This window comes from Mobula hypostoma, chromosome 24 (assembly GCF_963921235.1).
Source record: "Mobula hypostoma chromosome 24, sMobHyp1.1, whole genome shotgun sequence".
NCBI lineage: Eukaryota > Metazoa > Chordata > Chondrichthyes > Myliobatiformes > Myliobatidae > Mobula > Mobula hypostoma.
Window position 1 is genome coordinate 47,948,731 of NC_086120.1, and position 144,179 is coordinate 48,092,909.

The 144,179-nt window shown below is 43.4% G+C and overlaps 3 protein-coding genes across 5 annotated transcripts; 2 read left to right on the top strand and 1 right to left on the bottom strand.

Annotated features, from left to right (window-relative positions):
- Positions 1-7,222: 7,222 nt before the first annotated feature.
- fzr1a (fizzy/cell division cycle 20 related 1a) lies at positions 7,223-62,511 on the bottom strand. Its single transcript, XM_063031994.1, has 14 exons — positions 62,231-62,511; positions 59,315-59,427; positions 51,182-51,307; positions 48,869-48,932; positions 47,129-47,256; positions 46,526-46,608; positions 37,124-37,307; positions 34,071-34,136; positions 33,474-33,576; positions 29,039-29,223; positions 27,947-28,180; positions 23,868-23,972; positions 22,069-22,161; positions 7,223-9,699 (listed from the first exon to the last, which is right to left on the bottom strand). Exons 1-14 carry the CDS (start codon positions 62,364-62,366, stop codon positions 9,658-9,660), a joined length of 1,662 nt encoding a protein of 553 aa, XP_062888064.1. The 5' UTR covers positions 62,367-62,511; the 3' UTR covers positions 7,223-9,657.
- A 10,726-nt stretch (positions 62,512-73,237) lies between these two features.
- dohh (deoxyhypusine hydroxylase/monooxygenase) lies at positions 73,238-104,753 on the top strand. 3 transcript variants are annotated; one of them, XM_063032602.1, is made up of 5 exons: positions 73,238-73,558; positions 80,259-80,335; positions 85,155-85,389; positions 87,663-87,784; positions 104,399-104,753. In XM_063032602.1, the coding sequence occupies exons 1-5, from the start codon at positions 73,285-73,287 to the stop codon at positions 104,579-104,581; spliced, it is 891 nt and encodes a 296-aa protein (XP_062888672.1). In that variant the 5' UTR covers positions 73,238-73,284; the 3' UTR covers positions 104,582-104,753. The 3 variants fall into 3 exon arrangements, with proteins under 3 accessions (XP_062888672.1, XP_062888673.1, XP_062888671.1); XM_063032603.1 differs by lacking the exon at positions 104,399-104,753 and adding an exon at positions 96,834-96,877; XM_063032601.1 differs by lacking the exon at positions 104,399-104,753 and having other exon boundaries at positions 87,663-90,316.
- A 2,994-nt stretch (positions 104,754-107,747) lies between these two features.
- Positions 107,748-133,213, top strand: smim24 (small integral membrane protein 24). Its single transcript, XM_063032238.1, has 6 exons — positions 107,748-108,084; positions 117,016-117,127; positions 119,990-120,031; positions 129,165-129,212; positions 131,770-131,823; positions 132,471-133,213. The coding sequence occupies exons 1-6, from the start codon at positions 108,021-108,023 to the stop codon at positions 132,532-132,534; spliced, it is 384 nt and encodes a 127-aa protein (XP_062888308.1). The 5' UTR covers positions 107,748-108,020; the 3' UTR covers positions 132,535-133,213.
- The last annotated feature ends 10,966 nt before the right edge of the window (positions 133,214-144,179 follow it).

Sequence of the window (144,179 nt, forward strand, 5' to 3'; positions counted from 1 at the left end):
CCAACAGCCAACCAGAGAAGGTTCTCTTGATTCCTACTCTTTCCTTCCTGCCAATCAGCCACCGCTTTATCCATGCTACAAACTTTCTTGTAATACCATGGGCTCGTAGCTTGTTAAGCAGCCTCATGTGTGGCACCTTGTCAAAGGCCTTCTGAAATCCAAATACACAACATCCACTGATCCTCCTTTGTCTGTCCTGCTTGTTGTTTCTTCAAAGAATTCCAACAGATTTGTCAGGCAAGATTTTCCCTTGAGGAAACCATACTGACTACGGCCTATTTCATCGTGTGCCTCCAAATACCCTGAGACATCATCCTTGATAATTATCTCCAACATCTTCCCAACCACTGAGGTCAGACTAACTGGCCTATAGTTTCCTTTCTTCTGCCTCTCTCCCTTCTTGAAGAGTAGAGTGACGTTTGCAATTTTCCAGTCTTCTGGAGCCATTCCAGAATCTAGTGATTCTTGAAAGATCATTACTACTGCCTCCACAATATCTTCAGCCACCTCTTTCAGAACTCTGGGGTGCACACCATCTGATCTAGGTGACATCTATCTTCAGACCCTTCAGTTTCCCAAGAACCTTCTTTCCAGTAATAGTAACTTCACACACTTCATGACCCCTGACACCTGGAGCTTCCACCATACCACTAGTGTCTTCTACAGTGAAGATTGATGCAAAATACTATTCAATTCATCTGTCATTTCGTTGTTCCCCATTAGTACCACTCCAGCATTGTTTTCCAGCAGTCCGATATCCACTTTTGCCTCTCTTTTACACTTTATGTATCTGAAGAAACTTTTGGTATCCTCTTTGATATTATTGGCTAGCTTACTTTTGTATTCCATCTTTACCTTCTTAATGATTTTTTACTTGCCTTCTATTGGTTTTTAAAAGCTTCCAAATCATCTAACTCCCTACTAATTTTTACTCCATTATATGCCCTCTCTTGGCCCCTGACATCTGGCTTTGACTTCTCTTGTTAGCCATGGCTGTGTCATCTTTCCTTTGGAATACTTCTTCCTCTTTGAGAGGTATACATCCTGTGTATTCTGAACTGCTTCCAGAAATTCCAGCCATTGCTGCTTTGCCGTCATCCCTGCCAGTGTTTTATTCTAATTAATTCTGGCCAACTCCTCTATCATGCATCTGTAATTCCTTTTACTCCACTGTAATACTGATACATCTGACTTTATCTTCTCCTTCTCAAATTTCAAGGTGAATTCAATCATATTATGATTACTTACCCCTAAGGTTTCTTTCACCTTAAGGTCTCTAATCAATTTTGGTTAATTGCACAACACCCAGTCCAGAATATCTGATCCCCTAGTGGGCTCAACCACGAGTTTTTCTAAAAAACCACTTTGTGACACTCTAGAAATTCCCCTTCCTGGAATCCAGCACCAACCTGATTTTCCTGAGCCACCTGCATATTGAAATGCCCCATGATATTATAATATTGCCCTTTTGCCATACATTTTCGGTCTCCTGTTGTAATTTGTAGTCTACATCCTTATTACTGTTTGGGGGTGTGTATATATCTCCCACCAGGGACTCAAGAGCATAAGACCATAAGATATAGGAGCAGAAGTAGGCCATTTGGCCCATCAAGTCTGCTCCACTTTTCAATCATGGGCTGATCCAATTCTTCCAGTCATCCCCACTCCCCTGCCTTCTCCCCATACGCTTTGATACCTTGGCTAATTAAGAACCTATCTAACTCTGATTTAAATACACCCAATGACTTGGCCTCCACAGCCGTTGGTGGCAACAAATTCCACAGATTTACCACCTTCTGACTAAAGTAATTTCTCCATATCTCTGTTCTAAATGGACGTCCTTCAATCCTGAAGTCATGCTCTCTTGTCCTAGACTCCCCTACCACGGGAAATAACCTTGCCATATCTAATCTGTTCGTGCCTTTTTACATTCGGAATGTTTCTATGAGACCCCCCCCCCTCATTCCCCTGAACTCCAGGGAATACAGCCCAAGAGTTGCCAGATGTTCCTCATACGGTAACCCTTTCATTCCTGGAATCCTTCTCGTGAATCTTCTCTGAACCATCTCCAACGTCAGTGTATCTTTTCTAAAATAAGGAGCCCAAAACTGCACACAATACTCCAAGTGTGGTTTCACGAGTGCTTATAGAGCCTCAACACCCAATAGGTAAAGCCTACAAGACTTTTTACCCTTGTGGTTCCTTAGCTCTATTCACAATGATTAAACACCTTCCGACCCTATGTCATCTCATTTTACATTACGACTTATCCAGTTGACTGCATTTTTGCTGATCAACAGCCTCTTGTCTTCAAATGCAGTATCTAAATACAAATCAGTTTGTAAGATTGTAAGCAGTTTGGATAGGTATGTGGTTGAGAAAGGTATGGAGTCCTAGGGACCAGATGGAATTGGGCCGAAGACCCTGCTAGAATGGACTGGATGGGTCAAAGGGACTCTGTGTTGTAGTGCTCTATGACTCTGTTATGTGTCATATATAGATTATGGCTATATTCTCAGAAACTAGTCCGTGCTGAACAAAGATTCTTCATCGATCCATTGACCATCGTCCTCCATCTCTCCCATTCATGTACCTATCCAAACCTCTCTTAGATGTTGAATCGAACCTTTACACAGCACTTTTGCTGGCAGCTAGTCACCACCCTGAGTGAAGAAGTAGCCCCCCTCACATAATGGTGAATTTGGTAAGTGTTAAATTGCATTGATTCTTCAAAAATAAGGACACCGTTGCTGCATTGTACCCCATTCACTTATTACAATAATACAAGTTTCAAAAAGAGTTAAGAGAAAAAGACATGGATTTAGTGAATTCAGCGCCTTTACTCTACAAACATTTAGTCTCGATTCAGAACAATAAGGTAGGGACATGTTCAGCACAACTTTGTGGGCCAAAGGGCCTGTATAGTGCTGTAGGTTTTCTATGTTTCTAATTCTTTAAAATAAAAACAGTGCAATATCTTCCTTGTGTTAATTCTTCATATGGTTTCTTTTCAACAGCTGTAATTTTTTATTACAAGGCATATTATCATAATAATATGCTGCTCCCTTGTGTATTCATATCTAAGACCTCAAAAGTGAGTACATGGTATTTGCATTTAAAGTCATAAATTTGTGGATAATCTCCAAGGTATTAACCGCTAACTATTAACCAGGCAGATAATGGAATTCTAGTTAATTAGTAAGGATAATATTATCATATCTTTTATAAATAGCACCTGAAAAGTGTCCGTTATAGACAAAACATCTACAGCAATCTTACACATCTTTGGAAACCCAGTATTCCAGTTGAAAGGCAAATCATACAGTGAAAACTAATACTGTAAGAGCTGAACATCACCAACAATGTTATGTAATCACATTTCAAGTAGCATTTCTCACTCTCAGTTCTAGCTCCCCAGTGACCTCTTTCTCTTTTCACCTGCTTATCATCTCTCCCTGGTGCCTTTCTACCTTCCCTTTCTCACATGGTGGCCTCTCCTCTCTTATCAGATTCCTTCATCTTCAGCCCTTTACCTTTTCCAGCTGTCATCTCTCACTTCATCCCTCCCCCTCACCTATCACTCCTTCCCCTCCACCATCCTCTCCAGTTTGATGAGGGGTCTTGGCCCGAAATGTTGACTGTTTATCCCCCTCCTTAGATACTGCCTGACCTGCTGAGTTCCTCCAGTACTGTGTGTGTTGTTCTGGATTTCCAGCATCTGCAGAATCTCTTGTGTTAAAGTTGCATTTCAATAAGAACTTCAATTTATGAAATCAAAACAAAATTGAAAACTAAAAGCTTTTTAGCTGCAAAGTTGAAGATCACTAGATAGGTACATTTGTCATGTTCAAACAGTAGAGAAAATGAATACTGTGTGGCATCTACTTCTAGGATCCCAAGGTTAGACTTTGTTTCCTGCTCCAACCAATACTGTTTAAACTAAACGCAAAGCATTTTCCCCAATTCAACAACATTTCAACAAATCTTATATAATTATGGTCACTGTCAACTTGTATTATCGTTATCAATGATCTCTCCTATCAAGCAGGAGGTTCCGTAGCATTAGGACAAGGACTGTTAGGATGGGAAACAGCTTCTTCCCCCATGTCGGGAGTCTACTGAACTCCCTGACACCAGCCAGGTCTCATCACACATTAGTGTTATACTGTTTACTTGTTAACTTGTATCATAAATTCACCTTTTGCTAAATGTAAACCTTCTGGAATATATTTAAATATTGGTAATGTATTTGTTATTTGTACTGTGTTGTGCAACACAGTCCTGAGGAATGTTGTTTTGTTTCACTATATGCATTTGTACAGTTGAATGACAATAAACTTGCGTAGAAATGACCACAGGAAACATATCTTTGGTATCACAAACAGCATGGTGAAGGAACTCAGCAGGTCATGCAGCATCTATTAAATTAATAAATTAACTCAAGGTGTTCAATTCTTTCTTTCTCCCTCCCACCCATTCCCATTTGCTCTCAATCTACCTTCCCTGTTAGCGGGGAGTACAGTCTGGTTGCTCTGGGATCTTGCCGATCATCCGTGCGAGTATTTGACTCTTTCCTTGAACTGCCATTGCTGCAGTGAGATAAGTGAATGAAAGTCAGAGATGGAAAATGCTCAGTGGCCACTCAGACCCACCTGCTCATTAATGCAAATATCTAACCAGCCAATCATGTGCCAGGGGCTCAATGCATAAAATCATGCAGACATGGTTAAGAGGTTCAGTTGTTGTTCTGACCAAACATCACAAGGGGGAAAGAAATGTGATCTAAGTGACTTTGTGCATAGAATAATTGTTGATGCCAGATGGGGTGGTTTGAGTATCTCTTCAAATGCTGATCTCCTGGAATTTACAAGCACAAGAGTCTCTAGAGTTTACAGAGAATGGAGTGAAAAACAAAAAAAATCCAGTGAATGCCAGTTCCGTGGGCAAAAATGCCTTGTTAATGAGTAAGGTCAGAGGAGAAGTTGTCAGGTATGATATTATGGGCATCACTGAGTAGTCGTGGCTAAAGGAAGATTATAGTTGAGAGCTTAAACTCCAAGGATGCACATTGTATCAAAAGCACAGACAGGTAGGCAGAGGGGTGGTGTAGCTTTATTGGTAAAACAAAATGAAATCAAATCTTTAGAGAGAGGTGACATAGGACTGGAAGATGTAGAATTGTTGTGGGTTAAGGAATGACGAAGGTAAAAAGACCCCAAAGGGTGCTATATACAGGCTTCTGAGCAGCAGGTAGGATGCGGGCTACAAATTTCAACAGGAGATAGAAAACACTTGTCAGAAAGGCCATGTTACAATAGTAGTGGGGGATTTCAATATGCAGGTAGATTGGGAAAATCAGGTTGGGGCAAGCGAGAATTTGTCGAATGCCTGAGATGACACTTTAGAGTAGCTTGTGGTTGGTTCAGCCCATTAGGGGATAATTTATTCTGGATTGGGTGTTGTGTAATGAACTGGATTAGGGAGCTTAAGGTAAAGGAACCCTTTGGAGATAGTGATCATCATATGATAGAATTCTCCCTGCAATTTGAGAGGGGCAAGTTAAAGTCAAATGTGTATTACAATGGAGTATAGGGAATTACAAAAGCAGAGGAACTGACAAAAGTTGATTGGAACAAGATGCCAGCAGAGCAGCAGTGGCTGGAGTTTCTGGGACCAATACGGAAGGTGTATGATAGCTGCATCCCAAAGAAGTATTCTGAAGGTAGCATGACAAAACTGTGGTGGACAAGGGAAATCAAAGCCAAGATAAAAGCCAAAGAGGACACACAATAGAACAAAAATTAGTGGAGAAAGTTGGAGGATTGGGAAGCTCTAAAAAACCAACAGAAGGCAACTGAAAAAGCTACAAGGAGTGAAAAGGTGAAATCTAGCCAGTGGTATCAGAGGATACCAGAAGATTTTTCAGATTTATATAAAGAGTAAAAGAAATGAGAGTAGATTTCAGACCAGTGGAAAATGATGCTGGAGATGTCGTAATGGGAGACGAGGAAATAGTGGTCAAACTGAGTAAGTATTTGGCACCAGTCATGACTAGTGCTATATTAAAAGTTCAAAAGTGTCGGGGGCAGAAGTGAGAGCAGGTAACATTACTGGGGAGAAGGTGCTTGGGAAGCTGAAAGGTCTGAAGGTCGACAAGTCACCTCGATCACATGAACTACATCCGAGGGTTCTGAAAGAGGTAGCAAAAGAGATTGTGGAGGCATTAATAATGATCTTTCAAAAATCAATATTTTCTGGCATGGCTCTGGAGGAACGGAAAATTGCAAATGTCACTCCGCTCTTCAAAGAAGGGAGCGAGGCAAGAAAAAAAGGAAATTATAAGCCAGTTAGTCGGACCTCAGTGGTTGGGAAGATGTTGGGAGCGCTTTTTATGTTGTATGTCAATGATTTGGATGATGGAATTGATGGCTTTGTGGCCAGTACAAAGATAGGTGAAGAGGCAGCTAGTGTTGGGGGAGCAGGGAGGCTTCAGAAGGACTTCGATTAGGAAAATGGGGAAAGTAGTGGCAGATGGAATACAGTGTCAGGAAGTGGATGGTCATGCATGTTGGTAGAAGGAATAAAAGCCTACACTATTTTCTAAACAGGCATAAAATTCAAAATCCGAGGTGCAATGGTATTTGGGAGTCCTCATGCAGGAGTTGAGCCACTGGTAAGAAAGGCAAATACAATGTTAGCATTAATTTCAAGAGGACTAGAATATAAAAACAAGGGTGTAATGCTGTTGCTTTATAAGGGACTGGCGAGGCCTCAGTTGGAGTACCATAAGCAGTTTTGGGCCCCTTATCCAAGGGATATGCTGACAGCAGAGGGGTTCAAAGGAGGTTCATGAAAGTTACACCAGGAATGAAAGGCTTACCATATGAGGAGCATTTGATAGCTCTGGGTCTGTCCTTGGTGGAATTTGGGAAAAAAGGGGGAGGGGGAATATCATTGAAACTTATGGAATGGTGATAGGCCTTGAGTGGATGTGTAGAAGATATCTCCTATAGTGGGCCATCTTGGATCAGAGGGCACAACCACAGAATAGAGTGACGTCCATTCAGAACACAGATGAAAAGGAATTTCTTTAGTCAGAGGGTGCTGGATCTGTGGATTTCATTGCCACAGGAGGCTGTGGAGGCCTGAGTGTATTTAAGGCAGTGACGATAGATTCTAGATAAGTCAGAGCATGAAAGTTACAGGGAAACGGCAGGAGAATGGGGTTGAGGGAAATGTATCAGCCATGATTAAATAGCCTAATTCTGCTCCGATGTCTTATGGAGAATGATCACAGGTTCAAGCTGACAGGAAATAACTATGCATTACACCAGTGATTTGCAGAAGAGTACATCAGTTTGACAGTTTTTATTTGAGTTCTATATAGTACATTTACTTCAATAATAAATGTACTTTGAATGCACAACACATCAAACCTTCAAGTGATGTGTTACAGCAGAAAACCACAGCGGCTTCCACTCCTGTAGTTAACAGTTGCCAATGAGTGCAATTTTTGGAAATTTGAAGTTAATACTTTGGAAGACTTGGAAAAGCATTAATGTGGGAAACTGTTGGTGTGGGGAGGCCTTGGAGTTTCCTTGTGCATGAACTAAAGTTGACATGCAGATAGAACAAGGAATCAGAGAGGAAAATACTAAGTATGTTGGCCTTTACTGCAACTATGTGGCAGTCTTGTACACCTCTCAATCAAGTAACAAGAAATAATGTGAGCAATTTCAGCCTCTGTAGCTAAGAAAGGCTGCATTTGCCTTTGAGAGGAGACAAAGGGCTCGCTGGAAGCATTTGGAGCTGAGGATTGATTCACAAGGTGATGCTGAACAAAAAAATGGGCCTATACTTGCCAGAGTTCAAAAGAATCAGAGATAACTGCATTATGACAAAACAGAAGCTTAAACATAAGAGACTCTGTAGATGCTGGAAACCCAGAACAACAAAAACAAAATTCTGGAGGAACTCAGCAGGTCAGGCTGCATAAATGGAGAGTAATAAACTGTTCATGTTTTGGGCTGAGACCCTTCATCAGGACTAGAAAGGAAGGGGATAGATGCCAGAATAATAGGTAGATGATAGGTGGAGGAGAGGGAAATGAAGAAAGCAACTGAGAGGTGATGGCTGGAAAAGGTAAAGGGCTGGAGAGGAAGGGATCTTCTTCTGGGAGAGGAGAGTAGATCATGAGTGCCCCGGGACTAAGAAGCTTGATAGATGGAGCCCAAGTTCTTTTACCGGATTGTTTACAACTATGGCAAATGGTCACAGGATAAGGGATTTCATGGAAAGCCTTTTATTTTGTGTTCTCTTTACTTAACACTAATGGTGTTGAACACCGATCATTAGAGTAGCCTTTTTTTACACTCAGTACACAAGCATATTGAGTATATTGCAGACAGAGAGAATCAAAAGATGCGGGGACTGTGCTGGAAAGTAGACTGGTGGGCAGCTGATTAGAGGGCTAGTGTGGTCGACAGTTTTCATTTCCCAATTTTTAAAAAAAAACAGGACCCATCCAAATATCTAACCCTCAAATACACAAAATCCACAAACACTGTTTAAAAAAACTCACTGAATGATGGAATAAAAATAATCAGCAAAACAATCCTCATCATTCCAAGACATGTTTGCAATTTTCCTATTTCTACTAACTTTCTGCAAGTCCTGTTCTGAAATGTGTCAAAGACGTATATACTGCTAAACTTCAAAACCTGTCATGTCTCCCTGACCATATTACAATTTGCAGTCATAATGGCTAACAATTTTAAGTTCAAACAACTTTACTCAAATCCATTGAGCCAGAAGGTTCATTTACAATTACAGACAATGACAGCAGTTTACAGAATAAAATATCACAGATGGTTTTAAATTACAGGAGTGAGTGTACAAACATTAACAGCCTTGCTAATGGACACCACTAAGGTTTTAACTAACAAAATTCAAGTGCTTTCCCATCCGTATTTGTACACTTTTGAGACAAGATCATTTTCAACATTACAAGCAGCAAGAATTTAATCTACCCACAAATTGTAGGGCTTATACTTCAATGGATACTTATAATCAGAATTTCCACCAAATTATTACTAAAATACTAATACTATTGTGCAGTCCAACATGATGTTAATCTATAGTAGTCAATTTGTAATAACAAAACACTTATTAGTAATCTTCCTGCTTAATAATTTGAAAATTTTGGTAATGCTGTGTGTGTAGGCACACTGGAAGCCACAATCAAGCCTTGGGATGCATTTTCACTGCATTTTTACACATTATATTTAATGTACCTTTCCTACATCGAAAATATTTACAGTTAACACTAAATAAAATGTATCAATATCACATTTTATCTGACAATGAAAAGTAGCTGGCTCTTTACATAACTGTACAAAGAAAATTAGAATATAGCACTTTAGCTACACTTAATTCAAAACTTTGGCAGTCTTTTCAAACAGTTCTTTGTAAACAGACATAATTGCAAACAGTTTTTTTTAAAAAGTTCGAGCTGTTTGGAATGAGCAGCAAGTTTCTTCAAAAAGTCCTTTAAGATCCATCCACGTGAAAATAGTCAGCACTGGCATGATGAAACAATTCCTCGTATAGTTATGGGATTGTTGCCAGTTTCCCTATTTGACATTATTTCCTCTATTTTCATCGTATCCTCGTAAAGAGATTTAGCACAGATATGGATTCCTGTAAATCAACACAAAAGATATTTCATCTTCAGAAAAACAATCCTCTTCCCCCCACCCCCAGAGTTCATCTATTTATACTCCAATAGTCTGTTTCGGAGCTCAAGGTGTACTGTTTTTATAAATCAGACATTAAGCAGTGTTCAAATTATGTTTTCACATTCATTACGCAAGTATTTTATCATTAACTATGCAGAAGGCACAGCCTCAGAATACAAGGACATCCCTTCAGAACAGACATGAGGAGGAATTTCTTCAGCCAGAAAGTGCTGTATCTGTGGGATTCACTGAAAGACCTATTTAGAGTGGATATGGAGAGCATGCTTCCTATCGTGAGGGAGTTTAGGACCAGACGGCACAGCCTCAGAATAGAGAGATGTCCCCTTAGAAAAGAGGTGAGGAGGAACTGCCTGAGCCACAAGGTGGTAAAGTTGTGGAACTCATTACCACAGCTGGCTGCGGAGGGCAAGTGAACTTGAATTGAATTGACTTTATTTCTTATATCCTTCACATACATGAGTAAAAATCTTTACGTTACGTCTCCGTCTAAATGTGCCATGTGCATAGTAATTTATAATAAATAGAACAGTCAATGTAATATAGAGTACACTCAAATCATCATGAGTTCATCCGTCTGATGGGCTGGTGGAAGAAGCTGTCCTGGAGCCTGACGGTCCTGGCTTTTATGCTGTGGTATTGCTTCCCCGATAGTAGCTGGTATAGATTGTGGTTGGGGTGATTCGGGTCCCCAGATGATCCTATGGGCCCTTTTTACACACCTACAGATGTGCTGGGCTGTCCACACCACTCTCTGCAGGGTCCTGCGATTAAGGGAGGTACAGTTCCCATACCAGGCAGTGATGCAGCCAGTCAGGATGCTCTCAATGGTGCTCCTATAGAAAATTCTTAGGATTTGGGGGCCCATACTAAACTTCAACCTTCTGAGGTGAAAGAGGCGCCGGTGAGGTCCTCGGTGATGTGGATGCTGAGGAGCTTGAAGCTGTTTACCCTCTCAGCCCCAAACCCATTGCTGTCAATAGGGGTTAGCCCATCTCCATTCCTCCTGTAATCCACAACCAGCTCCTTTGTTTTTGCGACATTGAGGGAGAGGTGGTTTTCTTGACACATTCCTTTCCACTGTTATGCTGATGACACACAGCTTTATCTCCCCCTAAAACCAAATGACCAGTCAAATCCAGTCACCCTCATGAACTGCCTTGAGGACAAAGTGTTGGATGGCACAAAACTTGACACAGCTGAATGAAGGCAAGTCTGAAGTTGTCCTATTTGGTTCCCCTGACTCAATCAAAGTGATTATGAACAGTCTTGGTAACCTGTCCACCCTTGTCAAACCCCATGTTAAATCCCTTGGTGTGATATTTGATTCCACCTTTAAGCTTGATAAGCAAGTTAACGCAGTACGTGACAGGGTCCTGAATTACCCCTATGAACTGTGCTTTTGAAAAGAGAGAGAGAGTTGTTCAACACACACATCTTGTTAAAAAGAGAGAGAAAGAGTGGCATGAAGACTGCTCATAGTTTACACTTTTGCAAGGACACTGGCAGCTTCTAAGTTCTTACACAGAGAGAAGGGAGGAGCTACTTGATGGACAGCTGGTGTTCAGCATGGTGAGATAAATAGAAGATCAGCTGTTAGACCTACAGACACATGGTTTTGGACACTGAATGAGTTTTGTTGTGCCCACAGAAAAGGTGGGTTTTGGAGGATCGATCAGGCGGATCGATCAGTGGCTCTCGCAATGTGAAAAGGGTGTGACCGGTGGGGAGTTATACGTGTGTCCAACCCTCGCCTGGGTTGATAATTCCACCACAGAACGGTCCCCTTTGTTGTGGTCACAGTCAGTGACTTCCAAAGGATTTCGGAGGACAACGAGAAGATCGACGGCATTGGCTCACCTGAAGACTCAAATCTCTCCCTCTCTCTCCATCACTACTCAACTCAATACCACAAACTGAACTTTACTCATCACCGTAAGACTGTATCCATTTACCCCTAGACTTGAAAAAGCTTGGTTTTTATATATTTCCACACTTACTTATATATAAAATCATTGCTAACGTGTTTTATATATCTGTATTTATATTACTGTACTGTGTAGTTACTAATATTATTAGTTAATAGCAATACCGGACTCCAAAGTGTTTTCCATTTCTGCTGGTTCTTTAACCCGTCAGGTTGGTCATGCCACAGTTACATATCTGGGCTATGTAGTAGGTCAGGGCCAACTAGCTCCTGTCCAAGCCAAAGTTCAAGCTATTGCTGAGGTTCCTGTTCCGACCAGCAAGAAAGCATAGAAACATAGAAACATAGAAAATAGGTGCAGGAGTAGGCCATTCGGCCCTTCGAGCCTGCACCGCCATTTATTATGATCATGGCTGATCATCCAACTCAGAACCCAGCCTTCCCTCCATACCCCCTGACCCCTGTAGCCACAAGGGCCATATCTAACTTCCTTTTAAACATAGCTAATGAACTGGCCTCAACAGTTTGCTGTGGCAGAGAATTCCACAGATTCACCACTCTCTGTGTGAAGAAGTTTTTCCTAACCTCGGTCCTAAAAGGCTTCCCCTCTATCCTCAAACTGTGACCCCTCGTTCTGGACTTCCCCAACATCGGGAACAATCTTCCTGCATCTAGCCTGTCCAATCCCTTTAGGATCTTATACGTTTCAATCAGATCCCCCCTCAATCTTCTAAATTCCAACGAGTACAAGCCCAGTTCATCCAGTCTTTCTTCATATGAAAGACCTGCCATCCCAGGAATCAATCTGGTGAACCTTCTTTGTACTCCCTCTATGGCAAAGATGTCTTTCCTCAGATTAGGGGACCAAAACTGCACACAATACTCCAGGTGTGGTCTCACCAAGGCCTTGTACAACTGCAGTAGTACCTCCCTGCTCCTGTACTCGAATCCTCTCGCTATAAATGCCAGCATACCGTTCGCCTTTTTCACCGCCTGCTGTACCTGCATGCCCACTTTCAATGACTGGTGTATAATGACACCCAGGTCTCGTTGCACCTCCCCTTTTCCTAATCGGCCACCATTCAGATAATAATCTGTTTTCCTATTTTTGCCACCAAAGTGGATAACTTCACATTTATCCACATTAAATTGCATCTGCCATGAGTTTGCCCACTCACCCAACCTATCCAAGTCACCCTGCATCCTCTTAGCATCCTCCTCACTGCTAACACTGCCACCCAGCTTCGTGTCATCCGCAAACTTGGAGATGCTGCATTTAATTCCCTCATCCAAGTCATTAATATATATTGTAAACAACTGGGGTCCCAGCACTGAGCCTTGCGGTACCCCACTAGTCACCGCCTGCCATTCTGAAAAGGTCCCGTTTATTCCCACTCTTTGCTTCCTGTCTGCTAACCAATTCTCCACCCACACCAATACCTTACCCCCAATACCGTGTGCTTTAAGTTTGCACACTAATCTCCTATGTGGGACCTTGTCAAAAGCCTTTTGAAAATCCACATCCACTGGTTCTCCCCTATCCACTCTACTAGTTACATCCTCAAAAAATTCTATGAGATTCGTCAGACATGATTTTCCTTTCACAAATCCATGCTGACTTTGTCCGATCATTTCACCGCTTTCCAAATGTGCTGTTATCACATCCTTGATAACTGACTCCAGCAGTTTCCCCACCACCGACGTTAGGCTAACCGGCCTATAATTCCCCGGTTTCTCTCTCCCTCCTTTTTTAAAAAGTGGGGTTACATTAGCCACCCTCCAATCCTCAGGAACTAGTCCAGAATCTAACGAGTTTTGAAAAATTATCACTAATGCATCCACTATTTCTTGGGCCACTTCCTTAAGCACTCTGGGATGCAGACCATCTGGCCCTGGGGATTTATCTGCCTTCAATCCCTTCAATTTACCTAACACCACTTCCCTACTAACATGTATTTCGCTCAGTTCCTCCATCTCACTGGACCCTCTGTCCCTTACTATTTCTGGAAGATTATTTATGTCCTCCTTAGTGAAGACAGAACCAAAGTAATTATTCAATTGGTCTGCCATGTCCTTGCTCCCCATAATCAATTCACCTGTTTCTGTTTGCAGGGGACCTACATTTGTCTTTATCAGTCTTTTCCTTTTTACATATCTATAAAAGCTTTTACAGTCCGTTTTTATGTTCTCTGCCAGTTTTCTCTCATAATCTTTTTTCCCCTTCCTAATTAAGCCCTTTGTCCTCCTCTGCTGAACTCTGAATTTCTCCCAGTCCTCAGGTGAGCCACTTTCTCTGGCTAATTTGTATGCTACTTCTTTGGAATTGATACTATCCCTAATTTCTCTTGTCAGCCACGGGTGCACTACCTTCCTTGATTTATTCTTTTGCCAAACTGGGATGAACAATTGTTGTAGTTCATCCATGCAACCTTTAAATGCCTGCCATTGCATATCCACCGTCAATCCTTGAAGTGTCATTTGCCAGTCTATCTTAGCTAATTCATGTCTCATACTTTCAAAGTTACCCCTCTTTAAGTTCAGGACCTTTGTTTCTGAATTAACTACGTCACTCTCCATGTTAATGAAGAATTCCACCATATTATGGTCACTCTTACCCAAGGGGCCTCTCACGACAAGATCGCTAATTAACCCTTCCTCATTGCTCAAAACCCAGTCCAGAATAGCCTGCTCTCTAGTCGGTTCCTCGACATGTTGGTTCAAAAAACCATCCCGCATACATTCCAAGAAATCCTCTTCCTCAGCACCTTTACCAATTTGGTTCACCCAGTCTACATGTAGATTGAAGTCACCCATTATAACTGCTGTTCCTTTATTGCACACATTTCTAATTTCCTGTTTAATACCATCTCCGACCTCACTACTACTGTTAGGTGGCCTGTACACAACTCCCACCAGCGTCTTCTGCCCCTTAGTGTTACGCAGCTCTACCCATATCGATTCCACATCTTCCCGGCTTATGTCCTTCCTTTCTATTGCGTTAATCTCTTTTTTAACCAGCAACGCCACCCCACCTCCCCTTCCTTCGTGTCTATCCCTCCTGAATATTGAATATCCCTGAACGTTGAGCTCCCATCCCTGGTCACCCTGGAGCCATGTCTCTGTGATCCCAACTATATCATAATCATTAATAACAATCTGCACTTTCAATTCATCCACCTTATTACGAATGCTCCTTGCATTGACACATAAAGCCTTCAGGCACTCTTTTACAACTCTCTTAGCCCTTTTTAATGCTTGCCCTGGATTTGTCGGCCTGCCACTTTTACTTTTCCCCTTTGTACTTTTTGCTTCTACGCTCACTTTACACCCCTCTGTCTCTCTGCACTGGTTCCCATCCCTCTGTTGTGAACTAACCTCCTCACACCTAGCCGCTTTAATTTGATTCCCACCCCCCAACCATTCTAGTTTAAAGTCACCTCAGTAGAAGGTTTTTGGGAATGGTTGGGTATTATCGTAAGTTTTGTAAGAACTTTGCAGACATCGCTCTCCCCCTAACAAAACTCTTAGGGAAGAGTGAAAGACTTGTATGGAGTGATCTTTGCCAGGAGGCATTTGAACGTCTGAAAACCATCCTGTGTTATCATCCTGTGCTCAAAGCACCTGATTTTGCAAAACCATTCTCTATAGCGACAGACGCTAGTGACAAAGCTGCTGGGGCAGTACTGTTGCAGAAGGATGTGGATGACATTGAGCACCAGTAGCTTATTTCTCGAAGAAATTTAATGTGCACCAGAAAAATTATTCCACTGTTGAAAAGGAGTTGCTATTATTTATTCTGGCTTTACAACATTTTGAAGTCTATGTTTGTCCTGCCCAGAGACCACTTGCGGTTTACACAGATCACAATCCATTGGTGTTTCTAACTAAGATGAAGGATAAGAATAAAAGGTTATTGAATTGGAATCTGATATTGTAAGAATATGACCTGAAAATTAAACATGTGAAAGGTACTGTCAATATTATAGTTGATTGTTTATCTAGATGTTAAGTTAGAAATTGTACGCATTTTGCTCTGTTATCTGATTATACATGAATTGTTTCAAACTTTGTAATTTACAGTTAAAATAAAATTTTCTTGTGTCAAAATTTTTTTTTAAAGGAAGGGGGTGTGACGGGGTCCTGAATTACGCTTATGAACTGTGCGTTTGAAAAGAGAGAAAGAAAGAGAGAGAGGCGAAGACTGCTCACAGAATGTTTATACTTTGCAAGGACACTGGTAGCTTCCAAGTTCTTACAGAGAGAAAAGGGAGGAGTTACTTGATGGACAGCTGGTGTTCAGCATGGTGAGATAAATAGAAGGTCAGCTGTTAGACCTACAGACACATGGTTTGGATACTGAATGGGATTTGTTGTGCCCACAGAAAAGGTGGGTTTTGGAGGATCGATCAGTGGCTCTCACAGTGTGAAAAGGGTGTGACTGGTGGGGAGTTATTCGTGTGTCCAAACCTCGCCTGGGTTGATAATTCCACCACAGAATGGTCCCCTTTGTTTTGGTCACAGTCAGTGACTTCTAAAGGATCTCGGAGGACAACGGGAAGATCGACAGCGTCAGCTCACCTGAAGACTCAAATTTCTCCCTCTCTCTCCATCACTACTCAACTCAATACCACGAACTGAACTGAACTTTACTCATCACCGTAAGACTGTATCCATTTACCCCTAGAGTTGAAGAAGCTTGGTTTTCATATACATTTCCACACTTACTTATATATAATCATTGCTAACCTGTTTTATATATCTGATTTTATATTACTGTATTGCGTAGTTACTAATAAATACCATTAGTTAATAGCAATACCGGACTCCAAAGTGTTTTCCATTTCTGCTGGTTCTTTAACCCATCACGGGGTACGTGACAAGTAGTAAAAGCCAGTTTTTTCCAGCTTCGTACTATTGCCAAAATTAAGCAGTTTCTCTCTTTCAAAGATCTCGAGAAAGTCATCCACGCCCTTATATCCTCCCGCTTGGACTACTCCAACTCCCTGTATACTGGGATTAGTCAGTTGTCCCTGTCCCATCTGCAACTAGTCCAAAATGCTGCAGCTAGGCTACTGACAGGTGCCCGGAAGAGGGACCATATTACTCCTATCCTGGCCTTCCTCCGCTGGCTGCCAGTATGGTTCAGAATTGATTTTAAGATTCTCCTGTTTATAAAGCCCTAACTGGGCTGGCTCTCCCTTATATCACAGACCTTCTAACCCCTTATTCTACTTCCAGGTCCTTCAGGTCGGCTGACTTGGGGTTCCTGGCTGTCCCGCGATCTAACTTAAGCTCAGGAGTGACTGCGCTTTTGCTATTGTAGTCCCTAGACTGTGGGACAGCATTCCCCTCCCTATCAGATCTGCCCCCTCCATTAACTCTTTGAAATCCAGGCTTAAATCTTACTTTTATTCACTAGCATTTGAATCCTCCTGATGTGGCTGATTTTTGGCTTGTGCCTAGGCCTTTGTGTTGTTTTTTTTTGTGCCTATAAGCTGTTTGCCTTATTGGTTATGTCTGTGTTTCTATTTGTAATTTTAGCTATTCTGCTCTGATCTGTACAGCACTTTGGTCAACATGGGTTGTTTTTAAATGTGCTATATAAATAAATTTGACTTGGCTTTGTGTCAGAGAGATATACCCAAGTCATTGGGTGTATTTAAAGGTTGATAGCTTCTTGATTAGTAAGGGTGTCAAAGGTTACAGAGAGAAGGCAGGAGAATGGGATTGAGCAGATTAATTAATCAGCCATGATCGAATTGATGTGACAGGCTGAATAGCCTAATTCTTCTCCTACTATGTCTTATAACATTTTTAATTCCTGTTAGTTTTGAGAATCATGAGCATAAGACCTAAAGACATAGGAAAAGAATTAGGCCAATTGAGAATTACTAATCAAGAACCTTCAACATACACTTCAAAAATACCGAATGACTTGGCATCCATAGCGTTTGCGGCAATGAATTCCACAGATTCACCACCCTGTGGCTGAAGAAGTTCCCCCTTTCTGTTCTAAATAAACACCTCACTATTCTGAGGTTGTGCCCTGTCCTGGACTCCCCCACTGGAGGAAGCATCCTCTCTTATCACCATTAGCATGCAAAAAAATTTCCAACCAGTACAGTACATAAGCTTGGTTCACCAATTCTAGATGTGGCTTGTGATTCCCCCACTAGACCATTTGTAATTCTTCCACCCCCATTTGCAAAATGTCAAGTCCCCATCCTCCTGTTCAGCTGCAAACTTGTTAACAAGTACCCAGCTACAACGTGGCTGCAATAAATAGTTTGGGTGAAGCTGAACCACCAGAAATAATATGACACTATACACTCAGTGGTCACTTAATTAGTTCAAAGTAAAATTATATAAGTACACATGCCACCATGTAGAACCCGGAATTTCATTTTCTAGCAGGCATTCACAGCAAGTCCAAGAAACAAAAGAATTAATGAAGGAGCGCACCCAACAGGATACACAACCAATATGCAAAAGACAACAAACTGCACAAATGCAAATAAGCAATAAATATCTAGAACATAAGATGGAGTGCTTGAAAGTTAGTCCATAGGTTGTGGGAACAGTTCAGCAATGGGGTGAGTGAAGATATCCCCTCTGGCTCAAGAGCTTGTTGGTTGACAGGTAATAATTGTTTCTGAACCTGGTGTGCCCTGAGGCTCCTGGACCTTCTTCCTAATGGCAGCAGAAAGAAGAGAACATGGCCTGGGTGGCAAAGGTCCTTGATGGTGGATGCTGGTTTCAACGGTGAGGAGGACAATACTCACTACTTTTTGTAGGATTTTCAGTTCAAGAGAATTGGTATTTCCATATCAGGCTGTGATGCAACCAGACAACATATTCTCCACTACACATCTATTTATTTAGAGATATAACACTGAATAGGTCCTTCAGGCCCTTCATGCCACGCTGCCGCGCAACACTTGAGAACCCCAACTCAATCATGGGACAATTTACAATGACCAATTAACCTAACTGGTACATCTTTGGACTGTGGGGAAAAACCAGAGCACCCGATAAAAACCCATGCATTCTACTGGGAGGAAGAACAAACTCCTTATAGAAGACGCCAGGATTAAACTCTGATGCCCTTGCCTGTAATAGGGCCATGTTAACCACTATGCTACTGTGGCGCCCATCTACAGAAGTTTATCAAAGTTTTAGATGTCATGCCTAATCTGCGTAAACTTCCAAGGAAATTAAAGTTGCTGTTCCTCTCCTCCTCTGATCTTCTGATGAGGACTGATTCATGGACCTCTGGTTTCCTCCTCCTGAAGTCAATAAACATCTCCTTGGTCTTGCTGACAATGAGTGACAGGTTGTTGTTGTAGCACCACTCAGCCAGATTCTCAATCTCCCTACTGTATGTTGATTCTTCACCACCTTTGATTCAGTCAGCAACAGTAGTGTCATCAGCAAACTTAAATACAGCACAGGAGCTGTGATTAGCCACACAGTCATAAGTATAAAGTGTGCAGAGCAGGGGTCTAAACAAAGCCTTGTGGTGCATTTGTTCTGATGGAGATTGTGTAGATGTTTTTGCCAATCTGAACTGACTGGTGTCTGCAAGTGAAGAAATCAAGGATCCAGTTGCACAAGGAGGTATTGAGGCCAAAGTCTTGAAGCTTAATGATAAGTTTTGAGAGGATGATAGTATTGAATGTCATGCTGTATTTGATAAAGAGCATCCTGATGTATACATCTTTGCTGTCCAGGTAGGTGTTCCAGTGTTGAGTGAAGAACTAATGGCATCTGCTGCGGACCTGTTGTACTGGTAGGCAAATTGGAGTGGATCCAAGTCGCTTCTCAGGCAGGAGCTGATATGCTTCATCACTTCTCAGACCACATCATCAAGATTTCAAAAATAAATTATCAAAGTACATATATGTCACCATGCACAACCCTGAGATTCATTTTCTTGCAGGTATATTCAATAAATTCATAGAATAATCATAACAGAATCATGAACGACTGCATCAACTTGGGCATTCAACCAGTGCACAAAAGACAACTGTGCAAATACAAAAAGAAAGAAATAATAATAAATAAGCAATAAATATCGAGAACAAGAGATCCTTGAAAGTGAGTCTAGGTTGTGGGAACATTTCAATGTTGTGGCAAGTGACGTTATCCCCAGTAGATGTACGTTATTACAGTAGATAAGTGCTACTGGATGATGGTCAATGAGGCAGGTTAGTACCTCAGACTCCTGATGCGAGAGGTTAAAGATATCGGCAAACACTTCAGCAAGTTGATCAGCGCAGGTATTTAGTACTCGGCTTGGTACCCCATCTGGGCCAGATGCTTTCCATGGATTCACCCTCCTGTAGAATGCTCTCACATCAGCCTCAGGGACTGAAATTACAGGGTCATCGTGGGCTGTGGGACTAAAGATTCCTCCATGTCTTGATGGTCAAAGTGAGCACAGAAGGCATTGAGATCTTTTGGGAGTGAAGCCTTGTTGTCACCTATATTACTTGGTTTCACTTTATAGGAGGTAATAGAATTCAAACCCTACCACAGTGGAGAACATCCTTCAGTGATTCAAGTTTGGTCCGGAATTGCCACTTCATATGTGAGATGGCTTTATGGAGATCCTACCTGGACCTCTTGTATCTTATTTGGTCAGGCATGAAGGCCAATGATCTGGCCCTCAGCAGATTGCAGATCTCATGGTTTATGCTGGATAGGGAAGACTGAATTGTTTTATGCAGACACACTTCTCTATAACTAATTTTTTATAAAAACTGTGACAACCATGGTGTCTTCATTCAGATCCATTGATCAGTCCTTGAACACAGCCCAGTCCACTGGCTTGAAACAACCTTGTAGCCGCTCCTCTGCCTCCACATGACCACCTGTGAGGTTCTAATCTCTGGAGCCTTGCTCTTTAGCCTCTGCCTATGTGGGGGGTAGAAGGATAGCCAAGTGATCAGATTTCCTGAACTGCAGATGCTGGAAAAGCAAGCAACACACACACAAAATGTTGAGTTCCTACAGCATTGTGTGTATGGAACAGTAGGCATTCCTAACAGTAGTATAGCAGCTGGCAGGTATGTTGGGACCCCTGGTGCTGTAGATTATGTTGATAATAATTGGGCAAAGATTTCTTCAAACAAGTCTGACGAAAGTTCCCACTATGATTTGAAAGTAGTTGGGGTAAGCTTTTTCTTGTTTGGTGATGGCAGCATTCAGTATCTTGAGTGCCTGATTAACATTGGCTTTTGGTAGTATGTAAGCTGCAATCAGGATCACAGAGGAAAACTCTTGGTAAGTAGAACAGTTAGCACTTAATCGTCGGATGTTCTAGATCAGGGGAACAGTGTGACAAGACCACTGCGTCCAAGCACCATTAAGAGTTTGTCACGAAACACAGACCCCCACCTTTTGCCTTGTCCAAATCAGCAGTCCCGAGTGAGCCACGTCTCCATGAAATAGAGAACACAGCAATTCCTCATTTCCCTCCAATATAGCAATCTTGTCCTTAGGTCCACAATCTTGTTCTCCAGTGATTGTATATTTGCTAACAAGATGGTGGATAGTTGAATCTTCATTCCATGGCATTTCCGCTTGGTTTCCATCCTCCCCCACCTCCCTTAAGGCCATGATGATGTAACTCTGTCCGTTTAAAGGTGCTGTTCATCCTTGACAGTTAAGTATGCCAAGTCCTTCAAAAGCTTGTGAAATCACTAGTTTATTAAGACGGTTTAAAACTACATGGCTTAAAGGGAAAATACAGACTGTAGATTGCAAGCAGAATAATTCATAAGAGATATATTTAGAAGTTTTATATGCAGCCCACAATACATCGCTGTGGTTCAACGGCACCATCTTGACCAACAGGAAATTAGGTACACCTGCTCATTAATACAAATATCAAGTCAGCCAATCACGTGGCAGCAATTCAATGCATAAAACCATGTAGACATTTTCAACAATGAAAGACCACGAACTTATTAGATACTTGATAAAGTGACCACTGAGTGTATGGAGGCATCTATTCATTAGCTTCAATACTGACATAAATAAGGAACTATTAATGTAATCAAGAGATTACTTCTTTGGCACAGGAATAGGGTTGCTGTGGGTGGAGAGGGAGCAAACATCACCTGGTGAATAGTCGGAGTTGTTAAAAAGGATGGCGACTCCATCTGGAAGGTCTGTGTTGAGTATAGCCACAGTGGGATATCAGGCGCATGGCATCTAACCTCCAGCAGGCTCCACACTGCGGTACAATATAATGCAGGTACAGAGGTCCTGAACCCACTGACACACACACACAACAGACAACTGGTTATTTAGCGAACTCCCACATCATCATTGGCATAAACTGGCCCAATATCACCACAGCTACCCATTAACATCACATACCTTAGTTGAACGAGTTTTACTAAAAACGTTCCAGAATCTGAGTGTTTCATCTCCAGCACCAGTGACGATGGCTTCTCCATCTGGGGACATTGCCTAGGGATTAAAGAGAAAATGTACGATTTAAACACAAGAGATTCTCCTGATGAAGGGTCTCAGCCTGAAACATCAATCATTTATTCCTCTCCATAGATGCTGCCTGACTTGCTGAGTTCCGCCACTATTCTGTACATTCATTTTCTAAATACAAGAGGACAGTCACTTTGTTTTTTTTAAAAAATATACAAAATCTACTTTTATCAACTACCTTTCTTTTGTCCATCTTAAATCTTTTCTAACTGGGAAGCACTGATGGGAGTCTCACATAACCAATGTTGCTGGAGAATGGGCTAGCAGAATACTTAAATCCACCTTTACTCTCCTCTTTGGAATTCAATATTCACAATTTCATTTACAAATCTTGATTTTTTTTTATTTAGAGTAACAGGCCCTTCCAGCCCAAAGAGTCCACTCCCCTATTTGCAACCATGTGACAAAGTAACGTATTGACCCATATATCCTTGGAATGTGGGAGGAAACCAGAATACCCAGAGGAAACCCATGTGGTCATGGGGGAGAACATACAAACTCCTCACAGACAGCAACGGGAATTGAACCCAGGTGTTGGCGCTGTGAAACATTACATTAACTACAGTACTTCTTGTCACCCTCAACCGTTCAAATTAATTGCATGATATGTTAGAGAAACACCAGATAACATCCAAACTTTTGCATTCCAATGTAGGTCAGCTGGAGGCAGACTGACTGAATTTGAACCCGGGGGGGGGGTGGGGGGGGGGTTAGGGCCAACATTGAGTTATTTATACATCTCATGAGAAGTATGCTAGATCATTTCCTCTCAGAAAAATCCAATCCTAGTACAGATGCACAACTGCTTTATAGTGGCAGTGACCTGGGTTCAATTCTCACTATTGTCTGCAAGGAGAATGTTCTTCCCATGATTGTGTGGGTTTCCTCCCACATTTCAAAGACATACGAGTTAGGGTTAGTAAATTGCAGGCATGCTATGTTGGTGCTGGAAGCATGGCGACACTTGCGGACAGCCCCTAACACATCCACGGGCTGTGTTGGTCATTGACACTGTTTTGATGCACGGGTGACAAATAAAGCTAATCTTTAAACCTTAAGGGAGCCAGTTTCTGTGAGCATATCTTGTTACAAAATATAACATAACCCATATGATGTGTTGGCAGCTATTTGTAGGACTACTTTATTGATGCTTTAGAATCCAAACCCAATGTTAAACTGATTGTTGTGGACTAAACCGACAGGTGTGGATCGGCATCCTCAAGGTAATACCCAGAATGTGCAAAATTAGAATCTGATCCTTCATCACTCAGACTCTTAAAAAAGATGAAGGCTGCCGAGGCATAATTTAACTTGAGCAAAACATAATCAACTCCACCATGGACAATCCAAAGCCCAGCTGTGAAAGGAGGAAGCTAGGCATGGGATTAGAAACCTCATCCTGTAAAAACCCAGAGCTATAAAAATGCCTAGAAAGGAAGGATCTTCGATGGGCTATACCTGGAGGGAACTTGAAAGGGTGGCCCAAGACAAGACAATGTCAGTGGCCTCTGCCCCCGTGGGGCAGATGGGCCTAAGTAAAACAGCATTATCAGTTATTCAGAAAGTCTAATCAGCTCTGCAGCTTTACAAGGCTGGATACATGGAGTTCATTACAAAGCCAAAGCAAATTTCAGTTCCAGTGTTATATAGCTATGTAAAAAGAATCAACTCACCAAGTACAGCACTCTGTATGAATGCCCAGTCAATTTGGCTACTTGCGTCAATGAAGGATACTTCCACACCAGGATTTGATTTTGTGAATAACCATGAGTACTCACCTAAGGGTATAAAAGTTATTGCTTTACAAAAAAAAATGCAAAAGTTAATGATAAAATATGTAAATTATCAATTGTTGTTCAGTCAATATTACAAGTATTTCAGGGTAGTAATTTCTGGATTGCCAGTGAGGGTAAAAACAGGATGATCTGGCAGATTAATGCGTAGCTGAGAAGCTGGTGCAGGGGGCTGCGCTTCAAGTTCTTGGATCATTGGGATCTCTTCTGTGGGAGGTATGACCTGTACAAAAGGGCGGGTTGCACCTGAGCCCGATGGGGACCAGTATTCTTGTGTACAGCTTTGTTAGGGCTGTTGGGGAGGTTTTGAACTAATTTGGCGGGGGGGGGGGGGTAGGAACCAGAGTGAAGGAACTCAGGATAGGACAGATGGTTAAAAAAGCAAAGATAGAACCAGACTGTCAGGACGAGGAGGTAGATGACAGGACAAAATTGTGGCCAATAGGATGAGTATCAGTGCATTAGGAATGCAGAATCAAAAAGGGTAGCAAATATAATACCCAAAGTGTTATATCTCAATGCACAGAGTATATAAAAATAAGGTGTGTGATCTTGTTGCACTTTTACAGATTGTCGGGTATGATGTTGTGGCCATCACCGAATCTTGGCTGAAGGATGGTTGTAGTTGAGAGCTGAATGCCCAAGGTTACACATTGTATCCGAGGGATGGGAAAGTAGGCAGAGGGGATGGCGTGGCTCTGCTGGTAAAGAATGGCATCAAATCATTAACGATGTGACATAGGATCAGAACGTGTTGAATCCTTGTGGGTTAAGAAACTGCAAGGGTAAAAGGATCCTGACGACAGTTTAATACAAGCCCCCAAACAGTAACTGGGATGTGGACTACAGATTATAATGGGAAATAGAAAAGGCATGTCAAAGGGCAATGTTATGATAGTCATGAGATATTTTAACATGCAGGAAGATTGGGAAAATCAGGTTGGTAATGGATTTTAGGAAAGTGAATTTGTTGAATGCCTATGAGATGGCTTTTTAGAGCAGTTCGTCATTGAGCGTACTAGGGGACCAGCTATACTGGATTTAATGTTATGTACTGAACTGGAGGCGATTAGGGAGCTTAAGGTAAAGGAACCCTTGGGAGGCAGTGATCACAAAGCTAAAAGACCTAAAGGTACACAAGTCACCCGGACCAGATGAACTGCACCCTAGGGTTCTGAAAGAAGTAGTGTTAGAGATTGCAGTGTCAGTAGAAATGATCTTTCAAAAATCATTGGACACTGGCATGGTGCCAGAGGACTACAAAATTGCAAATGTCACTCCACTCTTTAAGAAAGGAGGAAGACAGCAGAAAGGAAATTATAGACCAGTTAGCCTGACCTCAGTGTTTGGGAAGATGTTAGAGACAATTGTTAAGTATGAGGTGATGGAGTACTTGGTGACACAGGACAAGATAGTACGAAGTCAGCATGGTTTCCTTCAGGGAAATTCTACCTGACGAACCCATTAGAATTCTTTGAGGAGATTACAAGTAGGACAAAGGGGATGCAGTGGATGTTGTATATTTGGACTTTCAGAAGGCCTTTGACAAGGTGCCACACATGAGACTGCTTACCAAGTTAAGAGCCCATGGTATTACAGGAAAGTTACTAAATGGTTAGAGCATTGGCTGAATGGAAAAAGGCAGCAAGTGGGAATAGAAGGAGCCTTCTCTGGTGGGCTTCAAGTGACTAGTGACGTTCTGCAGGGGTCGGTGTTGGGACCACTTCTTTTTATGCTGCATATAAATGATTTAGATGATGGAATAGATGGCTTTGTTGCCAAGTTTGCAGATGATATGAAGATTGGTGGAGGGGCAGGTAGTGTTGAGGAAACAGGTAGGATGCAGAAGGACTTAAGATTAGGAGAATGGGCAAGAAAGTGGCAAATGAAATACAATGTTGGAAAATGCATGGTCATGCACTTTGGTAGTAGAAATAAATATGCAAACTGTTTTCTAAACGGGGAGAAAATCCAAAAATCTGAGATGCAAAGGGACTTGGGAGTCTTTGTGCAGAACATCCGGAAGGTTAACTTGCAGGTAGAATCAGTGGTGAGGAAGGCAAATGCCATGTTTGCATTCATTTCAAGAGATCTAGAATACAAGAGCAAGGATGTGATGCTGAGGCTTTATAAGGCACAGGTGAGGCCTCACCTTGAGTATTGTGAACAGTTATAGGATATAGGAGCAGAAGTAGGCTATTCAGCCCATTGAATCTGCTCCGCCATTCAATCATGGGCTGATCTAATTCTTCCAGCCATCCCCACACCCCTGCCTTCACCCCATATCCTTTGAAGCCATGGCAAATCAAGAACCCATCTATCTCTGCCTTAAATACACCCAATGACTTGGCCTCCACAGCTGCTCGTGGCAACAAATTCTACAGATTTACCACCCTCAGACTAAAGTAATTTCCTCCACATTTCAGTTCTAAATGGACGTCCTTCAATCCTGAAGTCGTGCCCTCTTGTCCTAGACTCTCCTACCATGGGAAATAACTTTGTCATATCTTATCTGTTCAGGCACTTTAACATTCGGAATGTTTCTATGAGATCCCCCCTCAATCTCCTGTACTCCAGGGAATACAGCCCAAGAGCTGCTAGACAATCCTCATACGGTAACCCTTTCATTCCTGGAATTATTCTTGTGAATCTTCTCTGAACCCTCTCCAATGTCAGTATATCATTTCTAAAATAAAGAGCCCAAAACTGCACACAATACGCCAAGTGCAGTCTCATGAGTGCCCTTTAGAGTCTCAACATCACATCCCTGCTCTTATATTCTATACCTCTAGAAATGAATGCCAACATTGCATTTGCCTTCTTCACAACTGACTCAACCTGGAGGTTAATCTTTAGGGCATCTTGCACAAGGACTCCGAAGTCCCTTTGCATCCCTGCATTTTGAATTCTCTTCCCATCTAAATAATAGTCTGCCCATTTATTTCTTTCACCGAAGTGCACGACCATACACTTTCCAACATTTTATTTCATTTTCCACTTCTTTGCCCATTCCCCTACACTATTTAAGTCTCTCTCCAGGCTCTGTTTCCTCAACACTACCTGCTCCTCCACCTATCTTTGTATCATTGGAATATTTAGCCACAAATCCATTAATACCATAGTCCCAGTTATTGACATACATCATAAAAAGCAGCAGTCCCAACACCGACCCCTGTGGAACTCCACTGGTAACTGGCAGCCAGCCAGAATAGGATCCCTTTATTCCCACTCTCTGTTTTCTGCCGATCAGCCAATGCTCCACCCACGCTAGTAACTCCCCTGTAATTCCACGGGCTCTTATCTTGCTAAGCAGCCTCATGTGTGCACCTTGTCTGTGCGTGTATTTAAGGCAGAGATTGATAGCCTGATTGGCCATGGCATCAAAGGTTAGGGGGGGAAAAGGCCAGGGAGTGGGGCTGAGGGGAAGGATCAGCCAGGATTGAATGACGGAGCTGACTTGATGGGCCAAATGTCCCATGTCTTATGGTCTTATACACAATAGCTCCAAAAGTACAAGCGAAATCTACAGCATATTTGCTAACCAGTCTGAAAACATTCACTCCTTGATAGAATAAAACCCACAAAACTGTGTTCTCAGTAAATACACATTCCTCCCATAGTTAATTGTTCACGAAGCCCTACTGGCCTAGGCATGAGATTTTTAAATTAGTCAAAACCTAAAATCTGTTGAAGCAATAACAGGTAATAAAAGTTAAATTTAAGAAGCACATCAAATCCAATTAGAAGTTTAATTTTATACATTTTATGAATTGATCAGCGTTAATCACTACTTCAGGCCTTGGCAGACCAGGAGATAGATTGAGAAGTTCTACATGCAGGTGCAGAAGAAGCAACCCAAATCAGACTTTCTAAAAATAATGATATTTTCTACGGGTCTAACAGTTTCACTATTACCAATATCAAAGTGTAAGAATCCAAGTGAAATACTCTGTACTTACTAGTTCATTTGCATGTTTGGACCAGGCGAGGTTACACACTTGGGAACCTGTATCTATGCACTGCAAAGGCTGAGAGGTGAGGGTGTTCCAGAATCGAATACATCGGTCTGCAGTTCCACCACCTGACGCAAGGAGACCATGTTGATGGGGAGACCAGGCAATGGCTTTTACGGCTGCAAGATGCTCTGTATATTGCTGCACTGGTCCTGAAGTGGAGCTATTCCATACCAGAAGCTAAACAAAAAGGTAACATTTATCAAAAAAAATTATTATATTTTCAGCACAAAACAAAGCTCACTGTTATTAAACACCCCTTGATTATGAAAGCAAATCATACCAAAACAGATTTCCCAAAACCAGTTACACAAAGTGCCAGTTATTTAGTTGGGAGCAGGAGATTTAACTGAAATGGCTTAAGCCAACACACCTTACATGTAAAACAGAAAACATTGACAGGTATGATCTAATCGACAATGTTCTTTGTGGCAATTTTAATTCAAAATCTAATGCTATTTTCACCGTGCTTCACCTATGCATATTCCCACAAGCATGCGGCAGAATTGAATGCAGTGGGTGACTTATCAGTGACAGGATCACGCAAAGTGGATTCTGTTCAAATGCAACACACAAAATGCTGGAGGACCTCAGCAGGTCATCTACAGAAATGAAAATACAGTCAATGTTTCAGGTTGTGACCCTTTATCAGGATCGGAAAGAAAGGTGGAAGAAGCCAGAATTAAAAAGCTGGAGGGGATGGAGGAAAAGCTAGAAGGTGAGGTGAAGCCAGATGGGTGGAGGAGGGGGAAATGGAGTAAGAAGCTGGGAGGCGAAGGATGGAAAAGGTGGAGGACTAAAGATGAAGGAATCTGATAGGACAGGAGAAGAGGTAAAAGTGTTGGGGGGGGTGGGGGAAGAGCAAACGTTCCCCCTTCTGTTCCAATGACTGGATAGGGATCACTAGTTGGCAACCCATTAACCCATTATGACCTTCCAAATATATGGATGCTGAGCTAACCAAGATTTCAGTCAGCCCAAGTTAGCTGAATTAAAACCAGCCCATGGCCATGTATTTTATGTCATTAATTTTATTACCTTGTTGTCATTTCCTCCAGATGCCAGTAGCTGGTGATCAGTCGACCACTTCAAACCACAAACTTCCTGCCGGTGACCCTGAAGCCTCCGCTCAGACTGCAGTGGTGGGGTGCGAATATCTCTTTGGAGAATCAGACGGTCCCTACTTCCTGATGACAACTGATCTGCATTCCATGCCAGGGCCCCTGCAACACAATCCACTTGAGATGTACTGTAGTAGTGCTGAAAATGTGCAGCTACTGACCCCATGTTATGAACAGAAAGTTATGTCACTTGTATTGGAAAGTAATTAACTCTGTTGAGACTAGTAAAAATCATTTAATTCTGGGCTCTATATATATATATATATATATATATATATATATAACATCTACAATTTCTTCACATGCCTATTTTTGTGCTAAATATTTTTCCAATTGAAGGAAGCCATTTCATAAATTACTTGACTAAAGCTTCAAACCAGAAGTTATCTTTTTGAATTTTTTTTAAAAGATTAATTTTATTTGTCACGTGCATTAAAACATAGTGAGATGTGGTATTTGCATCAATGACCAACACAGTGTGAATATGTGCTGAGAGTATCCCACAACAGAAGATTAGCTTTCTTTGTTACATGTATATTGAAATATCAAAACGTACAGTGAAATAGTCATTTGTCAAATCAAATCAGCAAGGATGTGCTGGGTAGCCCACAAGAGTCACCACGCCTCCAGCATCAACAGCGCATGCCCATAACTCACTAACTCTAACTCGTACGTGTTTGGAATATGGAAGGAAACCAGAGCATCCAGAGAAACTCACATGGTCACGGGGAAAATGCATGAACTCCTTTAGACAGTGGGAGGAATTGAACCCTGATCGCTGACTCAGTCATTCACAGGTACAGGCATCCCAGTAAGGCCATTTATTGCCCGTTATAATAATTTCAATAAGGATGTTGGTGAGACACCCCTTGAACCATTGTGATGCTCCCATAACAATTACTTAGATATTCTTCGATTTGGACCTAGCTTCATTTCAGTATTTCAACCTCAATATTATAACATGCCACTAGGAGGACAATTCGCGGAATTCTTTCCCACGCACGTCATTCCTGGTCTTGAAGTGATAGAGGTCCCAGCTTTGGCTGGGCCTTGGCAAATCACCACAGTCCACCATTGACCAGAGTGAATGTTTAAAATAGTGAAATGCGGCTGTCAATTCAGTGGGTTTTTATTTGGACAGCACTAAGGATCTAGATATTCCTGGAGCTACACTTGCCTAAATTAGTAGAGTGCATTCCACCTCACTTGCAGAGGGTAGGAAGACAATGAAGAGCAAGGAATCTCCTTGTAGATGACAGAAGCAGCTTTGAAGATTCAGGAGAACCCCTGCAAATGTCAGAAAGCCTTTGGATGTGGAAGTCATTTATTCCTCACAGAAAATTCAACATCAATAGTGAAGCTTAAGTGTAGTGAAGTTTGACCTCTCAAGTGCAATAAGGTTTCTGATCAATAGTGACCCCCTAAGAAAATCCTCACAAGAAATCTGATGAAGGCAAAATGAGTTGTCAGATTTCCAGCAAAGCAACATATAAAATGGTTTAGAATTCTTCAGGTAGGAGATACTTGACATTTGTGTGACATATCTTGCATCACTTAATAGCTCAACATAAAACAGCACCCAGATTGTCTGGTTTTATTGATATGTGTCAGCATGATAACTGAAGAAACAGGTGGGTTGGAACTGTGGTAAGTCTTGGAGCACATTTGGATATTAGAATCTGATCACCATAGCAGGTGTAGCCATTGCTATAGACGGTAGACACCACTGTTTCTTGGTATCTTGATATGTGACCGACATCTTTGATGATGACAAGAAGATGTCATGATGAATCACCCAGTCCACAGTTCTTGATGATCCCAGCAATTTCAGTTTCATCATTCTGCACCGTGCCAACAACGAGAATGGGAATATTTGTGAAATTGTCGTTCATTAGTTATTTACTTAGAGTTTGTCACCAATTTGTTTCATGTGGCAGCAACTTCAGAACTCTGATGCAAACTGTTGGTGTTGAGATGCTTTAGGTCTGGCACTTCCCCTGTCTGCTATGAATACGATTCTAAAGTGCAGCTGTTTGTGTGAAGGCTCAGTCTTGGATTTATGAGAATGAAGAACATATGCCACCCTGATGTGACTCTTGATGGTGGAATATAACTCTGCTGCATCTATTGCCAAATAAAGTCCCGAGTTTGATCAGTACATCATACGCGGCAGCAGCAGTACAATCACGCCACATTGGGTGATAAAAAAGTTCAAAGATAAATTTATTATCAAAGTACATAGGTTATATACCATCCTGAGATTCATTTTCTAGAGGACATTCATGGTAAATACAAGAAAAATTTAAAAAATAGAAACAAATAAGCAGTAAATATGGAAAACGTGAGATAAGAATACTTGAAAGTGAGTCCATAGGCTGTGGGAACAGTTTAGTGATGGGTGAGTGAAGTTATCCACTCTGGTTCAAGAGCCTGATGGTTGAGGGATAATAACTATTCCTGAACCTGGTGATATGGGATCGAAGGCTCGCACAAGAGAATGTGACCTGGATGATGTCAATCCCTGATGATGGATGCTGCTTTCCTGCTTCAGCACTCCAAGGTAGATGTGCTCAATGGTGGGAGGTCAATACCTATGATGGACTAGGCTGTATTCACTATTTTTCATAGGATTTTCCATTCAAGGGCATTGGTGTTTCCATACCAGGCCATGATACAACCAATTGCTATACTCTCCTGATGTTCCCAGAATTGATTGTGCAGCCTTGCTTTTCCAAGTGATGCTCAAATTGGAAGAGTACCAATACATCAGCTGAATGAGGACAAAGAGCTGGCGGTTTTCTTACTACGGTCCACTGCCAATCTTGAGAACTTGAGGACCACTCCTTGTCGATAGTTTATCCCTGTGCCACCACTTCTGCTAGCAGGGCAAGATATACCCAGGGATGGTGATGGAAGAATCTGAGCTATCAGGTAGAAGATACAAATCTGTTAGTATGAGTAAACCAGGCTGTTAATTAACAAGTCTGTGGGACAGCTCTTAATTTAGCACATTCCTAGATTGTCATCATGACTTCTGCACGACCGGGGTGCCTCTGACATCTACAACTCCACCAATGAAAACAATGCTGCATATCTATCTGGTCTTATTACTTTTGATAGACCTATTCTGGCGTAGTGAGGAATCAATTGTTGTGGCTCCAATATCTCTCTCTCTCTCTCACACACACACACACACACAGAGCCAAGGACAGATTTCACTGAAGTGAACTAGATGGGATCAACAACTCATTAGTTTCACTCCCTAAGATTTTATTACATATTTATTGAATTTAAATTGTTTTGCTGCCCTTCATTTTTAAGCATGTATATGAAGTCTTGCCAAATTGACCTGTGAATGGTAACTTGTATCAGCAGACTATTAAACAGCTTTAAGTTTTGGTTTCATTTTTGGAGAATTTGTATGAGCTGAGGGTCTGTTGAGCTCTTTTGAAAAATTTGAGATTCCACAGAGGTACCAATACTCAGGTGATTAGGTCCAAGTTCATATATAACTGTAGATGATTCATCTAGAGGCCATCCCCAGGGTACCAGCACCTGTATGGTTACAACACATTAAACCAAAATTTCTGTGGCTGTTTGACTCAATATGAAATACCCCATGGTGCAACCGTAGTTTTCCCAGCTTCCATCCCCAAACATCACAGAACATTACAGCACACTGAAGGTCCTTCAGCCCATGGTTTAAGATTAATCTAACTCTTCACTTCAACAGAGCCCTCCATTTTTCTCTCATCCATATGCCTATTGAAGAGTCCCTTAAATGTTTCTAATACATCTACCTCTACCATCACCCCTGACAGTGCATTCCAGCCACTTGCCACTCTGTACAAAATCTACCTCTCACATCACCCCTCCACCTTCTTCCAATCACCTGAAGCTATTCCCTCGTTTATCTGAGCAAGGCTTGTAAATATTTACTTAGACAAAACACAGATCAAAGAAATTACTGTGCAAAATGCTGAGTTGTGGACTGTGTGAAAATATGAGGAAAGCACATTGTACACAGAGTGAAAAAAGAGAAACACTGATTATACAGTATATCATCCAATCTTAATAATTCCTAATGGTAGGTTATGAAAATTACTATGGCTCTATTTTAAAGCTGGGTCTTATGTAGCCATTGACACGACCTTCAGGGGACTATGGCAACTTAAATAAGATACCAAATTGAAATTAGTTGCTCCAAAGTTTATTTCCCTTGTTTCATACCTTCATTGTGATTTGTTCCATTCCAAGTGCTGTGGCAGATTTGAGAGCTGTTTACAAATGCTCCTGACCAAGTATAGGATTAGTCATTAAAGATCTCAATAAAATTAAGTGCAACAACTTACCCACTCTAGCTGAGTGACCTTCCAGTGTAGATAATTTCTTCCCTGCAGCTGCATCCCAAATTTGAACGTATCCTTTGTGCGTTCCAACAGCTACCAAATTTCCCTAGATTAAATTAAATAATTCACATTCTAAATCCCTCTTCTGCTTTTACCTGAACCTGGAAGACAATTACTGCTATCTCATTGTTTGAATATTAAATCAGTGCATTATACAATTGTCTGTCATGACCTAAAATAAAAAACAATAACCAAAATTTTTGGGTGCAATTTAAATTTACTTTGTTTTTTTTGAGATAAATTCTCAGTATTTTAGTTGAAGAATTTACTAGTCGTAGACACCAAATATTTTGAAATGAAGTCATAATGAATATATAATTCACAAGAGATGCAAAGGCCTACACACATCTTTTTATATTTTCTATATTACAAATTTACCAGTTGTATACAAATACATTTCAAATCCATACAAATGAAAAACCTCCTCCTTTGATGTATGTTTTCAGAAATTAAACGATTTAGAAGATAGTTACATGAAAGTTCACTTTAAATAAAACTTGTCCATAGTTATATTTTTAAAATCAAAAAACTGATACTTACTCTCTCTGACCAGCCGACTGATGTCACAGAATCGCCATCTATAGAAAGATCACACAGTCTGGTCACCTAGAAGGCAGAAAGTCAGTCTATAATTTGTGCAAACATTATTTTTATAAAAATATGTACTCTGTATTGCTACTGCATAAACTTTCTAATATTAACAAATTAAACTATTTTTAAAAATATTGCATTTCACAATAACATTAATTTAGTACACCAAATTGTACTTGCTTCTTTTTACCCTCTCATTAACATTTAGATTTTATGAGCTGTCTCCAAAGCAAGTGCTATTAACAAAATAGAAGGAAGAATGCAGATTGTCCAATCTGAATGCAAACGACACAGACCTGACCCGAATGCGAATCACATGCTCCTTTTTTCACAGTAGAGCCCAAAAAAAAAACAGGAAAAAGTGTAAAGCATGAAAAATTAAAAATTGAAATACTGGTATGACAGCAGTTCTAAACTATTCATCCCCTTTTGCTCGGTGCTTAGTTGAACCATCTCTTGCAACAATAACAGCCGGTAGTTTTAATGGACAATGTGATGGAGCAAGATTTGTCCATTCCTCCTTGCAAAATTGCTCAAGCTGTGCCACGTTAGTTGGGGAGTGGTGGTGGACAATCGAGGTCTTGCCAGAGATGTTCAACTGGGTTAAGGTCAGGACTCTGAAGGGGGCACTCTGGGACATCAATTTTTTTCATTTGAAGCCTCTCCATGGTTGCTCTGGCAGTGTACTTTGTGTCACTGCATTGCTGAAAAATGAACTTCCTCCACAGTTTAAGCTATCTGGTAAAGCCTAGCAGGTTTTTACACAGGATTTTTCTGCACTTAACAGCAGTCATCATCCCATCAATCCTGACCAGATTGCCTGTCCTTGCTGTTGAAAAGCATCCCCATAGAATGATGCTACTTCTGCTATACTTTACAGCAGGGATGGCTTTACCTGGCTAATTGTTAAATACAGTTTTAACCTCTCAAATGAATAGATTGGCTGCTGTAGCTGAATTTTCTAACAGGATGGGTGCTTTACTTACCTATTAGCACAAGAGATAACTGACAGTAAGTTACAAAAATGATATAAATGAGTCTTTCCCAAGTGCTCCCACCCACATCTCAAACACATACTGGCTGGGAGGTTAGTTGGGTACTGTACATTAGATTAGTAGCGGGTGAATTAGGGTGGAATTGATGGGCATGTGAGAGAACAGTTCACAGGGATAAAATATGGGATGAATGGGATTAGTTTGATTTGATACTTTTTTCTTTTGTCCATCAATACTAAATGTAGGATCTCCTAATGATGTATTTTGGTTCTTTCCCCTCACTCATCCTGTTAGAAAAGTCAGCTATAGCAGCCAATCTATTCATTTGAGGGGTTAAAACTGTATTTAACAATTAATTGATAAATATTCTCTTTCATACTCACACTTTCTGCAATACCTTCAAGTTAGACATTTTTTACAAAAATATTTAAGTAATTTTCCTTACATGTTGGAGGCTGACCTGTTAGATACTATTATGAGTACGAATCCTTCGATCAAGGGTTCTATCGGAAGAATTTATAATCTATTATTACAATGGGATAAGTGTCCTTTATCTAAGATTAAACAGGATTGGGAAAAGGAAATCAATTTGACTTTTATGACGGAGGATTGGATGCGGATTTGGAAGTTGGTTAACTCTTCTTCAATTTGTGCTAGCCATTCATTGATTCAATTTAAAATTGTACATCGTTATCATTTGCCGAAGGAGAGACTTTCTAAAATCTTTTCTAATGTTGATAGCCATTGTGATAGATGTAAAACTGAGATAGCTACACTGACACATATGTTTTGGTCTTGTTCTATATTGGAACAGTTCTGGAAGTTGGTTGTTTCAACAATTTCTAAAGCACTTAAAATTAATCTACAACCTAATAAATTAACTGTGCTTTTTGGAATAATTCCTCAAAATATTCATGGTATTTCTGTGTCTGACCAACATATTATTACATTTGTTACGTTGATAGCTAGGAGGGCCACTTTGCTGAAGTGGAAGGATACATCAGCTCCCACTTTGTCACAATGGTTCTCTCAAGTGATGCTATGTCTTAGTTTGGAGAAAATTAGAAGTCGAACCTTTGAACCTTTATTTGATTTTGAGAAAAGATGGGGCTCATTTGCTCGTTATTATCATCTGAGCTAATTGATAGATTTTTTCCACGATCTAATTGTAAATTTTTTGGTATATTTTCTTTTCTTGCTGGCGGTTTGATGTTTATTTTTAGAAGCTTTTTGTATGACACATGGCTCTGGGGTTGTACACCTAATGGGTTCTTTTTTTTCCCCTCACTTTTCTGCTTAGTAGGTTTTTTTTGTTATCACAATTTTTTTTTCAATCTTTAAGATAATGTCTTTTTTTGAGAGATTGTAAGTGTTGTTACTTCAATGTACTTGTGTTATTTCTTTTGTATAATATAATAAAAAGATTTGAAAAGAAAGAACAAATTCACATATTTAGTTATTGTTGATGCATCTTCCAAATGGGCCAAATGGCCTCCTTTTCCGTCATAAGGAAATACAAGAACCTTGGTCTCCACCCTACCCCAAACATTTATGTTATTCTTTCTAGCCTTCCCTCTGTTTCCAACCTTCCCACCCCACCGCCCTACAACTTTAAGGACACCTGTTCATTTCTGAGAAAGCAACATTGACTTGAAAATGTTAGATGTTTCTATACCTGTCTGAGCTGCTCTCCTCTATTATCAGATTCCTCCTTCTTCAGTCCTTCATCTTTCCCACCCACATGGCTTCACCTATCACCTGTGGCTTGTCATTCTTCCCTTCCTCCGTCCACCTTTTTACTCTGACATCTTCCTTCTTCTTTTCCAGTCCTGATAAAGAGTCTCAACCCGAAACATTGACTAATTATTCCCCTCCATAGATGGTGCCTGACCTGAGTTCCTCCAGTATTCTGTATGTGATACCCTAAATATTCTCATGTGCTGGAAGTGAATGTTGCAGTGGAAGACTGAAACGAGAATGAGGAGAAAGGGGAAGCTGGAGGCTCACCTGGCTCGTACAGGCACTCCAGAGGTACACACATGTGCCAAGTCCAACACTTAATACATTTAAGGAAGACCAGTCCACAAGGTTCAAGTAAAAGTCATCCTGAAGTTCTGGTGCATCAAGAACTTTGAAAGGAATCTTTGAGATTTTTCTTGTAGGCTTTCTTGGTGACCGCAACAATTTTTGGCTATTTGAGAAAGAAAAATAAAAATTAAGAGACCAGTCACTTTTGTTAAATCGTCTCCTGTACATGCCGTGTGATACTAGGATTAAAGGTACTTATTTTAGGAAAAAGCTACTACATTACTCATGTTATTTATGCTTATCTGATAAATAAAAGAAAAATACAGAAATCAACTTTATCATGGAGCAGATATTATATTATATATATGATTTTACATAATATACAATTTCAGTAATTTAAAACACTTTTTTCTAATGATAAAAACATCATTAGAAAAAAGTATGTTTTAAATTACTGAAATTGTATATTATGTAAAATCATATATATGTATAATATCTGCTCCATGATAAAGTTGATTTCTGTATTTTTCTTTTATTAATTGTTTAATTTTATAATTAAAAATGAATTCTAAAAACCTACCTAATGGAACTTAAGATTTTAAAGCCACCTGGAATGATGTCTTATAGAAGAATATGATGAGAATACATCCCAGGGCAAAGGAAGAACAGTATTGTTGCCCCATTTCTCTGCTGTTAATTTTCAGGCTAATGACTGCAACCATCGCTGCAAATGTAGAAACATCATGATCTGTTGCCTGGACTGGAGATGATCAAATTGGCATTGTTTCTTATTTATTGAGATACAATGTAGAATAGGCCCTTCTAGCAATTCGAGCTAGATCACCCAGTAATCCCTGAATTTAACCTAGCATAATCACAGGATAATTTACAATGACCAATTAACCTACCAATTTAGGACTGTAGGAGGAAGCCGGAGGAAACCCACATGGTCACAGGAAAAATGTACGAACTTCTTACAAACAGCTATGCCAGCAGAGCAGTGTAGAGTTCTCAAGAAATCCATACAATGTTGCCAATGCCACAGGTAAGTTATCAGACACTAGAATATTACAGCACAGTACAGGCCCTTCGGCCCTTGGTGTTGTGCCGACCCATATATTGCTTAAAAAAAAAGTACTAACCTGCACTACCCCGTAACCCTCTATTTTTCTTTCATCCATGTGCCTGCCCAAGAGGCTCTTAAATACCCCTAATGTTTTAGCCTCCACCACCATCCCTGGCAAGTCATTCCAGGCACCCACAACCCTCTGTGTAAAAAACTTACCCTTGATGTCTCCCCTAAACTTCCCTCCCTTAACTTTGTACATATGCCCTCTGGTGTTTGCTATTTGTGCCCTGGGAAACAGTTACTGGCTATCCACCCTAGCTATGCCTCTCATAATCTTGTAGACCTCTATCAAGTCCCCTCTCGTCCTTCTACACTCCAAAAAGTCACAGCTCTGCTAACCTTGCCTCATTAAGACTTGTTTTCCAATCCAGGCAACATCCTGGTAAATCTCCTCTGCACCCTCTCTATAGCTTCCACATCCTTCCTATAATGAGGTGACCAGAACTGAACACAATACTCTAAGTGTGGTCTCACCAGAAATTTGTAGAGTTGCAACATGACTTCTCTACTCTTCAACTCAATCCCCCTATTAATGAAGTCTAGCATCCCATAACCCTTCTTAACTATCCTATCAACCTGTGCAGCAACCTTGAGAGATGTATGGATTTGAACCCCAAGGTCCCTCTGTTCATCTACACTCTTAAGTAACGGACCATTAACTCTGTACTCAGCCTTCTGGTTTGTCCTTCCAAAATGCATCTCCTCACATTTATCCGAATTGAACTCCATCTGCCACTTTTCTGCCCAACTCTGCATCCTGTCTACATCCTCTTGTAACCTTCGACAACCTACAGCTCCATCCACAACTCCTCCAATCTTCGTCATCTGCAAACTTACTCACCCATCCTTCCACCTCTTCATTCAGGTCATTTATAAAATTCACAAAGAGCAGGGGTCCCAGGACAGATCCTTGCGGCACTCCACTAGTCACCGACCTCCAGGCAGAATACTTTCCTTCCACCACTACCCTCTGCTTTCTTCCAATATAAGCCAATTTTTTAATCTAAACAGCCAAGGTTCCACTGATCCCATGTCTCATGACTTTCTGGATGAGTCTCTCGTGGGGGACCTTGTCAAATGCCTTGCTAAAATCCATGTAGACCACATTTACCGCCCTACCCTCAATTTCTTTTGTTACTTCTTCAAAAAATTCAATTAGGCTTGTGAGGCATGACCTTCCCTTCACAAAGCCATGTTGACTATCCTTGAGTAGACTATACTCCTCCAAATGCTCGTAGATCCCATCCTTAAGAATCCTTTCCAATAGTTTGCAGACCACCGACTTAAGACTTACCGGTCTATAATTCTCAGGATTCTCTGTATTACCTTTTTTAAACGAGGGAATTACATTTGCCATTCTCCAATCCTCCAGCACCTCCCCTGTAGCCAAAGAGGATTCAAAGATCATAGCTACTGCTCCAGCGATCTCTTCTCTCACTTCCCACAGCAACCTGGGGTATATCACGTCTGGCCCTGGGAACTTATCAATCTTGATGTTTTTAAGATGATCCAACACTTCTTCTTGCTTAATCTCCACATTGTCCAGCACACAGGCCTGTTCTATTTCAACCTCACCCTGATCAAGGTCCTTTTCACTTGTGAATACTGAAACAAAGTATTCATTTAGGACCTCCCCAACCTCCTCCGCCTCCAGGCACATGTTGCCTTCTTTATCCTTTAGCAGCCCCACCTTCATTCTTGTCATCCTCCTGTTCTTCACATACGCATACAACGCCTTGGGGTACTCCTTAATCCGACAAGCCAAGGCCTTCTTATGCCCCCTTCGAGCTCTCCTAAATCCTTTCTTAAGCTACTTCCTGGCTACCCTTTATTTCTCATGAGCCCCTCCTGCTTCTTATATCTAACATATGCTTCCTTCGTCCAAGACCCTCACTACACGCGCTAACCAGAAGCCATGGATGACCGCGGAGGTGCATGCGCTGCTGAGGACCCATGACTCCGCCTTCACAGCAGGCGACGAGGCAGCCCTAACAACAGCGAGGGCCAAACTGTTCTGGGTCATCAGAGAGGCAAAGCGTGCACACACCCAGCGAATCCACAGCCACTTCCAGGACAGCAGTGACACGTGGCACATGTGGAAGGCATTCAGGACATCACCAACTACAAGACAACACCACCTGCCAGTGCTGGTGATGCCTCCCTCCCAGATGCGTTGAACAACTTCTACGCTCGTTTTAAGGCGCAAAATGATGTGGCGGCAAGGAAGACCACCCCCTCCTCCAAATGACCAGGTGCTGTGTCTTACCGTGGCCTATATGAGGAGAACCCTGTGCAGGGTCAACCCACGGAAGGCTGCTGGACCAGACAATATTCATGGCAGAGTGCTGAGAGGATGTGCAGACCAGCTAGCAGAGATTCTCACTGACATCTTCAACATCTCCCTGAGCAGCGCTGTCGTTCCTACGTGCTTCAAGGCCGCCTCCATTGTCCCCGTGCCGAAGAAGTCTTCAGTGTCCTGCCTCAACAACTACCATCCCATTGCACTCACATCCGTCATCATGAAGTGTTTCACGAGGCTCGTCATGAGGCACATCAAGGCACTGCTGCCCCCCTCACTGAACCCCCTGCAGTTCGCGTACCGTTCCAACCGTTCAACAGACGACGCCATTGCCATCACCCTCCACCTGGCCCTAACCCACCTGGACAAAACAGACACATATGTTTGAATGCTGTTCATAGACTTCAGTTCAGTATTCAACACAATCATTCCTCAGAAACTGATTGGAAAGCTGAGCCTCACACATCAAAGTTGCTGGTGAACGCAGCAGGCCAGGCAGCATCTCTAGGAAGAGGTACAGTCGATGTTTCGGGCCAAGACCCTTCGTCAGGACTAACTGAAAGAAGAGCTAGTAAGAGATTTGAAAGTGGGAGGGGGAGGGGCCCTCTTTCAGTTAGTCCTGAAGAAGAGTTTCGGCCCGAAACGTCGACTGTACCTCTTCCGAGAGATGCTGCCTGGCCTGCTGCGTTCACCAGCAACTTTGATATGTGTTGCTTCAATTTCCAGCATCTGCAGATTTCCTCAGGAAAGCTGAGCCTACTGGGCCTGAACACCTCCCTCTGTAGCTGGATCCTAGACTTCCTGACTGGGAGACCTCAGTCAGTCCAGATTGGAATCAGCATCTCCAACACCATCACACTGAGGACGGGGGCCCCCCAGGGCTGTGTGCTCAGTCCACTGCTGTTCACTCCGCTGACCCATGACTGTGCTGCAACACACAGCTGGAACCACATCATCAAGTTCACCGATGACACGACCGTGGTGGGTCTCATAAGCAAGAACGATGAGTCAGCATACAGAGAGGAGGTGCAGCAGCTGACGGACTGGTGCAGAGCCAATAACATGTGTCTGAATGTAAACAAAACAAAAGAGATGGTTGTTGACTTCAGGAGGACATGGAACGACCACTCTCCACTGAACATCGACGACGACTCCGTAGAGATCGTTAAGAGCACCAAATTTCTTGGTGTTCACCTGGTGGAGAATCTCACCTGGTCCCTCAACACCAGCTCCATAGCAAAGAAAGCCTAGCAGTGTCTCTGCTTTCTGCGAAGGTTGAGAAAGTCCATCTCCCACCTCCCATCCTCACCACATTCTACAGAGGTTGTATTGAGAGCATCCTGAGCAGCTACATCACTGCCTGGTTCGGAAATTGCACCATCTCGGATTGCAAGACCCTGCAGCGGATAGTGAGGTCAGCTGAGAAGATCATCGGGGTCTCTCTTCCCACCATTACATTTATACCACACGCTGCATCCGTAAAGCAAACAGCATTATGAAGGACCCCACGCACCCCTCATACAAACTCTTCTCCCTCCTGCCATCTGGCAAAAGGTACCGAAGTATCTGGGCTCTCACAACCAGACTATGTAACAGTTTTTCTCCCAAGCCATCACTCCTCAATACCCAGAGCCTGGACTGACACCAACCTACTGCCCTCTACTGTGCCTATTGTCTTGTTTATTATTTATTCTAATGCCTGCACTGTTTTGTGCACTTTATGCAGTCCTGGGTGGGTCTGTAGTCTAGTGTAGTTTTTGTGTTGTTTTACGTAGTTCAGTTAGTTTTTGTATTGTTTCATGTAGCACTATGGTCCTGAAAAACGTTGTCCTGTTTTTACTGTGTACTGTACCAGCAGTTATGGTCGAAATGACAATAAAAAGTGACGACTTGACGAGTTGCCTCACTTGTTTCGTCAGCCACGGTTCCCTTTTCCTACCATTTTTTCCTTGTCTCAGTGGGACAAACCTATCCTGAACCCAGCACAAGTGGTCCCTGAACTTCCTCCACATTACTTCTGTGCTTTCACCCATGAACATCTGTTTCCAATTTACTCCTACTAGTTCCTGCCTCATCCCTTCATAGTTAGCCCTTCCCCAGTTAAGCACTTTCCCATTTTGTCTGTTTTTATCCTTTTCCACAGCTACGCTGAAGCTAAGGGAGGGAACAGGACTGGGTCGAGACAACAGAGACTTATGGAGAAGAGGAGTTATAAGCTGTGTCGCCCCCTCTCTCATTACGGGCAATGTGAGATTGCTGGGTAATAAAATGGACGAGTTGACGGCGCTAGCCAGGAGTCAGAGAACATTTCGGGAGTGCAGTGTCATGTGTTTTACTGAAACGTGGCTGTATGAGGACATACCCAACCAAAACATTTCCATAAAGGGCTTCCAGACTGTTCGGGCTGACCGGAAGTGCACTGACAGCAGTAAGTGTAAAGGAAGGGGGCTTGCTGTTCTGGTTAACAACAGATGGTGCAATCCTGGTCATATTACAATCAAGGAATATGTTTGTAGCCCGGATATTGAACTTTTTGCCGTTGGACTCCGGCCATATTATTTGCCAAGGGAAATCTCACAAGCAATTGTGGTTGTTGCGTACATCCCTCCCTCTGCCAACCTGACGTCAGTGTGTAACATCATTTACACCATTGGGCACAGGAGTACATTCAGCCAGAGACTCATTCCACCGGGATGCAGCACTGAGCATCATGGGAAATCATTCCTGCCTGTGGCCATCAAACTTTGCAGCTCCTCCCTTGGAGGGTCGGACACCCTGGGCCATTGGGCTGGTCCTGGACTTATTTTCGTCTGGCATGGTTTACATATTATTATTTGATTGTTTGTGGTTTTGTATTGCTATGTTTGTACTCTGTTCTTGGTTGGTGCAGCTGTAACGAAAACCAATTTCCCTCGGAATCAATAAAGTATGTCTATCTATCTATCTATTATGGTCACTCTCACCAAAATGCTCCCCCACCAAGAGCATTACCAGGTTCATTACCGAGAACTGACCAGGTTCATTACCCAGAACTAGATCCAGTATGGCCTCTCGTCTCGTCGGCCGGTCCACATACTGTGTCAGGAATCCTTCTTGAACACACCTGAAAAATTCAGCCCCATCTATCCCCCTTGCAGTCAGGAGGTGCCAGTCAAAATGAGGGAAGTTGAAATCACCCATAACTATGACCCTGTATTTCCTGTACCATTCTAAAATCTGCCTGCTTATCTGCTCCTCGGGGGCCTATAGACTACTCCCAGCACAGTGATTGATCTCTTCCTATTTCTGACTTCCACCCACACCCTCAGTGGACACTCCCTCTGCAGCGTCCTCCCTTTCTATAGCCGTGTTACTATCCCTGACCAGTAATGCTACTCCCCCACCCCACCTTCTCTACCTCCCATCCTATTCCTTTTAAAACACCTAAACCCCAGTACATGCATCAGCCAATCCTGCCCTTCCTCCAGCCAAGTTCCAGTAACGGCCACAACATCGTAGTTCTACGTACTGATCCATGATCTACGTTCATCCCCTTTTTTCCCTAATACTCCTATCGTTGAGGTATACATATTTCAACCCCTCTAACTGGCTACATTTATGTTTTGTCCCCTGCCTGTTCTTCCTCACCAACTCAGAACACATAGCATCATGCCCTTGTCCTTCTACCCTAATCTCTGCTCTCACATTCTGATTCCCACCCCCCTGCAAAACTAGCTTAAACCCTCTCCAACAGCTCTAGCAAACCTGCCCGCCAGGATACTGATCCTTTTCCAGTTCAGTACCAAGAACTCGATCCGAGATATTGCGGACCCTGGCACTAGGGAGGCAACAGACGATCTGGGATCCTCGATCTCTTCCACAGAACCTCTTATCTATCCCCCTAACTATCGATTCCCCTATCACTACTGCTCTCCTCTTTTTCTTTCTGAGCTGAGGGTCCAGCCTCAGTGCCAGAGACGCCACCACTGCAAGTTGTCCCTGGTAGGTCGCCCCACCAACAGTATCCAAAACAGTATACTTATTGTGGTGTGGGCACGTGGCCAAGTGGTTAAGGCATTGGACTAGCTACCTGAAGGCCATGAGTTCGAGCCCCAGCCGAGGGAACGTGTTGTGTCCCTGAGCAAGGCACTTAATCACACATTGCTCTGCGACGACACTGGTGCCAAGCTGTATGGGTCCTAATGTCCTTCCCTTGGACAACATTGGTGTCGTGGAGAGGGGAGGCTTGCAGCATGGGCAACTGCTGGTCTCCCATATAACCTTGCCCAGGCCTGCGCCCTGGGGAGTGAAGACTTTCCAGGCGCAGATCCATGGTCTCGCAAGACTAACGGATGCCTTAAAAATACTTATTGTACTATTGAGGTTTAATTTTCTGAATCTTTGCACTGGAAAATAAGCTCATTCAAACAAGGAATGAATACGGGAGCATTAGCCACAGTTCTACATACTGTCCTTACACATCTGGAGAAGAAGAACGCTTACGTGAGAATGCTGTTCTTGGACTACAGTGCAGTATTCAACACCATAATTCCCTCCAGGCTCGACAAGAAGCTCAGAGACCCCAGCCTTCACCATGCCTTGTACAGCTGACTTCCTATCAAATCAGCGGCAGGTGGTAAGAGTCAGCTCCTTTACTCCTGCCCCTCAATACAGGTGTCTCTCAAGGCTGTGTCCTAAGCCCCCTCCTTTACTCTGTACATGCATGACTGTATCGCCGCCCACAGCTCCAATCTGCTAATTAAATTTGCCGACAATATTACACTAATTGGCCTAATTCAAATAATAACGAGGCAGCCTACAAAGAAGAAGTCATCACCCTGACACACTGGTGTCAAGAAAACAACCTCTCCCTCAATGTTGCAAAAACAAAGGAGCTGGTTGTGGACTACAGGAGGAATGGAGACAGGCTAACCTCTATTGACATCAATGGATTTGGGGTTGAGAGGGTGAACAGCTTTAAATTCCTCTGCATACACATCACTTAAGATCTCACGTACATACCAGCTGTGTGGTGAAAAAAGCACAACAGATGGTTGAAGTTTGGCATGAGTCCCCAGATCATAAGGACTTTCTACAGGGGCACAGTTGACAGCATCCTGACTGACTACATCACTGTCTGGTATGGGAACTGTATTCCCCTCAATCGCAGGACTCTGCAGAGTGGTGTGGACAACCCAGCACATCTGTAGATGTGAACTTCTTACTACTCAGGACATTTACAGAGACAGGTGCATAAAAAGGGCCCGAAATATCATTGGGTATCTGAGTCACCCCAACTACAAACTGTTCCAGCTGCTACCATCCAGGAAACAGTACCACAGCATTAAAGCCAGGACCAATGGGCTCAGGGACAGCTTCTTCCACCAAGCCAGCAGATTGAGTAATTCACGCTGATATAATTGTATTTCTGTGTTATATTAACTGTCCTGTTGTACATAGTATTTATTACAAATTACTATATATTGCACATTCAGACGATGTAACAAAGATATTTACTCATGTATGCAAAGGATGTAAGAAATAAAGTGAATTCAATTTAATACTCCATGTTCAGTAACTTATCAGCATCTTTAACAAGAGCTCACCCAAGTGGTTTCAAATTCCAAACAATTGGGTGATTTCAAGTATTCATTAATATCTGTTGACAGACCTTTCTAGATCCGAGACTGAAGGAGAATCAATAGGTCAGTAAAAAAACTAGTATAAAACACAGATACAGTTTGCTGTTTCATTCACCAATTTTTCATACTTAGCTATAATTGAACTAGGATTAAAATAAAGGTGTCTAGAATTGTCTTATCACTACTGCTCCATTGCAAAAACTGAAAAATTAAGGATTTCTGCAAACTTTCTGTAAAAACAATTAAAACACATCTTCAATATAAAGGTCATTTAAACAGAGAATCATTGCAATGTCAGAGTTCTCACTACAGAATAGCAAAATCTAGGTTACCTTTTATTGCTAACAGGAGATAAGGAATAAGGAGAAATGTCATTTCCATCATCAGGATTTGCACGCTTTGTGCTAAGAGAATACTGGAAAATAAAAGAATCATATAATAGAGTTAAGCCAATAAAATGTGCTTGAATTCTGCATGAAATCCTATTTCAATTCTTTTAAAATAATTCCCAATGGAGCATACAAAAGCAGTTTAATGGATTACTTGGAGAGATGAAAAATACAATGTTCAAAAAAATAATTGGTCTGTACAACTTCAGATTTGGTAGCTGTTACCAGGAGTTCCATGGTTAGAAGAATAATGGAAGCAGATTCACTTCATTTTCAAAACACTCATCAAGTGTCAGCACATAAATGAGAAAAAAGAATGACTGAAGCCTCATGGGATCCAAAGGTAACATCAGGACAGGACGCTAATACAATTCCTATTGGGTGTCCGTGTCTCTGTCCATCTGTCCGCCTGTCCATCTCCCCATTTGTGGCCATGAAATTACTTCAAGAACATGTACATGGGAGTGAACAGACTCTGCCCAACCTATTGAATTTCTTGAGCATTTTGTTAACAGACCTACGTTTTGTGGGATGAGGAGATCATACCTTAAATAAGCTTTTCTTCTCAGGGGTTGAAGGCTGTAACCTCCTATCTTCAGTTTGAGGGTCCTGCACCTTTTCAATGCCTGCTCCAAGCAGCTCATTTCTAAGTAATGCAGAATAAGCAAGTCCATCTATAAACAAAACACATTCACAGGAAATGTTAAATTTAAAGGATAGCACAATGTGAATACAAAATTTCTTACTTACTGCGTCTTACTGAAACATTTACCACATCACTTGTAAAGCTTTTATCCTGGACTATTTAGGATGAAGAATGTAAAGGATATTAAAATGCAAAAGCTGCATGATTTACCAATAATAAATCCTGTACAATAAACTCAAAATGCAGGTCATAGTGTTGCACTGCAGTAACATTATTTGTTACATAGTTCATTTGTTCATTGTTGGTGGCAACTCAGCGGATTCTCTGTTATCAGAGGCTTGAGTATGATGAGAATGAACTGAATGAAACATGTGAAAATGAAAATTTATTTATTCATTGAGATTTAGCGCAGAGAAGGGCCTTCGGCCACACCTCCCAGCAATCCCCCAATTTAATGCTAGCCTAATCATCGGGCATGCAGAGAACATAGAACACTACAGCACAGTACAGGCCCTCTTTGGAGCTTTAACCATAAAGGCAGGATAGTAATATACTCCTCTTAGAGTTCATGAATTTTCAAACCAAATTTCACGTTTATTAGATTTCAATATTTCATTTCTACAGTCAAGTTCTTTGAATTGAACACAGTACATTGTGATGGTCATAAAGCAAATGTGTAATACATTTGGTATTAATTACACATTGTAGGACTGAAGACCTGAGTATAATTTCCCCATAAATGTGCAAATAATTAAAATTAGTTTTATTTCTGTTAGATTAAAATGCCATAGTCAGCGTTGACAGAGGACAAACAATGTAACAGTTTGCTTACAAAATATGGGAAAATTAAGATTATGTTTAATGCCAAATAAAGCATTTTTTTTACAACTAGAGAGTAGCGAGATATTTTCACAGGAAACCTCACATCGGCTTGGCCGATGATTTGGGTTACACATATACGGTAGATATTATTTATAATGTAATGGAATTACACTACAAGTAAAAGGGCAACTCTGTGCTCTCTCTTGCAGGGGACTTCAAGGAATTCTGTAAGGAGTTTGTACATCCTCCTTGTGACCAAGCGGGTTTCCTTTGGGTGCTCTGGTTTCCTCCCATAGTCCAAAGGTGTACTGGGTGGGTAAATTGGTCATAGTAAATTGTACCGTATTAGGCTAGGGTTAAATTGGGGACTGCTGGGCAGCACGGCTTGAAGGACCAGAAGGTCCTATTCAGCACGGTAAGTCAATAAATAAAATCTTTGTTATTCTAGAAGTGGTTACTGTACATGAAATGTCTAAAAAAAATTTATATAGTATCAGAAGTTCAATCTACCTTTCAGCTACAGCTTGGTTCCTAGAGACAAGTACTCTGCACCAGGGCTTGTATATCAAACCTGAGACACAACATACAGGTGTTGGAACCAGTATGGTGTTGTCAGATTATTCTGTGCCTGCCAACAAGAGGCTCACAACCCATTAATACAAGAAGAAAATGGGCAAAACAAGTCAATTCCCCTGCACTCTTATACTTTATTAGTTTTTTAAAGTCCATATACAATCTGGAAACATGCCTAGTCCATATGTGTAAATACTACAGAACCACATACGTGAAAAATTAAAATATCTAAACAGGTACCAAACCTTTGCCAGTGTCAGATGTTACATCTTTTGCTTTTCTGTTTTGGCTAGGAGACTTTTCATTTTCCTAAAAGAGACAAGAAACAATCTATAGTGTCATAGAAAAATGGCCAAACCATTTAAAGTGCCTTGTCCCATCAACCTGCACCCGAACCATAACCCTCCATACACCTACCAATCCATGTACCTATCCAAACTACTGATAACAGTTGAAATCGAGCTCGTAAGCAACCTCTGAGAGATGGCTTTCCCTCAAGTTCCTCTCAAACTTTTCACCTTTTACATTTAACCCATGACCTCTAGTTGTAGTGTCACCCAACCTCAGTGATAAGAAGCCTGGTTACATTTGCCCCATTTCCACTGCTCTATCAAATTGCTCAATCTTCTAGAGTAGTGCTACACAGTTTGTGAACCCTGTAGATTTTTCTCTATTTCTGCATATGGCCTAAAATGCGATCAGATCGTCACACGTCCTAAAACTGGGTAAAGATAACCCAATTATATAAATAACACAAATGCCCACAAAACTGCTTCAACTCTGGGATGTTGGTGGGCTTCCTTGCATAAGCTGCCTGCTTCTGTTCCACAACCATTTCTATAGCATTAATATCAGGATTTTGACTTGGTCATTCCAAAACATGAGTTTTCTTCTTTTTAAACCATTCTATGTTGATTTGCTCATGCGTTTTGGATCACTGCCTTTTGCGTTATCCAACGTCTATTAAGCTTTAGGCTTACCTTGACATTCCTTTGCAAAATGTCTAAATACAATTTTGAATTCATTGTTCCTTCAATGAATGCAAGCTGTCCAGGCCCTGAGGCAGCAAAGCAGCCCCAAACCATGATGCTCCTTCCACCGTGCTTCACACTTGGGATGTGGTTTTGGTGTTGGTGTGCAGTATCCTTTTTCCTCTAAACATAGCAGTGTGCATTTCTGCCAAAAAGTTAAACTTTTGTATAATCTGTCCACAGAACATTGTCCCAGAAGCATTGTAGAACATCCAGGTGGTCTTTTGCAAACTTAAGACCTGCAGCAATGTTTTTTTGGAGAGCAGTAGTTTCTTCCGTGGTGTCCTTCCATGAACACCATTCTTGTTCAGTGTTTTTCTTATAGTGGACACATGAACAGAGACTTTAGCAAGTTCTGGAAATTTCTGCAGGTCTTTTGCTGCTACCCTTGGGTTCTTTTTCACCTCCTTCAGCATTGCATGCTGTGCTCTTGGTGTGATCTTTGCAGGACACCCACTCATATAGAGATTAGCAACAGTACTGGACCTCCTCCATTTATAGACAATTTTGGTTGCTGTGGACCGATGAATGCTCATTTCTTTAGAAATGCTTTTGTAGCCTTTTCCAGCCTCATGCACCTCTACAATTCTCCTCTTAAGGTCCTCTGAAAGTTGTTTTGATTGACGCATGGTGCACAAAAACAGATCTTTCTTGAGAATAGCAGTCTCTGTCAGTCACCTGACTTGATTTTTTTTTAATATATAGGGCAGGATACGTCTACAATCCACACCTCCAATCTCACTTCACTGATTGGAACACCTGACTCCAAATAGCTTCACATATTCTTTCCAACAAATACATGTAATATTGGATCACTTTTCTCAATAAATAAATGAACAAGTATAATTGTTTTGTATTATTTATTTATTTTAAAAAATCTAGCTTTAGGACTTATTTGAAGACCTGATCACATTTTAGGTCATATTTATTGAGAAATGGAGAAAATTCTACAGGGTTCACTAACTTTCTAGCACCACTGTACATTAGGTTATATTTTAGGTTATATATATTCAGTGCTGAGATCTTTAAATAGCATTGTCCTAGAAATAGCCTGCAGATCTAATGATGAATTATGATATCCAATATACACTTATCGCATGGGTGTTTTCTTTTGCCACAGACTGCCCATTGCTTTTCAGGTTACTGGTAAATGTACAATTCAGAATTGTTCACTACTGATAGGTAGGCCAGAATGTACAAACCAAGTGTGTAGTGTGTAGCCATGTACTTCTATTGTCCAGAGAAGATGGGATTTATTTAACAGAAACTTGGTTAATCAATTACGACAATGGCTTCTACTTATTCCATTCAGAAAAAGAACCTGGTAACTTCATTGAAATTAGAATGAAGAATCACATATCCAGGCTATATTTTCATCAAATGGATTCAGATGTAGTCGGTCAGTATTCTGAAGCCAATTATCACAGTAGCCTCTTGACTGGAGGGCTCAGTCATCACAGTCTACTCCTTAATGTACTTTTACCACCATTATATCTGCAAAACCAAATGATTATGAAAAGAACTTGCATTTATTCTGTGGAAGTTTATACTCCAGTTAGCAGCTGCTCTTGATGGAATAAAGCGGTCACCACTTTTACTTGGTGATGATACTGGTGAATTGGAAGGTGTTAATGTTCTTCTAACTTCTGATATCTGCAAAAAAAAAATCAAAAAAAGGAAAATGACATTAAGTTCAAGCCAAACTGTTTCAAAATGTGTTTTTGTAGTAAAGCTGTAGAGTAATTAAATTTAATAGCTTTATACTGCCTTATATTAACTACTACTTAATTTTTAACATTTGATTCGTGTTCAAAAAACCTGAACATTTAATTACTGCAATTCAATGAATTCTGGAAAAAAGCAGTAACTGAACTTCTGTTCAGAGAAAATAGTTAATATTCTAGTCATTTTCCAAATGGGAAATAGGATTTATAACCAATACACATTTTCCCTTATTAACAGGAATTGTTTACAATTAGCAAAAAAGATGGGATATCAATTGAAATGGGCAAAAAGTCCTATTTGGAAAAGGATGATAATTTCTGATTCAGGTTCCTGACCTAAAATGCCAATCCTTCCTTTGGCATTTATCCTCCAGAAGATTATTTTTCTGCACAAGTTTGCAAGCATTTTCAGTCTTTGCTCTTGAAAGAATTGACCCAAGTTTTAAAACCATTCCCTCCAACCCTTCACTAACCACCACAAAGACAATTGGCTTTCTTTCAACAACTCTTCCTGATTAACATTTTAATAAAGAAAGATTACACTAACTATACTTATAGAGCTAAGTATGATTCAGGTAATTCTATGCTAGACCAGCTGAATGCACAATATCCAAAGAGCGACACTTGTATGTTGACAATACTCCAGCTATGGTATGAGTGGTGTATGTAGAGTAACTGGTTACACATTTACTTTCTAGTATTCCTGTCTTTTAAATACAAAGGCAAGAATTTGGTTATTGCTTTAGACTTTTCAAATGCTTTCACCATTTTAGCAGCATTTTCTTCCATTAACTTTTAGTCAAAATGGACAAAGGCATAATGCTAACACAAAAAATACAGGTTGACCACCTGTATTTGACCACAGGTCCAATCTGGCAATTGGTAATCCAGTTCCACCACTGGTTTGGACATAATTTTCAACCAGCCTAATTTTAAATTTCCCATGTCGCTGCACCAACCCATATCACTGTTTTGGTGGTGCCATTAGAATCAGTTGTTGACACGATCTTTAAAAGAAGCAAGACGTTCCTCTGTATTTATTTTTATAACCTCTGCTTTTCCAGCCCCAGTCATGTCTTCATTGAATAAAGGAAGTGCTTTAGTGTTGTAAAGCGTAAATACCATACATGATCTATACAAGATTGGAGTATTGCGCAGGTGCGACAGGAGCATTCTTGCGCAAGTCTGGCGAAGAGCTTTAAAAACCCAGTCTTTATAAAAGAGAAAAATCGCCTAGTGGAACGGTCATCGGAGTAGTCTGATGAGTAGTAAGGCTTTGGCTCGTCAGGGCTTTGGCAAGAACAGGCAGGGACAAGGTAAGTTCATTCCTTTTCTTATTTCAATTAACTCAAAAGAGAACAGGGGTGTCTCTACAGAGCCAGTGTTCTGTTCAGGGTGTCAGATGTGGGATTTCCAGGAGACTAGTAGCCTCCTTGATGGCCACAACTGCAACAGGTGCATCAAGATGCAGCTCCTTAGAGACCATGTTTGGGTACTGGAGCTGTAGCTCGAAGACCTTCAGCTTCTTAGGGAAAGCGAAGCACTGATAGCAGGAGGCAGAGCAGAGTGATGATGGCGCTAAACGGCGACTCCTTTGCTTGCATCTTCAGAAACAGCTCCATTTCCATCTTTAACATCTTTATTTTTCCCTTTCAGGGTTCTTTTGAAGACCCTGACCTGGAGTTGCACGCCAACATCGGTTCTTTGCGGGAATGGGACCCGCTTTCGGGGTTTCATAACTGGCCATTGTTCGGCATACCAAGGGCTCAGCCTAAGAGTTCAAAGGTACAATTTAATGTCAGAGAAATGTGTACAATATACATCCTGAAATGCTTTTTCTTCGCAACCATCCACGAAAACAGAGGAATGCCCCAAGAATGAACGAGTTAAATGTTAGAACCCCAAAGACCCCCCAGAGTCCATCTCAGGTTTGGAAGCCTAGGATCTCAGGGCTCTGCAGACAGGCGAATCGAGGGTCTGTGTCACGGCAGGAGACACGTCTGTGTCACGGCAGGAGACACGTCTGTGTCATTGGGGGGAGTCGAAATATCTAAAGCAGTGTGCCTGGAGACCTGAGATCTTTGAGATCTTCAGGCACAGAGCTCTGAACAAACCAATGTAACAGACTTTTAACATCGTAAACCAGTGAGTTGTTTGTTATGTCACCCCGCTCGCTGCGAAAACAGAGAGACCTCCTCCTTCCTTACTAGGGAGAGAGAGGGAGGGCCTGTGGTATGTTGTACACTCGGTGAAACATGAAGTCTCTGAGTACTCATTGGTGGGTGCCAATGCTTCTTTTTGCCGGTGAGGGGAGGGGGAATTGTTGCTTGCTGCCACTTACGCACAGGAGAGAGGGGTTCTGGGGGGGGTTCTGGGGTGCCAACATTTAACTGTCATTCATTCTTTGGGACACTCCTCTGTTTTCGTGGATGGTTGTGAAGAAAAAGCATTTCAGGATGTATATTGTACACATTTCTCTGACATTAAATTGAACCTTTGATAAACAGGAACTTCAGGGAGCTTTTCCGTGGACTGTCACCTTGTCGTGGTGGAAAAGCTTGTGTGGTTCTGTGATCCCGAGAGCGATGCCGTCTGGAGCTATGCTCCTGGTAGGGTCACCCATGGTGGTAAGGTCGAGGGTGAGATCCCTGACAAAGAACAATCCAACCAAGACCTCAACGGTGGAATAGGTGGACAAAGTTACTTTGAACTCAATGGCTGTGAAGGCCGTCACGACAATTTGAGCAAAAAAAATCCATCAGCTTCAATCGTCGTGGCTTCCTTGCCATTGGAATCAGTTGGTTAATTTGTGAAGTATCGTGTGCTTCTTGGAGTGCAACATCAAGCACACGTTAAACAAATACACGCACAGGCGTCTTCACTCTGTGGGCCACTTCTTCAGAACAGAGACCATCATCCTCGACCTCGAGGGACAGCCACGACAATGACGGCTTCAGGGAGGTAGTCACCCTAAGGCTACAGGAGACAGATAAATGAGTGAGTCAGGAGAGGGAAGGAAGAACATCAGATAGTAGAGAGCACCTCTGTGGCCATCCCACTCAATGGGGACCTATCTGCTGGAGGGTGTGAGAGAGATACCTACCTGGGGGAAGGAAGTAACAGTGGCCATGCCTCTGGCACTGAGTCTGGTCCTGTGGCTCAGAAGCGTAGGGAACTGAAGAGGATGGCAGGTGGCTCTGGGAATAGTTCACAAGGCACAGGACAGGTACATGCCACAGGGGAAGAAGTTTTCAAAATTCAACAAAAGGCAACTAAAAAAAGCTATGTAAAAAGATGAAACATGAGGACAAACTAGCCGATAATATAAAGCAGGGTACTCAGAAGTTTTTTTTCCCCCAATTATATAAAGAGTAAAAGGGAGAAGAGAGTTGATATTGGACCATTGGGAAATGATGCTGGTGAGGTCGTAATGGGGACAAAGAAATGGCAGATGAACTTAACGGGTACTTTGTATCTGTCTTCACTGTGGAAGACACCAGCAGTGTGCTGAAATCTGTGAGCGTCTGGAAGCAAGAGTAAATGCCATTGCTATTATAAAGGAAAAAGTGCACAGCAAACTCAAAGGTCTTAAGGAGGATAAGTCACCTGGACCAGATGGACTACATTCCAGAGTCCTGAAAGAGATTAAGAGTCAAGAGGTTAAGAGATGCTGAAGAGATAACGGATGCATTGGTCGTGATCTTTCTCTTGATTCTGGCATGGTCCCAGAGGACTGGAAAATAGCAAATGTCACACTCTTTAAGAATAGAGGAAGATAAAAGAAAGTAAATTTTAGGCCAGTTAGCCTAACCTCAGTGGTTGGGAAAGTGATGGCGTCTATTATTAAGGATGAGGTTTTGGGGTACTTGGAGACAAATGATAAAATAAATCAAAGTCAACATGGGTTCTGTATTGGGAAATCTTGCCTGACAAATCTGTCAGAATTCTTCAAGAAAGTAACAACCAGGGTGGACAAAGGGATAGGCAGTGGATGTCATTTACTTGGATTTTCAGAAGGCATTTAATAATAAGGTGTCACACATGAGGCTGCTTAACAAGATAAAGTCCTCTGGCGTTACAGGAAAGATACTGGCCTGGTTAGAGGAAGGGCTGACAGGCAGGAGGCAGCGAGTGGGAATAAAGGGGACCTTTTCTGGTTGACTGCCAGTGACTAGTGGTGTTCCTCAGGGGTCAGTATTGGGACCGCTACTTGTCACATTGTTTGTCAAGGGTTTGGATAATGGAATTGATGGCTTTGTGGCAAAGTTTGCGGATGATACGAAGATAGGCAGTGCTGAGGAAGCAATGCGAGTGGAGCAAGACTTCGACAAATTGGAAGAATGGGTAAAAAGAAATGGCAGATGAAATATAGAGTCGGGAAATGCATGACGATGCATTTTGGTAAAAGGAACAATTGTGCGGACTATTATCTAAATAGCGAGAAGGTTCAAACATCAGAGGTGCAGAGGGAATTGCTCTTCATATGACAAGCCAATTAACCCTGGAATCATTTTCGTGAATCTCCTTTCAGCCTTCTCCAGTTCAGCACACTGTAAGATAAGGCTGCTCAAAATACTACAAATGAGGCTTCACCAGTGCTTTATAAAGTCTCAACATTACATCCTTGCTTTTATATTCTAGTCCTCCTGAAATGAATGCCTTCCTCCCCACAGACTCAACCTGCAAATTAGCCTTTAGGAAATCCTGCACAAGCACTCCCAAGTCCCTTTGTGTCTCAGTTTTTTGTATCTCTCTTCATTTAGAAGACAGTGAACTCTTTCATTTCATCTACCAAAGTGCATGACCATACACTTCCCGACACTGTATGCATCTGGCATTTTTTTGTGTATTCTTCTAATCCAAGTCCTTCTGTAGCCTCTCTACTTCCTCAACTACCTGCCCCGCAAACTATCTTCATATAATCTGCAAACTTTACAACAAAGCCATCAATTCCATCATTCAAATTATTTATATATAACAAAAAGAATCAGCCCCTATACAGACCACTAGTCACCGGCAGTCAGGCAGAAAAGGCTCCATTTATTCCCACTCTTTGCCTCCTGCCAATCAGCCAGGGCTTTATCCATGCTAGAATCTTTCCTGTAATACCTGTAGCTTGTTAAGGCTGATTTATACTTGTGCGTACTAGCTTACGCAGTAGCCTTACGCAAGTGGGCTACGCCCTTGTGAGCATTTATACTTGTGCATTGGTGTGTCTGCGTCTCTCTGCAATTCACCGCCAAAACGCTAGTTGGCGGTGGAGTTTCTTTGCCAGTGTGTTGAGTTTCTTCGTGTTGAAACTCAACACGAAGAAACTCAAACTTCAAACAATGGCAACTGAAACTGGAGGGTGAATTTTCTGTGCTTGTCCGGCCACTAAGAGAGACACGCACGAGGAAATGCATTTCCAGATTTTTCAGATGTCGGCAGGTAGATTTGACGATTTGGTTCATCGTCTCCCACCACTTATTTTGTATCAGTGTACGCACAGTATACTCAGAGACTGGCAATCACCAATCAAGTTTTAGCTTCAGGTGGAAGTCAACAGGCTGTAGCAGCTAGCTACAAACTGGCGTCAAGCACAGGGTCCTCCATAATTTCGGAGGTCTGTAAAGCTTTATGGAAAGCATTGCAGCCAGAGTTCCTTCCCTGCCCTTCAGTCGCCCAAATGGAAGCTATTGCGGCGTAGAAGGAAATGCGATGCTACCAAGCGGACCAATCACAGTTGTTGCGGTCTGCGTCGCCGCGACACGTAGTAACATTTTTGGGGAGGTGCACGTCAGGCTACGGCATAGGGTATGCGGCTACGCCGTCAATTTGACGCACAAGTATAAATTGGGCTTTAGGCAGCTTCATGTGTGGCACCTTGTCAGATGCCTTCTGAAAATCCAAGTAAACAGCATCAACTGTTTCTCCTTTGTCTATCCTGCTTGTTATTTCTTCAAAGAATTCCAACAGATTTGTCAGGCAAGATCTTCCCTTGAGGAAACCATGCCGACTGTGGCCTATTTCATCATGTGCCTCCCGGTATCCTGAGTCCTCATCCTTAATGATTGACTCCAACATCTTCTCAACCACTGAAGGCAGACTAACTGGTCTATAGTTTTTCTTCTGCCCCTCTCCTTTCTTGAAGATTGGAGTGATATTTGCAAATTTCCAGTCTTCTGGAACCATTCCAGAATCTCATTTCTTGAAAGATCATTACTAATGCCTTCACAATCCCTCAGAATGCTGGTGTGCACACCATCTGGTCCAGGTGACTTATCTACTTTCAGTTTTCAAAGAACTTTCTCCCCAGAATGGTAACTTCACACATTTCATGACCCCTGAGACCTGGAACTTCCACCATATTGTTAGTATCTTCCACAGGGAAGACTGATGCAAAATACTTATACAGTTTGTCTGTAATTTCTTTGTCCCTTATTATTACCTCTCCAGCATCATTCTCCCTTGGTCCAATATCCATTCTTGCCTCGCTTTTACACTTTATCTGAAGAAACATTTCGTATCCTCTTTAATATTATTGGCTAGCTTACTTTCATATTCCATCTTTACCTTAGTGACTTTTTTAGTTGCCTTCTGATGATTTTTAAAAGCATCCCAATTCTGTAACTTCCAAATAATCTTTGCTCTATTATATGTGCCCTTCCTGCGGCTTTTATGTTGGCTTTGACTTCTCTTGTTAGCCACAGTTGTGTCATCTTGCCTTTAGTGTGCTTCCACCTTGGCATGCGTATATCCTGTGTCTTCCAAATTGTTTCCAGAAATTCCAGCCATTGCTGCTCTGCCATTATCCCTGCCAGTGTTCTTTTCCAATCAATTCTGGCCAACTCCTCTCTCATGACTCTGTAATTCCCTTTAATCACTGCAATACTGAGACACCTAACGTTAGCTTCTCATTCTCAAATTTCAGGATGAATTTGATCATATTATGATCACTTCCTCTTCCGGGTTCTTTTACCTTAAGCTCTCTAATCAATTTATTTCATTGCACAACACCCAATCCTGAATAGCTGAATAAGAAGGCCAAAACTGCACACAATGCTCTAAGTGTGGTATAATGAGTGCCTTACAGAGCCTCAACACCCCGGCCCTGCTCTTACATTCAATACCTCCAGAAATGAATGCCAACAATGCATGTGCCTTCTTCACCACTGACTCAACCTGGAGATTAACTTTAGGGTATCCTGCACAAGGCCTCCCAAGTCCCTTTGCGTCTCTGCATTTTGAATTCTCTTCCCATCTAAATAGTAGTCTGCCCGTTTATTTCTTCCAAAGTGCATGACAATAAACTTTCCAACATTGTATTTCATTTGCCTCTTCTTTGCCTATTCCCCTACACTATTTAAGTCTCTCTCCAGTCTGTTTCCACAACACTACCCGCTCCTCCACCTATCTTTGTATCATCAGCAAATTTAGCCACAAATCTATTAATCCCATTGTCCAAATTATTGACATACATGATTGATAATCATTGAGCCTCAAGGATATAGGATCACCAACAGATTATAAGGTATTAAAAGATCATATCACCGTATTAGGGTGCTCTAATGCTGCAGGAACTCACAGACGTAAGTTGTCAGTCATTGGCAAAGGATTACATCCCAGAAGTTTCAAAGGTATGAAATAATTTCCAGTAATTCACCATGCCAATTAGCCGGCCGGTGGCGTAGTGGCATCAGCGCCGGACTTCGGAGCAAAGGCTCCCAAGTTTGAATCCAGCCGGCTGCCTTGCACGCTTTGCATCCGTGCTGGGTTGAGCGTTGAGCTAGCAACTCGGCCTCGTAAAAATGAGAAAGCCTGCTAGAAAAAAAAGCACCGTCACGACAGCGTCCCGATGACTCCGCTTGGAGTTAGGGGCTTCCTTCTTCTTCACCGTGCCAATAAAAACAGGGTGGATTACATTGAACATTACTTTAACACAAATGGTACTTACACAAGGAACTGTATTTTCATTCTGAACATTAATTTGTCGTAAAAGACGCCTTTCATAGTCTTGATCCATAATTAGAGGAGAAAAATGACAGTAGTTTTCCAAAGATATCAGCTCTGAAATCAGGAAAGAGAAGTCATTTCTTAAAAGCAAATACAAGCTTTTGGCCATGTTGTGTGATTTCTGTGCCAACAGCACTGAGGATAAATCTGGGCAATTCTACAGCAACAGCACCGAGGATAAACCAATGGATATTCTGATAAATCATTCTTTGCATATTTTCTAACAAAAGAGGGTTGAACTGAAATGCCTTCTCACCCTCTTTCCATAGATATCGCCACATCCACACACTTGTAATATTTTTATTTCAGATTTCCAACAACTGTTACTCAGTATGTAATGTGTTGCCTTGTTTACATAGCCATCTTCAGCAGGAGTGATGTAAACATGATCCCAGATATCAACAACCTGCCACACACAACACAACACTGAGTTCCCACCCTGGGGCCATGCCCTCGACACCTTTTATTCACCAATTCCAACCCACTCAAACACACAGAGCCAAGCACTGTGACTCACCCCGGGACTGTAGCCCAGACACCAGGTACCTGCCAGAGCCAGGCACACCCTCACCTTCCAACACTATCACTGCCCCAGGGGCTGTACCGCGTACACCAACTACCCACCAGCACCAAGCACAGTCAGAACCTCTGGCACAGGGCATCCCCCAAGACTGAGTGGTAACCCAGACACCAAGTACCTGCCGAGACCAGGTTCACCATTGTCCCCAACACCAGGTACACAACAAACCCACAGAGCCCAGCACAGTGTCCCACCCTGGGGCTGTATCCCCAACATCAGGGCCTAGCCACACATGGAGAGAACAGCACTGTGATCCACTCTGGGGCAATATCCGCAACACCAGGTACCCACCACAAACAGAGTCCAACAACGTGACCCATCCTGGAACTGTAGCCCAGACACTGGGTACCTCAAATACAAATCCAAGTTCGGGTTCAATTATCATTCTACAGTACATGAACACAGCCAAACAAAAGAGCATTACTCTAAGGGCCAAGCTGCAAAACAAATGTAATGCTCTGGTTCACATTTTTACAGTGTTGCTGTACGTATTTCATTTAGCAGTTCTGCAAAAGCAGTCTGTACTGTTTCCAGCTTGTTTGGGTTATTGTTGGAGATAAGAGGTGAGAAGAAATGTGTGCCATCCAATTAGGATGGTTGAGTTAAGAGGAGGTTTCTCTGGTGAGGGACACTGAGGTTGGGCTTGGGGCTTTTGTACGAGAGGAGAGAAGCGGTCGTAGGATTCTACCTGAAGCAGGACCGTGATTCGACGAAGCCAGGGACGAGATTGATTGAGGATCAGTGCCTATGGAGAAACTTTGAGCACCAATACACATTTGACTGTTTCACCAAAATGGGCCCTTTTCATTTTCTTGTTCTTTTCTTTACTAATCCTTTAGCCAAATTAAGATTCATAAATATAATCTCTTAATTGTATGCAGTGGACTGTCTGTTATTTCCTGGCACTAATTTGTAGTCGTGTAGCAAATTACACAGCACCCACACAAACAGGGCTTTGGGGCGGGAAGGCGCCTCAGTCTCACTGGTTTGGCGGGGGCCGGAGGTTGTCTTCCCTAGAACATCAGTCACACACAGCAAATATAGTTATGATCAACACACACACCGGCATGATGACTCACCCGGGGAGCATACCTTGTACAACAGCTAGCCATGACACACATAGCCACCACGTTACCTGCCACAGACCGAACCTTTTCCCCTCCCCTGGTTACTGTTCCCAGTCCTACAGCCCCGCTGACTGATCCCACATACACTTTTCTCCCCTGGTAACCGGAACTGGTCCCACACACATTCCCCTCCCCTGATAACCGGACATAGTCCCACACACTTTCCCGTCCCCTGGTTACTGGACCCACACACACACCCCTCCCTTACTGGACCTGGTCCCACACACACTCCCCTTCCAGACCTGGTCCCACACACAGTCCCCTCCATTGTTGACCGGTCCCACACACACTCCCCTCCCCTGTTGACCAGTCCCACACCCACTCCCCTCCCCTACCAGACCTGGTCCTACACACACGCTCCCCTCCCTACTGACTGGTCCCACACACACTCCCCTCTCCTACCGGACCTGGCCCTACACACTTTCCCCTCCCCTGTTGACCGGCTCCACACACACTCCCCTCCCCTGCTGACCAGTCCCACACACACTCCCCTCACCTGCTGATCGGTCCCACACACACTCCCCTTCCCTGGTCACCGGACCTGGTCCTACACACACTCCCCTCTCCTACCGGACCTGGTCCCACACACACTCCCCTCTTCTACCGGACCTGGCCCCACACACTTTCCCCTCCCCTGTTGACCGGCCCCACACACAGTCCCCTCCCCTGTTGACCAGTCCCACACCCACTCCCCTCCCCTACCAGACCTGGTCCTACACACACGCTCCCCTCCCTACTGACTGGTCCCACACACACTCCCCTCTCCTACCGGACCTGGCCCCACACACTTTCCCCTCCCCTGCTGACCGGCTCCACACACACTCCCCTCCCCTGCTGACCAGTCCCACACACACTCCCCTCCCCTGCTGACCGGTCCCACACACACTCCCCTCCCCTGGTCACTGGACCTGGTCCCACACACACTCCCCTCTCCTACCGGATCTGGCCCCACATACTTTCCCCTGCCCTGTTGACCGGCCCCACACACAGTCCCCTCCACTGTTGACCGGCCCCACACACAGTCCCCTCCACTGTTGACCGGCCCCACACACACTCCCCTCCCCTGGTCACTAGACCCGGTCCCACACACTGTCCCCTCCCCTGCTGACCGGACCCGGTCCCACACACAGTCCCCTACCCCCCCAGTTACCTGCGGCCCGGCTCCGAGGCTCAGCCCAGCCTTCCGCACAACATGGCTTCCCTCCTTCCGGCGGCCCGACCGTTACCTTTGTGACGTCACTGGAATTCAAACCGGCGCAGGAAGTGCGCCGTTGCCACGGAGACATACAGGACTCCGCCGATCAGCCGCCTGACGGCGGGTTCCCTTGGCAACGTGACGCCTGTCGTATTTGCCGACTCTCATTTGGACTTTGATCTTCAGTGAGTCCGGCTCCGATCGCTTGGTCGGCGGCAAGCGCAGGGATGCTAGCAGGGCTATTTCCGGGTCAGTGGACGGCGAGGATTTCCGGCCCCGAGTATGGCGGAGGCGGCGGTGCCGTTGCTGTTCTTGCTGCTGTCGCTGCTCGCCAGGCGCCGGGCCGTGCGGGTTGCTGCGGGCACCGGCAGGAGGAGCGACGCGTGGCGCAGGCTGCGCATCAGGCGCTACTTCCAGCAGCGACAGAAGAAGATGACTTTGGTAAGGGGAGGGGTGGCGACGGCCCGACTCCCCTGCCCGCCGTTACCGGGGCGACGGCCCGACTCCCCTGCCCGCCGTTACCGGGGCGACGGCCCGACTCCCCCGCCCGCCGTTCCCGGCCCGACTCCCCTCCCCGCCGTTACCGGCCTGACTCCCCCGCCCGCCGTTACCGGGGCGACGGCCCGACTCTCCGCACTTAGAAACGAACGTCTCCAGACCATCCGAGATGAATTTACCGGCTGCAGTCACCTTGTGCTGGTTGGGAACGGGTCCTTTTCCAAATCACCCCTCACCCCTGCGGCTCAACAACCCAGAAGAGGTGGTGTCGGGTCAAACAGCGCAGGGAGGGCCGAACAGACACTCTGAGTCAGTGAGGCCAGCAGATGTCCTTTCGCTCTCCCATCACAGCAGCTTTGTGGCATCCTCTCCTTTCCCAGCGTTAACCAATTCGGGTGACGAATGTATGTGGACGCACGAAGAGAGGGATAGACATAGACATAGACTCGAGGAATTTATCAGCTCAGTACACACAAAGCACTATGTGCTATGTAGCTATGGAACTCAATAGACAGTCAAAATTTCGGGCTGAGACCCTTCACCAGGTCCTGCTGAATTCCTCCAGCAGTTTGTGTGTGATGCTCTTGATTTGCAGCGTCTGCAGAATCTCTTGTGTTTATGACTCTGCAGTTCGGGCAGTTCCCGCCACCTGTATTGCCTGATCTGTGGAGTTCCTCCCTCAGTTTTGTTTGTCTTGCTCCAGATTTTAGTATGGAATAAACTGCCAGATTGCTGGATTTGGATTTATTTTCGCCGTTTAAGAATAAATTGGATAAGTACATGGACGAGAGGGATATGGAGAGCCATGGTCCAGGTGCAGGATGATGGAACTAGGCAGAATAACATTTTGGCACAGAATAGATGGGCTGAAGGACCTGTTTCTGTGTTGTGCTCTCTGACTCCAGCAGCTGCAGGCTCGCTTCTGGTTTCGAAACGGAAACCTGCCACAACTTGGGCGCTCAGCGTTCAAGACACTGGGGGAACTAGCGGATCAGGCAGCAAAGACCAGTCAGCATTTCAGGGTGAAACCCTTCACCTGATCTGAAAGATAGAGGGAACGTAGTTATGCCCATCACCCCTACTGGGTTATAGGCCACCAGCAGCTTGCCAGAGCCCTCTTTCAAGTTGTCCCCAGGTGTAGCCCATCTCCTTGGTGTCAGCCTCAGGGTTGCGTTGCCAGACGTTCTTTGGCCCGCCTCTCTCCTGCATTCTCTGGGGATTCCATGTTAACGCTTGCCTGGTGATGTTGGTACTTGGCTTACGCAGCGTGACCTTTCCATTCCCATCTTCTTTTCCTTAATTCTTTTTCCATGTCCCAGTGGTGGTTCTGGATGATAGAATGGTGACCAGCCCTGCAGCTTCCACAGAATTCCACACGACTGCATAACTATTCCAGGCGAGAAGCCTTCCTCTCCCAGGAATGAGGTTGACATTTAGCTGGGGGTTTTTAATGGATGGGGTTGTTAGCCCCGTGTCCAACCCTGCTTTCACTGCTGGGTTTGGGACCATCTGTGGCTGAGTTCAGAAGCGAGTTAGCCAGTGTAAAAAGCTGGAGCAAGAACTGGCGGTTGATAGGTGTAGGTCCAACTGAGATGGGGTTGACAGGCAGGTGAGGGTCAGAAGCTGGGAGGTGGTAGGGCCAAAGATGATATAATCTTACCCAAAATGTCACCTGTCCATTTTTCTCCACAGGTGCTGCCTTGCCCGCTGATTTTCTCCAGCGCTTCGTGTATTACTCCGGATTCCAGCAGCTGCAGTCACTTGTGTCTCCACTCTAAATTGGGGACTGCCTGCGAGACAGTCGGAACAGACAGCCAGGAGTACTTGCCTTCCCAGGCAGATCCATGTTGTCAGAATGAATGGTAACCTTGGTGGTTCTTTGCTTGGATCTATTTCAGTCAAAATCTCAAATCTACTAGAAAGAGAAAAAAGCAAATCCACTGATACCCTTTGAAATATTCCAACACTACAAATGGGATTAAGATTTACAATTGTAATCCGATCAGAATTATTAGGAATATTGAATGTTACTGGAAACAGAGACAAATAGAAGTTGCAGTGTTTTGGGGGTAATAAGACAAGTGTTTCAGACGAGATGTATTGATCCAAGTACTTGTACCTAGAGCTAAGGATCTGGCCTCCTCTACTGCCATGATGAGGTTGAACTCGGGTTGGAGGAGCAACACCTCATATACCGTCTGGGTGGTCTCCAGCCCCTTGGTAGGAACAACGGATTCTCCAACTTCCGGTAATTCCCTCCCCCTCCCTTCCCCTATCCCTATGTCACTGCCCCCTCCCCCAGCTGCCTATCACCTCCCTCATGGTTCCGCCTCCTTCTTCTACCCATTGTGTTTTCCCCTATTCCTTCTTCACCTTTCCTGCCTATCACCTCCCTGCCTCCCCTCTCCCACCCCTTTATCTTTCCCCTTACTGGTTTTTCACCTGGAACCTACCAGCCTTCTCCTTCCCACCCTCCCCCCACCTTCTTTATAGAGCCTCTGCCCCCTCCCTCTACAGTCCTGACGAAGGGTTCCGGCCCGAAACGTTGACTGATCTTTTCCACGGATGCTGCCCGACCTGCTGAGTCCCTCCAGCGTGTTGTGAATGTACCTACAGCTGATGGGCAAAATAGGCAAATGTGTTTAAACAATTCTGGAACTGGGTTTGTCTTGATCAAATGATGAATCAGAATCAGGTTTAATATCACTGGCGTATGTTGCACATTTGTTGCTTTGTGGCAGCAGTACAGTGCAATATGTAATAATAAAAAACTATAAATTACAAAAAGAAATATATATTAAGATATAAATTAAGTAGTATAAAAGGAGAGCAACAAAAAAAAAGTAGTGTACATGGATTCATTGTCCATTCAGAAATCTGATGGTGGAGGGGAAGAGCCCATTCCTGAAGTGTTGGTGTGTGTGTCTTCAGGCTCCTGTATCTCCTTCCTGATGGTAGCAATGAGAAGAGGGCACGTCATGGGTGATGGAGGTCCTTAATGCTGGATGTAGCCTTTTTGAGGCATCACCTTTTGAAGATGTCCTCGATGCTGGGGAGGCCAGTGCCCATGATGGAGCTGGCTGAGTTTACAACTTTCTGCAGCTTTTTCCGATCTGTGAGGAGAGGCCCCTTTCCTGTCCATTACCAGTGCGTCTCCTCTGTTTTAGCATTTGTCTTTATTATCTAAGAATTATGCAGCATGAGATTTACTTGCTACTCTCATTTAGGATAGATTCAGATGCGTTTAGTTATCAGATGTACATCAAAACATACAAGTAAATGTGTTTTTTACCTTAACCTAAGAACATGCTGGAGGCAGTCTGAAGTCACCACACATTCTGGCGGCAACAAAGCATGTCTACAATATTCAGCAGAACGACACGGAACACAGCAAACAATAGCAAAACAAGCTATGTTCATCCCAGTTATGCATGTACACAGTTCTCTGAACCCAGGATAGGCTATCTTAGGCTTCCAGCCTCCAGTGGACTTGGGGCTTTGCAGATATTGGGCTGATTTCCCCAGCAGACCTGCAGAGATTTGCAGACTCAGGGCTCCAGTATAGAATCCATGATGATAATGATCAGTAGATAAAAAGGGCAGAGTGATGATGAGGATATTGGATAGATCAGTTCTGAGTGCTGGTTGTCTTGTATCCAACGATGACAGGGAACCTGTGTGGGAGAGTTTTTAAAGTGGAGAAGCCACTGCAATGAGGCAGTTCCACTCCTTCGACCTCAGAAGTCCAGATCCAGTGAGACGTGTAGTTGTCACAACTGGCGTTTTCCTTGATTGCAGTGGGTGACCATGACTTCTTCTGCGCCTCGAAATGCTCTTTGCTCTCCATTAAGCATCGCAGAACAGTCTTCCTGGTTATTGGATCTCACTGTAGGTCTATTTATTTTAACAGTTAAATAAGTTGGTTTTGTGGAGGTTTTCTTCCGAAATTGTATGTAACCCGGATTTTTTCTTCTCCTGTAAAATATTGTTGGCAAAACAGGAGAGATCTTTGTTGCAGTTTGCTGCACAACCTATGATGACCCGAAAGTAATTCCGTCTGATACTGAGTGCCTGAAATGGAAAGTGTTCAACATTGAATGAAATCATTGCCAATGTTTTCTTTTGCATGCTAAGCTCAGAATTGAAGGACACCCCTTCAAAATAGAGATGAGGAGGAATGTCTTTAGCCAGAGGATGTCGAATCTGAGGAATTCATTACCACAAATGGTTGTGGAGGCCAAGTCATTGGGTATATTTAAAGCAGAGATTGACAGGTTCATGGTTAGTAAGGGTATCAAAGGTTATGGGGTGAAAGCCTTTCCTCCTCATTTCTGGGGAAAATAGTCATTGTGTATATCTAAAGTGGAGATTGATTGGTTCTTGATTAGTTGTGGGGAGAAGGCAGGAGAATGGGATTGAGAGGGATAGTAAATCAGCCATAATGATGGAGCCGACTTGATGGGCTGAATGGCCTAATTCTGCTCCTATTGCTTATGGTCTAATGATACCTTAAGACAGGAACTAGCTGTAATAAGAACTCCCTTCAAAATATAGTTTTATATAAAAAATACATCAAATCCTGCAGTATTTTTGTATGTTTAAGGTTAGTGCAACCATAGTGGTTAGCACGATGCCATTACAGCTTGGGGCATTCCGGAGTTTAAATTCCAGCACCGTCTCTAAGGAATTTTGTACATTATCCCCAGGACTGTGTGGGTTTCCTCCCACAGTCCAAAGATGTACCGGTTAATTGGTCAGTGTAAGTTGTTATGTGATTAGGCTTGGGTTAGGTAGGTGGGTTGCTCGGTGGTATGGCTCATTTGACACTGTATCTCTAAATGCATATACTTATATTGTAAAGATTTTACTCTTTGTCTGCAGATGGTGCTGGCACGTGGAGGTGGTATCTGTAACTGCTGCACAAGAACCTGGTGTAAACCGAGAGACTCAGAATGGTGGGAACATGTGGTTTTGAAGGAATTTCAACTTAGTGATTGGTTGGAAAATTTCAGAATGTCTGCGGAAACTTTTTTTCACACCTGTAACAAACTGAAGCCCAGGGTTTCTCACCTACGTATCGTGCTGCCCCTCGAAAAGAGGGTTGTGGTGGCACTTTGGCGACTTGCTACAAACGTGGAATATAGAACTATTAGCCATTTGTTTGGGATAGGCCATTCAACCATGTGTAAATGTGTAAGGGAGGTATGTCATGCCATTGTATCTCTTCTCAAACCGTTGTACCTCAGGCTGTCTTCTGATGGAGAATTTGAAACTGGGGCTCAGGTGTTAGGCAGCAAGTGGAATTTCCCCCCGTGTGCTGCTGCTAATGATCATTGCTACATCCCATCATAGCTCCTGCCCAGTACAGTATCACAAAAATTGTTTGAATACAAAGTGGTGGCATTCTGTTTTACAATGTGTTGTTGATGACTCTGGGAAGTTCAGGGTTGTGTGTACTGGATTTTCCGGTAGTTCTCTCAATACAGAACTTCTGAGGAATTCTGTTCTGTGGAGAATGGCTACTAAAAAATTATTGTTCCCTGACTGTTCAAAAACCATTACAGGCTATTCTGCATATCCACTGCATCAATGGGTTCTGAAGCCATATTCAGAAACTGAAACGTTAACACCCCATCAACTTGTGTTTAAGTCAAACTCAGACTTTAATAGATGATGCATTTAGACAGCTCAAGGCACGTTGGCAGTGTCTCCTGAAGAGGAACGATTGTAGCCTTGAGCTAGAACCAACGATGATCATTGCCTTTTGCGTACTTCACAATGTCTGTGAGAAACATTGTGACAGTTTTAACAGTGAATGGCTGAGTGTTCTTGGGCAGGAGGAATTTCCTCAACCAAACCAAATTATGTCAGATAGAACAGTTGACAGTCAAGCTGAAGAAATCTGTGAGGTATTGTCTGTTTACTTCATAGGTCTACAGAACAGAAAGTTATATTTTAGTTGCAGAACTTTTTAGAAATTGTAAATATTTTTCAATACAGATATTGAATACAGGAACGTCATGATATTATGTTATGACGTAATTACAATAAAACTCCAGTTAACAGATGATGTCTCCTCGTTATGGTGACAAAACATTTGTAAGTAAATTGCCAGGACTGGAGAACAACTCAACCCAATAATAAAACTCCCATTTGCCTCAATTATTGCAGTTAAAGCTTTTGTATTTGTTGTGTACAAATGACATTTTGCAATAATTTGGTTAAACAATCATTAATAGATTTTTATATTTGGTTCAGAGAAAAAATGTACATCAGAACCAGGTTTATCACTGTTACCGTGAAATTTATTGTTGTGTGGTAGCAGTTGAGTGCAAGCACAAAATACAAACAGTGCAATAAGAGAGCAAAATAGTGATGTAGTGATCATTGACCATTCAGAATTCTGACAGCAGAGGGGAAGGCGCAGTACCTAAAACACTGAGGTTGTGTCTTCAGGCTCCTGTAGCTCTTACTTGATGGTAGCAATGAGAAGAGGCCAGGACCCGGGTGACGAGGGTAACAATGAGAAGCGGGCATGTCCCGGGTAATGAGGGTCCTTTCTCATGACCTGGGTGATGGGGGTCTTTCATCATGTCTGGGGTGATGACAGTCCCTTATCATGTCCTGGGTGATGGGGGTCTTTCATCATGTCTGGGGTCATGACAGTCCCTTATCATGTCCTGGGTGACGAGGGTAGCAATGAGAAGAGAGCATGCCCTGGGTGATGATGGTCTTTCATCATGTCGGGTGATGACAGTCCCTTATCATGTCCTGGATGATGGGGGTCTTTCGTCATGTCGGGGGTGATGATGGTAGCAGTGAGAAGAGGGCATGTCCTGGGTAATGAGGGTCCTTTCTCATAACCTGGGTGATTGTGGTCCTTTATCATGTATCTGCTTTTATATAAAAAAGGGAAAGTTGCATTAGTTGAGATCTAAATATGGTAGAAGTGCATGACAGTAAATTGCTTTTGTCTGAGGTTTGATGAATTTCTGAGGTGATGAAAGCCTTGGAGGAAAGGGGGATTGGAGACAGGTCCTTCCAGGTGAGCCAACACTTCACCTGCAAATCTGGGGTCGTCTATTGTGTCTGGGCCTCCTCTACATTGGTGAAACCCATCATAAATTGGGGGACCGCTTTGTTGAGCACCTCCGCTCCATCTGCCAAAAGCAGAACTTCCCAGTGAACAAACATCTTAATTCCAATTCCCATTCCTGGTCTTACATGTTGGTCCACGGTCTCCTCTTGTGCCACGATGAGGTAACCCTCAGGATGGAGGGGCAACGCTTTATATTTCATGGAGGCTGCCTTCATCGTCGCCAGTGACTTTAAAAGAGTGTCACTGACTAAAGTCTCTCCGAAGCCTTGTCAACACATCCAGGTGAGCACACAGGGAGTTAGCATACTCGACCACTGCTACTCTCCCTTCCGCAACACTTACAAAGCGCTCCTCTGTCTGCCATTCGGAAAATTGGATCACTTCTCCGTCTTGCTGCTGCCAAGGTACAGGCAGAAGCTGAAACAAGAGATGGCCATAGTTAAAACTGTCCGCTGTTGGTCTGACCAAACGGCCTCCATGCTACAGGGTTGCTTTGATGAAGTGAACTGGAATGTCTTCCATGATGAGGATGCCTCCGAAAGCATCGAGAATGTTGTCCCCCACAACTCGGTCAGGGTCTATTCTAACCAGAAACCCTGGATAAACAATTCCGTGCCAGTAGCACTCACTGCGGGACACAGAGCTTACACTGCCGGTGACCAACAGGCACTCAAGAAATGCTGCTATGATCTGCACAAAGTCATTAAGCCAGCGAAACAACAATACAGCGACAAGATCCAGACACAACATTCCACCAACAACACATGCAGGTTATGGCAAGGTCTGCACGCCATCGCAGAGTTCATAGCTAAACGGAGTGAAGTTTCTAATGTTGCTGCCTCTCTCCCAGATGAGCTAAATCCTTTTTACGCTCAATTTGTTGCCAACACTGAGTCCCTGAAGAGACCTGTAGCTTGGTCATCTCTGAGGCCAAAGTACACAGGTGTTTCCAATGGGTGGACAGTCGCTAAGCTGCAGGACCGGACGGCATCCCAGGGCGGGTACTCAGAGCGTGCACGGCACAACTGGCAGACATGTTTACAGACATTTTTAATCTCTCCCTCTCCCAGTGTAGAGTGCCCTCCTGCTTCAAAACATCCATCATTGTCCCTGTACCAAAAATGACCAAGGTAACATGTCTGAATGACTGGCGTCCTGTCGCATTCACCTCAATAATAAGCAAATACTTTGAGAGGCTGGTCAAGGACTACATCTGCAGCTTGCTTCCACCCACACTGGACCCCCTACAATTCACCTACAGACACAACCGATCGACAGGTGACGCAGTAGCCACAGCTCTACACACCGTTCTTACACATCTGGAGAAGAAGGATGCTTATGTGAGAATGCTGTTCTTGGACTACAGTTCAGCATTCAACACCATAATTCCCTCCAGGCTCGACAAGAAGCTCAGAGAACTCACCCTGCCTTGTGCAGCTGGATCCTGGGCTTCCTGTCAGATCACCAACAGGTGGTAAGAGTGGGCTCCCTCACCTCCGCCCCTCAACGCAGGTGCCCCTCGGGGCTGTGTACTAAGCCCTCTCCTTTACTCTCTGCCACCCATAGCTCCAATCTGCTAATTAAATTTGCTGATGATACTACACTGATTGGCCTCATCTCAAATAATAATGAGGCAGCCTATAGAGAAGTCATCACCTTGACACAGCGGTATCAAGAAAACAACCTCTCCCTCAATGTCTCAAAAATAAAGGAGTTGGTTGTGGACTACAGGAGGAATGGAGACAGGCTAACCCCTATTGACATCAATGGATCTGGGGTTGAGAGGGTGAACAGCTTTACGTTTCTCGGCATACACATCACCGAGGACCTCACGTGGTCTGTACATACTGGCTGTATGGTGAAAAAGGCACAATAGTGCCTCTTTCACCTCAGACAGTTGAAGAAGTTTGGTTTGGGCCCTCAAGTCCTTTCTACAGGGGCACAATTGAGAGCATCCCAACTGGCTGTATCACTGCCTGGTATGGGAACTGTATTCCTCTCAATTGCGGGACTCTGCAGAGTGATGTGGACAGCCCAGCGCAGCTGTAGATGGGAACTTTCCACTATTCAGGACATTTCCAAGGACAGGTGTGTAAAAAGGGCCCGAAGGATCATTGGGGACCCGAGTCACCCCAACCACAAATTGTTCCAGCTGCTACCATCTGGGAAACATTACTTCAACATAAAAGCCAGGACCAACAGGCTCTGGGACAGCTTCTTTCACTGACACAACTGTATTTCTATGTTATATTGACTGTCCTGTGTTTGCCTATTATTGGGACTTTGAGGATCAGGCCACATTTAATAATTAATGCAGAAAACCAGGTAATTGCAAAGGGTTCACAAACTTTTACTTGTAACTGTAAAATGACAATAAATTACAAAACAAATAGTATATACAAAGGAATAACAGGGGAGCGTTCATGGACCACTCAAAGAATCTGATGGTGGAAGGGAGGAAGCTGTTTCTGAATCATATGATGTGGGTCTTCAGTCCTGTACCTCCTCCCTGATCAGGGGTCCCCAACCTATTTTATGCCATGGACCGCTACCATTAACTCCGTCTGTTGAAGATATCCTAGCTGGAGGGGCGCTCCATTTTGAGAGGTCCTTGCCTCAAAACATCAATTATTAGTTTGATCACAGCTACCTCCCGACCTGCAAATACATCCAGCATTGTATGTTTATATTCACGATCCTACGTGAAAAAAATTAACCAGTCCGAGATATAACTTAAACTTCCGGCTTTTAAGCACTGAATGAGGTACACGAGATTGAACTACAACTTGATGGACTTTCCAAACACAGATTTGGTTATATATAAAGCGGCACTCTGTGCGTGTTGCTTCAGATTTACGGCAACTACAGAATTTACTCTTTTCCATAGATGCTGCCTGGCCTGCTGAGTTCCTCCAGCATCTTTGTGTGATGCTCTGGATTTCCAGCATCTACAGTTTTCTCCTGTTGTAGAATTTCTTGTGTTTACATATAACTTTACGGTTTTTTAAACATTTGATGAAATACGTGACATTTCACGGCTTCTCAAATATCGGACAAGCAACCTACTCTCAAAGCCACCGTCCCTTGCCCCCGGCCAAAGAGCACAGGACCCGCTTCCGATTGGCCGGATACAAGGATGCTGTCACGTGGCCGCACATATGTCACGTGGTTCCAGGCAGAGGCGTGGTTTCACGGACAGAGTCACGTGGTTTGAGGCAGAGGCGCTGTTTCACTGGCGAAGTCACGTGGTGCGGGCTGAGGCGCGGTTTCACGGACGGAGTCACGTGGCTCCAGGCAGAGGCGTGGTTTCACAGATGGAGTCACGTGGCTCCAGGCAGAGGCGTGGTTTCACAGATGGAGTCACGTGGTTAGGGGCTGAGGCGCGGTTTCACGTGGTTCCGGCTGGTGAAAGATGGCGGACGCTGAGGTGGTGGAGGTGATCGGCAGGATTCTAGTGGACGTGTCGAAGCCGCTGAAGGAGCGGTTCCGGGCGTTGTTCACCCTCCGCAACCTGGGTGGACTGGCCGCCATCGAGTGGATCTCGAAGGGGTTCGCGGACGAGTCAGCGCTGTTGAAGCATGAGCTGGCCTACTGCCTGGGTCAGATGCAGGACGAGCGGGCCATCCCGGTGCTCAGGCGGGTGCTTCAGGATGGTAACCAGGAGCCTATGGTCCGGCACGAAGCAGGTGGGTAGCATCGGCAGGTGTACCACCTCTGCCCGCTTCCGTGGGTCTGACACACTAGCCACAGAGTCAGGTTCATTGTCACTGGCATATGTCGTGAAACTTGTGCTGCGTGTCGTCATGTTGGAAACTAACACGGTATTGTGGTGAATGAGCAGTTAATTACTGGCACTGGAGAAGGTAACTGTTGTTGGGGTGATGGTGCCATGTCCAACTTTTTGATTAAAATAGTCTCATTCGGTGCTATGTTCTGAGGTAACTGACGTGGAAGGTGTCAAATCCGTAGGTGCCATCACATGAGGCTGTAAGTGCTAGATAGGTGGATAGTTCGTAAGATAGTTAACTCTTTCCATCATTAACGCTGCTTTAAAAAAAAACAAGGAAAATCTTAGGTCAGGTAGCATATGTGGAGGCAAATGTGGAGTTGATGTTTGAGTCCTGCAACTGCATCAGGACTGATGTGTGTCCAGGTAGCTGGTGCACACTTGATGGGCCAAATGGCTGTTTCCAATGTTATGAGAAATAATTTTCCAAAGAAAATATATGGAAGCATTTTACGGCATTTCTAGATCTGTTTTTAGTTTTAATGCTTGCATAACCTGATGTTTTGGATTATTCCTATCCCCCAATGTGATTCATAACTGGGAATATTAAGTTCAAGTTTGTCATATACAGCCAAACAAAACAGAATTCCTCTGGGTCCAAGTGGCAAAGCACACTACCAACAACACATAGCACATATGGTATGATAGTAGAAAGCGTAATATTCTGAAAAAGGAAGGTGAACAACCAGAAGTTGTGGTACATATTGATACCAATGACATAGGAAGAAAAAGGGATGAGGTCCTGAAAAAAAGAATATTGGTTGTTAAGAAGCAGGATCTCAAGGGCAGTAATATTGGGATTGCTGCCTGTGCCACATGACAGTGAGTGTAGGAGTAGAATGAGGTGGCAGATGAATGTGTGGCTTAAGAATTGGAGCAGGAGTCAGGGATTCAGATTTCTGGATAATTGGGGCCTCTTCTGGGGCAGGTGAGACCTGTACAAAAGGATGGGTTACTCTTGATTCCGAGAGGGTTATATTCTTTCGGGCAGATTTACTCGAGCTGTTGGGAGTGGTTTAAACTAATATGGCAGGAGGATGGGAACCAGTGTGATAGAGCTGACGACTCAGCAGATTTACAAGTAGATGAGTGTAACATGAATGCAAAGAAGGACAAGCCAATAATTGGGTACAAATGCAGATAGAATAAAGTTAATTTGGTACCACAGGCAAAATTCAAAAGGGACAGATAAGAGGTTCTGTGGAAGAGATCGAGAATCCTGGATGGTCTCTTGCCTCCCTGGTGCCAAGGTCCGCGGTATCTCGGATCGAGTTTTCGGTATTCTCAAGAGGGAGGGTGAGCAACCAGATGTCGTGGTCCATGTAGGGACAATGATGTGGGCAGGAAGAGTGAGGAGATTCTGAAAGGTGAGGTTAGGGAGTTGGGCGCCAAGTTAAAAGACAGGACCTCCAGGATAGCAATCTCAGGATTGCTACCAGTGCCACGTGCAGGCGGGTTTAGAAATAGTAAGATAGCATAGATCAACACGTGGCTGAAGATATGGTGCAGGAGGGAGGGCTTCACAATTATAGATAATTGGGCAGTTTTCCAGGGAAGGTGAGACCTGTTCTGGCAGGAACATCTGAACTGGAGGGGGACAAATATTCTTGCAGGTAGCTTTGCTAGAGAGGCTCCAGTGGATTTAAACTAGATACAAGGGGGGAGGGGAACCAGAGAGTAGGAACAGGTGTAGGGGAGAAGGAAGGAAAAGGAGATAGTAAAGTTGTTTGCCCTGTTAGTGATAAACAGAGTAAGAGGTGGAAAATTTCTTAAATGCATTTATTTTAATGCTAGGAGCATTGTAAGAAAGGTGGATGAGCTTGGAGCATGGATTGATACCTTGAAATATGCTGTAGCTATTGGTGAAGCATGGTTGCAGGAGGGGTGTGATTGGCAACTAAACATTTCTGGATTTAATTGCTTCAGGTGTGATAGAATCGGAGGGACAAGAGCGGTAGATGTTGCATTGCTTGTCAGAGAAAATATTACAGCGGTGCTCTGACAGGATAGATTAGAGGGCTTGTCTAGGGAGGCTATCTGGGTGGAATTGAGGAGTGGTTGGATGGGAGATGCCAGAGAGTCGTGGTGGATAACTGTTTGTCAGATTTGAGGCTGGTGACTAGTGGTGTGCCTCAGTGATTTGTACTGGGTCCAATGTTGTTTGTCATGTACATTAATGATCTGGATGATGGGGTGGTAAGTTGGATGAGTAAGTACGCTGATGATACTAAAATAGGTGGAGTTGTGGATAATGAAATAGGTTTTTAAAGCTTGGAGAGAGATTTAGGCCAATTAGAAGAGTGGACTGAAAGATGGCAGATGGAGTTTAATGCTGATGTGTGAGGTGCTACATTTTGGTAGGACTAATTAAAATAGGACATACATGGTAAACGGTAGGGCATTGAAGAATGCAGTAGAACAGAGGGATCTAGGGATAATGGTGCATAGTTCCTTGAAAGTGGAATCTCATGTGGATAGGGTGGTGAAGAAAGCTTTTGGTATGCTGGCCTTTATAAATCAGAGCATTGAGTACAGTTCTGGTCACCGAATTGCAGGAAAGATGTCAACAATGTGCACAATTCTGATTTGATGGAGACAGATGTGAGAAGCACGGAGGAACATCTGGAGAAACTTCTGAAATGCCCGGTTCGCTGCCGCTGCTACTGTGTGATCAAGAATCTCCGGAGGGGAAGGCCCCAAATCCTCGGCTTTGCCTGTTGCTGGCGGTCGGGGCTGGGGTCAAAGCGCTCGGCAGAGATGGTGCTCGGTGTCGGAGAGCTGGTCGGAGCCTCGAAGTTTTCGGATGGACTCAGAGTTGGACTGTGGTCGGGTGCTTCCAGGATGCTGCATCTGCAAGTTTGTGGCACTGGAAGCTCATGAGCTCATGGCAGGGAGAGTTTTCTTCCTTCTACCATCTGCGTGAGATGTTGGGACTTTCGAGAGACTTTGAGACTTTTTTCCCTTGCCCATAATCTGTTCCTCATCAAATTACGGTATTGCTTGCACTGTTGTAACTATATGTTATAATTATGTGGTTTTTGTCAGTTTTTCAGTCTTAGTCTGTCTTGTGTTTCTGTGATATCACATTGGAGGAACATTGTATCATTTCTTAATGCATGCATTATAAATGATAAGAGGACTGCGTGTCCTCATAATCCAATAATAACAAAATAGAGTATAGAGAAGATTTACTAGAATGTTACCTGGGTTTCAGCACCTAAGTTACAGAGAAAGGTTGAACAAGTTGGGTCTTTATTCTTTGGAACGTAGAAGGTTGAGGGGGGACTTGATAGAGGTATTTAAAATTATGGGAGGGATAGATAGAGTTGACGTGGATAGACTTTTTCCATTGAGAGTAGGGGAGATTCAAACGAGGACACGAGTTGAGAGTTGGGCAAAAGTTTAGGGGTACCACGAGGGGGAACTTCTTTACTCAGAGAGTGGTGGCTGTGTGGAACGAGCTTCCAGCAGAAGTGGTAGAAGCAGGTTTGATATTGTCATTTAAAGTAGAATTGGATAGCTATATCGACAGGAAAGGAATGGAGGGTTATGGGCTGAGTGCAGGTTGGTGGGACTAGGCGAGAGTAAGCGTTTGGCATGGACTAGAAGGGCCGAGATGGCCTGTTTCCGTGCTGTAATTGTTGTATGGTTATATGGATGCAGATGCAGAACTGAAGGTGCTGTATTTAAATGTGCGTAGCATTTGGAGTAAGATGGAGGAACTTGCAGCGCAGTTATAGATTGGTCGGGATGAAATTGTGGGCATCAATGAGTTGTGGCTGAAAGAAGCCCATAATTGTGAGCATAACATCATAGGATGTACTTTATATTGAAAGGACAGGCAGGAAGGCATAAGTGGTGATGTGTCTCTGTTGGTAAGAGAAGGAACTACATCTTTAGAGAAAGGTGACATAAGGTCAGCAGAGAATGTTGAATCTTTGTAGGGTGACCCAAGAAACTGCAAGAGTAAAGAAACCATTATGGGAATCAGTTATAAGCTTCTAAATAGTAGCCAAGATGTGGGGTTAAGATTTCAAAGTGAGCTGGAAAAGGCATGTAATAAGGGTAATGTCACAATTGTAATGGGGGGGGGGGGCTTCAATATGCAAAGGGATTGAGAAAATCAGGTTGGTGTCAGATTGCCAAGAGGGAATTTGTTGAAAGTCTGAGATGGGTTTTTAGAGCAGCTTGAACCGACTTGAGGAAAGGCTATCCTGGATTGGGTGTTGTGTAACGACCCAGATTTTGTTAGGGAGCTTAATGTAAAGGAACCCTTAGGAGGCAGTGATCATAACATGATTGAATTCGTACTGTAGTTTGAGAGGGAGAAGCACAAGTCACATGGATCAGTATTACAATGGAATAATGGGAATTGCAGAGGCGAGGGGGATACTGATGGGGATGACAGCAGTTTCTGGGAATAGTTCACAAGGTGCAGGATAGATATGTCCCACAGAGAAAGAAGGCCTCAAATTGCGGGGCTAGGCAACCATGGCTGACAAAGGAAGTTAAGGACTGCATGAAAGCCAAGACAGGAGCATATAAGATAGCGAAAGTGAGTGGGAAGTTGGATGATTGGGAAATCCACCAAAAGACAACTAAAAAAAGTTGTAAGAAGGGAAAAGATGAAATGAGGACAGACTAGCCAATAACAAAGCAGGATACCAAAAGTTTTTTCAGTTGTTATAAGGAGTAAAAGGGAGGTGAGAGTTTATATTGGACCACTGGAATACTGTGTTGGGAAATATATGATGATGCATGTTGGTAAAAGGAACAATAGTGCAGACTATTATCTAAATGGGGAGAAGGTTCAAACATCAGAGGTGCAGAGGGACTTGGGAGTCCTCATGCAAGACTCCCAGAAGGTTAATTTACATGGTGGGTCTGTGGTAAAAGAGGCAAATACAATGCTGGCATTTATTTCAAGGGGAATAGAATATAAAAGCAAGAAGATAATGCTGAGCCTTTATAAGACACTAGTAAGGACACACTTGGAGTATTGTCAACAGTTTTGGGCCCCATATTTCAGAAAGGACACTTCACTGATTGGCCTAATCTCAAATAATAATGAAGCAGCCTACAGAGAAAAAGTCATCACCCTGATACAGTGGTGTCAAGAAAACAACCTCTCCCTGAATGTTGCAAAAACAAAAGAGCTGGTTGTGGACTACAGGAGGAATTGAAACAGGCTAACCCTTATTGACATCAATGGATTTGGGATTGAGAGAGTGAACAGCTTTAAGTTCTTCGGCATAAACATCACAGAGGATCTCGTGGTCTGTACATACTGGTTGTGTGGTGAAAAAGGGACAGCAACACCTCTTTCACCTCAGACGATTAAAGAAGTTTGGTATGGGTCCCAAAATTGTAAGAACTTTCTATAGGGGGACAATTGAGAGCATCCTGACTGGCTGCATCACTGCCTGGTATGGGAACTGTACTTCCCTCAATTGCAGGACTCTGCAGAGAGTGGTGCAGACAGCCCAGCGCATCTGTAGATGTGACCTTCCCACTATTCAGGACATTTATAAAGATAGGTGTGCCAAAAGGACCCGAGTCACCCCAACCACAAACTGTTCCAGCTGCTACCATCTGGGAAGCATTACCACAGCATAAAAACCAAGACATCATCTTCCACCAGGCCATCAGACTACATAATTCATGCTGACGCAACTGTATTTCTGTTATATTGACTATCATGTTGTGCATACTATTCATCATAAATTGCTATAAGTTGCACATTTAGATGGAGATGTGACATAAAGATTTTTACTCGTATGAATGATGTAAGTAATAAAGTCAATTAAACTCTCTCATTGGAGAGTTCAGAAGTGGTTCTGGGAATGAAGGGGTTAACATAGGGGGTTTTGGCAGTTTTGGGCATGTAATCACTGGAATTTAGAAGAATGCCGGGGGGGGGGGGGTGCGGATGATCTCATTGAAACCTATTGAATGTTGAAAGGACTAGATAAGGTGGATGTGGAGAGGATGTTTCCTTTGGTGGGTGTATCCAGAATTAGAGGGCACAACCTCAAGATTGAGGGGTGGCCTTTCAGAACAGAGGGAAGGAGGATTTTTTTTTAAGCCAGAGAGTAGTAAATCGGTGGAATGCTCTGCCACAGACTGCAGTGCAGGCCAAGTCTGTATGTATATTTAAGGCAAAAATTGATTGGTCAGGACATCAAAGGATATGGCGAGAAGACAGTTATGGGGTTGAGTGTGTTCCGGGATCAGCCATGATGGAATGGTGGAGCAGACTTGATGGGCTGAATGGCCTGATTCTGCTCCTATGTCTCATGGTCTTATAGTCACAAAAAATATAAAAAGCCCAAGTCTCTGAATGGCATGGCCTGTTGATTGATGGCGCGTGGGACGTTGTCCTTGTCCAGCAAGTACTTCCACTGAAGTTGTGATCTTCATAACGTCGACAATACCAGCAATAACTGGTCTTCAAGCAGCTTCAAATTGATTGCCTTGTTTCTATTTGCAGTCATGGTGTATGTTTCTAATCAGTTTAGATCAGATTACTATTAAACATTCAAAGAACTTTTCCTGAATTGCATTTGAACTGTTGTCTTTTTTTTGTAATGTTATTTCAGGAGAGGCATTAGGAGCTATCGGAAAACCAGAGGTCCTTGAATTATTAAGAAAATATTCACATGATCCAGTGATAGAAGTAAGGTATTCTTAACAGAATTTTACAATCATCATTTTAATAGATTGCATGCCTTGTATCAGTTTAAAGATTTTGAAAAATGCACTTTTCATTGTATAGTATAATTTTGATTTATTTGTTGAGATACAGTACGGAATAGGCCCTTCCGGCCCTTCAAGCCATTCCAGCTCCTTAACTTAATCCTAGCCTAATCACAGGACTATTTACAATGACCAGTTAACCTACCAGCAGGTACATCTTTGGAATCCAGAGCACCTGGTAGAATCCCGTGCAATCACAGGGAGAACGTACAAACTCCTTGCAGGCAGCAGTTGAAATTGAATCTGGGTTGCCTGTCTTGTAAAGCGTTGTGTATCGTATCACCGCTTTGAATGGGAAAATTAATTTATTGGTAGATGTGTGGTAATATCTTCAAATTTTCTATAAGACAAATGGTGGATTAATTTATTAAATTCCAATGCTGCTTTCATTTCATTATATAACCGTATAGTTCTTGTTGGTGTAGAATTTATCTATTTAAGTGGTTATTTTCTCCCCCTCAGAGGGTTTCTGGTAATTTCAGAACTGCGACTAGCCATTTAATTCTACTGTTCTTCATTTTCTGGCTTCAATTTGACCCCATTGACGGGAATTAATGATACCACTCTCCATGTCCAAAGATCAATCAGTAAAGGGCACCAGCTGGAAAACAAACATCTGTCTGTGGGTGGGAGGCTGCTGCACATGTGTCTTGCCCTTTTAAGTTCCAGTTTGTGTTTGGGAAAGGTAACGGAATTATTAGGGAGCATAAATCAGTGGCGATCACAGAGAAATAGATTCAGTAATTGAACTGACTTGCTGATTTTTGGATTACTTAGTCCATTAGGTTTTTTTTTGGAACATAGATCCTGACCCCGCTCTTCACCTTTGTAAAATATACAGTATACGTTACCATCAATGCTGGGGAATATCCGTGTTCCAACTCTCCCTGAGTCTGCTGGCAACACTAGCCTAGGTAGCCGACTTGCAGAATGTACAGTATGTTTATTTTTGGGTACTTTTTGTGACTCCTCAGACAAAGTTGCCTCTCATTAAAGCCTCACCATTTAAACAGCGATGCCCTCTTGATGCGGTCACATTCACTGGATTGTGAATCACTGGGGTAGTTAGTCTTGAGTTGCTCATTTAGTAGGATTTGCGCTTTATCATTGGTACCTTTTACTTACTTAGAGACAGTGGAACAGGCCCTTCCAGTCCGACGAGACGTGCTGCCTAGCATCCCACCTATGTTTAACCCTAGCCTGACTGAGGCCTCCGGTCAGAGTCGACCATGGATGTTGAGTCCTAGCTGTCTAGATACACAAGCCAAAGCAGTATGACATGGAGAGCAGACTCCCTCTCCATACAGCTGATGAATCCAAGGGAGCGGCAGTGACTGATACAGTTTGCCACCAGCAGCATTGTAGAAGTTACCAATCAGCGTTGAACTCAACAGAGGACTGCCTTAGGGACTGGAGCTCTGGACTTTTTCATCAGGGTTTATTCCTGAAGCCTTCCCCATGAGTGGGTATCGCCACAAGGCAGCAGAGATTTGAGATCAGTTTTCCTTCCAGATGAGTTGCCAACTACGACTAATGGACCTCATTTGCCCGAAGTAACTGGTTTTAAGGTGTTAGTGACCTGCCTTTTTCCCCTTCTGTTAGTGTAAATGGTTCTGCTGGGCTTAGTAGCTAAGCCAAGTGTGATGGCCAGGAGCTGGGCTTAGTTGCCCGAGGCTATTTGAGAAACATGCCATTGGGAGCATTTAATAGGTAGTAGGATGCTGCTGGTACCAAACTATCAATCTCTGCTGTTCACAAACAAGAGAATATCGGCAGATGCTGGAATCTGAGCGACACACAGAATGTTGGAGGAACTCAGCAGGCCCGTCAGCATCTGTGGAAAAGAGTAGAGTCGGGGTCGATCATGGATATTGCATCCTGGCCCTCTAAGTCTATGCAAGCCAGTGCAGTATGATATGGAGAGCAAGCTGTTGCTCATGCAGCAAACTCCCCTTCTCCACGTAGCTGATGAATCCAAAGGAACAGCAGAGATCACACAAAATGCTGGAGGAACTCAGCAGGCCATGCAGCATCTATGGAAAAAGCAGTTGAGGTTTCAGGCCGAGACCCTTCGGCAGTCCTGAAAATACAGTACTCTTTTCCTAGATGCTGCCTGGCCTGCTGAGGTCCTCCAGCATTTTGTTTGTGTTACTTGGATTTCCAGCATCTGCAGATGTTCTCTTGTTTGTGAACAACAGTGATTGATAGTTTGGTTCCAGTGGTATTGCAGGAGCTGCCAGTCAGCATTGTCCTCATAGGACTGCCTTATGGAGTCCAGCTCAGGATTTTTCCTTGGGGTTTACTCCCGAAGCCTTCCCCATGATTGGGTATAGCTGCAAGGTAGCAGAGGTTTGAGATAAGAACATAAGAAATAGGAGCAGGAGTAGGCCATCCAGCCCATCAAGCTTGCCCGACCATTCAATAAGATCATGGCTGATCTGTCCGTAAACCCAGCTGCATTTCCCTGACTTTTCCCCATAAGCCTTAATTCCCTTACTATGTAAAAACCTATCTGTTTCTTAAATATATTTAGTGAAGAAGCCTCAACTGCTTTCCTGGGCAGAGAATTCCACAGAATCACCACTCTCTCGGGGGGGGGGGGAGAAACAGTTTTCCCTCATCTCCGTCCTAAATCTTCTCCCCTGAGTCTTGAGGCAATGTCCCCTAGTTCTAGTCTCACCTACCAATGGAAACAACTTTCCTACTTCTATCTTATCTATCCCTTTCAAAATTTCTTATGTTTCTATAAGATCCCCTCTCATTCTTGTGAACTTCAGAGAGTATAGTCCAGGTGACTCGATTGCTCATGAGTTAACCCCTTCATCCCTGGAATCAACCTGGTGAACCACCTCTGCACTGCCTCCAAAGCCAGTATATCCTTCCTCAAGTATAGATACCAGAACTGCACACAGTACTCCAGGTGCAGCCTCACCAGTACCCTGTATAGTGCAGCATGACCTCCCTGCTCTTGAATTCAATCCCTCTAGCAATGAAGGCTAACATTCTGTTTGCCTTCTTAATAACTCGTTGTACCTGCAAGCCAACTTTTTGCAATTCATAAACAAGTACTCCCAAGTCCCTCTGCATAACAGCATGCTGCAATTTTTCGCCATTTAAATAATAATCTGCTCTTTATTATTCCTTCCAAAGTGGATGATCTTGCATTTACCAACGTTGTATTCCATCTGCCAGACCTTGGCCCACTCACTTAACCTATCTATATCCCTCTGCAGACTCTCTACGTCCTCTGTACAATTTGCTTTTCCACTCAGTTTAGTGTCATCAGCAAATTTTGCTACCCTACACTCAGACCCCTCTTCCAAGTCATCAATGTAATTGGTAAACAGCTGTGGGCCCAGCACCGACCCCTGCGGCACCTCCACTCATCACCGACTGCCAAGCGGAGAAACACCCATTTATACCAACTCTCTGCCTTCTGTCAGTTAACCAATCCACTATCCATGCCAATACACTTCCTCTGACTCCATACATCCATATCTTACTGATAAGTCTCTTGTGCGGCACCTTATCGAACGCCTTCTGGAAATCCAAGTATACGACATACATCTGTTCCCCTCTATCCACTGCACTCATTATGTCCTCAAAGAACTCCAGTAAATTTGTCAAACAGGACCTGCCCTTTCTGAATCCATGCTGCATCTGTCTAATGGAACCACTCCTTTCTAAATGTTTCGCTATTTCTTCCTTAGTGACAGCTTAAGCATTTTCCTGACTACAGACGTTAAGCTAACTGGCCTATAGTTGCCCGTACTTTGCCCACATCCTTTTTTAAAAAGTGGCATGACATTTGCTGTCTTCCAATCTGCCGGGACCTGCCCAGAGTCTAAAGAGTTTTGATAAATGATTATCAACACATCTACTATAAACTCCGCATGCCATCAGGACCAGGGGACTTATCTACCTTCAGACCCTCTAGTTTGCTCATCACGATCTCTTTAGTGACAGTGATTTTATCAAGGTCCTCACCTCCCATTTCATCCACAACATCCTTCTTTGGCATATTAGATGTGTCCTCCACTGTGAAGACAGACACAAAATTGTAGTTCAATGCCTCAGCCATTTCCTTATCACCTAATATCAATTTCCCCTTCTCATCTTACAGGGGACTTTTGATGACTTTAGCCACCCTTGTCAGCTTTATATTTATAAAAACTTTTGCTGTTTTTATATTTTGTGTTAATTTACTTTCATACTCTTATTTTTCCTTATTTCTTGTTTAGTTGTACTGTTGCTTTTTAAAGTTTTCCCAATCCTCCAGTCTCCCACTACTCATTGCGACTTTGTACGCGAGCTTTTAATTTGATACTATCTTTTATTTCCTTAGTTATCCAATGGTTGGCTCTCCCCACACTTACTGTCCTTTTGACTGGAATATACTTTTGTTGAGCACTGTGAAAAATCTCTTTGAAAGTTTTCCACTGTTCCTCAACTGTCCTACCAAATAGCCTGTGCTCCTAATGCACATTAGCCAACTCCCCCCTCATCTCATTGTAGTCTCCCTCGTTCAAGCATAATACACTAGTTTTAGATCTAACTATTTCATCCTCCATCTGAATGCCTGTCTAAGTTGGAATTTTCCTTCTGGATGATTGTAATGGAATCTAAATGAAAGAGGGAAGTTGTGGATTTAGAGAGACTGGGTAGATTTAATTTAAGTTTGATCACTTGTAGCTGTCCTACACTTAGAAATTTAACTTCTGTATTTATTTTTTTTTTAGGTGGCTGAAACCTGTCAGTTAGCAGTGAAACGAATTGAGTGGTTACAGAACAACAAAGATCAGAGTGAAAGCCAATTCTGTTCCATTGATCCTGCTCCACCAGCCTCCGAGAAAGACATCAGCAAGTTGAGGGAAACGCTGCTGGATGAATCCTTGCCCTTGTTTGATAGATACCGAGCAATGTTTGCCCTTCGGAATATTGGAAGCAAAGAAGCAGTATTGGCTTTGGGAGATGGTATGAATTTTATTGTATTCCTGTCACATTATTAATGTCATGGATGGGTAGCCTCCAGCCTGATTTATCAACATCCAGTAATTTGTTCCCCCTTCTCTCTTCATATCCATTCTGGCTCCCCTCTTACCCCTTCTCTTCACCTGCCATCGCCCTTTTTCGTACCTCTCCTTCCCATTCTCCTGTGCTGTACTTTCCTCTCCAGTCAAATTCTTCCCACTAACCCTTTACCACCTAACGTCTTCCAGCTTCGTACTTCATTCTCTCCCCCACCACTCACCACTCACCACCTCCCCCCTCACCTGGTCTCGCCTATCAACCTGCCAGCTTGTCTTTAAACTGGAACTGGGAAGGCAAGGAATACAAGTGATTAGTGTCTTGTCATATTGTGAAAATCTATTATGTAAGAGCTGGACATCACCCATGTTATATAATCACATCTTTAAGTAGCATTACCCCTTCTCTTCTCATCTGTCTCTCTCTTCTCACCTTCTCTTCTGCCTGTCACCTCCCTGTGCTCCACCACCTTTCTCCAATACTCCACTGTCCTCTCCTATTATATTGCTTTACCTTCTCCAGCTATTCCCTCTGTTTCTCACTTCAGTCTCCCTCCCCGACCCACCCACCTTCCTCATCACCTGACAGCTTGTCCTCCTTCCCCTCTCCTACCTTATTCTGGCTGCTGCTTCCTTCCTTTTCAGTCCTGAGGACAGTTTATTCATCTCCATAGATGCTGCCTGACCTGCTGAGTTCCTCCAGCACTTTAGATTTCCAGCATCTGCAGAATCTCTAGCGTTTACAATTGGATGGAAGCATTTTGCCAGGATTGAAAGGGTGCCACAGTGGCATGGCAGTCAGAGCGATGCTGTTACAGCTCAGTCTTCTGGAGCTCGGAGCTCAATGTCAGTGCCATTCTGTAAGGAGTGTCTGTATATCCTCAGCATGGAGTGCGTGGGTTTTCTGAGTCCTCTGTTTTCCTCCCACAGTCCAAAGAGCTGCCAGATAGGTTAATCGGTCATTGTAAATTGTCCAGTGATTGGATTAGGGTTAAATTGGGGTTGTCAGAGGTTGCTGGGCAGCACACCCTGAAGGGCCTATTCGACGCTGTATCTCTAAAATACTTTTTAAAAAGTTCTTACTGAACAGCAAAGCCAGCTCAAGGAGAAAGTGGATTATTTTTTTAAATTAAAAAGTAATTCAAGATATCACCTGTAATATTAAATCTAGACTGAGCTCTTTGTAAAGTAAACCATTCTAAACTGTATGATGTAGCCATTAGAAAGTGGCTGAGGCATCTCATAAACATAAGTGATTCGACAGGAAATCCAGAGCAGCACCCATACAATGCTGGAGGAGCTCAGCAACTCGGGCAGCATCTGTGGAAGGGAATAAACAGTTGCTGACATTTTGGGCCAAGACCTTTCATCAGAACTGGAAAGGAAGAAGGAGGGGAGGCACCTCATTGCCATACTAAAAAATCATCCACTTCAAGTCAACATTAGTCTTCAGGCTTTTTGGGATGGGGAAACCTAGTGCTCTCTCTCTGCCCAAAATAACAAATAAAGGCAATGGATTTTAATTTAAATGGTTTTTAGCTACAATTTTTGTGCATCAGATGCTATTTACTATTCAATACCTCTTGTATCTAATAAAGTAGCCACTGAGAATACGTTCGTGGTCTTGTGCTGTCGCCCATCCACTTCTAGGTTCAGAGATGCTCTGCACACCACTGTTGTAACGTGTGGTTATTTGAGTTACTGTCTGCTTCCTGTCAGCATGAACCAGTCTGGCCCTCCTCCTGATTTCTCTCATTAACAGGGTGTTTTCACTCAGAGAACTGCTGCTCGCTAGATGTGCTTTTTTTTGTTTGGGTTTCTCAAACCATTCTCTGTAAACTGTAGAGACTGTTGTGCATGAAAATCCCAGCAGATCAGCAGTTTCTGAGATGCTCAAACTATGGTCAAAGTCACTTAGATCACGTTTCCCCGTTCTGATGTTCGGTCTGAACAACAGCTCAACCTCGTGAATATGTCTACATGCTTTTATGTGTTGAGTTGCCAATTGGGTATTCGCATTAATAAGTGGTTGTACCTCATAAATTACACCAGAAAACTGTTTCCACGCAGTTCAGAAAAAGATGCCCCTGTGAAGTAGGAAATTAGTTCATTGTTTATAGTCTTGATGAGTTTCCAGACTTAGACATACCCAGGTCTTGCATGTGGGATCCTCTAAATATAATTTGTGATGTCTAACTGAATATGCATTTTCCTGTCTAGGTTTACAGTGTAGCAGTGCCTTATTTCGACATGAAATTGGCTATGTCTTTGGTCAGATGCAACATGATTCCAGTATTCCTCCGCTGATAACAGCATTGCGAAACATGGATGAAAATCCCATGGTACGTCATGAGTGTGCAGAGGCTTTGGGGTCCATTGCCAAAGAAGCGTGCATGGAAGTACTGAAAGAGTACTTGTGCGACAAGGAACGTGTTGTGAAAGAGAGCTGTGAGGTGGCATTGGACATGCTTGAATATGAAAACAGTACTGACTTTCAGTATGCGGATGGCTTGGTCAAATTACAGAGAAGCTGATTTGGAGACTCTAACATCATCTTTATGGGACTTATGTTAATCACTAAAAGACTGTTGGAAGCTTTTTGGGATTTGATGCAATGAGTACAGTACTCAATTCTTAGAACTTAAACTTTTTCCAGTTTGAGGCATGTATTTTCAAATGTAGTTCCTGAATTATGTTGTAGAATTTAAAACAATACATGGAGCGTTATTTATGTGTTGTGTGCCCTATTACAACATGGATCGAGGACATTTGACCCATTAAGTCTATTCTGGCTCTGTCTATTTCTAATCACTTCCCTGTTGTCATCTTTATGTTTCATATGACGTGGGTGATCATGGTCTTTCCATGACCATCATTGTTCTTGGCAAAAATTTTTTTTACAGAAGTGGTTTGTTATTGCTGCCTTCTGGGCAGTATCTTTACAAGACAGGTAACCCCAGCTATTATCAATATTCTTCAGCGATTGCCTGGTGGCAGTGGTCACATTACTAGGACTTGTGTGTTCACCAGCTGCTCATATAACCATCCATCACCTACCACCTGCTCCCATGGGTTCTTGTGACCCTGACCCTGATCGGGGGGCTAAGTAGGTACTATACCTTGTCCAAGAGTAGCCTACAGGAAAACAGAGGAGTGCCTTATAGCACCTTTGGTAGAGATGCATCTCCACCCTACTAAATTCACCTTGTACTCTACTTCCCTGCCATCCAGCCAGACTAGGCACAACTTACAGGAACTGATTATTCCACCAGCATATGTGAAGCAGCTGGGTGAGGTCTGTGAGGTGATGGAGAATGTGCAGATTCTACACAAGCTGAGATAACGGGGGAGAATGTTGGAAGAGGTTGGGACACGATATAGTGAGCACAACATTCTTGGCTTGTTACTTGCTCCAGTACAAGAGGCTCTAAACCCGGGTCAGATGTACCAGACTTGGTCTTCATCTTCTGTCTAATTTATTAAGGAATTCAAAATTGTGTTCATTTCTGGCCACCTCATTATATCAAGGATGTGGAAGCTTTAGAGAGGGTGCAGGATGCTGCCTAGATTAGAGAACATATCCTAGGAAAGGTTGGAGCAAGGGAGGATGAAAAGTGACTTGTGCAAGGTAAGTCATTGAGTGGGTAGTTAGAGACCTGCACTCAGGGTGGGAATGGTTAATAGCAGGGATGCATAATTTTAAGGTGATTGGAGGAATGTGTAATGGGGATGTCAGAGGTAAATTCTTTACACAGAATAGTGAGTGCGTGGGACACCCTATCAGGGGTGGTGGTAGAGGCAGATGCATTTGGGGCTTTCAGAGAACTCTTCAGATAGAAAAATGGAGGGTGGGTAAAAGGGAACGGTTAGATTGGTCTTAAAGTAGGTTACGGTCAACACGATATTGTGGGTTGAAGAGCTTGTGCTGTAGTGTTCTATGTTAAAATAAAATCTGAAATTGGCTTGAATCTTAGTAATACGTGTCACCAGGCCAAGGCCTGCTTATTGGGCAACAGATATCTAGTTAACTTATGGAATGTATGGTATTCTGAGCCTGAGGCCTGTCAGTCAGTTGACCATGAATATTGCATCCTAGCTGTCTAGATACGCAAGCCTGGGGCAGTACGATATGGAGAGCAAGCTGTTACCCATGTAGCAAGCTACCCCTCTCCACAAATCTGATGAACCCAAAGAACTGGCGTAGCCGGGTATGGTTTGGTACCAGCAGTGTCGTAGGAGTTGCCAGTCAGCATTGAACTCAGTGCAGGACTGCTTTAGGGATTCCAGCTCTGGATTTTAACCTTGAGGTTTACTCCCGAACCCTTCCCCATGAGAGGGTACAGCCACAAGGCAGCAGAGGTTTGAGATCAGAGTTTTCCTTCTAGATGAGCTGCCAACTATGGCTGACAAGCCCATCTCCCCAAAGCGACTGGTTTTAAGACACCAGTAATCCCCCTTGTCCTGTCAGTAGAAACTGTTCCACCAGGCCAGGACCTGGACTTGGTTGTCAAAGGCTATTTGAGGCACACACCATTGGGAGCATTTATTAGGTAATGGGAGCTTGTCCCCACTACCACCCTTGGCTATAACAACCTTAAGGAACCATATTAAGGTGCATGTTGCCACTGCTTCAAATATGTATGAAACAGGACATAGGTACGTGCAGCATTGAGGCAAAGCATTTCAACTAATTAAATGCCTAACTAAACTATTGACTTCTGCCTACATAATGTCCATCTTCCTCTTCTCTGCAAATTCATGTCTGTCTAAGATACTTTTAAAAATCTGAATGGTATTTGCCTGGCAGTGCATTCCAGGTAGCTATCACTCTAAAATATGAAGCTTGCCATCACTCCCCACCCCCACCCAACACAGATCCATTCCTTCTAGTATTAACCCTTGGAAAAAGATACTGTCTATCTATGCCTCTCATAACCTGATAAACATCTGTAAGGTCTCCCTGCAGCCTCTCCCACTTTATAGAAAACAACTCCATTGGGTCCACCTTCTCCTTATTCCACATACTCTAATCTCAGTACCTTCTTTAGAGCCTCTGCCTTCTTACAATATTAGGGCAACCACAATTGAATAATACTTCCAATGTGTATCCCCAGAGAATGTAAAGCTGCAACATGAGTATCTTGAGTCTTGAATTCAATGCTTTGGTTACTTCAATCAATAAAAGTATAAATGGATGGCATTTAGAGAAGTAAGCCTGGTGCCAGGTATGACTGCAATCAGAAATGTTTAGATCAATGCAAGCTTAGTGGAGCTAAGAAAGTAATCAAGTTGTACTGTGGAAAGGATGGAGCTTAATTTCTTCCCACAAGCCCTTCATGTTCCTGTTAACGTGTGTGTGTACACACACATGCCATGTGACTCAAGTTCAAGTTTGTTATAGCAGCTAAACAAAAGATTCCTCAGACCAAGGTGCAAAGCACAAAACCTATAGCACTTAAAATAATACTAACAGACAAAAATTTCTGTCGGTGTACAAGTTGACAAAATGTGTGTGTGGCATATAGTTAAACATACTGCTACTGGTGCTGTCATACGTAATGTCTACTGGGTGGTAGTTGGGTGTTCAGAAGTCTCACAGCCTGGGAGAAGTTGTTGGAAATGCAGCATTTCTGGTAGATGTCCTGGATGTGTGGTGGGAGAGAGAGAGAAATGATGATTCTGTCAGCAATCCTCACAATCTTGCAGTTGAACATCTTGTGTATAGAAGTGTGGAACACATGCATTACTGCTTGAAATTCAAAGTGTATCTAGAGATGTCTTATGAGTTGACTACAAATCATCGCTGTTTATCCATCTTAAAGCTATGGGCACAGTCATTAAAGGTGTCTGATACAAAGATCATTAAGTGTTGTGCACATCGATGTGAATTAGTCAATATACAAAGGTGAATACTAAATATATTGGCAACACACATCAAAGTTGCTGGTGAACGCAGCAGGCCAGGCAGCATCTCTAGGAAAAGGTACAGTCGATGTTTCGGGGCAAGACCCTTCGTCAGGACTAACTGAAAAGAGATAGTAAGAGATTTGAGGGGGAGGGGGAGATCCGAAATGATAGGAGACAGGAGAGGGAGGGATGGAGCCAAGAGCTGGACAGTTGATTGACAAAAGGGATATGAGGGGATCATGGGACAGGAGGCCTAGGGAGAAAGAAAGGGGGGGGGGAGCCCAGAGGATGCGCAAGGGATATAGTGAGAGGGAGAAAAAGAATGTGTATAAATAAATAAACGGATGGGGTATGAGGGGGAGGGGGGGGGCATTAGTGGAAGTTAGAGAAGTCAATGTTCATGCCATCAGGTTGGAGGCTACCCAGACAGAATATAAGGTGGTGTTCCTCCAACCTGAGTGTGGCTTCACCTTTACAGTAGAGGAGGCTGTGGATAGACATATCAGAATGAGAATGGGTTGTGGAATTAATGTGTGGCCACGGGGAGATCCAGCATTCTCTGGTGGACAGAGCATAGGTGTACAGTGAAACGATCTTCCAGTCTGAGTAGGGTCTCGCCAATGTACAGAAGGCCGCATCGGGAGCACCGGACGCAGTATATCACCCCAGCTGACTCACAGGTGAAGTGTTGCCTCACCTGGAAGGACTGTCTGGGGCCCTGAATGGTAGTGAGGGAGGAAGTGTAAGGGCATGTGTAGCACTTGTTCCGCTTACAAGGGTAAGTGCCAGGAGGGAGATTGGTGGGGAGGGATGGAGGGGGGAACGAATGGACAAGGGAGTTGTGTAGGGAGCAATCCCTGTGGAAAGCGGGGAGGGGGGAGGGAAAGGTGTGTTTAGTGGTGGGATCCAGTTGGAGGTGGCAGAAGTTACGGAGAATTATATGTTAGACCCGGAGGCTGGTGGGGTGGTAGGTGAAGACAAGGGGAACCCTATTCCTAGTGGGGTGGCGGGAGGATGGAGTGAGAGCAGATGTGCGTGAAATGGGGGAGATGCGTTTGAGAGCAGAGTTGATGGTGGAGGAAGGGAAGCCCCTTTCTTTAAAAAAGGAGGACATCTCCTTCATCCTGGAATGAAAAGCCTCATCCTGAGAGCAGATGCGGCGGAGACGGAGGAATTGCGAGAAGGGGATGGCATTTTTGTAAGAGACAGGGTGAGAAGAGGAATAGTCCAGATAGCTGTGAGAGTCAGGTTGAAAGTAGACATCAGTAGATAAGCTGTCTCCAGAGAGAGAGACAGAAAGATCTAGAAAGGGGAGGGAGGTGTCGGAAATGGACCAAGTCAGCTTGAGGGCAGGGTGAAAGTTGGAGGCAAAGTTAATGAAGTCAACGAGGTCAGCATGTGTACAGGAAGCAGTGTAAATGCAGTCATCAATGTAGTGAAGGAAAAGTGGGGGACAGATACCAGAAAAGGTTTGGAACATAGATTGTTCCACAAAGCCAACAAAAAGGCAGGCATAGCTGGGACCCATACGGGTGCCCATGGCTACACCTTTAGTTTGGAGGAAGTGGGAGGAGCCAAAGGAGAAATTATTAAGAGTAAGGACTAATTCCACTAGACGGAGCAGAGTGGTGGTAGAGGGGAACTGGTTAGGTCTGGAATCCAAAAAGAAGCGGAAAGCTTTGAGACCTTCCTGATGGGAGATGGAAGTATATAGGGACTGGACATCCATGATGAAAATAAAGCCGTGGGGGCCAGGGAACTTAAAATCATCGAAAAGTTTCAGAGCATGAAGTGTCACGAACATAGGTAGGAAGGGATTGAACAGGGGGGGGGATAAAACAGTGTTGAGGTATGCAGAAATGAGTTTGGTGGGGCAGGAGCAAGCTGAAACAATGGGTCTACCTGGACAGGCAGGTTTGTGGATCTTGGGTAGGATGTTGGTTGTCTGCCATATCCAATGATGATGGGAAACGTGTGCGGGAGTTTTTTTTAAAGTGAAAGAGCTGTTGCACTGGGACAGTTCAACTCTCTTGACCTTGGAAGTCTGGGTCCAGTGGTACGAGTAGTCATCCCAACAGAGGCCTTCATTGGTTGCAGTGGATGACCATGACTACTTTTATGCCTTGTCATGCCCTTCGCTCTCCACAAAGTTGCAGAACCACATTCCTCACCATTGGATCTCACTGCAGGCCTCACCTGTCCAATCCGCTGGAGTTGACTTCGCACGCTAGGACAGGCATGCCCCCATATCACTGAGTTGTGAGGCCTGCTGGCTACCTTCACCTGCTTTATCCCGCCAGTCGAGGTGGTCTACTGAGGTGTGGGCACTGTCACGTGAGAACAGCTGCTCGGAGCCACAGGCGAGAGCTGAGTGTCCGGTGAGACTCAAGGTTAAGTGAGCTACCCTAGAATGGACATGACAAGCCCCTTCTCCAGAGATGCTGCTCTTCCCTGGACACCCCATGTACAACTTCCCAAATAGACTTTAGTACTTCTTCGCCTTAGAATATAGAACATTACAGTACACTGCCGGCCCTTCAGCCCACAATGTTTGCCTACCATTTAACCTATACCAAGAGCAATCTAACCCTTCCCTCCAAATAGCCTCCATACACAATGGGTAAAAATTTATATCAACTATTACTGTTGTTACACACTCTCTTGTAGTTTGTCCTTCTAGGAGAGGCAACACTTCACCTGCGAATCTGCTGGGGTTGTCTATTGTGTCTGGCGCTCCCAATGCGGCCTCCTCAAATTTCACCCCTCCTCACCTCCCTTCATCTATTCCCCACCCTGGCCTTTTACCTCTTCTCATCTGCCAATAACTTCTCCCCTGGGTCCCCTCCTTGTTCCCTTTCTCCGATGGTCCACTCTCCTGTTCTATCAGATTGCTTGTTTGCCACCCACCTGGCATCACCTATCACCTTCTAGCTAGCCTCTGTCCCCTCCCCTCCCCCCACCTCTGTTTGGGCATCTTCTCCCTTTGTTACCTGTCACTTCATTCCTTTTCTGCAACAAGACTTTCCTTCCAGTCCTGTGATGATGAAAAGATATCGACTTGAATTGAGAGTAAATATTTTACTGTCCTTTTGAGAGGTGAAAACCAAAAGAGTAGACTCAGGATCAGGTTCATTGTCACTGATATACATTGAAATGAGTTAAGCAGTGGTACAGTGCAATGCATAAAATATAATTAAAAATATATTTCAAAAATTAACGAGTCCTGCTAAACTGGCTCCGTGGCTGTTGACTCACTTTCAGGGTCTCTGTAGTTCATATTCTGTGTGTTATTTGTTTACTTTCTCCTGTTTGCACAATTTTGTTCTTTTATTGCACATTGGAGAGGGTTATTTCCGTCTCTATTTCCTGAGGAGACTGAGGTCCTTTAACATCTGCTGGACGATGCTGAGGATGTTCTACGAGATTGGTGGCCAGTGCTGTTGTGTGCTGGGGCAGCAGGCTGAGGATGGCAGACACCAACAGAATCAACAAACTCATTCGTAAGGCCAGTGATGTTGTGGGGATGGAACTGGACTCTCTGACGGTGGTGTCTGAAAAGAGGATGCTGTCTAAGTAGCATGCCATCTTGGTCAATGTCTCCCATCCACTACATAATGTACTGGGTGGGCACAGGAGTACATTCAGCCAGAGACTCATTCCACCGAGATGCAGCACAGAGCATCATAGGAAGTCATTCCTGCCTGTGGCCATCAAACTTTACAACTCCTCCCTTGGGGGGTCAGACACCCTGAGCCAATAGGCTGGTCCTGGACTTATTTCATAATTTACTGGCATAATTTACATATTACTATTTAACTATTTATGGTTTTATTACTATTTATTATTTATGGTGCAACTGTAACGAAAACCAATTTCCCCCTGGGATCAATAAAGTGTGACTATGACTATGTTAAAAACTTTAAATTCCCAGGTGTTTCTATTTCAGAGGACCTGTCCCGGACCCAACAAGTAAGTGCAATTGCGAAGAAAGCATGACAGCACTTTTACTTCCTTAGGAGTTCACAAAGATTCAGCATGACGTCTAAAACACTGACAAACCTCAAAAGAAGTGTAGTGGCTGCATCACAGCCTGGTATGGAAACGCCAATACCTTCGAATGGAAAATCCTACAGAAGGTAGTGGATTTGTCCCAGTCCATCATAGGTAAAGCCCTCCCAACCATTGAGCACATCCACTTGAAACACTGTCATAGAAAAGCAGCATCCATCATCAGAGATCCCCACCACCCAGGTCACGCTCTTTTCTCACTTCTGCTATCAGGAAGAAGGTACAGGAGGCTCAGGACTCACACCACCAGGTTCAGAAACAGTTACTACCCCTCAGCCATCAGGGTCTTGAACAAAGGGGCATAACTATACTCACTTGCCCATCCATTGGCATCTCACTTTAAGAACTCTCTATCTTGTTATCTCATGTCCTTGTTACTTATTGCTATTTATATTTGCATTTACACAGTTTGTTGACTTCTACATTCTGGTTGATCTTTCATTCATCCTGTTATAGTTCTATTCTATTGATTTTACTGAGTATCACTGCAGGAAAATTAATGCCAGGATTGTATATGGTGACATGTATGCACTTTGAACTTTGAACTGTGGATGCTTAATTATCTTTGTGGCTTTTTTGGTGAATTCCATTGTGCTTCTTTATTTTGTGGCTGCTTGCAAGAAGAAGAATCTCAAGTTTGTATACGGCTTTCATACTTTGATAATAAATGTACTTTGAGCTTTGAACTTTAAAAAAGAGAACAAAATTAATAACATGCAAAATGCTGAAGGAACTCAGCAGGTCAGGCAACATCTTCAGAAAGGAATAAAGATTTGATGTTTCAGCTGAGATTCTTCATTAGGAAAAAATAATGAGGTAATGATCAATGGTTCACTGTATGTTCAGAAATCTGACGGAGAATGGAAAAAAAAAACACTGACTCTTGCTTCCACATCGCCAATCCTCTATTTTTTTAATTGAGAGGTACAGCACAGAAACAGGCCCTTCAGCCCATCTAGTTCATGAAGCTGTTCTAAAATGTTGAGCGTGTGTCTTCAGGCTTATGGACCTCCTGTCCGATGTGGGAAAAGGGCATGTCCTGCATGGTGTGGTCAGTAAAGGTTCATATCCATGATCCCATTCAATGGCATGAAGGAATGGAGGTTTTAGAGGATTAAGAGCAGGAGCGGATAAAGGATATCATTTAATAAAATGTGTCAGCTGGGGTTAATCTGCACACTATGTATTTAGCAATGCAGCCTTTCTGTAATTCATTAGGCAGCTGGAAGGAGGACCTCCAGACATGCGAGCACTGTTTATACACAGATCAAGTTAAAAGTATGACTAATATGCCAGACTATGCAGAATATCCCTTCCAGTACACATCTGGAGAGGCAGTTATGTACAAAGACTACAAACCACCGTCAAGAGATGCAATTCACATTCCGAAATATCTTCTCTACTTGCTTCTGGCAGGCCTGATTGTTGTCTCAGTCGCATATGCCATTGTCGGGCACCTAATCAAGGACTTATTTCACGACTTTGCAGGTAAGATACCTCCAATTATAAATTATTTTAATTTTATTTGGAGGGCCTTTCTGTGCCATCCATTCACATCGATGTGACCCATTAACCTGCATGCCTTTGGAACGTCGGAGCAAGTGCAAGCGGTCATGGGTCAATGCACTGTTCCCTCTAATTTGTAACGACCATTGTGCGCAAAATTCTTGTGCTGTGCATCTTCTTGCCCAGTGATGACAACAAGTGCGCACTGAATTTTGAAGTGGAAGTAAAGCTGAAGCTATTCTAAGTCCAATAAACTACCAAGTCCAGTTTGTCGCCCATTGTGTATAATAACTATCAATAAGAAACTTTGATCTCCTCTGGCTTGTACTGTTTTATTGTTTTCACTCTCATTCATCTGCTCTCTCACAAAACATACAGAACGGGCCTGTAGCGGGATTTTCTCACTGGAGCTTTTAGCCACTGTCCATATGTGATTTGCTTGCTAAATGACGTTTTCAAAAGTTAAGTTTCTGAGTATCACTCCACTTCTTCCCACTCGTAAGTTCTCCAGCAACTTTTGCATTGCAACAAAGCACGCGGGTAGCACCAGTTTCTGTATTGTACATAAATACTTCTCGTCGCTGTGCATTCCTGACCTCATCAGCTTTCGGTGTAGCATTTCCTACTGTTTCATTAAGCATTCTGCATTTTTGCACTTCACAGCTTTTGCTGCTTTGGAATTCGACATAGTGAATCAATAACTTCTTAAACAAAAGAAAAGTAAATAAGGCAGTTCTAAGATCTGTGGCTCTAAGATTAGGGCTGGCCGGTGGTGTGGTGGCATCAGCCCTGGATTTTGAGGCGAATGGTCCTCAGTTCGAATCTGGCCGGGTCCCAGCCTGGGCAGCAGCAGTATGTTGGCGAAGAATGGCAGCCTGGCAATCTACTTCCATATCTTGCCACAAAAACCCTATGGACAACTACACTATCCACAGGATTGACATGAGTCAACAACGGCTTGATAGCACTATACAATAACAAAATCTGCTCACAAATCATCGTGAGCTCCATGTCGCCACACTGTCCGTATCAGAAACCGGAAAAGGAAATGTGATTGTGTATGATTGTGAAATATACTTAACCTGCCAACGAGGTAGAGGGTGACAACCTTTTGTGCGCAGTTTAAATTGATGGGAAAGGCAGGTTGGACAATCACTGTGGACTCTGGCCATTGTCTTTGTTTTATTTTGGAAAGGAAGTTTCACTGAATGAATGGAGAGTTACAAATGACAAAAGAAGTGTGGGGTGGGGGGAATACACTTATTAAGTCAGTCAACCCAAGTCTCTCAGTGGGAAATCATCCGGATGTCATAGTCGAAAGGAATAAAAATTTATGCAGAAATCTATAAGTTAAACTGTGGCAATTGAAACTTTTGTTAAAGGTTTACTGCACCTAATATGTTCATTATTCACTGTTTCTTATATTCAAACACACATGGGCCTGAGTGATACTGGCCAGGCCTGCTGTAAGTTTATCCCTAAAAGCAGGAGGTGAGTCACCTCCTTTACTTTCTTAGGAGTTTTTGAATATCTGACATGACATCTAAAACTTTGACAAACTTCTAAAATTCTGTGGTGGAGAGTATACTGACTGGCTGCATCACAGCCTGGTATAGAAACAGCAATGCTCTTGAATGGAAAATCCTACAAAAAGTAGTGGATACAGCTCAGTCTATCATGAGTAAAGCATTCCCCGCCATCGAGAACATCTACATGAAGCACTGTTGCAGGAAAGCAGCATCCATCATCAGGGACCCCCTCTGCCAGGACATGCTCTCTTCTCACTGTTGCCACGCCACAAGGTTCAGGAACAGTTATCACCCCTCCGCCGTCAGGCTCCTGAACCAGAGGGGATGATTTCACTCAGTTTCACTTGCCCCGTTACTGAAATGTTCCCAGAACCTATGGACTGAATTTCAAGGACTCTTCATCTCATGTTCTCGATATTTACTGCTTATTTATTTATTTTTATTATTTCTTTCTTTTCGTATTTGCACACTGGTTTAACACTGAAGTTCAGAAAGGAACAAAGATTTGATGTTTCAGCTGAGATTCTTCATTAGGAAAAAATAATGAGGTAATGATCAATGGTTCACTGTATGTTCAGAAATCTGACGGAGAATGGTAAAAAAACACTGACTCTTGCTTCCACATCGCCAATCCTCTTTTTTTAATTGAGAGGTACAGCACAGAAACAGGCCCTTCAGCCCATCTAGTTCATGAAGCTGTTCTAAAATGTTGAGTGTGTGTCTTCAGGCTTATGTACCTCCTGTCCGATGTGGGAAAAGGGCATGTCCTGCATGGTGTGGTCAGTAAAGGTTCATATCCATGATCCCATTCAATGGCATGAAGGAATGGAGGTTTTAGAGGATTAAGAGCAGGAGCGGATAAAGGATATCATTTAATAAAATGTGTCAGCTGGGGTTAATCTGCACACTATGTATTTAGCAATGCAGCCTTTCTGTAATTCATTAGGCAGCTGGAAGGAGGACCTCCAGACATGCGAGCACTGTTTATACACAGATCAAGTTAAAAGTATGACTAATATGCCAGACTATGCAGAATATCCCTTCCAGTACACATCTGGAGAGGCAGTTATGTACAAAGACTACAAACCACCGTCAAGAGATGCAATTCACATTCCGAAATATCTTCTCTACTTGCTTCTGGCAGGCCTGATTGTTGTCTCAGTCGCATATGCCATTGTCGGGCACCTAATCAAGGACTTATTTCACGACTTTGCAGGTAAGATACCTCCAATTATAAATTATTTTAATTTTATTTGGAGGGCCTTTCTGTGCCATCCATTCACATCGATGTGACCCATTAACCTGCATGCCTTTGGAACGTCGGAGCAAGTGCAAGCGGTCATGGGTCAATGCACTGTTCCCTCTAATTTGTAACGACCATTGTGCGCAAAATTCTTGTGCTGTGCATCTTCTTGCCCAGTGATGACAACAAGTGCGCACTGAATTTTGAAGTGGAAGTAAAGCTGAAGCTATTCTAAGTCCAATAAACTACCAAGTTCAGTTTGTCGCCCATTGTGTATAATAACTATCAATAAGAAACTTTGATCTCCTCTGGCTTGTACTGTTTTATTGTTTTCACTCTCATTCATCTGCTCTCTCACAAAACATACAGAACGGGCCTGTAGCGGGATTTTCTCACTGGAGCTTTTAGCCACTGTCCATATGTGATTTGCTTGCTAAATGACGTTTTCAAAAGTTAAGTTTCTGAGTATCACTCCACTTCTTCCCACTCGTAAGTTCTCCAGCAACTTTTGCATTGCAACAAAGCACGCGGGTAGCACCAGTTTCTGTATTGTACATAAATACTTCTCGTCGCTGTGCATTCCTGACCTCATCAGCTTTCGGTGTAGCATTTCCTACTGTTTCATTAAGCATTCTGCATTTTTGCACTTCACAGCTTTTGCTGCTTTGGAATTCGACATAGTGAATCAATAACTTCTTAAACAAAAGAAAAGTAAATAAGGCAGTTCTAAGATCTGTGGCTCTAAGATTAGGGCTGGCCGGTGGTGTGGTGGCATCAGCCCTGGATTTTGAGGCGAATGGTCCTCAGTTCGAATCTGGCCGGGTCCCAGCCTGGGCAGCAGCAGTATGTTGGCGAAGAATGGCCTGGCAATCTACTTCTGTATCTTGCCACAAAAACCCTATGGACAACTACACTATCCACAGGATTGACATGAGTCAACAACGGCTTGATAGCACTATACAATAACAAAATCTGCTCACAAATCATCGTGAGCTCCATGTCGCCACACTGTCCGTATCAGAAACCGGAAAAGGAAATGTGATTGTGTATGATTGTGAAATATACTTAACCTGCCAACGAGGTAGAGGGTGACAACCTTTTGTGCGCAGTTTAAATTGATGGGAAAGGCAGGTTGGACAATCACTGTGGACTCTGGCCATTGTCTTTGTTTTATTTTGGAAAGGAAGTTTCACTGAATGAATGAAGAGTTGCAAATGACAAAAGAAGTGTGGGGTGGGGGGAATACACTTATTAAGTCAGTCAACCCAAGTCTCTCAGTGGGAAATCATCCGGATGTCATAGTCGAAAGGAATAAAAATTATGTAGAAATTTATAAGTTAAACTGTGGCAATTGAAACTTTTGTTAAAGGTTTACTGCACCTAATATGTTCATTATTCACTGTTTCTTATATTCAAACACACATGGGCCTGAGTGATACTGGCCAGGCCTGCTGTAAGTTTATCCCTAAAAGCAGGAGGTGAGTCACCTCCTTTACTTTCTTAGGAGTTTTTGAATATCTGACATGACATCTAAAACTTTGACAAACTTCTAAAAATCTGTGGTGGAGAGTATACTGACTGGCTGCATCACAGCCTGGTATAGAAACAGCAATGCTCTTGAATGGAAAATCCTACAAAAAGTAGTGGATACAGCTCAGTCTATCATGAGTAAAGCATTCCCCGCCATCGAGAACATCTACATGAAGCACTGTTGCAGGAAAGCAGCATCCATCATCAGGGACCCCCTCTGCCAGGACATGCTCTCTTCTCACTGCTGCCACGCCACAAGGTTCAGGAACAGTTATCACCCCTCCGCCGTCAGGCTCCTGAACCAGAGGGGATGATTTCACTCAGTTTCACTTGCCCCGTTACTGAAATGTTCCCAGAACCTACGGACTGAATTTCAAGGACTCTTCATCTCATGTTCTCGATATTTACTGCTTATTTATTTATTTTTATTACTTCTTTCTTTTCGTATTTGCACACTGGTTTAACATTCAAGTTGGTGCTGTCTTTCATTGATTCCATTATGATTCTTATTCTATAGATTTATTGAGTATGCCCACAAGAAAATGAATCTCAGGGTGACATATATGTAATTTGATAATAGATTTACTTTGAACTTTGAACTTTAAACCACCAAAGTTGGCCTGCCAAAGGTGCTGCTTCAGTTCAAGTTTATTGTTGTCTGACTGTACGTATATACAACCAAATGAAACAACCTTCCCCTGGACCATGGTGCCCCCACAATTCTTGTATCGTATACAGTGCACAAACCAAAATATCACCATAAATAAATTAATAAAATACAATTCATTATGCATGTAATGTGGTGGTTGTCCATCGCTTCCAACAAAGACAGGAAACCAGTGCAGGAGAGTTTGTAAAGTGGAGAACCTGTGGCAATGGGGCAATTCCTTTCTTTTGGCCTCAAGTTCCAGGTCCAGTGGTACGAACAAGCATCACAAACTGGGGACTTTCTCGGTTGCAGTGAATAACCATGATGTCTTCTGTGCCCGGTCATGCCCTTCGCTCTCCACGGAGCGTTACAGAATCACCTTCCCGGCCGTTGGATCTCACTGTAGATCTCATCTACCCAGTCCACCAGAGCTGACTTTTCATGCTAAGTCAGGCATGTCCCTATCTCACTGGGGTATGAGGCCCGCCAGCTACAGTCACCTGGTTTAGCCTGCCTGTTGAAGTGCTGTACTGGGGTGTGGCCACTGTCACGTGCAAACACCTACTTGGAGCCACAGGTGAGAGCTGAGGGTCTGGTGCGGGCCAAAGGCGAACAAGCTTCCCCAGAATGGACACAATAAGCCCCTTCAACAGAGGCACTACGCCACTCTGGACACCCCATACACCCAATGTAGTGTGCAGCATAGGTAAACAGTAAAGAGTAACTGTGGGTTGGTGGTTCTAGGCTTGACGGTGAGAGGTCAGTGATGGTGTGTGGCCTGGAGGGGAAGGCCCAGGTCATGGTGTTCCAATGTGCCTGCAGTCTCACGTCTTTATTGTGGCTTGTGCAAGGGGGGGGGCGGATTGTTATCAGAGTAGCCTGGATGAGTAACTACAGTGGATTTCATCTATACATTTCATAGGGAGCAGCAAGGTACCACGGCAGTTAGCATAACTCTTTACAGCAACAGTGATCACAATAGGAATTCAATTCCTGCCACTGTCTGTAAGGAGTTGGTATGTTCTCCCTGTGGTCGCATGAATTTCCTTCATGTACGCCAGTTTTTTCACACGGTCTAACGAGGTATAGTTAGGGCTAGTAAGTTGTGGGCATGCTATGTTTGCACCAGAAGCATGTTGGCCATTGGTGCAAACAATGCATTTTACCATATGTAAACCTTATAACAGCCTTGCGCTCAATGTCAGTAAGATGAAAGAGCTGATTGTGGACTTCAGGAAGGGTAAGATAAGGGAACATGAACCAATCCTCATAGAGGGATCAGTAGTGGAGAGAGTGAGCAATTTCAAGTTCTTGGGTGTCAAGATCTCTGAGGATCTAACCTGGTCCTAACATATCGATGCAGCTATAAAGAAGGCAAGATAGTGGCTATATTTCATGAGGAGTTTGAAGAGATTTGCTTTGTCACCTAAAACACTCGAGAACTTCTATAGATGTACTGTGGAGAACATTCTGACAGGCTGCATCACTGTCTGGTAGGGGGAGGGTGCTGAAAGAAGCTACTAAAAGATGTAAAATTTGTCAGCTCCATCTTGGGTTCTAGCCTCTGTATATCAAAGACAGAGAACAATCCAACCAAGACCTCAACGGTGGGACAGGCGGACGAAGTTACTTCGAACTCAACGGCTGTGAAGGCGGAGGCTGCGACAAATCCTTCAGCTCCAGTCGTCGTGGTTTGCATGCCATTGGAATGAGTTGGTTGATTTGTGAAGTATCGTGTGCTTCTTGGTACACGCACAGGAGTCTTCACTCTGTGGGCCACTTCTTCAGAATGAAGACCATCATCCTCGACCTCGAGGGATAGCCACGACAATGACAACCTTTGACAGCATTTCATGTAGATGTTCTCAATGGTTGGGAGGGCATTACCCATGATGGCAGGGCCAAATCCACTACATTCTGTAGGATTTTCCAATCCAAGGCATTTGTTTTTCCATTCCAGGCCATGATGCAGCCAGTCAGTACATTTTCCACTGCACATCGATAGAAGTCTGGCAAAGTTTTAGATGTCATGCCTAATCTCAGCAAACTTCTAAGGAAGTAGTGGTATAAACAAAGACAAACAACCAATATGAAAGTACGACAAATTATGCAAATAAAAAATACTGGGTGCATTTAAGATGGAGGTTGATGGGTTCTTGATTAGTCAGGGTGTGAAGATTATGGAGGAGGCAGGAGAATGGGGTTGAGAGGGAAATGGATCAGCCATGATGAAAGGTGAAGCAGTCTTGATGGGCCAAAGAGCCTAATTTTGCTCCTATATCCTATGGTCTTATGGACTAATATGAGTTGTAAAGAGTTGTAATACTGAGAGCCCCAGTTGTAGTCTTTAAAAGTGGAGTGTGTAGATTATGGAATTATTCAGTGTTGTGGTAATTGAAGTTATCCATACTGGTTCAGGAGCTTGATGTTTGTAGGGTAATAACTGCTCCTGAAGCTGGTGCGTGGGACTGAGGGCAGATAGAATGATGCTAATTTTAACAGTTGTATTTATCTCTCATCACAGATTGTGTCCTTGGGCCAAGTCCTGATGCAGAGGAGTGGAAGGTGGAGAGCTGCAATGAAGATTCTGAGGTGCAGGCTGAAGAAACAGAAGAACAAGTCAACGTTGCAGCTGGTATTCCTGAAATCCGTATTACACCGAGCCATGAGACCTGCTAACCTTTCCAGTATGCACCCCAGCTGCTGATGTTAGTGAGATGGAGGGGAGCTATGACAATGACACCTTACAATCTTGTGAAAACTTGCAGTATGTTCCAACACGAGACAAAGATTTGTGAACACTATTATTGTTATGCACTGTCATGTGTAGCTAATTCTGAATACTTGTGAAATCAAATGATACTTCGCTGAATAAACAAAATTAAATCCCTTTTCTTATATTTCTGTCTCCTGACTCAGCTTGGTAAATGGAATTGAATAGTTCAGGTTTTGGCCTTTACTTCCCATACAATTATAATGAATCAGACTAAGAATCCGAATAATGTTTATTATCACTGACCGATGTCATGAAGTTCATTGCCTTGTGGCAGCAGTACAGTGGGAGCAAAGGATGTTGGGATTGGTGAGAGTGGAGCACTGTGGGAGGGGTGTGGGACAGGTGGCGGAGAAGGAGTAAGCGGGTACGCGGTTGCAGAGTAGGGGGTGGCCACGGGTGCAGACACACCCAGCCCTGAGACACCGGGCAAGGTCATTTGATTCCAAACAATTGGTTTATTGATCATTACAGAATGTCTCTCTAGTGCTTCCCTCTCCCTCCCCTCTCCCTTCCCCTTTTCCCAACCATGATTCCCCTTCCCACTCTCGGCCCACAGTAGAGACCCATATCAGGATCAGGTTTATCATCACTCACATGTCATGAAATTTGTTTTTCTTTGTGGCAGCAGTACAGTGCAATATATAAAATTACTACAGTACTGTGCAAAAGTCTTAGGCTCTCCCCCCCAATCTCTCACTCTATTTCTCTCTCTCTCTACATTATATATATATATGCGCCTAAGACTTTTGTACAGTACTGTATTTATATATGGATAACAGAAAAAAAAGTAAATAGTACGAAAAGAGATGCAAAACGGTGAGGTGGTGTCCCATTCAGAACCTTCATGACGGACGATTGTGGGAAGGGTCGTGTCTGTGATGGAGTTGGCTAAGTTTACAACCCTCTGCAGCCTCCTGTAACCCTGGACTTTGGAGCGTCCAAACCTGGCTGTGATGGAACCAATCAGAATGTTCTCCACAGTATAAATGTAGAAATTTGCAACTGTCTCTAGTGACAGACCAAATCTGCAAAATGAGGTAGAGCCAGTGGCCTGCCCTCTTCACAGTTACATCAATGTGCATAGGTTGTAATCTCATATCATCCTTCTCTTCTCTTTCAAAATCACTTTAATAAGCATGTCATTAAAAATCTTGGCAAACATCTATAGATATGTAATGGAAAGTGTGCTGACTGGCTGCATCATGGCCTGGTACGGGAACACCAATGCCTTTGAGTGGAAAATCCTACTAAAGGTAATGGATCTGGCCCAGTACATCATGGATAAAACCCTCCCAACTATTGAGCACATCTACATGAAATGTTACCATAGAAAAGCAGCGTCCATCATCAAAGATCCTCACCACCCAGGCCACGCTCTTTTCTCACTGTTGCCGTCAGGTAGAAGGTACAGGAGCCTCAGGACTCACACCACAAGGTTCAAGAACAGTTACTACCCCTCAACCATCATGCTCTTGAACAAAAGGGAATAACCTACGTTTATTTAAGGACTCATTATCTTGTTAATTCATGCTTTATTGCTGTTTATTTATATGTGCACATGCATAGCTTGTTCCTGTGTACAGTTGCAATCCTACAGATTTGCTAAGTACGCCTGCAGAAAAAGAATCTCAGGGTGGTATATGGTGACATGTACTGTATGTACTCTGAGAATATATTTTACTTTGAACTTTGAACTTTGGTTTTAAAATAGTTTAAAATGGGGTCCTGAAAAAGGGTCTCAGCCCGAAACATTGACTGATAATTCTTTTCCAGGGATGCTGCTTGACCTGCTGAGTTCCTCCAACATTTTGTATGTGTTGCTTCCGATTTCCAGCATCTGCAGGCTTTCTCATGTTTAAAATAGTGTTTGCTGGTTACTGTAGGTAACCGGGTTCACCATCTTTGTTCAGCTTTTGTAGAACACAGCTCATTTTCAATCCATTACTAGAACGAAACTTGTGGGGATTTGAAAACATTGGGTTAATTTATTACCCCAACGTTACGGATCAGCAAGTAAGGCCAAAATTTCATCTCAAGGCTCTTTGGGGATAAAATATTCCTTTGAATGGGAATCACAAAGGAATTTTTCACAGCAGCCTCCAATTATAAGCATCACCTAATGCTGAATACTGAAGCTGGTGGAGCTTACCTAAAGTTTATGATAATGAAAATAATATATCCGGGACTTCTGTACACAAGTTTTCCGTAAATTTGGAAAGCTGATTCATGTAGTTTTGCTTTCCAAGTGTCTCTGTACAAAAGTAAAGTTTGGTGTATTGAAATGAGCTTAGCGCCCAACCAACAGTCTCCTGAAGTGTTGTGGGTAATTCCACTCACCTCAACTCTGAGTTGCTTCAACAAACTAGGGACACACTTTCAAGGACTCAACAACTCATGTTCTCAGATTTATTTATTTATCTATCTTCTTATTTATTTAGCTATTATATGTATGTATAAGAGCCTCAGGACTCACACCACCAGGTTCAGGAGCAGTTACTACCCCACAACCACCAGGCTCTTGAACAAAAGAGGATAACTACACTCACTTGCCCATCCATTGAGATGTTCCCATAACCAATGATCTCACTTTAGGGACTCTATCTCATTATCTCGTTATTTATTGCTATTCATTTATATTTGGATTTGCACAGTTTGTTGTCTTCTGCACTCTGGTTGATCTTTCATTGATCCTGTTATAGTTACTACTCTACAGATTTGCGGAGAATGCCCGCAGGAAAATGAATCTGAGGGTTGTTTATGGTGACATTTATGTACTTTGACAATAAAATTTACTTTGAACATTGAACTTTATGTGCATAATTCATTTATTTCACTGTTCGTCTTTTTTGTGCATTGGTTGTCAATTTTTTTTGTGTAGTTTTTCATTGATTCTATCGTATTTCTTTTTCCTTCTGTGAATGCCTGCAATAAAATTGAATCTGTGGTTTGTATATTGTGATATATAGGTACTTTGATAATCAATTTACTTTGAACTTTGAGCATAAAAGCAGGTGACTTTCACATGTCTCACTCTCCAGAAGGAAATGTGTCACCCAGTCCAACCATAAAACAATTCGAAGTCCATTTCTGCTCGAGCATTCACTTCCAACTGCGCCAGACAATAATATAGATCTTATTTCATTAAATCTTGGTTTTTTAATGTGTTTTCACTAAAACCACCAAGCAATTTCCATAAAATCAACCTTGTTTTAAATGATCTAATATTCCTAAATATTCATGGCAGTTTAATTGCAGACTACTTAATTGCCCGCAGCGCTCAGAACTTTGATCCTTGACTTGCCCTGTGGATCAGAACACTTTGATCACCCCTGCTTATTGTTTAAAATTGCCGTGGAGACACTGAGAGAAGATGGCTTTTGCCAGCCGAATCCTTATTGTTCTGCTTTTAACCAGTGCAGTCAGCGCGCAGAGTGGTAAGTGGTCTTTTCTTATCGTTCTGTATGCTCTAGAACTTGAATTGTAACTATTTACGAGGAGGAAGTGTTCAATGAAAAGGTATTTAATAAAAAGTCTCAAAAATCATTTCAACTTTGCCAATTTACTTTTAAGAGTCAAGATTGTTTCCTGTCATTCTTCAGTAGACGAGTGTAAAGGAGAACAAAATAATTGTTACTCTGGATCTGATGCAGCACAAAAGAAACCACAAATGCTCACATTGCATTTGCCTTCCTCACCACAGACCCAACCTACAAATTAACCTTTAGGGAATCCTGCACAAAGACTCCCAAGTCCCTTTGTGCTTCGGTTTTTGTATTTTCTCCCATTTAGAAAATAGTCAACCATTTTATTTCTCTTACCAAAGTGCATGACCATACACTTCCAGATACCGTATTCCATCTGCCATTTCTTTGCCCATTCTCCTAATCTGTCTAAGTCCTTCTGTAGCCTCTCTACTTTGTCAAAACTACCTGCCCCTCCACCTATCTTCATATTGTCTGCAAACTTTGCAACAAAGCCATCAATTCGACTAACTGGTTTATAGTTTCCTTTCTTCTGCCTCTCTTCTTTCTTGAAGAGTAGAGTGACATTTGCAATTTTCCAGTCTTCCAGAACCATTCCAGAATCTAGTGATTCTTGGAGTGTCATTACTAATGCCTCCATGATCTCTTCAGCCACGTCTTTCAGAACCCTGGAGGGTACACCATCTGGTCCAGGTGACTTATCTACCTTCAGACCTTTCAGTTTCCCAAGAACCTTCTCTCTAGTTATAATAACTTCACACACTTCATGACCCCTGACACCTGGAACTTCCACCATACTGCTAGTGTCTTCCACAGTGAAGACTGACGCAAAACACTTATTCAGTTCATCCACCATTTCATTGTCCCCCATTACTACCTCTCCAGCATAATTTTCCTGTGGTCCGTTATCCACTCTCACCTCCCTTTTACACTTCATGCATCTGAAGAAACTTTTAGTATCTTCTTTAATATTGTTGGCTAGCTTACTTTTGTATTCCATCTTTACCTTCATAGTGACATCTTTTGTTGTCTTCTGTTGGTTTTTAAAAGCTTCCCAATCCTCTAATTTTTGCTCTATAATATGCCCTTTCTTGCATTTATGTTGACTTTGACTTCTCTTGTTATCCACAGTTGTGTAATATTTCCTTTTGAATACTTCTTCCTCTTGGCATGTACAGTATACATCCTGTGTGTTCTAATTGCTTCCAGAAATTCCAGCCATTGCTGCTCTGCCATCATCCCTGCCAGTGTTCTTTTCCAATCAATTCTGGCCAACTCCTCTCTCATACCTCTGTAATTCCCTTTATTCCACTGTAATACTGATACATCTGACTTCTCTTCAAATTTCAGGGTGAATTTGATCATATTATAAGACCGTAAGACATAGGAGCAGAATTAGGCCATTCAGCCCGTCGAGTCTTCTCTGCCATTCCATCATGGTTGATCCCAGATCCAACATTATGATCACCTTCCCCTAAGGGTTCTTTTACCTTAAACTCTCTAATCAATTCTGGTTCATTGCAAAACACCCAATCCAGAATAGCTGATCCACTAGTGGGCTCAACCATGAGCTGCTCTAAAAAGCCATCTCAAAGGCACTCTACAAATTCCCACTCTTGAAATCCAGCATCCAGAACCAGTGGATGTGGTATATTTGGATTTTCAAAAGGCTTTTGACAAGGTCCCACACAGGAGATTAGTGTGCAAACATAAAGCACATGGTATTGGGGATAAGGTATTGATGTGGATAGAGAATTGGTTGGCAGACAGGAAGCAAAGAGTGGGAATAAATGGGACCTTTTCAGATGGCAGGCAGTGACTAGTGGGGTACTGCAAGGCTCAGTGCTGGGACCCCAGTTGTTTACAATATATATTAATGACTTGGATGAGGGAATTAAATGCAGCATCTCCAAGTTTGCGGGCAGCAGTGTTAGCTGTGAGGAGGATGCTAAGAGGATGCAGGGTGACTTGGATAGGTTAGGTGAGTGGGCAAATTCATGGCAGACGCAATTTAATGTGGATAAATGTGAAGTTATCCACTTTGGTGGCAAAAACAGGAAAACAGATTATTATCTGAATGGCGGCCGATTAGGAAAAGGGGAGGTGCAATGAGACCTGGGTGTCATTATACACCAGTCATTGAAAGTGGGCATGCAGGTACAGCAGGCGGTGAAAAAAGCGAATGGTATGCTGGCATTTATAGCAAGAGGATTCGAGTACAGGAGCAGGGAGGTACTACTGCAGTTGTACAAGGCCTTGGTGAGACCACACCTGGAGTATTGTGTGCAGTTTTGGTCCCCTAATCTGAAGAAAGACATTCTTGCCATAGAGGGAGTACAAAGAAGGTTCACCAGATTGATTCCTGAGATGGCAGGACTTTCATATGATGAAAGACTGGATGAACTAGGCTTATACTCGTTGGAATTTAGAAAATTTGAGGGCGGATCTGATTGAAATGTATAAAATCCTAAAGGGATTGGGCAGGCTAGATGCAGGAAGATTGTTCCCGATGTTGGGGAAGTCCAGAACGAGGGGTCACAGTTTGGGGATAAAGGGGAAGCCTTTTAGGACCGAGATTAGGAAAAACTTCTTCACACAGAGAGTGGTGAATCTGTGGAATTCTCTGCCACAGGAAACAGTTGAGGCCAGTTCATTGGCTATATTTAAGAGGGAGTTAGATATGGCCCTTGTGGCTAAAGGGATCAGGGGGTATGGAGGGAAGGCTGGTACAGAGTTCTAAGTTGGATGATCAGCCATGATCATACTGAATGGCGGTGCAGGCTCGAAGGGCCGAATGGCCTACTCCTGCACCTATTTTCTATGTTTCTATGTTTCTATCTTCCCGCATGCTGTAGTATCCCTTGACTATTGTAATATTGCCCTTTTGGCATGCTTTTTAAATCTCTTCTTTTAATTTGTAGACCACATCCTTACCATTGTTTAGGGGTCTATATACAGCTCCCATCAGGGCCTTTTTACCCTTGTAGTTCCTAAGCTCAATGCACAATGATTCAACACCTTCCGACCCTTTGTCATCTCTTTCTAATGATTTAATTTACTTTGTTTTTACCAACAAAGCAATGCCATCCCCTCTGCCTTTTTGCTTGTCCTTTCAATACAATGTGTATCCTTGGACATTAAGCTCCCAGCTATAATCTTCTTTCAGCCATGATTCAGTGATGCCTACAACATCATACCTCCCAATCTGCAACTGTGCTGCAAGTTCATCTACTTTATTCCGTATACTGTGCTCATTCAGATATAGCACCTTCAATTCTGGATTAAGCCTTTTCAATTTTGTCCGCTTGTTATGTTGCAACTCATCCTGTTGACTGCAGTTTTGTCCTGTCAACAGCCTCTCCTCACTACACATTGCCTCTGTTTGTAAATCAGCTACCTTATCTTCAGCACTATCATCTACCTTTCCTACGATACCTGTTGCATTGAAATATAGGTGGCTCAGGACACCGGTCACACCATGCTCCACCTTTTGTAGTCATAGTCATAATCATACTTTATTGATCCCGGGGGAAACTGGTTTTGGTTACACTTGCATCATAAATAATAAATAGTAATAAAACCATAAATAGTTAAATAGTAATATGTAAATTATGCCAGTAAATTATGAAATAAGTCCAGGACCAGCCTATTGGCTCAGGGTGTCTGACCCTCCAAGGGAGGTGTTTTAAGGTTTGATGGCCACAGGCAGGAATGACTCCCTATGACGCTCTGTGCTGCATCTCGGTGGAATGAGTCTCTGGCTGAATGTACTCCTGTGCCCACCCAGTACATTATGTAGTGGATGGGAGACATTGTCCAAGATGGCATGCAACATGGACAGCATCCTCTTTTCAGACACCACCGTCAGAGAGTCCAGTTCCATCCCCACAACATCACTGGCCTTACGAATGAGTTTGTTGATTCTGTTGGTGTCTGCTACCCTCAGCCTGCTGCCCCAGCACACAACAGCAAACATGATAGCACTGGCCGCCACAGACTCGTAGAACATCCTCAGCATCATCTGGCAGATGTTAAAGGACCTCAGTCTCCTCAGGAAATAGAGACGGCTCTGACCCTTCTTGTAGACAGCCTCAGTGTTCTTTGACCAGTCCAGTTTATTGTCAATTCGTATCCCCAGGTATTTGCAATCCTCCACCAAGTCCACCCTGACCCCCTGGATGGAAACAGGGGTCACCGGTACCCTAGCTCTCTTCAGGTCTACCACCGGCTCCTTAGTCTTTTTCACATTAAGCTGCAGATAATTCTGCTCACACCATGTGACAAAGTGCCCTGTACTCAGCCTCATCTCCCTTGCTGATGCATCCAACTATGGCAGAGTCATCAGAAAACTTCTGAAGATGACAAGACTCTGTGCAATAGTTGAAGTCCGAGGTGTAAATGGTGAAGAGAAAGTTTTGATTCCTAGCTTTGTTTAAGGTCTGACCAACATCTACCTCCACAACCTCTCCACTATCTGTCCTGGCACTCTGGTTCCCATCCCTCTGCAGCTCTAGTTTAAACCTCACCATGCAGCATTAACAAACCATTCTGCTAGGATATTAGTCCCCCTCCAGTTCAGGTGCAAACTGTCCCTTCTGTACAAGTCCCATCTTCACCAGAAGAAAGCCTAATGATCCAAAAATCTTATGCCCTCCCTCCTACACCAACTCCTTAGCCACGTATTAAAATGTATAATCTTCCTAGTTCTGGCCTCACTAGCACGTGGCACGGACAGCAGTCCTGAGATCATAACCCTGGAGGTCCTGCCCTTTAACTTAGCACCTAACTCCCTGAACTCCCTATGCAGAACCTCGTCACTTGTCCTACCCATGTCATTGGTACCTACATGGGCCACCACCTCCGGCTCTTCATCTTCCCACTTAAGACTTGATTTAAGATATCCCAGGCCCTGGCATCCGGGAGGCAACATACCATCCGGGAATCTTGTTCTCACCCACAGAACCTCCTGTTTGTACCCGTAAATAACAAATCCCCTATAACATGTCCTTTCCCCTAAGTAACAAATCCTCTTTCACCACAGCATGCTTCTTCTACCCCCTTCCCTTCTGAGTCACAGAGGTAGACTCAGTGCCAGAGACCCAACCACTGTGACTTTCCTCTGTAGGTCATCCCCCCCAACAGTATCCAAAGTGATATACCTGTTGTTGAGGGGGATGGCCACAGTGATACTCTGCTCTGGCTCCGTAACCCTTCTCCCTTTGCTGACTGTCACCCAGCTTCCCGTGTCCTGCACATTGGGCGTAACTACCTTTCTATACATCCTATTGATCACCCCCTCAGCCTCCCGAATGATCCAGAATTCATCCAGTTCCACCTCCAGGAGTCAATCATCGTGAACAGATGTACCACAGCAGAAAAGAATGCTTCTGCAATGTTTGTGGGCACAACTTATTTAATTTGCATATTTTTGATGATTTGTTGCAAAGGTTTTGCTTTATTGTGAGTGAAAGTCTCAGGTTACTGCTTGTAGCTTTGTGATTTATTTACCATCGGTGGTCATGGAGACGGTTGTGAATGAACCCGTGTCACTAAGCATGTGTCTGATGCCCGGAAGATGTCACTTGCACTGGCAACTAATCAAAGCAACTGATCATACCTGAATGAGTTCTTGATCAGGAAGAACTTCTGGAAGTGATTTGATGTGCACAATGCTTTAAAAATAATATTCAACTTGGAGGAGGCACATAGTGTAATGCTATTGCAGCGTCAATGACCACGGTTCAGATCCCACTGCTGCCTGTAAGGAATTTGAACGTTCTTCCCATGACCATTTGTGTTTGCTTCGGGTGCTCCAGGTTACTCCCACAGTTCAAAGAAGGTTAATTAGTCACATGGGTGTAATTGCACAGTATGGGCTTGCTGGGCTGGAATGACCTGTTGCCGTGTTGTATCTCTAAATAGGGTTCAAAGTTTAAAGCAAATTTATTCTCAAAGTGTATATATGTACCCACATACTACCCTGAGCCTCATTTTCTTGCAGGCATTCACAGTAGAACAAAGAAATGCAATAGAATGAATGAAACACAAAGACTGTCAATCAACCAATGTCCAAAAGAAGACAAATTGCGCAAATACAAAAACAAAGAAGCAAACAAACAAACAAATAAATAAATAATACTGAGAACGTGAGTTCTCATTCATCTGAATTCCAGTGAGTACAGTCCCAGGCGACTCAATCTCTCCTCACAGACTAAGCCCCTCATCTCTGGAATCTACCTGGTGAACCCCCTCTGCACCACCTCCAAAGCCAGTATATCCCTCCTCAAGTAAGGAGACCAGAACTGCACACAGTACTCCAGGTGCAGCCTCACCAGTACCCTGTATAGTTGCAGCATGACCTCCCTGCTCTTAAATTCAATCCCTCTCATAATGAAAGCCAACATTCCATTTGCTTTTTTGATAGCCTGCTGCATCTGCAAACAAACCTTTGTGATTCATGCACAAGCATTCTCCACAGCAACATGCTGCAATTTTTTACCATTTAAATAATAATCCGCTCTTTCATTTTTCCTTCCAAAGTGGATGACCTCACATTTACCAACATTGTACTCCACCTGCCAGACCCTTGTCCACTCATTATCTCTCTGCAGACTCTCCGTATCTTCTGCACAATTTGCTTTTCCACTTAATTTAGTATCATCAGCAAAGTTAGATACACTACACTCGGTCCCCTTTTCCAGATTATTCATGTATATTGTGAACAGTTGCAGGCCCAGCACCGAGCCCTGTGGCACATTGCTCACCACTGATTGTCAACCAGAGTAACACCCATGTATCCCAACTCTCTGCTTTCTATTAGTTAACCAATCATCTATCCATGCTAACACATCACCCCAAACTCTATGCATCCTTATCTTATGGGTAAGTCTTTTATACGGTACCTTACCGAATGCCTTCTGAACATCCAAGTAAATAATGTCCATCTGTTCCTCTCTATTCGCTGTTCTCGTTGTATCCTCAAAGAACTCTATTAAGTTTGTCAAACAGGATCTGCCTTTGCTGAATCCATGCTGTGAGTGTCTGATGGATCCATTTCTTTCCAGATGCCTCGTTATTTCTTCTTTAATGATAGCTTCAAGCATTTTCCCAACTATAGATGTTAAACTAACTGGCCTATAGTTACCTGCCTTTTGCCTACATCATTTTTTGAACAGTAGCGTAACATTCACTGTCTTCCAATCCACCAGGACCTGCCCAGAGCCCAGAGAATTTTGGTAAATTATCACCAAGCCTTTACTATAACTTCTTCCATTTCTTTCAGTACCCTGGGATACAGTCCATCAGGACCAGGGGACTTGTCTATCTTCAAGCCCACAAGTTTGCGCAGCACTACCTCTTCAGTGATAGCTTTTGTATCGAGGTCTTCACCTCCTATTGCATCCATAACATCTCTTTTGGGCATGTTAGATGTGTCCTCCACCCTGAAGACAAAATAGTAATTCAAAGCCTTGGCCACTTCCTCATTACCCAATATCTATTCCCCCTTCTTGTCCTCCAAGGGACCTACTTTCACTTTCACCACCCTTTTCCACTTTATATAATTATAAAAGCTTTTACTATCTGTTTTTATACTTTGTGCTAGTTTATTTTCATAATCTAGCTTCCCTTTCTTCATTGCTCACTTAGTGGTACTGAGCTGCTTTATAAAGTTTTCCCAATCTTCCAGTTTCCCACTACTCTGGGCAACTTTGTATGCGTAGGATTTTAGTTTGATGCCTCCTTTTATTTCCTTAGTTATCCAAGGCTGGCCCTCCCCACCCTTACTGTCCTTGCTTTTAACTGGAATATACTTGTGTTGAGCACTGTGAAAGATCTGTTTGAAAGTCTTCCACTGTTCCTCAACTGTCCTACCATATAACCTGTGTTCCCAGTCTACACTAGCCAAATCCTCCCTCATCCCATCGTAGTCTCTATTGTTCAGGCATAAATCATGCCGAATAAAACAAAACAATCAAATAAAAATAACAATAATATAAAATAAAGAGAGGAAGCCTTTGTCGGCAGGGATCGACCATGGGTGTTTCATCCCAGCTGTCTATGTGATACACAAGCCAGGGCAGTACGATATGGAGAGCAGGCTGTTGCCCGTGTAGCAGGCTCCCCCTCTCCACGCAGTGATAAATGCAAAGGTACGCAGAGACCGATACAGTTTGAGACCAGCAGCATCACAGGAACATAAATAAAGGCATCCGTTAGTCTTGCGAGACCATGGATCTGTGCCTGGAAAGTCTTCACTCTCCAGGGCGCAGGCCTGGGCAAGGTTGTATGGAAGACCAGCAGTTGCCCATGCTGCAAGTCTCCCCTCTCCACGACACCGATGTTGTCCAAGGGAAGGACATTAGGACCCATACAGCTTGGCACCAGTGTCGTCGCAGAGCAATGATTAAGTGATTAAGTGCCTTGCTGAGGGACACAACACATTGCCTTGGCTGGGGCTCGAACTCATGACCTTCAGATCGCCAGTCCAATGCCTTAACCACTTGGCCATGTGCCCACACTACAGGAACAACCAGTCAGCATATAGGACGGCCTTAGGAACTCCAGCTCTGGATTTTTCCTTTGAGGTTTAATCCTGAAGCCTTCCCCATGGGTGGCTGTAACTGCAAGGCAGTGGTTGTTTGAGTTTGGAGTTTTCCTTCTCCTAGATGAGTTGCCAACCACAGCTGATGAACCCCATCTGCCTGAAGAAATAAAATACAACAACGAAATAACTCATAAGTTCTGCATGCACAAGACCACTTCAGCATCTACTCAGTTAAAAGGCTGAAATGGAACATTTGTTTGCGGAGATGCTTTTTGTTAAATACAATGAGAATCTTAAACTATCTTTTAATTTAATTTTATTTTTTGAATGAGCAACAGGAGGAAGTAGTGTCGTGGCCTGGCAACCTTGGATGACGGGATTCTCTGCTGTTACTGTGTTCCTCTTCGTCATCTTTGCTTCATTGATCATTAAGAGAGCCTTTTGTGCAAAGTAAGTCAACATGCTTAACCTCAAAGACCTATATTGATTTTCCAAGGTCAAAGAATCAGCTAGGCATTCAAAAGACAGGTGGTTAAAATGGGGGAGGGGCAGAGATAGTTGAACTGATGCTGCTAATAAGCTCTTCCTTAGACCATGTAACAGAGATGGCCATCAATAACTTACCCTCAACTTTGGTGCATTGGTGTAATCTGTGACTCTCTGAAGTATGTTTGAAAAATGGCCCTGGTTAAGAGAAAAAAGGAGGTGCATAGCAGGTAGGAACAAATGAGGTACTAATGGAGTGTAAGAAATGTAAGAGGACACCTAAGAAAGAAATCAGCATGGCGAAAAGAAGGCATGAGGTTGCTCTAGCAGACAAGGTGAAGGGGAATTCTAAGGATTCTACAGTATGTTAAGAGCAAAAAGATTGTAAGGGACAAAATAGCTCCTCCGGAAGATCAGAATGGTAATCCATGTGGGAGATCTCAGATAAATTTTTTGCATGGGTATTTTTTGGATCTGGGAACACAGTTCCATAATTTGTTGTAATGTCATCACAAGTAGATAGAGTTGTAAAGAAAGGTTTTGCATGTCGGCCTTCATAAGAACATAAGAAATAGGAGCAGGAGTAGGCCATTTGGTCCATCGAGCCTGCTCCACCATTCAATAAGATCATGGCTGATCTGGCCATGGACTCATCTCCACCTACCCGCCTTTTCCCCATAACCCTTAATTTCCCTACTATGTAAAATCTATCCAACCTTGTCTTAAATATATTTACTGAGGTAGCCTCCACTGCTTTACTGGGCAGAGAATTCCACAGATTCACCACTCTTTGGAAAAAGCAGTTCCTCCTCATCTCCATCTTAAATCTACTCCCCTGGATCTTGAGGCTATGTCCCCTAGTTCTAGTCTCAGTTACGAGTGACTCTGCCCCTGCCTCTATCTTATCTATCCCTTTCATAATTTTATGTTGCTATAAATCACTAAGATTGAAAGAGTGCAGAGAAGATTTACTAGGATGTTGCTGGGTCTTCAGGAGTTGAGTTACTGGGAAAGATTGAACAGGTTAGGACTTTATTCTTTAGCACGTAGAAGAATGAGGGGAGATTTGATAGAGGTTTACAAAATTATGAGGGGTATAGACAGAGTAAATGTGAGTAGGCTCTTTCCACTTAGATTAGGAGAGATAAATACGAGAGGACATGGCTTTAGGGTGAAGGGGGAAAGGTTTAGAGGGAACATTAGGGGGAACTTCTTCACTCAGAGAGTGGTGGGAGTGTGGAACGAGCTGCCATCTGACATGGTAAATGTGGGCTCACTCTTAAGTTTTATGAATAAATTAGATAGATACATGGATGGGAGAGGTCTGGAGGGTTATGGACTGGATGCAGGTCAATGGGACTAACGGAATAAAGTTTTGGCACAGACAAGAAGGGCCGAAAAGCCTGTTTTCTGTGCTGTAGTGTTCTATGTTTCTATAAAATCTCTCAATATTCTGAATTCCAGTGTGTATAGTTCCAGGTGACTCAACCTCTCCTCAGAGTCTAACCCCTCATCTCTGGAATCATTCTGGTGAACCTCCTCTACACCACTTTCAAAGCCAGTATATCCTTCCTCAAGTATGGAGACCAGAACTGCACACAGTACTCCAGATGCAGCCTCACCAGTACCCTGTATAGTTGCAGCATGATCTCCCTGCTCTTAAATTCAATCCCCCTAGCAAAGAGAGCCAACATTCATAAATAAATGTATTGAGCGCAGGAGATGGGATGTCATGTTGAAGATGTAAATGACATTGGTGAGGCCTAATTGGAGTATTTTGGTCATCTACCTACAGGAAAGATGTAAATAAGGTTGAAAGTGTACAGAGAAAATTTACAAAGATGATGCCCGGTCTGGAGGACCTGAGTTATGAGGAAATATTGAATCGATTAGCACTTTATTCCTTAGAATGTAGAAGATTAAGGGGAGATTTGATAGAGGTATACAAAATCATGTGGGGTATAGATGGGGTAAATGCAGGCTTATCCCACTGAGGCTGGGTGGGACCACAAGTGGAGGTCATGAGTTAATGGTGAAAAGTGAAAAGTTTAAGGGAAACATGAAGGGAAACTTCTTCATTCAGAGGGAGGTGAGAGTGTGGAACGAGCTGTCAGTGCAAGTGGTGCAGGTGAGCTCGATTTGAACACTTAAGAGACGTTTGGTTAGTACAGGATAGAAGGGGTATGGAGGTCCATGGTCCTGGTGCAGGTCATTGGGAGTAGACAGTTTAAATGGTTTCAGCATGGACTAGATGGGTCGACGGACCTGCTTCTGTGCTCTACTTCTCCATGACTTTATGACTCTAAAGGGAGCTTGGACCCAGCGACTGGGGTTCAACTCACACCGCTCTCTGTACGAAGTTTGTATATTCACCCATGGGCTTCCTCAGGGGTCTTCGATTACCTCCCACATTCCACACACCTATGATTGGGATGATTAGGTTGTGGGCATGCTATGTTGGCGCTGAATGTATGGGTCACTTGCAGGCTGCTCCAAACACATCCTCGGACTGTGTTGGCTGTTGACACAAGTGATTCATTTCACTATATATTTTGAATTATCAACGTACACGTTACAAATAAAGCTAATCTTAATCTTTACATTCCTTCTAAATCGGGGTTCCCAGCCTGGAGTCCAAAGACCCATCAGTCAATGGTATTGATCCATGGCATAAAAAAGGTTGGGAACCCCCGTTCTAAATGATATTGACCTTCTGAGAGAGTGTCATCAATGTGAAATGTGATTTATTCTGAGATTCCTCGAGTCACTAAATACCTTCAGAAGGACTGGTCTATTTTATTTACATTGTTGTATTTTACTCTAAAGGGAAAATGAAGAGCATGGCACTAACCCAGACAAAGGAAAAAGGTACAGATCTTTATACTTTTTTGTTATACTCAGTGATATTGAGATTGTTTCTGGAAATTCAGCACCCCTTCCTTATCTACAGTGGAAATAGGAGGAATGTGAAAACCTGTTTATTCGATTAGTGGGGTATTGATATGAGAATCCAAGCTTTTTTACATCTGACTTGTCACCTTGTCAGAGAACTTTTAAAAACAAAGCTTGATACCAGACTTCAAGCAGCGAATTGTTTATTTTAGCCCGACATTATGGAGAGTCCAGGTGTATGGAATTATGAGTTACTGGTAAATCAGCTTGTGTTTATATTTAGTAACAGACAAGTGTGAGTGACCTTAACAGAAAAACAAGTTAGTTCATTGTGCTTTTTCACATCTGTCCACACTTATCTTATTTTGCAGCTGTATTATCACTCTAAAGAGGGGTTTTGGCCTTCACAATAATCTTAGTTATGCAAGCTTGCAAGCTAATTGGAAAAACACAGGATATCCACAAGGTCACAATGCTTAGCACCACACTGCTCTTTTCACCCTATATTCAAAATTTTCTTCCACATGTCTGTAAAGGAAAGTAACAGATTGCTTTCTTTTTGGAGACAGTCCACATCAGTAGAAGGACTTACTAAGGAAGTCCCAGGGCAACAATTGATTAGGAAATATTTTTAGGATAGAAAATCACTTTTCTTTTATTGTTTTGAACTTTATCTGTATGCTGATTTGGAACTTCAATATCCCTTGGCAACAAGGAACAACATGGTAGAGTAGTGGTTAGCGCAGTGATATTACAGCTTGGGGCATTCTGCTGTTCGGTGCTGTCTGTAAGGAGTTTGTACGTTCTCCTGTAATTGCGTAGGTTTTCTCCGGCTGGTCCGGTTTCATCCCACAGTCGAAATACATACTGGATAATAGGTTAAAGTCAAAGTTAAGGTAAAGTCTGTTATCAGAGTACATACACATCACCACATACAACCCTGAGATTCTTTTTCTCTGGGCATACTTAGCAAACCTATAGAACAGTAACTGTAAACAGGGTCAATGGACAACAAATTGTGCAAATGGTGATATCAATAAATAGCAATAAATAACAAATGTGAAATAACAAGATAAAGAGTTCTTACAGTGAGCCCATTGGTTGTGGGAATGAGTGTAGTTATCCACTTTTGTTCAAGACCCTGATGGTTGAGGGGTAGTGACTGCCCTTGAACCTGGTGGTGTGAATCCTGCGGCTCTTGTTCCTTTTACCTGATGGCAGAAGCAAGAAAAGAGCATGGCCTGGTTGGTGAGGATCTTTGACAATGGATGCTGCTTTTTTACAGCAATGTTCCATGTAGATGTGCTCAATGTTTGGGAGGGTTTTACCCATGAAGTGCCAGGCTGAATCCACTAACTTTTATCAGATTTTCTGCTTAGAGGCATTGGTGTTCCCATACCAGGCAGTAATGCAGCCAGACAGCACACTTTCCACCACACGTCTATAGAAGTTTGCCAAGGTTATTGATGACACGTCGAATCTCTGCAGACTCCTGAGGAAATAGAGGTGATGCTTTCTTCACAATATGATGGGTCCAGGACAGATCCTCTGAGATAGTGACATCCAGGAATTTAAAGTTGCTGACCCTCTCCACCTCTGATCCTCCAGCGATGACTGGCTTACGGACCTCTGGTTTCTCTCTCCTGAAGGATGTATGGCTCTATTTCTTATAGTGCAATGACTCCCTTAGCATTACTTATTGACAGATAACTTACTCTTACTCATTGTTCTGCCATCCTCTCACTCTGAATATACCAGTTAACCTCACCACGTGTGAGTGCTTTCATTTTAAATGGTATGTAGTTGTATGGACACAATGAACTGGTGACGAGTACGAGCTTTACTGTCAGCAAGTATCACCAACTGCACTGACAGTTAGGAGATGACAGAATTTGGAGGATGGGAGAGAGACAGTGAGGGGAAAGAGTAAGTCAGTACGGAGGAGGTTGTCACAAAGGGATGTGTGAGTAACAGTACACAGTGAGAGACACACAATTAGCCAAGCTAAAGTGAAATTAATGTGATGATCGCCTTAGTTGGGAAAGTTGGCAAATTTGATAGTGCTAATGAGGACTGGGAACCGTATATTGAGAGGGTTGAATTGTATTGTATTGCTAATGGTGTGGACGAGGAAAATAAATTTTCCATGCTTCTTAGCTTAATGAGTGCTAAAACGTAGTCTCTTATGCAACTTTGGAACTTCTGAAAAGCCAGCAAACAAGACGTTTGACAAAATTGTTGCAATTTTACAAAATCACTTGAGCCCTAAACTGCTAGTAATAGTTGAGAGATTTAGATTTCACAAAAGGAACCAGTCAAAGGATGAAAGTATTTCTGAATGCATTGCAGAACTGTGAAAACTTTCCTAATACTGTGACTTTAGAGGTGGATTTTCTGATGCATTAAGGGACAAGCTTGTATGCGGCATGCATTGTCAAAGCACTCAAAAGAGGTTACTGTCAGAAATAGACCTAACCTCAGAACGGGCATTGACCATTCCAATATTGTTGGAGACAGCAGAAAAGGATGTGCCAGAACTACAGAAAAAGAGTTTAGAATGTGGAATGCACAATATGGCCTTGACTGGTGCAAAAAGCCAAAAATATTATTGATGTGACAAATCCTACCATGATGCAAATGACTGCTGGTTCAAAGAAAAAGTTTGTAGAAAGTGCCACAGATGAGGTCACATAGAGAGAGTGTATAAGTCAGACAAAAACACAACCAAAGAAAATAACCACACAGATTGAAATGCTTCAAATGCAAAACTAAGCAAGTATGGAAAATAAAGTGACTGAAAGTGAAACTGAATCAGACAACACAGAGTCTGATAAAGGTGAGCTGTCATGTCTAGAACTGCATAGCATTACTGAAGCAGATCACAAAATCATCTGGATCACAACAGATGTGTCTAGTGTAAAACTGAAAATGAAGCTGGACACAGGGTCAGCTTTGCCTATAATTTCAAAGGCTGACTACAACAGACTGTTTCCTAAGCTAGAAAAGACCCCAGTGATGCTAAAGATCTACACAGGTGAAAAAGTGTCCCCCAAAGATAAACTGAAAGTAAAGGTGATGTATAGAGGCCAAACACAGCAGTTAGAGCTTTACGTATTGAAAAGTGGAGGGTCAGCACATTTCGGATGTGAATGGTTGAGAAAAATCCAACTAGACTGGCACTCAATCAAAGCTCTCAGTGTGGCATCAACAGATATCTCCACCCCAAACACTAGCACTAACCAAAGACTGGCACAGCTGCTTAATGCTAATGAGAAGGTGTTTGAGGATGGGATTGGTAAACTCGAAGGCATGACGGCCAGAATTGAAATCGATGAAGCAACAACACCAAGATTCCATAAACTGTATCCAATGCCTTATGCAGTACATCCTAAAGTGGATGCTGAACTTCAGTGCTTGAAGGCGTCTGGCATTCTCTCCAAGGTTGCGTAGAATGATTGGGTCATGTCCATTGTCCCAGTGATCAAGAAAGGAAAAACTAGAGCTATTCGCATATGCGGCGACTTCAAAGTGAGCATCAACTCGATGCTGCATACTGTGCAGTATCCCCTGCCACGAATAGAAGACACTTTTGCACCTTTAGCATGTAGGGAGAGGTTTTCAAAGATTGACTTGTCACAAGCCTATCTGCAAATTGAGAATGGGGAGTCAAGCAGGAAGTTCCTCACAATCAACACTCACAAGGGACTGTTCCAGTATAATTATCTTGTCTTTGGCTTCACATCAGCTCCAGCAATTTGGCAAAGAGCAATGGACCAAGTACTCCAAGATATCCCAAGAACACAATGTTACCTTGATGACATCGATGTGACTGGCATGAATGATGAAGAACACCTCCAGAACCTTGGTAAAGTGCTTTCCAGGCTGAGTGAGTACGGTCTGAGTGCAAAGAGAGACAAATGTGAGTTTTACAAGAATGAAATCTCATATTCTGGACATGTCATTGACAAGCAGGCCTCACATAATCACAAGCAAAGTTTGAAGCTCTGCTGTAGGCACCCAAAATGGAAAATGTGTCACAACTCCAGTCATACTTGGGCCTTGTAAACTACTACCGCCGGTCTCTCCCAAACATTGCTACAGTGCTGCACCCATTGAACGCACCGTCACAGACAGGAGCAAAGTGGGAATGGTCAGAAAGATGTGAAAGAGCATTCAAGGAAACAAGGAGATGAGTAACATCTGATGAATTTCTCACCGATTATGACCCGTCCCCGCCCCTCAGACTGGCATGTGATGTGTCCTCTTATGGCCTTGAAGCCGTTTTACCACACATTATAAAACATGGATCTGAACACCCGATTGCATTTGCTTTAAGATCACTGATGAACGTAGAACGCAACTACACACAGATTAACCGAGAGGCCCTTAGTCTAGTGTGGGGAATAAAGAAGTTCCACCACTACCTCTACGGACAAAAGTTTACTCTAGTGACAGATCACCAGCTGGTTGTGTCCATTTTCAACCCCAGGAAGGGAATTCCAGTGATGACTGCTACCCGGTTACAACGTGCGACTGTTCCTGGGATCCCACTCTTATGACATAGAGTTCAAGGGTACCAAACAACACAGCAACACTGATGGCTTGTCCTGTCTTCCACTATCGGCAACTGAAGAAGATAAGTCTTCAAACTGTGACCCAGCAGAGGAGTTCCACTCAGCACTGGCGGATCAGTTGCTGGTAATAAAATTCTGACCTACAAAGAGAAACAAGGAATTGCCCCAACATTGTCAAACGTCTATGACATCATCATGCAAAGATGGACAGCTCATGGTAACCCTATGTTTCCAGTATTCTCATGGAGCTGAGACCAACTGTCTCTATGTTGAAGAACGCCGATATGTAAATCCCGTGTTGTGGTTCCCCCTAAACTGCACACCAGGGTGTTAGAGAATCTGTACAAAGGTCACCAGGGTACAGTCAAGATGAAAAGTCTTGCCCGGAGCAACGTGTGGTGGCTGGGAATAGATAGCAGATTGAAGACTTGACTGAATGCTACTCGGAACGCCAAAAATTTCAAAATGCACCCCCATGGGCACTGTTACACTCGTGGGAGTGGCCGTCATCACCATGGCAAAGAGTACACATTGACTTTTCTGGGCCTTTCATGGACTCCATGTTTCTAATTGCTGTGGATGCTCATTTGAAGTGACCTGAGGTCACACCAATGAAGTCAACCACCTCAACAAAGACCGTCTCCGCGCTGAGGACTACCTTCTCCAGAAATAGCTCACCTGAACAAATTGTGAGTGACATCTGACCACATCACACATTAGAAAAATTCTGACTGTTCATGAAGAAAAATAGCTTCAGACATTTTAAGTCAGCTCCTCACCACCAAGCAACGGATGGGTTAGCCAAAAGGTTTGTCCATAAAGTCTCCTATTACAATTGAGTCATTGCCCTTATTACGTGCCTTTTCGGACTCCCTTTGCAATCTGAACCCCACATCTTGGCGACTATTTGGAGGCCTATATATGACTGCCATAATGGTTTTTTTAACCTTGAAATTTCTTAACTCTACCCACAAAGATTCAGCATTCTCTGAACCTATGTCACCTCTTTCTAAAGATGTAATTCCATCTCTTACTAACAGAGCCACACCACCGCCTATGCCTTCCTGCCTGTCCCTTTGATACAGAGTACATGCTTTGATGTTAAGCTCCCAGCTATGGTCTTCTGTCAGCCATGACTCAATGATGCCCACAACGTCATACCGACCAATCTCTAATTGCGCCACGAGTTCATCCACCATATTCCAAATGCTGTGTGTATATAAGTCATTTAAATACAGCACCTTCAGTCCTGCATTCTTTGCCCCTTTGAATTTTGCCCCTGTGGTACAATTTAACTCCTTGCTCTTGTCTGCACTTGTACCCAATCATTGGCTTGTTCTTCCTTACATTCATGTTCCATCCATCATCTTCTTGTAAACCTGCTGGCTCATCCTCAGCTCTATTATCCTCGTTCCCATCTCCCCTGCCATATTAGTTTAAATTACTCCCAACAGCTCTAGCAAACCTGCCTCCAAGGATATTGGTCCCCATCAGATTCAAATGCAACCCATCCCTTTTGTACAGGTCACACCTGCCCCAGAAGAGGTCCCAATTATCCAGAAATCTGAATCCCTGCCCCCTGCTCCAATTCTTCACCTACGCATTTATCCTCCACCTCATTCTACTCCTGTCCTCACTGTTGTGTGGCACAGTCAGCAATCCCGAGATTACTACCTTTGAGATCCTGCTTCTCAGCTTCCTTCCTAACTCCTAGTATTATCTTTTCAGGACCTCCTCTCTTTTTCTACCTATATCTTTGGTACCAATATGTACCACAATGCTGGCTGCTCACCCTCCCTTTTCAGGATACTGTGGACACGTCCAGAAACATCTCAGACCCTGGCACCCGGGAGGCAAACTACCATCTGTGTGTCTTTTTTGCATCCACAGAATCGCCTATTTGTCCTTCCTACTATAGAACCTCTATTACTGCTGTCATCCTCTTCATTTTCCTGCCCTTCTGAGCTACATGGCTAGACTCAGTGCCAGAGTCACGGCCGCTGTTGCTTCCCCAGGTAGGTCGGACCCACCCCTCCCTCCAACTGTACTCAAAATGGAGTACTTATTGTTGAGGTGGATGTCCACAGGAGTGCTCTCCACTATCTGATGTCCTCCCTTGCCTCTCCTGACAGTCACCCATTTATTCGTTTCCTGTAGCCTTGGGGTGACTACCTCCCTGTAGCTCCTGTCTATCACTGCTTCACTTTCCCTAACAAGCTGAAGGTCATCGAGCTGCAGCTCCAGTTCCCTAACACGGTCTCTAAGGAGATGCACCTGGAGCAGATGTGGCCACTGGGGAGGCTGGAAATCTCCTGGAAATCCCACATCTGACACCCTGAACAGAACTCTGGTTCTGAAGACACACCCCTATTCTGTCTAGAGTTAAATAAGAAATAAGGAAAAAACTTACCTAGCCCCCTCATGTTCTCGTCGAAGACCTGTTGAGCCACAGCCTTATTACTCTGGTTCAATTCTACTCCAACAAGGACTGCTCCCATCAGGAGGAGGAGGTGCTTGCTGTCTTGAGGCACATTAGGGTGGATAAATCCCCAGGGCTTGACACCACACGCTGCATCTGTAAAGCAAACAGCATTATGAAGGACCCCACACACCCCTCATATAAACTCTTCTCTCTCCTGCCATCTGGCAAAAGGCACTGAAGTATTCAGGCTCTCACAACCAGACTATGTAACAGTTTCTTCCTCCAAGCCATCAGACTCCTCAATACCCAGAGCCTGGACTGACTACTGTCCTCTACTGTGCCTATTGTCTTGTTTATTATTTATTGTAATGCCTGCATTGTTTTGTGCACTTTACACAGTCCTGGGTAGGTCTGTAGTCTGGTGTAGTTTTTGTGTTGTTCTTTTACATAGTTCAGTGTAGTTTTTGTATAGTTCATGTAGCACCATGGTCCTGAAAAACATTGTCTCATTTTTACTGTGTACTGTACCAGCAGTTATGGTTGAAATGACAATAAAAAGTAACTTGACTTGACTTGACTTGACTTGATGTGTTCCCTCGGACACTGTGGGTGGCTAGTGTCCGAGCAGAGATATTTAAATCATCCTTAGCAGCAGTTGAGGTACTGGAGGATTGGAGGATAGCCAATGTTTTTCTGTTGTTTAAGGAAGTCTCTAAAAATAAACCAGGAAATTATAGGCCAATGAGCCTGACATCAGTAGTGGGAAAGTTAGGGACCAGATATATGAGTATTTGGATCATCAGCGTGGCTTCGTGCGTGGTAGATCATGTCTAACCAATCTTATAGGGTTTTTCGAGGAAGTTACCAGGGAAGTGGATGAAGGCAAGGCAGTGGATGTTGTCTACATGAACTTTAGCAAGGCACTTGACAAGGTCCCGCTTGGGAGGTTGGACATAAAATTCAGTTGTTTGGCATTCAAGATAAGGGAGTAAGTTGGATTAGACATTGGCTTCGCAGAAGGGCCAGAAACTGGTCATGGAGGATGCCTCTCTGACTGGAGACCTGTGACTTGTGGAGTGCCACAGGGATTGGTGCTGGGTCCATTATTGTTTGTTCTCTGTACCAACAATCTGAATGATAATGTGGTAAAATGAATTGGCAAATTTGTGGATGACACCGAGATTGGGGGGTGTAGTGGACAGTGAGGAAGACTATCAAAGCTTACAGCGGGATCTGGACCAGCTGGAAAAATGGACTGAAAAATGGCAGGTGGAAATAATTTAGACAAGTATAATGCACTTTGGGAGGACCAACCAGAGTAGGTCTTACACAGTGAGCATTAGGGCATCGAGGCATGCGATAGAATAACAGAATCTGGGAATATAGGCCCATAATTCACTGAAAGTGGTGTCACAGGTAAATAGGGTTGTAAAGAAAGCATTTTGTAAATTGACCTTTATAAGTCAATGTATTGAGTACAGGAGATGGGATGTTATGTTGAAGCTTTACTAAGACATTGGTGAGGCCTAATTTGGAGTATTGTGTGCAGTTCTGGTCGCCTACCTACAGGAAAGATGTAAATAAGGTTGAAAGTGTGGGGAGAAAATTTACAAGGATGTTGCCAAGACCGGAAGACCTGAGTTATAGGGAAAGATTGAATAGGTCAGGACTTTATTCCTTGGGCCAGAGAAGATTGAGAGGAGATTTGATAGAGGTATACAAAATTATGAAGGGTATAGATAGGGTAAATGCAAGCAGGTTTTTTCCACTGAGGTTGGATGAGATTTCAAGTAGGGGTCATGTGTTAAGGGTGAAAGATGAAATGTTGAAGGGGAACTTGAGGGGAAACACCTTCACCCAGAGTGTGGTGACAGTGTGGAACGAGCTGCCAGTGCAAGTGGTATATGCAGAGAAATGGGTACATGGATGGGAGGGGAAGGGAGGGCTGTGGTCTGTGTGCAGGTCGATGGAACGGATTGGCCTGGACTGGTGAAAGCGCCTGTTTCAGTGCTGTAGTGTTCTGTGACTCTGGCGGGATTGCTGATGCAGAGATGTGCTTTACCCCGGTGTCACTGAAGCAACCTGAGAAACTCGGTTCACTCGTATTTTCCAGGAGCGGGGACGTTGAGATGAGCGACACTGGCATTTACTCCTGGGCGAGGTAAGGCGTTTCTTTGTGCAAGTTTGCTTCATCTTCACCCTCCTATGCCGACACCAATTCCTGGATTTATTTGTCTCCATATGTGCGTTAATCTCAGTCTCAAACATGCTCAACAACAGAGTCGTCTGTGCCAGGGACTGGTGAAGGTTCTCTGCACTCTGCATGGAGACATCCTCCTCAGGTCTGGTGTTAGTAACCATTAGATTAGCTTTAATTGTCAAATGTACAAGACTCTGCAAAAGTCTTAGGCACATATACAGGGTGCCTAACACTTTTACACAGTACTGAGTACTGTATTAATCAACATGGATCAGACAGCGAGTTTGTAAATCTGGACGGAGCGAAGGATGTTGGGAGTGGCGAGGGTGGAGTGCCGTGGGAGGGTGTGGGATGGGTGGCAGAGAAGGAGTGCCGAGGTGGGGCATGATGAGGGTGCAGACATACCCAGTCCTGAGACACCAGGCAAGGTCATTTGATTCCAAACAATTGGTTTATTGATCATTACAGAATGTCTCTCTGGTGCTTCCCACTCTCTCCCCTTTTACCCAATCATGATTCTCCTCTCTCTGCCCCCTTCCCACTCTCAGTCCACAATGGAAACCTATATCAAAATTGGGTTTATCATCACTCACATATGTCATGAAATCTGTTTTTTTGTGGCAGCAGTACTGTGTAATTCATAAAATTACTACAGTACTGTGTAAATGTCTTAGGCACCCTAGCTATATGTATGTGCCCAAGACTTTTGCACAGAACTGTACATTTAAACCACAAAATATAGAGTGACATGTTTCATTCATGTAAACAACCAACAGATTCCGAGGATGTGCTGTGGGCAATCCTGCAAGTGTCACCATGCTTCCGATGATAAGTAGCATACCCACAACTTACTAACCCATATGTGCACCCTTATAAGCATCACACAAAATGCTGGAGGAACACAGCAGGCCAGGCAGCATCTATAGACAAGAGTACAGTCGACGTTTCGGCCCAAGACCCTCCATCAGGACTGGAGAAAAAAATGAGGAGTCAGAGTGAGAAAGTGGCAGGAGGGGAGGAAGAAACACAAGGTGACGGGTGAAACCAGGGGAACGGGGGAGGGAGAGGTGAAGTAAAGAGCTGGGAAGTTGATTGGTGAAAGAGATAAAGGGCTGGAGAAGGGGGAATCTGATAGGAGAGGACAGAAGGCCACGGAAGAAAGAAAAGGGGGAGGAGCATCAGAGGGAGGTGATGGACAAGTAAAGAGATGAGGTGAGTGTGGGAAATGGGAGTGGGGAATGGTGAGGAGGGGCAGTACTGGAAGTTTGAAAAAAGGCTACCGAGGCAGAATATAAGGTGTTTCTCCTGCAACCTGAGTGAGGCCTCATCGCAACAGTAGAAGAGGCCATGGACTGACATATCGGAATGGGAATGGGAAGTGGAATCAAAATGGGTGGCCACTGGGAGATCCTGCTTTTTCTTGTGGATGGAGTGTAGGTGCTCGGCGAAACAGTCTCTCAATCTGCGTTGAGTCTCATCGATATACAGGAGGCCACACCGGGAGCACCGGATGACCCCAACAGACTCACAAGTGAAGTGTCGGCTCACTTGGGAGGACCGCCTAGGGCCCTGAATGGTAGTGATGGAGGAGGTGCAGGGGCTTGTTCTTGCAAACAGAACAATAGGTACACCTCCTCCCACACTACTATTGTACTTTGTCACTGCCTGGTACAGAAACCACACCATGGTGGACAGGAGAGCTCTACAAAACTGCCCAACGCATCACCAGCACCAGCCTACCTGTCATCGAGGACATGTACGCAGAAAGGTGCCGGAGGAGGGCCAGTAACATCATGAAGGATCTCACCCACCCTGCTCATGGACTGTCTGTCCCACTCCCATCAGGGAGGAGGCTACGCAGCATCCACACCACAACCACATACATACATATATTGCTTTTTATTATTATTCTGTTCTTTATCCTTAGTGGGTTTTTTTGTGCTCCATCTGACAGATCTGGGGTACCAATTATTTTGTTCTCCTTTACACTTGTGCACTGGAAATGACATAAAACAATCTTCAATCTTGAATGTTGAATTCCTTGCAGTTCTACGTGTTAACTCTCAGTAATTTCAGTACCCGGGCTAAGAAAGGATAAACATGCCAGGGTGGGGGGTGGGTGAGACCATCAGTGCTCACTGCATGAAGTTCTGAGAAGTGAGGTTGTCCTGTGTGCAGGGTCTGAGGAGCAGAGACCAATGTTCCATGCTGCCTGACCCACTGCAATCTCCATGCATCCTGCTATCAGTACCTTGGACCCTGTCTCAATAATTCTGCTTTAAAGAGTGACCTTTTGTGGTTGTCTCCATTCTGTAAGTTAATTCCCGATTTTAGCAACTGAATTTGTTTTCCCATCTTCTGAATTACATTTCACTGCATTTTCTTTGCCTTTTCTTCTAACTTGGTTTTGGCCATCTGCAAGGGTGCGTCGTCAACACTAAGTTGTGGTTTGTACCTGTATCACTGAAATACCCGCAGAAGGACCAACATATTTCATTTGTGTTGTTGAATTTTACAGGAACACGGAAAAAGATGACTCTAGCCCTGACTCTAACTCGAGCATTGGAGAAAGGTAAGAATCTAGATCTTTATATTTTTCTGTTATATTTAGCTTTGGAACTTTTTGTGCAGTTGTGGAACTTATTGTGAAATTTTAAGACTTATTTATTTATTGAGATAGTGCAGAATAGGCCCTTCCAGTCCTTCCAGCCCCGCTGGCCAGTAATCCGCTGATTTAATCCTGGTCTAATCATGGGGCAATTTACAATGACCAATTAACCTATCAACTGGTACGTCTTTAGACTGTGGGAGGAAACCGGAGGAAAGACACATGGTCACAGGAAGAACGTACAAACTCCTTACACGTAATGGCAGGAATTGAACCTGGGTCACCTGTACTGTAAAGTGTTGTGCGAACTACTACGCTACTGTGCTGCCCCTATAGACTTCTGCTACAGTAAGGGAAACATGAAGTACCTGTTTATTCAACTTGTGGGGTATTGATGTTGTGGACCAGTAGGATTTTTAAAAATGATTTTTCCCATGTAACAGAAAAGAACAAATTTGTTTTTTGAAGACAATCCTCAAGTGTATACGGTACATATTAGCAGAAGGACTTACTAAGGAAGCCCATTGCAACAACTGGGTACAAAACACATGATTAGGGGAGAAAAACAAATGTCATTTACTGTTTCTAACTTTATGTGTATCTTGATTTAGAACTTCGGTATCCAAGGGTCACACTAGCCCAATAATGACTGAGAACACAACGACTGACTTCTGAGATGCTGTCACTGGAATCTGATGGATGAATTCATTGAATAAGAAAAGATTATTTTCCTCTGAAAATATAAAGGAACGGTTCAGTGATAGAAGCCTTTACCTATCCGTTCCTGTAATAAATTCAAAGATTCAGAAATTCAAAGAACATCTACCATCGAAGTATGGATGCAGTATACAACCCCGAGATTTGTCTTCCCACAGACAGCCACAAAACAAAGAAAGAAAGGCCATGGTACTCTTTCAAAGAAAAACATTAAACTCCCAACACGGAAAAAAAGAATAAATCACACAAATGGCAATAAAAACCAAATATAAAATCTGTGTAGGTAGCAAGAGACCAGTGAACATTTAAAACAGAACTTACTTAGCGATGAGTGTTATTCTTTTCAGGAGGCGTGGCTGTTTAAAACGCTGCTGATAAATTATAATGGAAATCCAAAATAATTAATAATGAGACCACTTGAATGAGGCTTGTATCACATGGATGGTAACTTGGGATTTGGTGTTGATTTGCATCTATTAAATATTAATGAAATATGACACAATGATGCATTGATATAAAAGTTAATCTTTCAAAGAGTAAGAATAACTTGTTTCTAATGAATCTAATTTTTCTGCTTTTGATTGTACAATCGTGGTTTGTTGTTTCAGTGTTATTAATATTAAACTCCTTCTTTGTGAAACCACTTGAATGTCTCATGTTTACCAATTTAGCACCACAGTAGCTTAGTGGTCAGCATGACACTGTTACAGCTCGTGGCGTTCTAGAGTTCAGGGTTCAGTTACTGCGCTATCTGCAAAAAGTTTGTAAGTTCTCCCCGTGACACCTTGGGTTTTCTCTGGTTTCCCCTCACAGTCCAAAGACGAATCAGGGTCATTGTAAATTGTCTTGTGATTAGATTCGGGCTAAATCGGTGGGTTGGTAGGTTTACTGGTCATTGTAAACTGTCCTGATTAGATTGTGGCCTTCTATATATTGGTGAGACCCGACGCAGACTGGGAGATCGTTTTGCTGAACACCTACGCTCTGTCCAGCAGAGAAAGCAAGATCTCCCAGTGGCCACACATTTTAATTCCACATCCCATTCCCATTCTGATATGTCTATCCACGGCCTCCTCTACTGAAAAGATGAAGCCACACTCAGGTTGGAGGAACAACACCTTATATTCCGTCTGGGTAGCCTCCAACCTGATGGCATGAACATCGACTTCGCTAACTTCCACTACTGCCCCACCTCCCCCTCGTACCCCACCCGTTATTTATTTATATACACACATTCTTTCTCTCTCTCTCCTTTTTCTCCCTCTGTCCCTCTGACTATACCCCTTGCCCATCCTCTGGGTTTCCCCCCCTCCCCCTTTTCCTTCTCCCTGGGCCTCCTGTCCCATGATCCTCTCATATCCCTTTTGCCTATCACCTGTCCAGCTCTTGGCTCCATCCCTCCCCCTCCTGTCTTCTCCTATCATTTTGGATCTCCCCCTCCCCCTCCCACTTTCAAATCTCTTACTAACTCTTCCTTCAGTTAGTCCTGACGAAGGGTCTCGGCCCGAAACGTCGACTGTACCTCTTCCTAGAGAGGCTGCCTGGCCTGCTGCGTTCACCAGCAACTTTGATGTGTGTTGCTTGAATTTCCAGCATCTGCAGAATTCCTCGTGTTTGGGTTAAATCGGTGGGTTGGTAGGTTCACTGGTCATTGTAAATTGTCCTGTGATTAGACTCGGATTAAATCGGTTGGCTGCTGGGTGATACAAGTCGAAGGGCTGGAAGGCCCTATTCCTCACTGCATCTCTAAATAAATAAAATAACATAATTTAGCATTAATGTTAATGTCAATGTCAAAAGATCAGAATCAGAATCAGGTTTAATACCTTTGGTCTATGTCATGAAATGTGTTGTTTTGCGGCAGCAGTACATTTCAATACATAATAATGAAAACTGTAATTTACAGTAGTAACTGTGTATATATAAAGTTAAATTAAATAAGTAGTGCAAAAATAGAAAAAAACGTAGTGAGATAGTGATCATGTGTTCAATGTCCATTCACGAATCTGAGGGCAGAGGGAAATAAGCTGTTCCTACATTGTCGGGTGTGTGCCTTCAGGCTCCTGTACCTCCTCCTTGATGGCAGCAATGAGAAGAGGGTACGTCCTGGGTGACGGGGGTCCGTAATGATGGATGCTGCCTTTAGAAGGTATCCTGGAGAGGCTAGTGCCATGAAGCACCTGGCTGAGTTTACAACTTTCTGCAGCTTTCTCTGATCCTCTGCAGCTACCCCTGCATACCAGACAGTGATGCAGCCAGTCAGACTGCTCTCCACGTTGAGTGTTTTTGGAGACATGCCAAATCTTCTCAAACTCCTAATGAAATACAGCTGCTGTAGTGCCTTCTTCATAACTGCGTTGATATGCTGGGCACTCTGAGATCTTCAGAGGTGTTGATACCCGGGAACTTGAAATTGGTCACACCTTCCACTTCTGATCCCTGTATGAGGACTGGTGTGTGTTCCCTCATCGTACCCTTCTTGAAGTCCACAATCAATTCTTGGGTCTTACTGACGTTGAGTGCCAGGTTGTTGCTATGACACTGGTGAGTGACGTCACTCGCTGCTGGGCCATAACCATTCAGAGTCTGGAGCAACAATTTGCTTGAAACAGCCAACGAAAGGAACACCCGCAAAAAGCTGGAGGAACTCGGGATGGCAGGGGTCAGGCCACATCTATGGAGAGGAATAAACAGTTGAAGTTTCAGGACTAGGCACTTTAACAGGACTGGAAAAGAAGGGGGAAGATGCCAGAATAAGAAGGTTGGGGGGGGGGAAGGAGGACAAGCTAGAAGGTGATAGGTGAAGCCTGGTGGGTTGGGGAGCGGGGATGAAGCCAGGAGCTAGGAGGTTCTCTGAGTTTCCAGCATCTGCAGACTCTTCTACTACATCACAACAACATATGTTCCATTCTGTTCCCATCACAACACGTGGTCCCTTCTGTTTCCATGGCAACACACGTTCCCTTCTGTTCCCATCACATGTTCAGTTCTGGTCACTTCATTACAGGAAAGATGCGCGGAGGAGATTTACAAGGATGTTGCCTGGATTGGAGAATGTGCCTTATGAGAATAGGTTGAGTGAACTTGGCCTTTTCTCCTTGGAGCGACGGAGGATGAGAGGGGACCTGATAGAGGTGTATAAGATGATGCGAGGCATTGATTGTGTGGTGTGGATAGCCGGAGGCTTTTCCCCAGGGCTGAAATGGCTAACACAAGGGGGCATAGTTTTAAGGTGCTTGAAAGTAGCTACAAGGAGGATGTCAGAGTTAAGTTTTTCACACAAAAAGTGGTGGGTGCATGGAATGCTTTGCCAGCAAAGGTGGTGGAGGCGGATACGATAGGGTCTTTTAGGAGACTCTTAGATAGGTACATGGAGCTTAGAAAAATATAGGGCTACGTGCTAGGGAAATTCTAGGCAGCTTCTAGAGTAGGTTTCATGGTTGGCACAACATTGTGGGCCGAAGGGCCTGTAATGTGCTGTAGATTTTATATGTTCTAACATGTTCCCTTCTGTTACCATCACAACACATGTTCCCTTCTGTTCCCATGGCAACATGCGTTCCCTTCTGTTCCCATGGCAACACATGTTCCCTTCTGTCCCCATCACAACAACACATGTTCCCCTCTGTTCCCATGGCAACACACATTCCCTTCTGTTCCCATCACAACACGTTCCCTTCTGTTACTATCACAACACATGTTCCCTTCTGTTCCCATCACAACACGTTCCCTTCTGTTACCATCACAACAACACATGTTCCCTTCTGTCCCCATCACAACAACACATGTTCCCTTCTGTTCCCATGGCAACACGCGTTCCCTTCTGTTCCCATCACAACACATGTTCCCTTCTGTTACCATCACAACAACACGTGTTCCCTTCTGTTACCATCACAACAACACGTGTTCCCTTCTGTTCCCATCACAACAGATGTTTCCTTCTGTTACCATGGCAACACATGTTCCCCTCTGTTCCCATGTTAGGCTAAACATGCCTAACAGAGGCACCATGGTAGGTTAGTGGCTTGTATGATGCTATTACAACTTGGGGCACCAGAGTTCAAAGTTCAATGCTGACTCTCTCTGTAAGGAGTTTGTACTTTCTCCCTGTGAACCGTATGGGTTTTCTCTGGGTGCTTTGGTCCCAAGATGTGCTGGTTAGTAGATTAATTGGTCATTGTAAACTGTCCTGTGATTTGGCTAGGGTTAAATCAGTGGGTTGCTAGGTGGCACTGGTCATTGGGTTGGATAGGCTGTCATGCACCGAATCTCTAAATAAAATAATACAACACACAAAATGCTGGAGGATCTCAGAAGGTCAGGCAGTATCAATGAAGGGGAATAAGAAGCTGTCGTTTCAGGCCAAGACTTCATCAGGACTGGAAAAGAAGGGGGAAGATGGCAGAATAAGAAGGTGGGGGAGGAGAAGGAGGACAAACAGATGAGGTGGAGGGTAAATGTGTGCTTATTATCATTTGTTCTTAAAGTTTTACAATGAGAGCTGCCCTATCAGGATCAGTTTGTGAAAAAGAAATATTTAATAGATCATTCTCTAAACTAAACCCCCTCATGGGCTGACAAGTAGGTCTGGCCATTAAATCCCAGGTGATTTTCTTATGAGCAGGTCTCACTGTTTATAGTGAATGAATTCTTCTGTTAATTGTCTCTGTCACTGTGTCAGTGAACAGAAAACATGTTTGTGTACTGGTTGATTTACCAGATCAACATCTACAAAACTAGACCAGCGAGTTTGAATCCCAGAGTGGCAGTGGTTGAATTTAACCAGGTAATTAAATAAATCTGTAATTAAGGAGATATGTAGTGGTGACCACACAACCATCTGACTCTCATAAGCATTCACCTGGTCCATTAATGTTCTACAGATAAAGAAATCTACCATCCTTTCCTTGTTTGGTCTCCTTCTCATGAGGTAGTTCCTTGGGATTGAAATTGATTGGGGCGCCGTGGATAAAGTAGTAATTAGTTCAATGCTTGTACAACTCAGGGTGCTCTGGAGATTGGAGTTCAATTTTGTCAGTAAGTTTTTACCTTCCTTCCGATGTACATGTAGATTTCCTCTGGGTGCTCCGGTTTCCTCCCACAGTCCAAATACCCAATTAATTGGTTCCTTGATTAGGCTAGAGTTAAAATCAATGGGTTGCAGGGCAGTGAGGCTTGTTGGGCTGGAAGGGTCTGTTCTGCACTGCGTCTCTAAATAAATCAATAAATTTGATTGATGAATGGAAATTTTCTCCCATAGATTCAAGAGGAATCTTGACAGGTTGGGCGGGTTGTTCATGAGTGATCTGTTTCTTCCACACTCAGCCCACAAGCAGAGATTCTACAGATGCTGGAAATCCAGAGAATCTCTCAGCTTCTCACTTCATCTCCCCTCCCCACCCACCTATCTTCTCCCTCTCCTAGTCTCACCTATCACCTGCTAGCTTATACTCCTCCCCCAACTTTCTTATGGTGGTTTCTGCCCCCTTCCTTTCCAGTCCTGATGAAGGCTCTCGGCTCAAGATGTTTTCTATATTGGGGGAGTCTAGGACCAGAGGGCAGAGCCCCAGAGCACAAGTGGTCCCTTTAGAGCAGAGCCGAGGAGGAATTTCTTTAGCCAGAGGATGGTGAATCTGTGGAATTCATTGCCATGGGTGGCTGTGGAGGCCAAGTCATTGGGTGTATTCAAAGTGGAGATTGATAGGTTTTTTGTTAGTCAGGCTGTTCAAAGGTTACGGGGAGAAGGTAGGAGGCAGGGTTGAGAGGGATAATACATTAACCATGATGGAATGGCTGAGCAGACTCAATGGGCTGAATGGCCTAATTCTGCTCCTCAGTCTTATAGAACATAGAGCATAGGAACAGGCCTGTCAGCCCACAAGATTGTGCTGAACCAGTTAAATTAGTAATCGCATGGCTAACTAATCTAATCCCCTCTGCCTATATGATGTCCACATCCCTCACATTCATGTGCCTATCTAAACATCTCTTAAAAGACCCTAACTCTTCTGTCTCTTCCACCACCCCAGGCAGTGTAAAAACTTGCACCCACCGCTCTCAGTGTAAAAACTTGCCCTCACGTCCCATTGAAATCCACCCCCGCTTCACCTTAAATACATGCCCTCTGGTATAAGACATTTCAGCTCTGGGGAAAAGATACTGCCTGTCTACTCCATCCAGGCCTTGCATATCAGATCTCCCCTCAGCCTCTGCCGTTCCGTTATTTTATCATCTTAAAGTAATCTGACTATTTTTCCTTTGATAATTATGCATAAATTCCAAGGACAAGAAATACTCAGAAACTCAGGATTTTAATTTTTCCTGCAAATATTGAGAGTCGGGACTGATTTCTGAAAGATATCATTTGGTGTCATTGCAGGGGTTGGCCTCAAGAGGCAGTGTCTCAGGAAGGCAGCATCTGTCTCTAAGTACCCCATCGCCCAGGACGTTCCTCTTCTCATCGCTACCGTCAGTGGGGAGGGACGGCAGCCTGAAGGCATACCCTCCACGATTCAGGAACAGCTTCGTACCCTCTGCAATAAGATTTATGAATGGACAATGAATCCATGAACACTTCCTCACCATTTTCCCCTCCCTTTGCACTACTTACTCAATAAGCACTTAATATATATTTATTATTGTCATTTATAGTTTTTCATTATTTTGTGTTGTGATGTACTGCCTCAAAGCAACAAATTCCTTGACTTATGCCGGTGCTATTAAACCTGATTCTGATAAATTTCAAATTAAGTTACAATAAGTAGTGCAAAAAGAGAGCAAATAAAGAAATAAATAGTGAGGTAGTGTTTGTGGATTCATTGTCCATTCAGACATCTGATGGCGAAAGAGAAGAATCTGTTCCTGAAACATTGAGTGTGTGTCTTCAAGCTCCTGTACCTCCTCCTCGATGGTAGCAATGAGAAGAGAGCATGAGGTCTTCATTTGGGTCTCCAGAGTTTGAAATTTGTACGTTGAACTACCTGTTGCCAAAATAGATACCATGACCTTTGACATTGGGTGGACTCAGTCTACATTTTGGGAAATTATTCTGTAACGATGGCGAGAAAACTACCTGCATTTATCAACATAACCAGCAGAGGTCAGCAGACATTCATGTTTGAAACAAAACACACTGGTTTGCTGTTCAGTTGCCAAGAATCAAACTTAGGTTATTATTAATTGAACTTTGAGATACAGCTCATTCCTTCAGTGTTATGGTCAATGTTTAACTCTATTCAGTCACAAGATCATGGCTGAGACAACAAAGGCTTGTATACCGTCTGGTAAAATGGCCTCCAGAAACTGAGATCATGCCACAATGTACAGAGAGCTGCAGCTTGCCAAAGCTAGTTATTTTTATCTTCATTGGAAAACAACTCAATCACTCTTAAATGTCTTAGTTTCCTCTGTATTCTTCTTTGAGATGCTGTTGTACATTGAAGATGGAGGGTGGGAGAGGGGATCGGAGGGTGGGAGATGGGGATGGAGGGTGGGAGAAGGGATTGGAGGGTGGGAGATGGAAATGGACATTGGGAGAAGGAGAAGGAGAATGGAAGATAAGGATAGAGGGTGGGAGATAGAGATTGAGGATGGGAGATAGGAACTGATGTTGGAGAAGAAGATGAAGGGTGGGAGATGATGGAGGTGCGAGACGGGGATAGAGAGTGGGAGATGGAGATTGAGGGTGGGAGATGGAGATGAAGGGTGGGAGATGGGAACGGACATTGGGAGAATGAGATTGAGGGTGACAGAAGGAGATGGAGGGTAGGAGAAGATGGAAGGTAGGAGTTGATGGAGGGTGGGAGATGGGAACAGACATTAGGAGGAGACTGAGGGTGGGAGATGGGGATAGAGGGTCGGAGATGGGGACAGACATTGGGAGAAGGAGATTGAAGGTGGGAGATGGGAACAGATGTTGGGAGAGGGAGATGGAGGATGGGAGAAGATGGAGGTGGGAGATGGGGACTGAGGGTGAGAGTTGAAGGAATAGGGAAGGGGATGGATGGTGAAGAATGCTGGAGTGGAAATGGGGTGAGAGAGTGGGAAAATGGGCCAGGGAAGGAGAAATGGTGTTACAGAAAGGGAGATGGGTCTGAGGTGTGTGAAGAGTGGCTGGAGATTTGATGATACGTCAAGTCAAGTCAAGTCACTTTTTATTGTCATATAAACCATAACTGCTGGTACAGTACACAGTAAAAACAAGATGTTTTTCAGGACCATGGTGCTACATGAAACAATACAAAAACTACACTGAACTACATAAAACAACACAAAAACTACACTAGACTACAGACCTACCCAGGACTGCATAAAGTGCACAAAACAGTGCAGGCATTACAATAAATAATAAACAAGACAATAGGCACAGTAGAGGGCTGTAGGTTGGTGTCAGTCCAGGCTCTGGGTATTGAGGAGTCTGATGGCTTGGGGGAAAAACTGTTACATAGTCTGGTTGTGAGAGCCCGAATACTTCGGTACCTTTTGCCAGATGGCAGGAGGGGGAAGAGTTTGTATGAGGGGTGCGTGGGGTCCTTCATAATGCTGTTTGCTTTATGGATGCAGCGTGTGGTGTAAATGTCTGTAATGGCGGGAAGAGAGACCCCGATGATCTTCTCAGCTGACCTCACTATCCACTGCAGGGTCTTGCGATCCGAGATGGTGCAATTTCCGAACCAGGCAGTGATGCAGCTGCTCAGGATGTTCTCAATACAACCTCTGTAGAATGTGGTGAGGATGGGAGGTGGGAAATGGACTTTTCTCAACCTTCGCAGAAAGTAGAGACACTGCTGGGCTTTCTTTGCTATGGAGCTGGTGTTGAGAGACCAGGTGAGATTCTCCGCCAGGTGAACACCAAGAAATTTGGTGCTCTTAACGATCTCTACGGAGCAGTCGTCGATGTTCAGTGGAGAATGGTCATTCCGTGTCCTCCTGAAGTCAACAACCATCTCTTTTGTTCACATTCAGAGACAGGTTGTTGGCTCTGCACCAGTCCGTTAGCCGCTGCACCTCCTCTCTGTATGCTGACTCATCGTTCTTGCTGATGAGACCCACCACAGTCGTGTCATCGGCGAACTTGATGATGTGGTTCGAGCTGTGTGTTGCAGCACAGTCGTGGGTCAGCAGAGTGAACAGCAGTGGACTGAGCACACAGCCCTGGGGGGCCCCCGTGCTCAGTGTGATGGTGTTGGAGATGCTGCTTCCAATCCGGACTGACTGATGTCTCCCAGTCAGGAAGTCTAGGAGAAGTCTAGGGTAAGAGTAAGATTGAGATGGAGGGTGATAGGCAGGTGATTGGAGGGACAGAATAGCATCTGTAAGTATTGGAATGGTAGCCCCACTTCTTGTGGCCGGATGATAGGAAATGCAAAAACCATTTCCTACAGATACGGAGATTGAAGGACTACTGGGGAGAGACAAGTTGCCACAATGTGATGTTGAGGCCGATGTTAGGGCCACTTGAGTGTAGACTGAGTGATGAAAATGTTCCTCTGGGCACCACGGTTTGGTGGACAATCAGGGAATTTACAACGCAGTGAGGAATGAGCTCAACTTCATGGAAAACAAGGTGGAAGAGATTTATTTATCTGAGTTAATGGGCAGTGCAGGGCCTGGCAGGAAACCAAGGCCGGATTTTCATTGAACACGAAGTTTTCTTTGCAAATAACTTGAGTCACTCAGAGCAAGAGAAAATATTTTTAAGTTCACAGTTCTTGTAGTTAGGAAGCATTAAGATGCGCAGCTACAGTCCCAACAAAATTCACATTTCAGAATTGTTTAATGTAATTTCCAGAACACAAGTGTGAAGGAGAACAAAATAATTGTTACTCTGGATCCGATGCAGCATAAAAAACACAATAAGATGAAGAACACAATAATTATTAAAAAAAACACAATAAATATAAATACATAAGATAGCTGATATACATACATTGATCGCATGTCCATAAAGTGACACTAGGCACAGGACTGTCTGTTTATACAGACAAGTGTGAGGTATTGCACTTTGGAAGGACAAACCAAGATAGAACATACAGGGTTAATGGTAAGGCACTGAGGAGTGCAGTGGAACAGAGGGATCTGGGAAAACAGATACAAAATTCCCTAAAAGTGTCGTCACAAGTAGATAGGGTCGTAAAGAGAGCTTTTGGTACATTGGCCTTTATTAATCAAAGTATTGAGTATAAGAGCTGGAATGTTATGATGAGGTTGTATAAGGCATTGGTGAGGCCGAATCTGGAGTATTGTGTTCAGTTTTGGTCACCAAATTACAGGAAGGATATAAATAAGATTGAAAGAGTGCAGAGAAGGTTTACAAGGATGTTGCCGGGACTTGAGAAACTCAGTTACAGAGAAAAGTTGAATAGGTTAGGACCTTATTCCCTGGAGCGTAGAAGAATGAGGGGAGATTTGATAGAGGTATATAAAATTATGATGGGTATAGATAGAGTGAATGCAAGCAGGCTTTTTCCACTGAGGCAAGGGGAGAAAAAACCAGAGGACATGGGTTAAGGGTGAGGGGGGAAAAGTTTAAAGGGAACGTTAGGGGGGGCTTCTTCACACAGAGAGTGGTGGGAGTGTGGAATGAGCTACCAGACGAGGTGGTAAATGCAGGTTCTTTTTTAACATTTAAGAATGAATTGGACTGATACTTAGATGGGAGGTGTATGGAGGGATATGGTCCGTGTGCAGGTCAGCGGGACTAGGCAGAAAATGGTTCGGCACAGCCAAGAAGAGCCAAAAGGCCTGTTTCTGTGCTGTAGTTTTTCTATGGTTTCTATAAGGTGACTGACGGGAAATGATAAAGTAGTGGTGGCCGGTGTGTGGAGGGGTGGGTTAGTCGGGGGAGGTGTTGAGGAGGTGTTGATCAGCCTTACTGCTTGGGGAAAGTCACTGTTTCTGAGTCTGGTGACGCTATGTAGCCTCCTCCCTGATAGGAGTGGGACAAACAGTCGATGAGCAGGGTGGGTGAGATCCTTCAGGATGTTACCTGCCCTTTTACTGGCACCTTTCTGCAACTCATGAAATGCAGACTAGTCCTATAACTGTGTGTCCTTGACACAGTGACACACAAGCGCTGTTGAATCATTGTGAAGTGACATGCCAGAGTGATTGAAACATGGCGGCAAGATAACGGAAAAATAAATGCGGAAAAACTGTTACATAAAAAGGCCAGATTTGTCTGCAACATCTGCTTTTATGGCAGCAACACTGGTTTCGGATTTGTCACAGCTTTCCTGAATTCTTCTGAGAGAATATAAACATTTGAAAATGGCCAGAATGACTTTTTTCTTCAGGGTAGTGGTTTCGATTGGGGGTTTTTAGTCATATTTCAGAGGGACATTATGGTTTATACAACAGATGGGTGTGCATTAGATGCCAAGTTATAAATTCTCAGTTTATAATTGGCTGCTTATTTTTGGAAATAAAAAAAGCAAACTGCCAGAGAAACCCAGCGGTTGAGCCAGCATCTGTGGAGGCGAAGGAATAGTGACAGCTTAAAGTTTAAAAAGACTCTTCAAGGTGAACTATTATCTGTTTCCCTCTCCACAGATGCTGCCTGATTGGGGAGAGTTTTACAGTGGTCTAGGTGACAGCTCAGGTAG

Excerpts from the sequence above, each read along its gene's own strand:
- fzr1a (XM_063031994.1), bottom strand. The coding sequence starts at position 62,366 with ATGTCTCCGTGGCAACGGCGCACTTCCTGCGCCGGTTTGAATTCCAGT. Across the intron at positions 48,933-51,181 it reads TAAACTTCCACAGAATAAAT|GAAAATGAAAAGTCTCCTAG; the intron begins GCAAGTTCTTTT and ends TGTCTCTTTTAG. Across the intron at positions 22,162-23,867 it reads CATACAGAGTGCTGTACTTG|GCAATGTCCCCAGATGGAGA; the intron begins GTGAGTTGATTC and ends TTTAATCCCTAG.
- dohh (XM_063032601.1), top strand. The coding sequence starts at position 73,285 with ATGGCGGACGCTGAGGTGGTGGAGGTGATCGGCAGGATTCTAGTGGAC. Across the intron at positions 73,559-80,258 it reads TATGGTCCGGCACGAAGCAG|GAGAGGCATTAGGAGCTATC; the intron begins GTGGGTAGCATC and ends ATGTTATTTCAG. Across the intron at positions 80,336-85,154 it reads CACATGATCCAGTGATAGAA|GTGGCTGAAACCTGTCAGTT; the intron begins GTAAGGTATTCT and ends TTTTTTTTTTAG.
- smim24 (XM_063032238.1), top strand. The coding sequence starts at position 108,021 with ATGGCTTTTGCCAGCCGAATCCTTATTGTTCTGCTTTTAACCAGTGCA. Across the intron at positions 120,032-129,164 it reads AACCCAGACAAAGGAAAAAG|GAGCGGGGACGTTGAGATGA; the intron begins GTACAGATCTTT and ends CGTATTTTCCAG. Across the intron at positions 131,824-132,470 it reads AACTCGAGCATTGGAGAAAG|AACTTCGGTATCCAAGGGTC; the intron begins GTAAGAATCTAG and ends ATCTTGATTTAG.